The 144,179-nt window shown below is 36.4% G+C and overlaps 2 protein-coding genes across 6 annotated transcripts; one reads left to right on the forward strand and one right to left on the reverse strand.

Moving 5' to 3' along the window:
- The first annotated feature begins 42,615 nt into the window (after positions 1 to 42,615).
- On the forward strand, positions 42,616 to 47,532 carry DNAJC19 (DnaJ heat shock protein family (Hsp40) member C19). Of its 2 annotated transcripts, none has more exons than XM_082625449.1 (6): positions 42,616 to 43,181; positions 43,749 to 43,800; positions 43,876 to 43,949; positions 44,964 to 45,043; positions 45,772 to 45,842; positions 47,118 to 47,532. In XM_082625449.1, the coding sequence occupies exons 3-6, from the start codon at positions 43,896 to 43,898 to the stop codon at positions 47,186 to 47,188; spliced, it is 276 nt and encodes a 91-aa protein (XP_082481575.1). In that variant the 5' UTR covers positions 42,616 to 43,181; positions 43,749 to 43,800; positions 43,876 to 43,895; the 3' UTR covers positions 47,189 to 47,532. The 2 variants fall into 2 exon arrangements, with proteins under 2 accessions (XP_082481575.1, XP_082481574.1); XM_082625448.1 differs by having other exon boundaries at positions 42,617 to 42,976.
- An 8,053-nt stretch (positions 47,533 to 55,585) lies between these two features.
- FXR1 (FMR1 autosomal homolog 1) lies at positions 55,586 to 112,608 on the reverse strand. Of its 4 annotated transcripts, XM_082625446.1 has the most exons (18): positions 112,325 to 112,607; positions 95,426 to 95,478; positions 93,891 to 93,984; positions 83,750 to 83,821; positions 83,185 to 83,333; positions 82,862 to 82,955; positions 82,294 to 82,410; positions 80,800 to 80,970; positions 79,352 to 79,430; positions 75,032 to 75,141; positions 70,169 to 70,255; positions 68,931 to 68,988; positions 68,781 to 68,843; positions 62,873 to 63,076; positions 61,265 to 61,465; positions 60,458 to 60,538; positions 56,761 to 56,852; positions 55,586 to 56,019 (listed from the first exon to the last, which is right to left on the reverse strand). In XM_082625446.1, exons 1-18 carry the CDS (start codon positions 112,373 to 112,375, stop codon positions 55,849 to 55,851), a joined length of 1,947 nt encoding a protein of 648 aa, XP_082481572.1. In that variant the 5' UTR covers positions 112,376 to 112,607; the 3' UTR covers positions 55,586 to 55,848. The 4 variants fall into 4 exon arrangements, with proteins under 4 accessions (XP_082481572.1, XP_082481570.1, XP_082481571.1 ...); XM_082625444.1 differs by having other exon boundaries at positions 68,781 to 68,988; positions 112,325 to 112,608; XM_082625445.1 differs by lacking the exon at positions 60,458 to 60,538 and having other exon boundaries at positions 68,781 to 68,988; positions 112,325 to 112,606.
- Between the last annotated feature and the right edge of the window lie 31,571 nt (positions 112,609 to 144,179).

Raw genomic sequence — 144,179 nt, forward strand, 5'->3', positions numbered from 1 at the left:
AAGTTATGTGTTAAGTTACTTGAGGTTTGGCAACTTGTTTTGTGAGAATTCTTTCTGTATTTTTTTTTAAGAAACAGTGATTCCAAATGTTTTTTGTGAGCAAAACCTTTTTCTAATCTCTATCCAGTACTGAAATCTTATGAAAACATTGAGGAAGAACAAAAACAGAGCACTCTCTGCCTAAATCCCTATGCTGGCAATGTGTGTAGGCTGATTCTACACAGACATTGGCCAAGATCCTAGAAACTGGAATAGATTCTGTGGGTCAGGGTTAAGGCAGCATAGGATAAGGAGAACCAGAGAAGAATCCTGTATTAGGTAGAACTAAAGTTAAACACCTAAGAGACCAAGTTCAAAGGATGTAAACAGGATCAGAATTTGGGCAGCCAAGTGGAAAGTTTTGAGACATACAAAAATTGATAAGAATAATAATATTTCAAAAGAGAGAAGAAAGAGGTGGTATGATTTCTGAGAACAGTCCTCATATAACACCAGCTTGGCATCCCATGGATAATTCAGAGAAAACTTTATTCTAGGACTCATTTAGTCTCAATATTAAGGCATGAAACTCTTGAGGCCTCTACTCAATGCCATGTGTATTGAGTCCTCTCCACTCAAACTGGTGAGACCATGAACTATTCTTAGCTTTTTGCGAACCCCAGGAATTGTTTGGCCCATTGCTTTCTGATTCTTCTTTCAGTGACCTCAGTGAGTTTCCACTTGTGCGTATACTGACTATTACTCAGCCAAAGATTTGAGGGGACGTCTCTGTAGATCTCTGGAGCTCTCTCTCAGTGCAGTGGAGTCTCCCTCCTTCTCTCCAATACCCTCCCACAAATTCTAGCTGCCTAGATTTTCTTAAACTGATCTATCACTTCAATGAGGTAAGATCACTAGGCTTGGCTTTGGTTTTCCCTCCCCGTACTGTAATCTGGAAACTGACTCCAGGAAGAAAATTGATAAAATCACGAACCTTACCTCATTTGTTTACCTTCTGTGAGGGTTTACAGTCCTGGACGATCTGTTGTCTGATATCTGAAAATAGTTGTTCCACAGATTTTGTTTGATTTTCTAGCTATTTATGATGGGAAGGCAATTCCTGTAGTAGTTCATCCTTGTGGGAGAAAGTGAAATTCTTAACACATGTTAATAATAAGCCAGCTTTCACATTTTGTGGTCTGCATTCATTTGTAAAGAAATCTGGTTTTCACAGCCAAAGGTGATGATATGAAGATACTTGACCCCTTCTTCAGAGCCAAGTCTATGTGTAATGCAAGCATCCAGAAGCTCTAAACTAGTTTGGTGCACTTAGTTTTTTCCTCCCGCCTGCAAAAACAACCCCTCAACTCAGATTTTCTACCAGCTCAACTCCTTCCTGTCCAATATTCTAAACTTTCCTGACTCTATCTTAATGTCTTCAATTTCTGTCCTGTGCTACATTCCTATTCTCCACTTCTCAGATCAACTCATTCAATCTGATGTACCATTTGACCTATCTTCTAGCTTAAGTTCTTTCCTTACCCCTTGCATCAGGTGGCAAGCATTACAAGTGACATAAAATCCAACTTAAATTAGTTTTCTTAAAACAGAGTTTACTGACTCTGTTTATTGACTAGAAGTCTGGTGGTAAGTCAGGATTCTCAGCTCCTTGATTTAGTGACTAAAAGATGTCCTCACTCTTTTCCCCCTAGCTTTATTGAGGTATAATTGATAAATAAATATTGTATATATTTAAGGTGTACAGCGACGGTTTGATATACATATACATTGTGAAATGACTACCACAGTCAAGTTAATTAACACATCTATCACCTCACATAGTTACTTTTTGGTTTTGTTATTTTTTTTGGTGTGGTGAGAACACTTAAGACCTACTTTCTTTCTTTGCTTTCTCTTGCATATCAGCTTTATCCTAAGGCCAATTGCACTCATAGTAGCAATGGCTGCAGTGTTCTAGGCTTCTTATCTGAACAAAACATTTTGGAAGTTGAGAAAGATAAAGAGAGATTTTTTTCTTAGATGTTGCCAGAAAATATCTTTTCCACTTTCTTTTATCCAAATCAGCCCATATGTCACCTCTGAACCAAAATCTTGGCCAGGTGACAGGATTATGTTGCTGCATATGCAACCCCTTCCCTAGAGACAGGAGTGAAGTCAAGTTCCTACAAACACATGCACTGAGTCAAAGGAGTAGATACTCAAACGAAAATCAAGTGACCAAAAAAAAAAAAAAAAAGAAAAGAAAATCAGGTGACCAAGAGAAGGGGGAATGAGGAAGCAACCACAATGGCCACTATACCCTGAACTTTGTTTTTCAGAGCTCCCTTGGCTCCACGTTCTGAAATCCATATTCAAGCCTCTCCCATACTACTTCAGAGTCTGACCCCAGACCAGAGGGGGGCTTTAGAATAAATAATATCTTGGAAATAAATTTATTTCATGACCTTATTTCTCTATAGGGAGCTACATATATCTGTAATGTACTATATATATCATCACTGAGGTGAAATAACTTCAAATACTTAATTCAGTACTCAAATAATTTATCTTCTCTGTGTCTCATTTTCCTCATTTGTAAAATGGGAATAATAATTGTACTTATTTATGGAATTTCAGAAGAAAATAAGCTTAATGTATTAATACACATAAAACATTGAAACACGCCTGAATGTAGAAAACATTCAATAAATGTTCACTACTTATTTGTTATTTTTATATTATCATTTTTTAGTAGCAGTAATACTATTAGTATTGATATTTGAATATGTGACAATATACAGGTCCATTCATGATGTGACTCAATTAGAGACAATTATTCTTCCTATATTCATCCCTTAGGCATGTCATCCCTTTATTATCTCAAAGCATATATATACATAATACTATCCCAAAGCAAATATAGCCATGCCAACTTTGTTTCCCTTGAAATTTATAAGTTAAAATAAATTATGTTGACATGGACAATACCTAAAATGGCCTTTTTGGTTAAACAAAATTGTGAATACATTTAACAAAGGTTTGATCATACAAATGACCTATAGTAGTTACTGAAAGTTAATTTTAATGTTCTATAAAATAAATAATAAAATATATAAATGGCACATTCCAAACAAGCCATGATAATGGGAAATCCCCAACTCATTTCTAGTATTTGAAAAGGTAAGGATTCCTAAGAAGGTGGGTTTCAAAAAACCTGAGACAATGTTAAGGAGGCAGCTTGTTAATTAAAGAGACAATCAGATGAGCCAAATTTGGACAAAGATGGTAAGCCCAGGGGAAAAAAAATTTAATTTTTAAAATGAAGGGAAAAAGGTAGAAAGAGAGAGAAGGGAAAAAGGAAGAAAGGCAATAGAAAACATCTAGGGGAAAAAGATCTGGATTTGTTTCCTGAATCTGCCACCTACCAGCTATGTATTCTTGGGCAAATAACTTAACCTTTCTGATTCAATTTATGCACTCTTAAAATAAAAATAATAGTACCTACATAATATTGTGTTGTATCGGTTCTAACATTTTAACATCTCTGAAATGAGAAAATTATGTCTTATAATCTATGGAATCTTAGATTCAATGAAATGTGGTAGTACTATGATGAGCATTGACTAAGATACTGTATGTAAACACTTAGCACAGTGTCTGGGCAATCTTCTTATTTAACTTCTCTGCCTACACTTGTAATTTCTTAAATTAGAAAACCAAAGTTATTTCTCTTAAGTTAAGCAGCTTGCCCAGGGTACAAAACAAAATTTGGAAGAAAGAATATCAAAATGTCTACTAATCATTAACAAAATTAAATCAACAAGAATTAGGTAAGCAAGCCCTAAAACTGACTGCAAAGTGAAATAAGAATATAACTCCATTTGAAATAAATAATATGACCTTAAAAAAAAAAAAGAAAGAAAGAAAAGAAAAGAAGAAAGAATGCAGGGAACTGGGACTATATGTCCTCAGTCTAAAGAAAAATGTATTAAAAAAGAAAAAAAAACCTAGGTAACTTTAGAATCTAAGTACCTATGGCTCACTGACCAAGTCCAGATCACTGCCTGCTTTTTGCACATAAAGTTTTATTGGAGCACATCCAAGGTTTTTTGTTACATATTGTCTATGGCTGATTTCTGTAATGGCAGAGGTGAGTAGTAGCAGCAGAGGTAATGTGGTCCACAATGCCTAAAATAATTATCTGGCCCTTTACAGAAAAAGTTTGCTGACCCCTGCTTTAGAACATAATTGTGATAGCTAATTTTGTATGTCAAGTTGACTGACCACAACATTGTCAACTTGAGGTGCCCAGACATAATTTCTGGGTGTGTCTGAGAGTGTTTCAGAACGAGATTAGCATTTGAATCAATGGACTCAGTAAAGTAAACTACCCTCCTCTATGTGGTGGGCATCATCCAATCCCTTGAGGGCCTTAATTGAACAAAAGGCAGAGGAAGGAAGAATTAGTAGTCCCTTTTTTCTTGTTTCACTGTTTAGCTAGAGCATCTCATCTTATCTTCCCTGGCCCTTGCAGTGGAACAATTTGAGCAAAAAAAAAAAAAAAAAAGTAGTATTGAATTATAACCCAAAGAATAAAATAAATATTCATGGGTCAATACCAATATAAACAAATGACTTAATAAATAAATAAATGAGAACAAATTGAAGGGACAAATATACCTTAGAGAAGATAAAATATTTCAAATAATATATGTAGATATTCCCTCCTTCAAGAAGTGGAGCTTAATTTAAATCCACTTGAGTGTGGGCTTCTTTCCAAAGAAGAGTGTCTAGCTTCCAAAGAATAAAGAAAGGAAAGGGGAAAATAGAAGACTTCAGTAGAGAAATCTAGCAAACACTGCCTTAAGCAAGTGATCAAAGTTAATGTCATCAGAGATGAATCAGGTTAATATCATGCACCACCTACATATAAGGCAATGAAAAAAGCACCTTACCTCTGTGGTATCCTTCCCCCAAACCCATAACCCCAGTCTAACAATGAGAAAATATCGGACAAATCCAAAGTGAAGGACTATCTACAAAATACCAGACCAGTAATCTTCAAAACTGTCAAGGTCATGGAAGCAAGGAAAGACTGAGAAACCACTATAGATCAGAGGAAATTAAGGAACTATATTGTCTAAATGAATTGTGGTATCCTGTATTGGATCCTAGAAAAACTTGTGAAAGGCAAATAAATTCTCTAATTTAGTTAACAGCAATGTTCCAATGTTAGTGTATTAGTTCTGACAATTATATTAATGTAAGGTGCTAACATTAGGGGAAACTGGGTGAGGAGTATACAGGAACTCTCTCTCTACTATCTTTGCAATTTTTCTGTATATCTAAATTATTCCAAAATTAAAAGTTTATTTTAACAAAGACTGACAATAACAAAGAACTATAATACATTTAAGAAAACAGGAATGCAAGAGTACATACAGATAGTAAACATAAATGAATGAATGAGTGAATGAATAAGAAAGAAGGAAAAGCTCATTCTAACTGCAGAATATCAATTGATAAGTGTAAAAAGAATGATAGAGTTAGAAAATTCCATTTTACAACCATCACAGAAATAATTCAAGCAATAATCAGAAAAAGATGTTATAACTATTGGGTGATACTTTAATGAGAAAAGGATACTCATACAGTGTCAGAGAATCTTCCCACATATTACTAATTTCTAAGGGAAAATGGTTAATGTCACCAATAATGGGACAATTGACATCACATACCCTTTAATATGATGCACTGAGAAGGACACAACATCACTTATATAATTTTCCTATCAAAAATTCCTAGCCTGGATTTACTCATAAGGAAACAGGCAAACCCAACTGAGAGACATTATGTAAAACAACTGGCAGATATTTTCCAAAAGTATCTATGGCATGAAAGAAAAAAAAAGATCAAGGAACTACTACAAGTTAAAGGAGACTACAGAAGCATAACTACTAAGTGCAATGCATAATCGTGGATTAAATACTGGTTTGGAAAGAAAAAATATTATATTACTATTGGTTCACTCTAATAAACCATTCAATCTACATCCATTTGTAACTGAATGAGTTCTGCCACACATGATGCAGAAAACAGAGCCAGACAATCATGTTCAAGAATTCTAGGAATTAACACTGAAGAAATAATTAAAGACACTCCAAAGAGTTAACAGTGTGAGGATATTCATTGTAACTATTTATAATAGCCAAAATTTCAAAAGTAACCTAAATGCCTATATTTAAGATTCTTTAGGTTGCAAGTGACCAAGAACTCAATTTATAAGGGTTTAAACAAAAAGAAAATGTGTTGGCTCTTGTAATTAAAAGAAAAAAAAAGGCAAGAAAACAAAACCAAGAGAGGCAGGCTTTAAGGCTGTATTCAGGTTCCAACAGTGTCACCGGAATGACTCTTTTGAGTCTGCTTATTCTGAGGATCAGCTTCATCTTCTAACTGGTCCACTTAATGGTCATCATTTGAACACCACCAAATTCAGAGCACGAAAATCTTCTTTTTCCCAGAAGTTCTGTCAAATGTGTTCTTGCATCATGCTAGCTCTAACTTGGTTACATATCCACCTTGATCCTGATCATATGGGTTTGCTAAAGCAACCTCATCCAAAACATATGGCTAAAATTTGGGTAGTAGGAATTTACAAAAGAAATGTGGGATACAATTACCACTAACAGGGAGAATTGACACTATGCAAAAGACAGGGATTTACTATGATGTCTAGTGATAAGCCAATGCTTAAATATATTATAATACATCCATTAAAATTATGTTGAAGAAGAATATTTTTCCATGGAAACATTGCCATAATGTATTGACAGACAACAAGCACTAACTAAAAGAATAGAAAACATTTACAACAAAATATTAATAGTGGTTATCTCTGAGTAGTGGGAGTTCATAAATCCTCTGAACTCATAAGCAAAATTTTGTGTGTAAAAGCCATTTAGTATGGATAGGCTTCACAGGATTCATCTGGTTCTCAAAGAGTCATATAGTTCCCCAAAAAAGGATAAGAATAAATAATTAGGGCACCCTTGCAATTTTGAAGTTGAGAAAACTGGGGTTCAGAGAGATTAAATGCCCTCCTCAAGGTCACAACAGTCTGCTAAATGACGGACCAAGGTAAGAGTCCCAGTCTTCAAATCCCTGAACAGATACTCTTTCCATTTTGCCATGATGCCTTAACTTAGCTCACTGGGCATTATGTCCCAGGTTGCAACTCCTTGCAAATTAAAATTCTACTGAAAGTTGTGAACTAGATAAACTATTCTATTTTTAAATGTATTGCAAAAGTTAGGAAGTTCATAATGCAAAAGGAAGAAACTAAAGAGAGCAAGTTTTCTCAAATTTGGATCCATGGATCTCTTAGAATGTGCCATGGACTAATTCCCAAGGGTCAACAAGTTCCTTTTGGAATATTTTTATTTCTATTTTCATTTTATAATAATCTAAAATTAATATTCTAAATCATCTGATGATTCCTAGTAGAATATAAGCTCTGTAAGGGCAGAGCCTTTTTCATTTTTAATCACTGCTGTATCCACAGTGTCTAGAACAGGGCCTGGCACATAGAAGTATCTGGTATATGAATTACTAATGAACAAATAAATAACTAATTTCTGCCACATAACTTCAGTGCTCATGTCTGTGTTACATTTACACTGGCACTAAATTGTATGCTTTAATTATTAAAAGCTAAAAAGAAAAGGGAAAGATAGATTAAGTAAGTAAATGATATGGCTGCACTTAGTCGAGGCCAGATAACATCCCAGTTTACTGTGCAAATAAATAAAGGAAACTGGTTAAACAGTTGAGTCATGATATGGCACTATTAATTAAGTGTGACAAATTCAAAGAAACCCATCGCATAAGACAGGATCAAGTAATAGATGATTTGGTTTCAGTAAAACAACATCTTCCAGCTTATTAAGTTAAATTAAATTTTTAGGTCTTTTATGTTTAATTTATTGATGTCCTTCTATTTTGTAGAAGCTACAAGCATAAGACGTGTATGCTTAATTTTATGTTCTTAAATATTTACATAATTCACAATAAATAATTTGACCACATCAGGCATCTAACATATCATTTCCTCTAAAAGTTGTCTTTGTATTATTCAAGATTTTTTAAAAACATTTATTTATTTATTTATTTTGACTGCACCGGGTCTTAGTTGTGCCACACGGGATCTTCGCTGGGACATGCAGGATCTTAGCTGCAGCATGCAGACACTTAGTTGCAGCATGCATGTGGGATCTAGTTCCCCAGCCAGGGATTGAAGCCACGCCCCCAGCATTGGGAGCATGGAGTCTTACTCACTGGACCACCAGGGAAGTCCCTGTATTATTCAAGTTTTAAAACCAATAAAGTAGTGTTAGCATGAATCAAGAATTAGGAATTCAAATCAGTTTTGTAACACTTACTGTATAACCCAGAGTTTCAATACCACTGGGGTTCCATTTTTATTCGTAAAAATGGGATTAACTTGAAAAGTATTCAGCAGAGTAGTTTTATTAATCATAAAGTTAAGAATCTGAAATAACCTGGAAAAACATTGAATCCAACCCATCATTTTCCAAATGAGGAAGCTCAGAGGCATTAGGGTGACTTGCCCAAGGCCACCTAATAAGCCATGGTAAGAGTGGGCTGAGAACATAGATCTAATCATTGCATCCACTGAAAAATGCCAAGCATTGTAAAAATACCTCTTAATGATAATGATACTTTAACTCAACAGCCTATTGTTCTTAAATTGATTCCTGGGCACTGTTCTTGTTACATTCTTTAAGTACAAAGAAAAGCAGCAGTACTGTTCTGGATTTACACAATCAGATTTGAGGGCTGACATTATTGTAATTGCTTGGTCCTTGAGTCAACTGGCAATGCATCAACGATTAAAATCAAAAGCATGTAAGGAAGCAGGAAGATCTTGGCAATGCATAAATGCACTTAGGAAGAAAAGTCAAATTTGAACCTATCAACCTTGGCAGTTTTCCTTTAAGAGAACACAGAAAAGCCACAGTGGCCATGGAAATTAAAACTGTGTTCTAAATGAATGAGAGATGCTGCAAAACTGAGGAGCTGAGGAAAGAATAATAAACAGCTAAAGCCTCTATATACCAATCAGGGTTTTTAAGATACATTTGGGATTCCATGTAATAGATGAAGCATTGGAGTGAATAATAAGACCAAACTATAAGAATAGTTCTCTTCTCTTTATCTTAGACCAATCAGTGTGATAGTGCACAATTTATATTTAAATGTAAATTTCAAAACTAATTATGATTTCCAAATAGCAGATGGTAATTCAGTTAGAAACACAGTCAAAAGAAAGATTCATTCAGTTTGCTTAAAATGTTTTAGCAAACAGGTTGAAAAACAAAGTCCATACTGGTCATGGGTTTCAAAAAGTACACTGGAAGCTGTGGACTTCCCATGGATATTCTAATCAATTCAATTTAATTAAGGTCCCAATTGAACCAGAATCTTCTGGTTTCTTGCTGAAGTTACTCTGAAGACTTACAGAATACCCATGTCACCCCATTCCCATAGGAGTTCCTCTCCAGAAACAGTTCGGCCAGTAGACGATACAATGGCTTTCTTTGCCAAGCATCTTAGGCCTGTCTTTATAGGTACCGTACACTATATCATATACCCTAGATGTGCTGGAATGGTCTCAATCTCAGTTTTTCTATCTCATTATCAGAATCATGAGTCACAATATTTTGGCTAGGGAAACGTGATCTCTATGACATGGCACAAAAGTGAACCAACAAGGCCCCCTTAGGGGGCTCCCAAATATTTGAAGCAGGCCTAGAATTTGGCATTAAAGATGAGTTCCTGGTTAACATCATGTAGAAGCCAGTTGCATAGAAAGAGGACCAATGGGCAGTGAGGTAGCATGTTACTACTAATTTAGCAACCAGCAACTGGTGAGTCATGAGTACACTCCCATTCTGAAGACATTGCACTTAGCTAGCTTTACCATACGTATCTGCTACCAGTGTCTGCAATATTTGTGTTCAAAGAACATTCTCTAACTGAGGCACTATGTTCATCCAGCAACACCAACGAAAATGAAACTATGATATTTATAGAACAATTTCATTTCTCCCTGTAAAATAACTCTGGCATTCTGGATTTCTCATTGCTAACAGCACCTATATTTAGGGAGAGAGAAAATATATCTATAAACTTTAACTTTTGTTATCACTTCTTTGCTTTTAAAGGGAACTAACAATTATTTGGAAATATTCAGCTGATTGCTTCCATATGACAAATTTTGTTTTCACTAACGGAAAAGCCAAACCAAGGAGAGCTCTGGTATACAACTGTCACTCAGCCAGCTATGGATGGCCTTGACACTCATAATTCAGGTATTTTCTTTGGGAAGCTGATTTTGAATTTTTCTTTCTTTTTTATTTTTAAATTTTACATCCCTGCCTAGAAGGAATAAGCACAGCTCTCCTACATCTCAGTTATGTCATGAGACTAAAAAGACACTATTCTGGGATGAATTGTGTCCCCCCAAATTCATATGTTATAGTCCTAACCCCCAAAGTGACTGTATTTGGAGACAGGGCCTTTAAAGAGGTAAGTAAGGATAAATTAGGTCATACGGGTGGGGTCCTAATCCAATATGACTGGTGTCCTTATAAGAACAGGAAGAAACACCAGGGGTCTGCTGTGCACGAACAGAGAAAAGGCCATGTGAGGATACAGCAAGAAGGTGTCCATTTGTAATCCAAGGAGCAAGGCCTCAGGAGAAGTCAAACATGCCAACATCCTGCTCTTGGACTTCCAGACTTCAGAACTGTGAAAAATAAATTTCTGTTGTTTAAGTCACCCACTCTGTGGTATTTTGTTATGGCAGATCTAGAAGATTTATATAGATGCCAAATACTCAATACCAACTAGATATGCCTGAAACCCCTCTTTAAGTACTCCTCTTAAATATTTTTAAAAAGCAAAGAACTGAGGCACAAGTACATGACATTTGGGACATTAAAAACTAGATAGAAGCACACAGTCTTACTGGCTTAACGTGTTAAGTAAAGGCTCCAGGTTAACCACAACATCTGGAAAGAAAAGACATCCCAGAAAGAAGAGAACCAGAAATGAATGTCCAAAATTCTGTGTATAAACTCTGCCCAAATCTCTGGCCAACTCTTGAACAATGTTTGCACAGGACAAATTCCAATCAGTCTAGATAAGGCTAGAAGAACTGAACTTAAATTTCAGCTATTGCTCTCTACAGAAAAGACTAAACTTTCAGTCTGAGCTGAGCCAAACTGATAAAACAAAAGACATAAATATATTCAAAAAATAAATAACAGGAGTGATATTACCAAAAATGGCAGAGTAGAGAACTCCAAAACACCACCCCACCATTAAAGCAATGATTAAGCTTAAAAAAATGTCAGAATCAACTTTTTCAAAACTCTGGAATCAAAACCTTGCAACATCCAAGAGAACACTTATGAGGAAAAAAACTACTGAATTTTGTTAAGAGAGGGTTGTGGCATTTTTCACCTAAAATCTCCCAGCTGCTAGCTCAGGTGGCAACCATGAAGATGGTGGCCCAGACTCTTGACAGTGCCAGAGGGAACAATATGGACATTGTTCTCAAAGGATTGTGGTTGTGTTTTGACCTATCTGGTGGCTCCTAGAGAGATCAGTTCAGGGGTTTATCTACTCCTTCTCTACCCCTGTACATTTTGGAGCTTTCTCAGTGCTAAAGAGTGGTGGGAATATAAAACTGTGCATCTCCTTTGGAAAACAGTTTGGGAGTTGCTCAAAAAATTAAATAAAGAATTAACACGTAACAAAACAATTGTACTCCTAGGTATATATCCCCCAAAACTGAAAACAGTTATTCAAACAAATACTTATATATGAATGTCTCTAGCACCACTATTCATAGTACCCAAAGGTAGATACAGTCCAAACATCCACCAACTAATGAAGAGATAAACAAAATGTGGCATATCGATATAGAGGAATATTATTCAGACACAAAAAGGAATGAATACATGCTACAACATGAATTAACCTTAAAAACATAATGCTACGTGAAAGAAGGCAGACACAAAAGGCCACATATTGTATTATTCATATATTTATATAAAACATCCATGGAGAAAGAATGCAGATTAGTGATTTCCAGGGCATGAAGGCAGGGAGGAATGGGAAGTGAGTGATCAACTAGTGCTGGTTTTCTTTTGGGGCAGTGAAAATGTTCTGGAACAAGATAGTGGTGATAGGGACTTCCCTGGAGGTCCAGTGGTTGAGACTCCCTGCTTCCACTGCAGGGGGTGCGGGTTCGATCCCTGGTTGGGGGAACTAGGATCCTGCATGTCACACGGTGGGGCCAAAAAAAAAAAAATAGTGGTGATAATTACACAATATTGTGAATGTACTAACTGCCAATGAATTGTATACTTTAAAATGGTTAAAATGGTGAATTTTATGTTTTATGAATTTTACCACAATTTGTTTATTAGAACTAATAAATGAATTAAGTAATGTTGCAGGATATAAAATCAATACACAAAAATCTGTTGTGTTTCTATATACTAATAACAAACTATCAGAAAGGGAACTTTTTAAAATTCCCACTTACAATTGCATCAAAAAGAATAAATACCTAGAAATAAATTTAACCAAGGAACTGAAAGATCTATACACTGAAAACTAGTAGACATTAAGGAAAGAAATTGAGGAAGACACAAATAAAATTTAAAATATCCCATGTTCATGGATCAGAAGAATTAATATTGTTAAAATTTCCACACTACTCAAAGCAACCCACAGATTCAATACAACACTTATCAAAATTCCAATGGCATTTTTAACAGAAATAGTACAAACAATCTTAAAATTTGTATGAAATCACAAAAGATCATGAATGGCCAAAAGCAATCTTGAGAAGAACAAAGTTGGAAGCATGACATTCACTGATATGATTTCAAGCTATATTACAAAGCTATAATAATTAAAACAGTATACTATTGGCATAAAAACAGACATAGATCAATGGAACAGAATAGAGAGCCCAGAAATAAACCCACATATGTATGGTTAATTAATTTACAACAAAGGAGCCAAGAATATACAATGAGTAAAGAACAGTCTATTCAATAAGTGGTGTTAGGAAACCTGGACAGCCACTTGCAAAAGAATGAAATTGTAGCACTATCTTACACCATACACAAAAACAAATTCGAAATGTATTAAGAATTTGAACTTAAGGCCTGAAACCATAAAAATCCCTAGAAGAAAACATAGGCAGTAACCTCCTTTACACAGTTCTTGGCAATGATTTTTTTTAATCTGACACCAAAAGTAAAAGGAAAAACAACAGAAATAAACAACTGGGACCACATAACACTAAAAAGCTTCTGCACAGTAAAGGAAACCATCAACAAAATGAAAAAACAACCTACCACATGGAAAAAGATATTATATTTGCAAACGCTATATCCAATAAGGGTTTAATATCCAAAATATACAAAGAACTCATACAACTCAATAGAAAATAATAATAATCTGATTTAAAAATGGGTACTTCTACATATTTTTAAATTATTTAATAATTTCTGAACTGATTATTTTGCCAAAGCAGACAGACAGATGGCCAACAAGCTGATGAAAAGATGCTCACCATTGCTAATTATTAGAGAAATGCAAATCAAAACTACAATGAGGTATCACCTCACACCAGTCAGAATGGTCATCATCAAAGGGTCTACAAATAGGGAATTCCCTGGAGGTCCAGTGGTTAGGACTCCGTGCTTTCACTGTCAGGGTCCAGGTTCAATCCCTTGTTGGGAAACTAATATCCCACAAGCTGTGCAGTGTGGCAAAAAAAAAAAAAAAGAAGTCTACAAATAATAAATGTTGAAGAGGGTATGGAGAAAAGGGAACCCTCTTACACTGTTGGTGGGAATGTAAATTGGTACAGTCACTATGGAAAACAGTATGAAGGTTCCTCAAAAAACTAAAAGTAGAGTTGCCATATGATCCAGCAGTCCCACTCATGGGCATATATCCAGACAAAACTATAATTTGAAAAGACATATGCACCCCTATGTTCATAGCAACACTATTTACAATAGCCAAGACATGGAAACAACATAAATGTCCATCGACAGATGAATGGATGAAGATGTGATGTGTGTGTGTGTATGTGTGTGTGTGTGTGTATATATATATGTGTGTGTGTGTGTGTGTATACATGTATATATATATATATACACACACAATGAAATATTACTCAGCCATAAAAAAGAATGAAATAATGTCACCTGCAGCAACATGAATGGACCTAGAGATTACCATACTAAGCAAAGTAAGTCAGAAAGAGAAAGACAAATACCACATGATATCACATATATGTGGAATCTAAAATACGACACAAATGAACATATCTATGAAACAGAAACAGACTCACAGATATAGAGAACAGACTGTGGTTGCCAAGGGGGAGGGGGTGGGGGAGAGAAGGATTGGGAGTTTGGGATTAGCAGATGCAAACTGTTATATACAGGACTGATAAACAACAAGGTCCTACTGTATAGCACAGGGAACTATATCCAGTATCTTGTGATAAACCATAATGGAAAAGACTATGAAAAAGAATATATGTGTGTGTGTATATATATATATATATATATATATATATATATATATATATATATATATATATGAATCACTTTGCTGTACACCAGAAACTAACACAACATTATAAATCAACTATATTTCAATAAAAAAATTTTTTAATAAAATAAAACCCTGGCCCAGAACAACACACGTTCCTTACACCTACATACCACTAGAGAGATGTAACTCACAGCCAGTTTACACAAGTGAAGTCAAAAAATATAGTCCCAGGCTTCCCTGGTGATGTGCTGGTTAAGAATCCACCTGTCAATGCAGGGGACATGGGTTCAAGCCCTGGTCCAGGAAGATCCCACATGCCTCGGAGCAACTAAGCCCGTTCGCCACAACTACTGAGCCTGCACTATAGAGCCCGCAAGCCACAACTAGTGAGCCCACGTGCCACAACTACTGAAGCCCGTGCTCCTAGAGCCTGTGCTCTGCAACAAGAGAAGCCACCACAATGAGAAGCCCGCGCACCGCAAGGAAGAGTAGCTCCCACTCACCGCACCTAGAGAAAACCTGCACACAGCAACGAAGACCCAACACAGCCAAAAATAACTAAATAAAATTAAATTTAAAAAAATATATATTTAGTCACTGGTGGAACAACTGCCTCCCAACAAAAATTCTACTTTATAAAAGGAAAATACTCCTTTCTGGTAGACTCTGCCATTCCTTCATTCCCCACTTATGCCTAAACTCCCAAGGAAGAATGGAAATTATCATCCATTCCAGGAACTGTCTTATATTCTTCTCATACGTTATCTCACGTAATCTTTCCAAAAGCTCTGTGAATTATTATCCTGACTTATCAGAAAAAGAAGTTGAGACTCCAAGGTAGGAAATGAGTAGCCCAATGTGATGTAGTTGGTAAATGATAGAACATGAATTTAAATCTAGTAGTCTGATTCCAAAGCACATTCTCTGTCCACTGAACCAAGGGAGGATTCATATTACCAAGGATTTGCCTATTTCTTCAAAAGAATCTGAGTTTTAGCTGCACTGGTGCTTTATATTATTGTATTGGACTAATCTTTAAAATATATTGAACAGTCTTTGCCTCTTGATTAGTGGGTGAGAGTCTAGGGAAGATACGTGAATTACTTAATGGACAAAATAAGTTAAATGCGTTAATCTTTTGCTTTCTCCCTCCCTTTGTCCCTGTCTCTCTCTTTCTTTTCTATGTGTCAGCTTTAGTCACTTCTACTAAAGAATGGCTTCCTCATATGATTCCATTTATATAAAATGTCTAGAATGGGCTAAATCAGAGAGATAGAAAGAGTGGTATACAGGGGCTGGAGGAAATGGAAGGGACTGCTAATGAGTACAAGGTTTCATTTTGGGGTGATAGAAATATTCTAGAATTCGTGGTAATTGGTGTATAACTCTGAATATATTAAAAATCACTGAATTGTAGACTTTAAAACTGTGAAATTTATGGTATGTGAATTATATCTCAATAAAGCTGTTATTAGAAAACAAGCAAAAAAAAGAATGAAATCTTGCAATTTGTGACAACATGGATGAAGCTCAAGTGTATTATGCTAAATGAAATAGACAGAGAAAGGCAAATACTGTATGATCCCTCTTATACATGGAATCCATAAATTAATTAATTAATTCAAGCTCATAGATACCGAGAATAGATTGGTGGTTACCAGAGGCGGGAGTTTGGGGGTGAGAGAAATGAGTGAAGGAGTCAAAAGGTAAAAAATATTTTTAAAACATAATGGCGGGCTTCCCTGGTGGCGCAGTGGTTGAGAGTCCGCCTGCCAATGCAGGGGACACGGGTTCGTGTCCCAGTCCGGGAAGATCCCACATGACGTGGAGCGGCTGGGCTCGTGAGCCATGGCCACTGAGCCTGCGCGTCCAGAGCCTGTGCTCCACAACAGGAGAGGCCACAACAGTGAGAGGCCCGCGTACCGCAAAAAAAATAAAATAAAATAAAACATAATGGAATCCAGAGTCTTGACAACATATTTTTCACAATGTCCAGGATATAATCCAAAGTTAGTTAACATATGAAGAAAGAGAAATCTGTTTTCTCAAGAGAAAAGACAGTAAATGAAGTGTGACCTCAGGATGACCCAGATGTTGGAATTAGTTGACAATGATTTTAAAGGAGTTATAAAACTATACTTAAGGATATAAAGGAAAATATGTTTGTAATAAATGCAAATATATATCACAGTACAGAAATAAAAACTACACAAAAGAAACAAATGGAAAACATTGAGCTGAAAAATAAAATATCTGGATAGATATTACATGTTCACAAATAGAAAAATTCAATATGAATAAGGTGTTACTCTTCCAAATTTGATCTATAACTCCAATGCTATCACAATCAAACTACCAGAAAATTATTTTGTGGATATTGACAAACTGATTTGAAAGTTCACATGGAAACACAAAAGACCAAGAATACCCTTACACAATACTGAAATACAAAAGCAAAGTCAGAGAACTGACACTACCTGACTTCAAGACTTACTATGAAGTTACAGTAATTAAGACTGTATATATTGGTGAGAGAATAGACAAGTAGATTAAAGAAACAGATTAGAGAGCCCATAAATAGATCCACCCTTATACAGTCAACTGATCTTTAACAAAGGAGCAAAGGCTGTTTAATGGAGAAAGGATAGTCTTTTCAACAAATGGTGTTAGAATAATTATACATCCATATACAAACAAAAAATTAGACACAGAACTTACACCTTTCAAAAAACTAATTCAAAATGGATCATAGACAAAAATGTAAAACACAAAGCTATATATAAAATACAATATAGGAGAATATATTATAGGTAAAGTTTAGGTGACCATGGGTTTGACTGAGTTTTTAGATATGAAACCAAAATGACAGTTCATGAAAGAAAAAAATGATGTCATTAAAGTTTAAAACTTCTGCTCTGTGAAAGGCACTGTTAAGAGAGTGAAAAGACAAGCCCCAGACTCAGAGAAAATATTAGCAAAACACATATCTAAGACTTTTATCCAATGTATAAAAAGAACTCTTAAAACTCAACAATAAGAAAACAAACACCTGATTAAAAATGGACAAACTATCTGAACACTTTACCAAAGAAGATATACAGATGTCAAGTAAGCATATGAAAAGATGGTTTACATAATAAGTCATCAGGGAAATGCAAATTAAAATAGCAATGAGATACCACTACACACCTATTAGAATGGCCAAAATCCAGAATACTGACAAGACCAAATACTGGCTAGGATGTGGAGCAACAGGAACTCACTAATTGCTGATGGAATGTAAGAGACACTTTGGAAGACAATTTGGAAGCCAGTTTGGCAGTTTCTTACAGAACTAAACCTACTCTTATCAAATGATCCAACAAGCATGCTTCTTGGTATTTACCCAGATGAATAAAAAACTTCTGTCCACACAAAAACCTGCACACAGATGTTTATAGCAACTTTTTTATAGCTGCCAAAACTTGGAAGCAACCAAGATGTCCTTCAGTGAGTGAATGGATTAGTAAACATCCAAACAATGGAATATTATTCAGCCCTTAAAAGAAACGGACTATCAAGACATGAAAAGAGGGGCTTCCCTGGTGGCGCAGTGGTTGAGAGTCCGCCTGCCGATGCAGGGGACATGGGTTCATGCCCCAGTCCGGAAAGATCCCACATGCCACGGAGTGGTTGGGCCCGTGAGCCATGGCCGCTGAGCCTGCGCGTCCGGAGCCTGTCCTCCACAACAGGAGAGGCCACACAGTGAGAGGCCCATGTTCCGCAAAAAAAAAAAAAAAAAAAAAAAAAAAGACATGAAAAGACATTGAGGAACCTTAAATGCATATTACTAAGTGAAAGAATTCAGGGCTTCCCTGGTGGTGCAGTGGTTGAGAGTCCGCCTGCCGATGCAGGGGACACGGGTTCGTTCCCTGGTCTGGGAGATTCCCACATGCCGCAGAGTGGCTAGGCCTGTGAGCCATGGCCGCTGAGCCTGTGCGTCCAGAGCCTGTGCTCCGCAACGGGAGAGGCCACAACAGTGAGAGGCCTGCGTACCAAAAAAAAAAAAAAAAAAAAAAGAATTCAATATGAAAAGGCTACACACTGTGCCATTCCAGTATTTGACATTCTGGAGAAGGAAAACTATGGAGACAGTAAAAAGGGCAGTGGTTGCCAAAGGTTGGTGGGGTTGGCAGAGTGGGATTAATATATGGAGTGCAGAGAATTTTTTAGAGCAGTAAAAAATACTCTGTATGATACCAAGATGATGGACACATAACACTAAACATGTGACCAAACCCATACAATGTATAACACCAAGAGTGAACCATTATATAAATTATGGACTTTGGGTGATTATGATGTGTCATTTGTAGGTTCAGCAATTGTAACAAATGTACCACCCTGGTAGGGGATGTTAATAATAGGGGAGGCTATGCATGTGTGGGGACACAGGGTATATGGAAAATATCTTGGCTATTGTAAATAATGCTATAATAAACATGGGCATTCAGATACCTATTCAAGATCTTGATTTCATTTCCTTTGGATGTATAACCAGAAGTGGAATTACTGGATCACATGATAGTTAAATTTTTAATTTTTTGAGGAACTTCCACACTGTTTTTCATAATGCTTATACCAATTTACATTCCCACCAACATGGTACAGGGGTTCCCTTTTCTCCACATTCTCACCAACATTTGTTATCTCTTTTCTTTTCAATAATAGACATCCTAACAGGTGTGAAGTGATATCTCATTGTGATTTTGATTTGCATTTCCCTGATGATTAGTGATGTTAAGCACTTTTTCATATACCTGTTGGACATCTGTATGTCTTCTTCAGAAAAATGTCTTTTCAGATCCTTTGCACTTTTAAAAAAAGTTTTATTTAATTAATTATTTATTTTGGCCACACTGCATGCCATGTGGGATATTAGTTCCCCAACTAGGAATCAAACCTGCACCCCCTGCATTGGAAGCACAGAGTTTTAACCACCGGACCACCAGGGAAGTCCCCCTTTGCACACTTTAAATAGGATTATTTGTTCCCTGTTTTTGTTTTTGCTACTGAGCTGTATGAGTTCTTTATATATTGTAGATATTAATCCCTTATCAGATATACAGATTAAAATTATCTTCTCCCACAGGTTGCCTTTTCACTTCTTGACTCTTTCCTTTGCTGTGCAGAACCTTTTTATGGTTTCAGGTCTTATATTGAAGTTTTTAATCCATTTCAAGTTAATTTTGTAAGTGGTGTAAGATAGGGGTCCAATTTCATTCCAATTTTCCCAACACCATTTATTGAAGAGACTCTCCTCATTGTGTGTTCTTGGCACCTTTGTCAAAGATTAGTTTGCAGTATATATGCAGCTTTATTTCTGGGCTCTCTATTTTTTTCCAGTGATACATGTGTCTGTTTTTAATGTCAGTGCCATACTGTTTTGATTACTATAGCCTTGTAATACAGCTTGAAATCAGCTTGTTCTTCTTCCTCAAGATTGCCTTAGCTATCTGGGGTCTTTTGTGGCTCCATATGAATTTTAGGATTGTTTTTTCTGTTTCTGTGAAAAATAACATTGGAATTTTGATAAAGATTGTGCTGAATTGGTAGATTGCTTTGGATAATATGGACATTTTAACAATATTATTTCTTCTGATCCATGAACACAAGGTATCTTTTCATTTACTTGTGTCTTCTTCAATTTCTTTTATCAATATCTTACAGTTTTCAGTGTACAGAACTTTCACCTCTTTGGTTAAATTTTCTTTTCTTAATGTGTCCTTGTCTGGCTTTGGTAGGTTAACCTCATAATGAGTTTGGGAGTGTTCCCACCTCTTCAATTTTCTATAAGAGTTTCAGAAGAATTGGCATTAATTCTTCTTTAAATGTTCAGAAGAATTCATTAGTGAAGCCATCTGGTACTGGACATTTCTTTGCTGGGAGATTTGTGATTACTGATTCAATCTCCTTCCTAGTTATACATCTATTCAGATATTTTATTTCTTCATGATTCAGTCTTGGTACACTGTATGTTTCTAGGAATTATCTATTTTTTCTAGGTTATCCAATTTGTTGGCATATAATTGTTTATAGTAATCTCCTACGATCTTCTGAATTTATGTGCTATCAGTTGTAATATCTCATCTTTCATTTCTGATTTTATTTGTCTTCTCTTTTTTCATAGCCTAGCTAAAGTTTTGTCAATTTTGCTTAGTTTTTCAAAAAACAGTTCTTAATTTTATTGATTTTTCTATTGTTTTTCTAGTATCTATTTCATTTATCTCTGCTCTGATCTTTATTATTTCCTTCCTTCTACTAACTTTGGGCTTAGTTTGTTCTTCTTTTTCTAGTTCCTTGAGGTGTAAAGCAAGGGTTTTTTTACTTGAGATCATTCATTTTTCCTAATGTAAGTGTTTATTACCAAGAATTTCCCTTTTAGAACTGCCATAAGTTTTGGTATATTCCCATTTTCAGTTGTCTCAAGTTTTTTTTTTTTTTTTTTTTTTTTTTTATTGCTGCATTGGGTCTTCGTTGTTGCACGCGGGCTTTCTCTAGTTGTGTCAAGTGGGGCTACTTTTCGTTTCGGTGCATGGGCTTCTCGCTGTGGCAGCTTCTCTTACTGTGGAGCCTGGGCTCTAGGCACGGGCTTCAGCAGTTGTGGCTCACGGGCTTAGTTGCTCCACGGCATGTGGGATCTTCCCGGACCAGGGCTTGAACCCATGTCCCCTGCATTGGCAGGCGGATTCTTTTTTCTTTTTAATTTATTTATTTTTGGCTGTGTTGGGTCTTCATTTTCTGTGCGAGGGCTTTCTCTAGTTGGGGCAAATGAGGGCCACTCTTCATCGTGGTGTGCGTGCCTCTCACTATTGTGGCCTCTCTTGTTGCAGAGCACAAGCTCCAGATATGCAGGCTCACTAGTTGTGGCTCATGGGCCCAGTTGCTCTGCAGCTTGTGGGATCTTCCCAGACTGGGGCTCGAACCCGTGTCTCTTGCATTGGCAGGCAGATTCTCAACCACTGCGCCACCAGGGAAGCCCTGGCAGGCAGATTCTTAACCACTGCACCACCAGGGAAGTCCCTCTTAAGATATTTTAAATTTCCTTTTTGATTTCTTCTTTGACTCATTAATTGTTCAGGAGGGTGTTGTTTAATTTTCACATATTTGTGAATTTTCCAGCTTTCCTCCTGTTATTGATTTCTAGTTGCATATCCTTATGGTTTGGAATGATATTTGATATGATTTCAATCTTCTTAAATTTCTTGAGACTTGTGACCAAAAATATACTGATCCTGGAGAATGTTATGTGTGCATTTGAGAAAAACGTATATTCTCACATTTTTCTACTGTTGGATGGATGTTCTGTATATGTCTGTTATGTCTATTGGGTCTAAAGTATAGTTCAAGTCCAGTCTTTCCCTATTGATTTTCTATCTGGATGATCTATCCATTGTTGAAAGTGGGTTACTGAAGTCCCTTAGTATTATTGCATTGTTACCTATTTCTGCCTTCAGATCTGGTAATATTTGCTAAATATATTTAGGTGCTCTTATGTTGGGTGTATATATATTTACAATTGTTTTATCCTCTTGATTAATTGACTCTTTTATCATTATATAATGACCTTTTTGTCTCTTGTTACAGATTTTTACTAAATGTCTATTTTGTCTGTTATGCACATAGCTGCCCTTGGTCTCCTTTGGGTTCCATTTTCATGGACTATCTTTTTCCATCCCTTCACTTTCAACCTATGTATATGTCTTTAAAGCTGAAGTGAGGCTCTTGCAGGCAGCATATATACACATCTTGATTTTTGTCCATTCAGCCACTCTATGTCTTTTCAATGGCAAATTTAATCCATGTACATTTAAAGTAATTATTGATAGGTATGGACTTACTATTAGCATTTTAAAAATTGTTTTCTGGCTGTTTTGTTCCTTTAGTTCCTTTGTTCCTTTCTTCCTCTTTTGCTGTCTTCTTCTGTGATTTGATGATTTTCCATATTGATAGTCTTTGATTCCTTTCTCTTTATGTTTTGTGTATCTACTATGTGCTTTTGCTTTGTGGTTACCATGAGGCTTACAACAAAAAATACTTATAACAGCCTATTTTAAGCTGATAACAACTTAACTTTAGTCACATACAAAAACTCTACCCTTGGGCTTCCCTGGTGGCACAGTGGTCGAGAGTCCACCTGCCGATGCAGGGGACACGGGTTTGTGCCCTGTTCTGGGAGGATCCCACATGCCGTGGAGCGGCTGGGCCCGTGAGCCATGGCCACTGAGCCTGCACATCTGGAGCCTGTGCTCCGCAATGGGAGAGGCCACAGCAGTGAGAGGCCCGTGTAACGCCAAAAAAAGAAAAAAAAAAAACTACCCTTTTACTCCCCCCCTTTATGATTTTGATATCACACTTTACATTTTTAAAAATTATGTATCCATTAAAAAATTATTTTAGCTATATTTTTCATTTTTTGACCTTTGTACTAGAGTTAAGTGATTTACACACCATCAATATTAAAATATTGTGAGTTTGAGAGTATACTTACCTTTACCAATGTGTTTTATACTTTAATATATTTTCATGTTACTAATTAGTGTCCTTTCATTTCAACTTGAAGAGCTCCCTAAAGGAGTATTTTTTCTAAGTCCAAACAGTCTGCTGATTCAGGAAGTGTGAGGTGGGGTCCAGGAACCTGTATGTTTTCTCCCCAGGTTCTGACGATCAACCAGTTATAGGAAATACAATGGTGTACAATGGTGAAACTCTCAGAGCCTTCGAGCAATATAGAACTGTATTTCTTCTACATCTTAGGCTTGGACAGTTTGCACATCTCTGATTATGAGCCATAGTGAATCTACAACCATTTTCAAGAGATCCAGAGTAATTCCAAATTATTCACTAAAGAAGAACCCATAAGTCACCAGCCTGTGCATACCATCAGAAATGACTTTTGTTATTACTCAAGTTATTATGATATGATCCTCACTGGCCTACTACCTGGAAGTTAAAAGTGTTTCTCTTGGTCCTGTCACCCCCAGAATAATTTCTGGGAGTTCCCTAGTGAGTTGCCACAAGCATCCTCCTGAATAATTTCCCCTGTATCTTCTGCTCTGCCCTCTTATTTCATCACTATAGTACATGGCCTCTGCCAGGACTGCTCCTTTGGAGACTGCTGCTCTGCTGAGGATAATTTCACTAGAAAGCCTGTTGATGTCCCCGCCCTAGCCTTGGAGAGGAAAAGATGCTTCCCCTAAATTCCATAGTAGGATAACACTTTTTGTTTTTTTAGAGTAGCAGTTTTAAAAGACTTTATGGAAGACCTGAAGATAGGAAGCTCAACACAGAACGTGGCTTATAATAGCATAGCTCTTAGAGGTCTTAAGGTACCATCTGACTTTGAATCCATGCTTGGCTCCTGCAAGAACAGCTTGTGAAGCAAAAGCCATTCAACTCACATCAGTGGAATCTCCATGTAATCCTGTACCTCTGACTTTGTGTTTAATACCCCTTTACTCCTAATAAAGGAGAAAAGGAAAATAGGAAAAAAATTGTCCTTTCTCCCCTTCAAGTGGAAAAAGTCTGTTTCCTTCAGGAAAATCCCATTTACTCTACCATACCATTTCCATAGGTCACGTACTTTTTTAGCTAGTACCCAGGTCTCCTACTTCCATCCCAATACTCTTTCCACTGCTGTGTTGAATGTGTATCATTCAAACACTAGCCCAGAGAATTGTGATTTTTTTTCAAACACAATACATACAAACACACAGATTGGCCTAAGTGATCAATTAGGAAGCTACCCTAATAATCCACCCAAGAGTTGATGGGAGTCTAAACTAAGGCAGTAGCAGCAAAGTAGAAGAAAAGGGAAGAGAATTCAAACCTACAGTTAGCAAAATGTAGTGACCAATTCAATGTGAGAACTGAGGGCAAAGATAACAAGACAGAGAAGACCAGGAGCTGAGTAGCACTGAGACTCTGTTTAGACCAGAGAGACTAGGTATCAAAAAATTAACACCATATAGTCAAAATAGGGATGAGGTAAAAGTACCATGTGTTCAAATGAGAATATAAAGTTCAAAACTCATGGAAGGTAGATAGGAGGGGGCACAGTTCTCATTAAACCACCTAATCATAGATGTGTTCTTCTGGCAGAGCTGACAATAGCTCTTAGAAAAAAGAAGACGAACCTAGATAAATGAGGAGACTATGGAATAAAGCAGGGGTGGAGGCCAGGATAGCCCCTAAAGAACAGTGTCTTCCAGTGACAGATATATATCTAAATGACATACTAAGGAAAAGAACCCGACTCAAAGTAAGGGCTACATGAAACAATGCCCAATGCTAGACAATGCAACATAAGGGAACTCAGCAAGGAGGTTAAGGTCCCAGCAGAACTATCCTGACCAAACTCTGGGCAAGGACACCGTGACGTTTTAATTCTATGGGCCTGTAGCTATTAGGGGTGTTCTGAGGTGAGCAGAGATGGGGGAAAAGAAAGAAACAAGGAGATTTAAATTTCAGTGCCTCAGAAGTCCTTAACCCAAAATACTCTAATTTGAAGTACAGTAAATATAAATGATATCTTAAGATTTATTATAAATTGAATGTGCTATAAAAATATCTGATTTCTATTGATGACAAAGTTACAGGTACTACTAATATCATGATGTTTTGTTGCCTACATTCATAATTGAAGGAAATGATAAATTTCAATTAGAAGTTAGTGAAAATTAAAATGTAAGTTTTAATTCCCTTTTCTCCACATCCTCACCAACACTTGTTATTTCTTGTCCTTTAGATAATACCATTCTGACAGGTGTGAGGTGGTACCTCACTGTAGTTTTGATTTTCATTTCCATAATAATAAGTGATGTTGAACATCTTTTCATGTGCTTACTGGCCATCCATATGTCTTCTTTGGAAGAATATCTATTCAGCTCCTCTGCTCATTCTTAAATCGCATTGTTTGGTTTCTTGTGGTTGGGTTGTATGAGTTCTTTATATATTTTGGATATTAACCCCTTATCAGATGTATTATTTGCAAATTTCTTCTTCCATTTGGTAGGTTGTCTTTTCGTATTGTTTCGATGGTTTCCTTTACTGTGCAGAAGCTTTTTAATTTGATGTAGTCCCATTTGTTTATCTTTGTTTTTGTTTCCCTTGACTGAGGAGACATATCTATAAAATATTGCTAAGAACAATGTCAAAGAGCATGTTGACTATATTTTCTTCTAGGAGTTTTATGGTTTCAGGTCTTACATGCATGTCTTTAATCCATTTCAGTTGATTTTTGAGTTTGGTATCATATAGTGTTGATCCATTTCTTTTCTTTTCTTTTTTTGCTTGTGGCTCTCCAGTTTTCCCAATATCATTTATTGAAGCGACTATCCTTTCTCCACTGTATGTTCTTTACTCCTCTGTCATTTATTAACTGTCCATATATGGGTGGGTTAATTTCTGGGCTCTCAATTCTATTTCATTGATCCATGTATCTGTTTTTCTGCCAATACCATGCTGTTTTTATTACTATGGCTCTGCAGAATTCTTTGAAATCAGGAAGTGTTATACCTCCAGCTTTGGTTTTTTTTCTTAGATCTTGCTAGTTTTTTTGTTTGTTTGTTTGTTTTTGTTACAAAGAAGACAGAGACTTTGGATTTCAGTCATCATTGATTAAGTAATTCGGATCATCCTACCAACAAAGGATGGATAACATATATAAAACATTGACCTGAATGGGTTGGAGAGCTAAAAAGTTTAAAGGATAACTTGTCTAAGATACTGGAGAAGTCAGAAATCCAGAAAGGTTAGCTGAACATTGGCCTCTTCTGCCCTAATGGCATTTGTCAATTTTGGGTGAAGTGACTGAGATACTAAAGAACACTTTTTTGACAGGCTTATGTAGCAAAAATAACAAAATTGAGTCCAGACCTCCTAATGATAGGGCTCTAGTAAGCCCTCCATCTTTGCATTGGCACTCCCAAAGGGCTGTACCTTATGAGTTGGGAGATCCAGAATGATATCTCAGCTTCAAGTCATCTGAACGGTCCAGAAAATATCAGTCTCTAAGTTGGATTAATGTGATGCCAAAGGTTAGTGCTTGCAGACACTTGAAGGAAGAGAAAAAAATCCACTCCGGAAGAAGGTAATGACTTGCAAGTTCCCAAATAATTTCTACAAATAGTTTTTCAAATAAAATATCCACAGAAAATCAAGTAGAAGACATAAGAGAAGGCAAGACAATATAAAGCAGAACAAGTATAAACAGGAGAAACAGAACCATAAAAGCTCCAGATATTAAACTGATCAGATATGAACTTAAAATAGCTATGCTTCTTTTTTTCATTGAAAAGATTGAAATTTTCATCAGCTACAAACTATATACAATGACTGGAAAATTTATAAAGAGCCAAACAGAAATTCTAGCATTAAAAAAGATAAGAGCCAAAATTAAGAACTCAATCAATGTGTTTAATAACATTAAACTCAGCTTAAAAAGACAATCTGTAAACTGAAAGGAAGGAAAAAAATATTTTAAGAATAAAGTACAAAAATAGAAAAGGATGGACAAAACAGAATTCAAAATGTGGTTGTTTTAAAATATATCCAAAAATTATCTAACACTTGTCCTCTCAGAAGGTAGAACCTAATTACTCTCCCGTTGCGTGAGCTGGACTTACTAACTCACTTCGAGCAAACAGAATATGGCAGAAGTAACAGTGTATGACTAACAAGACTAGGTCACAGAAGGCAATGCAGTCTCTTCAGTGCATTCTCTCTCATTTCACTTAATCTGGGGAAAGCCAGATGTCATATCATGAGACACTCAAGCAGCCTTTTTGAGCAATCCATGTGGTGAGGAAATAAGGCCTCCTTTCAACAGCCATGTGAGTGAACCGTCTTGAAAGAGCTCACTTCAGCCCCTTCAAACCTTTAGATGACTACAGCTCTGGCCAACATCTCGACTGCAACCTCATGAGAGAGCTTAAGGCAGAATGATGGTTGCTCCTTAATTCCTGATCTAGAGAAACTGTGAGGTAACTAATGTTTGTTTTATGCCATAAATTTTAGGGTAATTTGTTACTCAGTCACAGTCAACTAATTCACAGCGTAAAATAAAGCAGATACAGTAAGAAGTTTTCACATGCATCTAATTGAGGTTTCAGAAAGAGAGAAAAGAGAAAATGGGGTAAAAATAATACTGAGAATTTGTCAAAATGAAAAAAAATCCATAGGTTTATGAAGAAAAACAGTCACCAAGAAGTGTAAATTTTTAAAAATCCACATGTAGGTACCTTATATTAAAATTACTGAAAAATAAAGATAAAGATAAAAAAACTTAAAAGCACCCAAAGAAAAATGATAAAGGTGAAAAATTAGACTGAGATCTTACTTCTCACTAGAATACAATGGGAGCCAGAGACAATGAAATGATCTATCTAATGTGGTGAAAGAAATTAGCTATTATTCTACAATTGTATATATAGTGAATATATCCTTTAATAAACAAAATAAAATAAAGATATTTCCAAGCAAACAAAAACTGCAGGTCACTAATAGACCCACAATTAAGGAAATATTAAAAATATTTCTTCAGGTGGAGGGAATATGATCACAGACAGAGGCATGGAAATGAAGAAAAGAAAAAAGAATAAATAGCAATAGAAAGGTAAATATCTGAGTAAATCTCAATGAATATTGACTGTATAAAATAAAAATAAAGTTTCTGGTATTTAAAATACATGTATAATTGAAATGCATAACAACAAAAACACAAAAGGCAGAAAAGGGAAAAGTCTTTTAGGAAATAGCAAAAACATTAATTTATATTAGATTTTAATAAGTTGAAGATTCATGCTGTACTATCAGAGTTGACACTAGAAGAATTGTAAAAGAGTGTGTAACCAACAAGTAATGGAGGAACAGAAATGGAATTTTAAAAACAAAACACTTGACTAATATAAAAGAAGACAAGAAAAGAGGACGATAATATAGAATAGGAGCGTCAAGTAGAAAACAAATAATATACCATTAATTATATTAAATATAAATAGGCTAAATAGAAAAAGACTAAAATTATCAGATTGGAATTTTTAAAATCTTCAATTATATGCTGCTTACAAGACTACATTAAAGAAATAGGGATGACAGAAATAGGCGAGGGAGATTAAGAGGTATAAACTTCCAGTTAATGAGTTACGAGTATGAAATGTACAGTGTGGGGAATTTAGTCAATAATAATGTAATATCTTTGTATGGTGACATTGTAAGTAGACCTATTGTGGTGATCATTTTGTAAGGTAAAGACATATCAAATCACTATGTTGTGCCCCAGGAACTAACATAGTGTTGGATATCAATTATACTTCAAAAACAAACAAACAAGTTCATAGAAAAAAAGATCAGATTTGAGATTCCTGAGGTGGAGTTGGGGAGATGGGAAATTGGATGAAGGCAGTTAAAAGGTACAAACTTCCAGCTATAAGATAAATAAGTATTAGGGATATGTTATACAACATGATAAATATAATGAACACTGCTGTACATTATATATGAAAGCTGTTAAGAGAGTAAATCCTAAGAGTTCTCATCACAATGAAAAACAAATTTGCAGTTCTTTTATTTTTTATCTATATGAGATGATGGATGCTCACTAAACTTACTGTGGTAATCATTTCATTATGTACGTAAATCAAATCATTACACTGTATACCTTAAACTTATACAGTGCTGTATGTCAATTATAGCTCAATAAAACTGGAAGAAAGAAAAAATAGGGTTGCAAGTGAAATTATATGAAAAGATACAGCATGCAAAGGGTAACCAAAAGAAAATTGGTAGAGCCACACTAAAATTAGAAAATAAAACTTTAAAGCAAGAAATATTACTGGAGATAAAAAATATATTTCATAAGGATAAAAGGTCAATCCAATAGGAAGATATAATAATTCTGAATTTCTATGCATGCTAACATAGCCTCCAAACACATAAAGCAAAAATCAAAAAAACTAAAAGCTGAAATGGAAAAATCCCCAACTACAGTAGAATATTTTAATCTACCTCTTTTAGAATGTGCTTGAACAAACAGACAAATAATAAATAAGATATAGAAGATTTGAACATTATTAGTTAACAAATTAATGATATATATTGAACAATGGCAGAATACATATCTCTTTCAAATACACATGAAATATTTATTAAAAGTGACCATATTCTGGGCTTCCCTGGTGGCGCAGTGGTTGAGAGTCCACCTGCCAATGCAGGGGACACGGGTTCGTGCCCTGGTCCGGGAGGATCCCACATGCCGCGGAGCAGCTAGGCCCGTGAGCCATGGCCACTGAGCCTGTGTGTCCAGAGCCTGTGCTCCGCAATGGGAGAGGCCACAACAGTGAGAGGCCTGCATACCGCAAAAAAAAAAAAAAAAAAAAAAAAAAAGTGACCATATTCTGGTCCATAAGGCAAGTCTCAGGAAATTTCAAACAAATCAACAATATAGGATATTTTCTGACCCACTGCAATTAAGCAAGAAGTCAAATTTTAAAGTAACTTTAAGACCCCATAAGTTTGAAAATGAATAAATCCACTCTATACAACCAATGTATCAAAGAAGACAAAATCTCAATAGAAATTAGGAAAATTTGGAATTGAATGATAATAAAAATACTACATATCAAGATTTGTGGAATATAGCTAAAGCACTGCTTAGAGGGGAATTTATAGTCTTAAATGCATGCATTAGAAAAGAGGAAAGGCTGAAAAATAATAATTTAAGCAAACATCACAAGAAATTAGAATATGAAGAGCAAAATAAACTCAAATAAAAGAAAGGAAATACCAAAAATATGAGTAGAAATTAATAAAATCAAAACCAAAAATATAATAATGAAGATAAAGCCAAATTTGGCTTCTCTACAAAACTATTTAAATTGATAAATGTCTAACAAGATTGATCAAGAAATAAGAAAGATGGCATAGCTATCCCAAGAAGACATCATTATGGATAATTCAGATAAGAGAATATTTTAAATAACTTTATGCCATAAAATTTGGAAATTTAGATTAAAGGGGAAAATTCCTAAAAAATACATAACTTACCAAGGAGAAACAGAAAATGTCAACATTTCTATAACTATAAAAGGAATTAAATCTATAATGAAAACCTTCCCAAAAAGAAAACCTCAATTCAGAAGTATTTACTGGTGACTTCTACCAAACATTTTAGGAAGAAATTATATCAATTTTTCACATTCTTCTATAGAATTTAAAATATAATAAATAAAGAACACTGCATATATTCGTTTCCTATGGTTGCTGTAACAAATTACCACAAACTAGCCTGAAACAACAGAAATTTATTCTCTCACAGTTCTGGAGGCCAGAATTTTAACATCAGTTTCACTGGATCAAGGTGTCAGCAGGGCCACACTCCCTCTGGAGCTTCTAGGAGAGAATTCCTTCTTTGCCTATTCCAGCTTCTGGAGGCTGTTGATATTCCTTGGCTTGTCCAATCTCTGTCTCCATCTTACACTGCCTTCTCCTCTGTGTGTAATCTCCCTCTGCCTCTCTCTTGTGGGGATAATCTCTTCACAAGATCCTTAACTTTATCATATCTGCAAAGACTCTTTTTCCAAATAAGGTATTAATAGATTCCAGGGACTAGGTCATGAATGTCATTTGGGGGGACATTTTTCTAGCCTACCACCCACCTCAATTCATTTTATGAGGCCAGCTGAACTTTGACATCAATACCTGAAATGACATTACAAGAAAGGCAAATTATAGGCCAATATCTTGAGTAAACCTATGTGGAAACCTTAAATAAAATATTAGCAAACCCAATCCAGCAATACATAAAAAGAATAAATATACCACGATCCAGCTGAGGAATGCAAAACTGTCTTAACTTTAAGAAATCAATTTAATTCTCCGCATGAACACTGACCAAAAATAAGGGAGAAAAAATAGGGAGAAACACAGCTCTTTACATCCTCAACCAGAAAGAGGAGTTGTTAAATGTCATTTTAATCTACAATTTTTTCCCTGAACAAGCTAAATGAAAGGAGCCATAATGCCTTCACCACTTCCACCAGCACCTCTCTCAAATAGGACACCATTGGGTCTGTGGATGTTTGCAGGTATCCCCCCTACCAACTACCTGTAATTACTCAGAGAGCCATAACAACTTTCCTGGAAGCCCAGAACTGATTTGATGATTGAAGAATACCTTCTTTAAGTAGGGAGCAGGAGAAAGGCAGATTATATCTAGGTAACGTCTAGCACTTTGTTTTATCATGAAGACGGGGCATGTGAAAATTTTCTCACTGTTCTCTGACTTTAATAACTTAAAATTGCCAGCTCATTGAAATCAAATAAAGTCAATGTATGATCTAGTCCAGAGATGGGTAGCAGACCCAGTTTTAGCAGTCCCTAAAATATTATAGTGCAGTAGTTCTCAACCCAAAGCATATCCCAGCCACCAGGGGACTTTGACAAACTACACAAGCCTTAGCTCCACCCTTGGAGATTTACAGGTATAGGGAGCCACTATTGTGATGGAAAAGTATCACATTCTTCAGGTGTATTGTTTGTGTATTATAGTGGGGAAAACAGAGTAGAACCATTGGAATAATGATGTAACAAACACAAAAATAGAAATGTATGAAACATAAATACACTCCTTTCCCTTTCCTCAGATATTTTTGGACTTTATCACACAAACCAAATTAATGTACATGTATTCATTTTCTATTGTTGTATAATAAATTACCACAAATGTATTGGCTTACAATAACATTTATTATCTCACTAGGTCAGAAGTCTAGGCACATTGTATCTAAATTCTCTGCTCAGGGTCTTACAAGGCTGTCAGCTAGGGCTGCCATCTCATCTGAGAGTTGAAGGTGTCTTCCAAGCTCACTGAAATTGTTGGCAGAATTCAGTTCTTGCAGTCATAGCTGTTACTGCTAAAAGCTCGTAGAGATTGATCTCAGCTCCTAGAGGCCACCTTCAGGTCCTAGCCATAAGGCCTTTTAAAACATGATAGCTTACTTCCTCAAAGCAAGCAGGAGAATCTCACTCCAGTCTGCTACAATGGTCTTACATAAAGTGAAATTACAGAAGTGAACTATCACATCACCTTTGCCACTTTGATGTAATCAATCAAGGGGGCCATGTTCCCACCATATTCACAGGTCCAGCCCACACCCAAGGGTACAGGATCATACAGGGGGTGTACACCAGTGGCTGGGAATCCTGGCGGCTATCTTAGCTTCTGACCTACTACAGTGTGCACTGCAGAAAGGGAAAGAATATAAAAGAATGGGAAAACCTTGGATGGGCAGAGAGTAACTGCAGAAGAGAATCAGATTGACTGAGGAGTGGTGGCAAGAGGAGAAAGAGCTGGGCAAACAGCCTTGGGGGAGAATTGGGAGAGTTAAGAGTTTTGTCTGGCAATGGACTTTACGTGAGACAGACAGAAAGATACAATAAGGAAGGAGGACTTTAAGGAAATTCTTCTGACTACTAAGAACTTACTCCCTTTTTTGATATTTTCTTTAGAGTCTTCCATAAAATATCTTAATTTCTTTCAGCTAATTGTATATGTAGTTGTTTTTCTTTCTTATTTTTATTTTTTGCTTCACTGTCATTCATTTCAGTGCAAATCTGTGCTCAGAGTGAAACTCAATGTGATCCAACAATATTTTGATTACATTGTAAAGATGAGGCTTAGGATTCTAACAGACCTTAAATCAAATCTCCACACCTTCATTTACTAAGTTTGTTATTTTTTTAAACCTCCACCAATTATTAAGCACAATATGCCTATTCTAAATGATGTTGCTTAATTTAGCTTGTGATCAAGATATTGCCTCCAGTTGACTGATTTATCTCCTGTTATCTGGTTAAGTGACAGCTGTGATCACCAGTTTATCCAGATAAACAACAAAATAAATAAATGCAGTGAATTACTTCATTAAATTCCTTAAGTGGTGGTACATATTAAAAAGAATATCTATAACTATCTAAGGTGTACAATAAATGTCAGCTTCTACTATTATAGTTTTAAAATTTGCTGCACCCTGGCAAACCAAGTGGCAAAATGTATTATTATTATGTAAATGACATGTAAAACCAGGAAAGTGAAATTGAGACATATCAGGAGGAGAGCTGATATTAAGCTCATGTTTCTCAGCCTAGACTGTAAAGCACCACAGCAGCTGAAGTTTCTGTCTAGCCATTGATGTTTTCTCAGAGATTTGCATGTAATAAGTGTTGAATGAATACAACATTTAATAAGTGAAAACAATATTCTGTGTCTAATTACCAGTTCCATTTATGGTGCTCATAGCTTTATTAAGGGGTCCAGGATCAGGATAGAGGTGGAAGACCTACCTATCAGAAAATTAAGGGCTTGGCAGAGTTGGGAAATAAATTATGTTCTTGCTGGAAGATATTATAAGTTATTTATGCATTCATTTAAAAATATCCTTTGAGCACTTTCTGTGTTCAGATACCATAATAGATGTTGTAGGGGTTAAATAAAGTATACAAGATTTAATTTCTACTCTCAAGGATCTTCAGTCCAATAGAGAAAATACCTGTATACCAATAATTTATATACAAGGCTAGATGTGATAAGTGGCACGTATAACACAAAACAAAATTGTATAGGACTTCAGAGAAAGAAGAGATCACCTTAGATCATGGATTGGCTAACTATGGTCCATGAGCCAAATTCATTGTGGGCTGTTTTTGAATGGACCATGAGCTAAGAATAGTCTTTACATTTTGATTAAACAAAGAAGAATATAGAGGCTGCATGTGGCAAAGCCTAAAATTTTACTGTTACTTTACATAAAAAGTTTGTGGACACCTGTTCCAGACAAATGAACAAAGAAGGCTTCATAGAAGGCACATTTGATCTAGGCCTTCAACTGATGGACAGAGCTGGGGTTGGGGAAGGGCACTTGGAATGAAGGGAATTACTTTTACTCAAGCCCAGGGGCAGTGAACTTCAGGACACATCTGAGAATAATGGTGACAAATCCCATTTGGCATGACTAGGAGTTTTAAGAAGGGAGAAGTGGAGGACTCTGGAAGGGTTGTCTGTGGTAGGTGGGCTAAGGAAATGGACTATGCAGTAACTGAGGACATCACAGTTCCCAGAAAGAATTTCATGCAGTTTTTGCAATGGCCTCTCTTCAAGGATTCTAATGATGAGAATGAAGATGATTTTTCATAGTGGAGCACTATAGTAATGTAATTTTTATGACAATTAGCCAGAGATGAATCCCATGCTTCACTCCAGCCACCAAAAAACTCATGACAGCAATGCATATTCTCTTAACTTCAGCCTAGGTCAGACTGAAACTCCCAACCAGCTGCTTAAAGACACCTTGCTTTATTATTTCCCATCTCCTCCACCAGCTAGCCCCCTGAAAATGTGATTTAAAATGGGATTTCAGACAGACTTTCTAGTGTAGCTTTGTTTCACATGACACTATGTTATTAATGCATGACACTATATTATTAATAATATTCACCAACAAGTCTCAGACCCACTATTTCACCCTCATTTAGTGGCAATCTCCAGCAATCAAATAATTGCACTTGTCTGTCTAGCCCAGGCGCAAGACACACTTACACAGACTGTTCTGTTGGTCAGCTCCATTTGCTGACAGCTCAGCAGGGAGGGATCGATTTATTCAATGCATAAAGCTGCTGCATACAAGTGGAACTCGGGCTAGGGAAGGGGGGAAATGACTGAGAAAGGCAAAGGAAAAAGACGTGCAATGTGGAATGAAATGGCGGGTTGGTTGGGAAATCTCCATTTGGGAAAAGACACATCTAGTCCACCCCAATTTCCAACTCTCCGCTGAAATCCTGAATGCCTGTTTTCCGCCCTCACAGGCTGAGAAGATAGCAGAGCCTTTATCCAGAAATACATGCCTTCTGGGTGCTGTCACTCTGGTCAGACACATTGTAATACTCTGACTAGCCCTCCACTCACATGCTCTGGACTTTTATGAGGACAACAGTTCTTGTAATTAGAAAGGAAAGTAGGAAGTCAGACTAAAACAGACGCAGCAAGGAAAAAATAAAACAAGTCGAAGAAAAAGGAAAGAAAATCACAGGAGAAATAGTTATAAGTTATTTTACAATAGCCACAAGGCAGAGTGGGATCACCTGACTTGGATGCAGATAAGGTCGACAGGAGGAAAGGGTGGCTGAACCTCAGCCTTCCCTTCTGACTTTCCAGCATCCCCTCCACTTCCCCACTGCCCTAGGCCCTCATATTCCTACCCAGGCCTGTCCTCCATCCCACTTGCTCTAAATATCTCCTTTCTTCCTTCCATTCTGCACCAGAATTAGAGCATTCCTTTTACTAGCTATAATAGCAAAAGGGTCTCTTAAAACACTTCATGAAGGAGTCTGTTGATCATAGCTCAGTATGATAATTTACTAAGAATATTCACTTCCAAACAGGGAAAAATAGGATGAATTCCCATTTGTAGATTGTCAGGTCATGGTAGGATCACTGAAGGTAAGGAGGAAAAGAAGAAGATAAAAAGGGGTGGAATGAAGAAGAAGGGAAGGGAACTAAATATGTACTGAGTGACATTTAGTTTTACATATAGCATTGTGTGAGCAGCTGCCTACAAGAGATTCTATGGGCTAAATGGCTGCTAGTCAGGAACTTAGACTCCATTGACCCAGATGTGAGCAAATTCCTTAAGGGTGGTAAGGAAATATAGAGAAAGGCAATTCTATGACCCTCTCATGACCCAAACATTATATACATCTGGAAAGTGGACAATAAGGGTGAGCAATTACTGGGCTCTGTCAGGGCTTTAGAAAAGTTAGTCAACCATTTTGAGGCTCAGTTTCCTCAGTTATAAAACAAAGCTGTTGAGGGGGAAAGGGTCTCTACATTTCCTTCTCGTTCTTAAATTATATAATTCAATGAATTTTGTCTAATTTTTCCCTCTGTAAGTTCATTCCTATAGCAGATAAACGTGCTTTTATTTCTTCTATCTTAAAAAAAAGCAAAAAAGCCTCTCCTTATACTGCTCTGATTTCTCTAATTTCTGATTTCTCTAATTCCCTTTTCAGCAAAATTCCTTGAAAGAGATGTCTTATAATCCATATATCCACTCTTTCTCTTCCCATCCTCTCCTGAATCCACTCCAATCAGACTTTTGTCCCCATTGTGTTGCAGAAAATTTTCTCATAAATATCACCAAAGATCTCTAGTAGCCAATTCTCAGTTGTTCTTTTATTTGACTATTAGCAGTATTTTATACAATTTCTCCATTGAACACTTTCTTCATTTGGCTTCCAGGACACCACATTCACCTAGTTTCTGGTCATGCTTTTTCAGTCTAATTTTCTGGGTTTTCATCATCTCCCCAAATTCCAAATATGAACGATACAAAAACACAGCCCTTATTCCTCTTCTTCTCTCTCCACTCATACAATGGATGATTTCATCTGTTCCATGGCCTTGAAGACTATCTATGGGCTGATGACTCTCAGACCTCTCTCCTGACACCAGACTTGAATATCCAAATGCCTATTTGAAACTCCATAGAAATCTAGTTGCTATTTCAAACTCAACACAACAAAAGCTCCCACCGCCAGCCTGCTCTTCCTGAAGTCTCTCCAGTCCCATTAAGTGGCAACTCCAGCCTTCCAGCTACTCAAGCCTACTGCTTGGGAGTCACTCTTGAATCCTTTCTCTCTCTCACACATACTATATCTCATCCATCAACAAATTCTCTCAGCTCTTCCTTCAAAATATAAGCAGGAGTCCAGCCACTTCTTTCCACTTCCACTGCTACCATCATCTCCTACTTGATTGCTGTAGCCTCTTATAACAGTCACCATCCACGTTGGAAACAGATGGCATCCCCCAATAGAGTAACTGAAGAAATTTTAATTAAGGACCCTTTATGAAGGTGTGGACAGGATTAAGGGAAATTAGCAAATGATGGTCAAGTGCCCAGTGTCTAGCATGGCTTTGGAGGCCAATGGAGTCATTACTATCCTTAGACATACATGAAAAAAAAAGGAGTGGGAGTAATTACCTGAAGATACACAACAGGAACTGCATTCTTCAGTGGAAAAACTCAGCCAGCCTTTGGCAACCATCAGAAAGGAAAATGGAGAAATGAAGACCATGAACTCACTGTCCTCCTGCCTTCCGATCTTCTGATCACAGACATAACTGAACCCCAAGCCAGAAGACAAGGGGGCCCATTGATACAGTCCATTAAGGTCAGCCTCCTAGCCTCCTGTGCTCCTCTGGGACACAGAGCAGAATGGAAAACAGTACAGAAAGGATCTGGAGGGGAAAACTAATGTATTTGGCAAAATATCCTCAACTGCAAAACAGAAATAAATATTACTGTCATGGAGTGAAGTGAAATAAGCAACATAAAGCATTTCACACAATGCCTGGCACATAGTTTTTAGGGGAAGAAAAAACAACTTTTATATGCCTGGCATCATACTTCCAAAGGTGAATTTTTATGGAGTGATGTTTTCCAAACTTCAGATCATGACCAGTTAGTGGACTGTGAACTTAATGGGTTTCCCAGCACTTTTTTTAAGAAATAGAAAAGACCAGCATGCATCTCATGAAGCAAGTGCAAGTATTCTCAAAAACATTAATTTCCTTTAAATTCACATTAAATTCAATGCGTGTGTGTGTGTGTGTGTGTGTGTACGTGAGCACACACATTCAACTGTGTATTTGTTTCCTAGGGTCAGAATGTAAAATATATTGGGTTGGCCAAAAAGTTCCTTCAGTTTTTAAGTAAAAATAAAAGACACATTTTTCATTTTCACCAAGAACTTTATTGAACAATGTATCCACCCTTTTGTTCCACTACCTTCTGCCATTTTTCAGGCAACTTCATAATTTCATCTTCCCAAAACTTTTTATCTTTTTGAGCAAAGGACTGTTCCAGGTGCCTTTTACAGTCTTTCAGGGAATTGAAATTTTTTTCCATTAGGAGAATTTTTTAAAGACCGAAATAAATGGAAATCCAAAGGTGCAATGTCTGGTGAATACGGTGGATGAATCAGAACTTCCCAGCCAAGCTGTAACAGTTTTTGCCTGGTCATCAAAGAAACACGCGGTTTTGAGTTATCCAGACGGAAGATTATGCGTTTTCTGTTGACTAATTCTGGATGCTTTTCATTGAGTGTTGCTTTCTGTTGGTCTAATTGGAGCAGTACTTGTTGGAATTAATCATTTGGTTTTCCAGAAGGAGCTCATAATAGAGGACTCCCTTCCAATCCCACCATATATACAACATCACTTTCTTTGGTTGAAGACCGGCCTTCGGTGTGGTTGGTGGTGGTTCATTTAGCTTGCCCCACAATCTCTTCTGTTCCACATTATTGTACAGTATCCACTTTTCATCACCCGTCACAATTTGTTTTAAAAACGGAACATTTTCTTTATGTTTAAGTAGAGAATCGCATGCGGAAATACAGTCAAGAAGGTTCCCTCCCACCCCACAACCCCAGCTTAACTTATGTGGAACCCAAACATCAAAGCAATTGACATAACCAAGCTGGTGTAAATGATTTTCAACGCTTGACTTGGATATTTTGAGTATGTTGGCTATCTCCCCCATGGTATAACATTCATTGCTCTCAATTAATGTTTCGATTTGATCGCTATCAACTTCAACTGGTCCACCCGAATGTGGAGCATTGTCCAGCAAGAAATCTCCAGCACAAAACGTCGCAAACCACTTTTGACACATTCGATCAGTCGCAGTACCTTCTCCATACACTGCACAAATCCTTTTTTGTGTTTCAGTTATTTTTACCTTTCTTGAAATAATAAAGCATAATATGCCAAAAATATTGCTTTTTTCTTCCATCTTCAATATTAAAATGGCTACACAAAAATTCACCAGGTTTGGGCTTCCCTGGTGGCGCAGTGGTTGAGAGTCTGCCTGCCGATGCAGGGGACACAGGTTCGTGCCCCAGTCCGGGAAGATCCCACATGCCGCGGAGCGGCTAGGCCCGTGAGCCATGGTCGCTGAGCCTGCGGGTCCGGAGCCTGTGCTCCGCAACGGGCGAGGCCACAACAGTGAGAGGCCCACATACCGCAAAAAAAAAAAAAAAAATTCACAAATTTTGATAAGTTTTTTTTTACAATGCATGCTGATATGACAGCTGCCACAATACAATCTAAAAAAATTGTTTCAAATGAAGCTAAAGACAACTAAGCAGGGCCTCCCTGGTGGAGCAGTGGTTAAGAATCCGTCTGCCAAAGCAGGGGACACGGGTTTGAGCCCTGGTCCAGGAAGATACCACATGCCACAGAGCAACTAAGCCTGTGCGCTACAACTACTGAGCCTGTGCTCTAGAGCCTGCGTGCCACAACTACTGAAGCCCGCGCACCTAGAGCCCATGCTCCACAAGAGAAGCCACCGCAAGGAGAAGCCCACATACCACAACGAGGAGTAGCCCACACTCGCCACAACTAGAGAAAGCCCAAGCACAGCAACAAAACCCAATGCAGCCAAAAATAAATAAATAAATAAATAAATAAATAAATTTTTTTAAAAAAGAAAGACAACTAAGCACTACTAGAGCCATCTTATGGGAAAAAAACGAATGAACCTTTTGGCCAACCCAATATTTCTTACTAAGAATTATGGTCAGAAAGTGTTTGAAAGCCACAGTTCAAGAGTACTTCTAGCTACATCCTCTCATCTCTCACTTATTCCTCCCCAAGAAGAAATTTGCCTGGTTGACAAATGTGGGAGGAGAAATTGAGCATACATGCTTGAGTCTTTTCTCATTCTCTTGTCCCTGCTAGTCCCCTCTTCTGTCTTCTCTTATTCTCTATGGTAGATGAAATAACAGCCCCCAAAGATACCAAGTCCTAAAACCTGGAACCCATGAATATTACCTTATATGACCAAGTCTTTGCAGCTATGATTAAGTTAAGGATCTTGAAATGGGGATATTATCCTGGATTATAGGGGTGGGCCCTAAATGCAATTATATGTATCCTTTAAGAGGGAGGCAGTGGAGATTCTACACACAGAGGAGAAAGGCAACGTGAAAACAGAGTAGAACAGGATTTCAAAACACTGGCCCTCCTTGAAGATTGAAGTTATGCTGTCACAAGTCAAGGTATGCTAGCAGACACCATAAGCTAGAAGAAACAAGGAGTGATTACTTATCCATTCATCAGTCAGTAGAGGTTTTTTTTAAGATTTTAATTTTTTACTTATTTTTGGCTGCATTGGGTCTTCGTTGCTGCGCGCGGGCTTTTTCTAGTTGTGGCGAGCGGGGGCTACTCTTCGTTGCGGTGCACAGGCTTTTTCTTGCAGTGGCTTCTCCTTGCAGTGGCTTCTCTCGTTGTGGAGCACAGGCTCTAGGTGTGCGGGCTTCAGTAGTTGTGACGCACGGGCTTAGTTGCTCTGTGGCATGTGGGATCTTCCCGGACCAGGGATCAAACCCATGTCCCCTGAATTGGCAGGTGGATTCTTATCCACTGTGCCACCAGGGAAGTCCAAGTCAACAGATATTTTTAAAAATTGCTTTTAAGGGTTCTTTCCATGCCCTTAGTGGGTAGGGAAGGCATTACCAGGCTTGCAACCATGAGTGAAGTGTCATGAGAATTGGGAAGGTCTTTGCACACCAATTTGCACTCTGACTTCCCTCATAATAATAACAGCTACACTGAGTGATAATTGTGTATAGAACACACAATGTACAGCTCTATCCTTACAAAAATTTAGCAAGGTAGCCATCATTACCCTTCTTTTACAAATGAGAAAACTCAGAGTCAGGAATAGTTATTCCTTTGGACAAGTTTGTCCAAAGTCACACAACTAGTAAGTGACAGAGCCAGGTTGTGCAGTTAGCTTGATCTGCTTCCAAAAACAGAGCCATCTCCACTTCAAGTGTCTCCCTGTGTTGTCCACCACTGGTTTCCTGAGGCTAGGTTTGTGTTCCTCAAGCAAGCTGCATATCATAGTTTGTATATATCAAAACTATACATAACAGGAAGTTTTGAATGTAGCAGTCTAGTTTTTTCTGGCCATTTTGGTCCCAATGTCTTATGTCCCACTTGATTATTTCTTTTGTAGTTATTGAGTTAAAAACTAGATAAAAGGGGGCAAAAGAGGAAGATGTACACTTAACACTAGGGTCTTAGTGTTGGATCGTTTGTTGACAATAAATTTCATTACACAAATCTCATGGCTATCTTGGAGATCCAAATGCAGAATCTTTTTATAGATGAGGAAAAGAAAGCCATCAAATTCACATATTTGTCTAATAACCAACCACCTCATCAAAGCAGAATTTCATTGCAATGTAAACAGACTCCTAATACTTTGTAAGTTCGAAGTGGGAATTAACTCCAAATTTATTTTGATCATCCAAACATCACACTGTAAAATTTCCATTACTGTCTCCATTATTTTTCTCTTCTCCTCTTATGTAGGGATATATGAAACTGATACTCTGTAAAGGCAAAACCAAACCCTACTTTTTACTTTGAGAAGGGGAGAAATTTTAAATAGCATTTTTCAGTTGTGGTGATTTTGAGATCCCATGATCAGAATATTAACTGTCCTTGAAGTAGTAATTCCATTCCACAAAACCAAACCCCAAACATTCACACAAGTTCCTGTCAAGTCACATATTTAAACATATTATTCTAAATAAATGAATGCTACAGAACCTCTGAAACAATGTGGTTTGCTCCTTTGATTTTCTGGAACACCTTTTTGCTATACTGTGCCGCTACATACTTATTTGGCTTCATGGTGGACTTGTTACGGCATGTTTAAGAATATTCATTACTCTTGACAGTTATAAACAAAATAAATGCCAAATGGAGATGCTAAGATGCAGGCAAAACAAACAAACAAACAAACAAACCGTTCAGAGTGTAGCTACACAGTATTTGCTCATGCCCTTCTATAACAATACCCTTCCCCGAAGGAATTTCCGAATACTCTAGGCCCAGGCGCAAAGCACAAAACAAGAAGCCCCACCTTTGAGCCCAGTACGGAGGTGATCCGCCCACCCACCAACCAATCCGAAGTCGCTTTCTCCACCTGCCCACGGCTTGAGCGACCTTTTTCCTTCCCGTCCTCTGTCCCCTTTTACGACAGTTTTCCGGCCTAGTTTACGGCCGCCATTGCCGTATTTCCTGGGGCGCCCGTGTCTGGGCGGTTTGTACGTGCTGGTTGTGGCCGCGGCGCTTCAATGTAGAGGCGTAGAGTTGGTGGGGAGGGATGTACCGCGCTCCCGGTGGAAGCAGAGGAGCCGAGCGGGAACCATGGTGAGTTCCGCCTTCCGGCCTCTTGGGCGATCTCAGGCCCAGGCCTTAACCTCTGCTCAAGGTCTGGGAGGAGAGGAGCTGCAGATGTCTCCCTAATACGACTCAGAGCTGGGGGTGTAGCGCCCCGGAGAGTCACCCTCTAAGACACAGAGCTGTTGTCTCACCCCTCTCGGGCCTTTGTGCCTGCCGTCCATGGGGCTCGGAGGTTAGTGGAAACGCATTTGATTATACCTGCTGTTCCCCTAACACATCCTCGCAGCCCTTTCTCTACATTGCTCTGTCTTTCCCCTTTTCTCTTGCTGACACATCTCTTCTCGATTCCTGAACATATTTGGCCGAAGGTGCTGTGAGAAGCTAGTCTCTTAGTTAAGCCTACGTTTAACGGTGAATCAGAATTTACAGGAATTCTCTGTAAACAGTTCTCCCTTCTCTGGCCGAAACTTTATTTCTGTTGCTCTTGATTGAATTTTAATGTGACTTCACTTGCCCGGAGGTGAAAGAGAAGTTTTCAAGGGGAGGGGAATTATCTTTTTCACTGTTGTATAAGTAAATAAGCAAATCGACTTGCCTTTTTTTTCCTTAGTGAAAAATCCCATACCTTTTAAATGCATTGGATATAAAATTTGCAGGATCATTGGGCAGAATATTTTCATCCTAAAAGTTATTTCTCCCATTGAAATAAAACTTGTAATAAGTTGGAATGGAAGAATGGGCATGATAGGGAAGGGTGAGAACGAGAGAAATGAATATATACTCTGCTTCCCTTTACCAGGCCAGTACAGTGGTAGCAGTTGGACTGACCATTGCTGCTGCAGGATTTGCAGGTTTGTTTATGGTTTGGGGGTGGAACTGAAGTAGAGGAGGTTGCGGACTTTTTATTTTATTGCTTTTGTTTTTAGGCCGTTACGCTTTGCAAGCCATGAAGCATATGGAGCCTCAAGTAAAACAAGTTTTTCAAAGTCTACCAAAATCTGTAAGACTTCTTATTCACCATTTTTGCTAATTCTTTGCTGTCTGTGTATGAAACCTAGAGCCAGACATCCATGAAGTTCTAAGTGATTGCTTTGGACCCCTTCTCTTGCTTCCCACAAAGAAGGTTTAGAAGTTCTGAGCTTTGTAATGGTGCTACCCTAAAGAGTCAAATGTTACATGTGACAGATTTGGGGAAGAGGTGTTAACAGTTTTAGTATCATGAAAGTTAATATCACTTTATTGTTCATACACCATTACCTTCAGCATCATTTGCTCTGCATCACAAACACAGAGGGATCTAGGGGTCTGAAGTGATCCATTTTTATTGTGTGGCTCTGGCACTCCCTAACAGAGATTACTTGGGTAACACTTCAGTTAATTGGGCTCTAGAGTATGACTGAATGTGATGATCATACCTTCTGTGGTCAAAATTCAGAATGAATATGATTTTGACAACCTGTAGAGTATTGGTTTTTATTGTTATGATTGAATGTGACAGAGTAGTAGGGAAATGGTAGGTTTTACCAGTATAATTTCTGACATACCAAGGTCAGTGGATCTAATAGCCTGATTTTCTCAATATATATCTTAAAGTCTTGTTTTAGTAGTTGCCTTGAACCTCAAAATGTCCTTGAACCACTTGTCTCAAAAGATTTCTGAATCCTCTAAAGCACTTGTTCTAAAACATGTAGTCATATTCTGAGATCAAATTTTTATCTAGAACATGGCTAGCTTGGAATAATCTTCCCTTCACTCCCAGAAGAACTGGCTTTAAGGCACTGTTATTTTGTCTTGTAACTTCAAGACAGTTTAGATGGTCTGGGGGGGAAATTGATGTTTAATGATCATTAAAATATTTGTTGCTATTTATAAAGTTAAAATACCATAGGAATTGCACTTAGTTTTCTGAAGTGTCTTAGTTTTTCCGTTGGTTCTATGAACATTTATAGACATTTTTTAGCAGCTTTCAGTTTATTTTGATAATCTTTTCTTACAAATGTATGTCCACTTTCAGGCCTTCAGTGGTGGCTATTACAGAGGTGGGTTTGAACCCAAAATGACAAAACGGGAAGCAGCATTAATACTAGGTGTAAGGTAAAATAATTTCTCACATTTTTAATATTTTTCTTCCAAATTTAGAGCTATAAGCAAGTGTAAGAAAGACCTTCTCTCTTTTATTAGGAGAGAGTTATTCTATTGTGTACATTTTTTTAACATTTTTATTATTTTTTTGGCTGCACTGTGTGGCATGCGGGATATTAGGTCCCTGACCAGCGATCTAATCCACGCCCCCTGCAGTAGAAGCATGGAGTTTTAACCACTGGACTGCCAGGGAAGTTCCATCTATTACATTTTTAAGATCTAAACATTCCCTACAAAAGTCCAATGAAAAGGACTAATGACGCATGAGTACTTTTTAACTCATTGAAGGTAGATTTTTCAACAGATAATCACAGTGCTCAATATTGTTCTCTATAACGGAGTAACAGATTTTTTTGTGATGAAATTCTGCCTTCATTTCCAAATACTTAAACATACTTTTCGATAAAAGGATTGTTGTAATGAATAGTTAAAAAGTTCAACTAAATTTTTAAGAATGCCTTATTTTTCTAAGGAGCTCTGTTTAGTTCTGTGATTCAGAGTATTATTCTTCCTAGTGTGTTAGAGAAGAGGTTCCCAAATAGCTTTTCATACCGTTGTGTTGACTTACTCCAGTTTCACAATTTTTTTTGTTTCATAATTTTTAATTGACCTTTATATAGTTTTTTAATGTGACCCAGATCTACTCTGAAGTATACAATACCTTTTCCTTTTTAAATTAGCCCTACTGCCAATAAGGGAAAAATAAGAGATGCTCATCGACGAATTATGCTTTTAAATCACCCAGACAAGGGTAAGTACCATTAAACTATTGTTAACACATTTTGTTGGAGTAACTGTTATTAGTGGGATAATTTTGTATCTAATTCTTGGCTATTATAAGGGAAATGCCTAGATCTGTTTGTGAGCACTGTCTCCCAGGCTGGATCCATTTGTTGTTTAGGTATCTTAAGAGAGTAAGTTCTGAGTGAAAAATTTATAGACTAATGAGCAGATCTAGTAACTACTATAATTTGGAAGTAGTGATAAGCATTAACTGTGTTTTGAGATCTGCAGTTGGGATGTGACTTACAATAGTGAGTCTCAAATACTGCTATTACTGTTTGGGGTGGGGGGTGTCTACAGTCTTACCTAAGGAAAATGTTGAATTTCAGTTAATGAAACTAATAAAACTTTTAACTTTTTTCCTATCCATTTAGACCTCTTAACTAGTGGTTACCTAGTTAGAAATCTATAGGATGTATTTATTAGTTTCTGATACACTTCTAAGCAGCCTAGGCTGAGTTGAAAGATCAAATGGAATACCAAAATGTAGACCACAAAATCCATGTTCCAGTGTTTAAGTCCTTTTACTTTACAGTAGAAGCCTCTCTTTAAGAAAGAGGGTTTTGAGCTTAAACAGGGTTGTAATTGTTTGGTATCTGACTGCATAACCTTTTACAAAACTTAGCTTATACTAACTGGAAGGCTTTTGATTCTGTAGGTCTAGGGTGGAGCCCATAAATTTGCATCCTAACTAAGCCTTTTACTGATTGCTGGTGCTTGCTGGTCTGAGGGCCACACTTTTTTGAGAATCACTCAAATCACTGCTGCAGTTTAGTAGGAAAGGAGATGTAGGTGACATCGTGAAGGGACTGTTGATAACAGGAAAGGGATATAAAGCAAAGTGGGGTCTTCCCAACTAAGCTCAGCACCTCTGAAAATTTCATGGTTTTAAAATAACACAGTACAATAAATTGGTGTTTATGACTTGTGACCGTCATGAAAAGGTAACTTACACTATTTCAAAGTCACATGAGAATTTTTTTTAATCTTATTTCTATCAGTTTAAGCTTTTTCAAAACATGCCATTTTTTGTGGAAATCTCCCTCCCATGGGTCAAATATATTAACCATGTTTTTGGTCATCCAGTTCCCGTGTCATAGTTATTTAAAAAAGTCAAAATTTCATTTCTGCTCATTTCACCTCTTAGATAAGCATAGGAATTCTTGAAGCAAGAGAATAGCTTTTCACCAAGCAGAAATTGGAGAGTCCATATTATAACTATTCCTTTTTTTTCTTCCTGTAGGAGGATCTCCTTATATAGCAGCCAAAATCAATGAAGCTAAAGATTTACTAGAAGGTCAAGCTAAAAAATGAAGTAAATGTATGATGAATTTTAAGTTCCAATTCATTTATGTATGGGTACCAGCTTTTTATAATAAAATGCCTCAAAGCTACACATTTTAAAAATTAGCATAAGCTAAATGAAAGCCTTGGTATAAATTTGAGGATTTAAAATTGGATTACAGAATATTTGTAGGTTAATACTCAGTAATTATGGATAAATGCATGCCATTTGAAGTGTTTGTTACTCATTTGTCAAATAATTTGGTACCTGTGTCAAGACAAAGTGAACAAGATAGTCTCTCCTTGAAGGAATCCCCAATCTGATGGGAGACTGATAAACTGATAATTAAAATACAATGTGAAAATAACTAAAATACAGTGTGATCAATATGATGGAATTAGCACAGGTTGTTATAGTAGGGGCTCATCTCATTAAGACAGGTACAGAGGACTCCCCCAGCCACTTAGAACCTTGAACTTAAAAGTGAATTTAGGGCTTCCCTGGTGGCGCAGTGGTTGAGAATCGCGGGTTTGTGCCCCGGTCCGGGAAGATCCCACATGCCGCGGAGCGGCTGGGCCCGTGAGCCATGGCCGCTGAGCCTGCGTGTCTGGAGCCTGTGCTCCGCAATGGGAGAGGCCACAACAGTGAGAGGCCCGTGTACTACAAAAAAAAAAAAAAAAAAAAAAAAGTGAATTTAGCCACAACCTAAGAAATTGATCTAGGTGTGTATTTATCACTTTGTCAGTGATAAATCTGAATTGTTTCAGATTTCATACATTAAAAATTGTAACAGTATGATAAAGATTTGAGAATACAAGTCTTGTTTTTAATCAAGAAAGTATGTATATTTTATTTAGCTAACCCCTTAAAGAGACTGACCATTTATAAACTACTTTAATTGGTTATTTTTTTACATAATCAAGTTTCACATTTGTTAAAACACAATTAGTGAAACTGAAAAGCCCTGTTATCAAAATATAACTAAGGACTCAATAATTCATACACTGATATATTTAAATGACATTTCAGGGTAAATGGCTATTGGTCTAACAAAAAATACCTAAGAATAACCAGAGGACCTACCTAAAACATCTGAGGTTAAGATAGCTATTTTGTGGTCAGCCAGAATACTTAATTTTCAGTTCTAAGATAATAAATACTACTACCTACAATCTAAACTTTCTTAAATCCTAAAGTTCTTAAATATTAATGGAGAACACAAAGATTTTCAAGGTCAAAATAATGGAGGTGGTCATATTTAGCACTGGAATGTGTTTAGGGACATTTCAAAATGGAGGTGTATCTGCTTTTATTTTCCATCCCATTTCCTCATTCAAAATCTGATCAAGTTCAATTGTCATGATTTAGAGTATGACGAAACACTTGGCTATTTCCAGGGACGGGGGGTATGAAGGTACATTTGATTCTTGTTATGCAAAGTAGTTGTGTTCTGTAAAGTCACTGAGAATACTAAATTAGTGAATCCTGAACCACTGTTCCTAGGGGTTTCCTGTGAGCCTCTGGTCACAATATTTTTGTCAACCAGTGAACATATAACCTTGTTTACAAGTGTTTGTTTAAGACATCTTATTTAATATATATTGTTGATTCATTAACATTAAATTCACAGCCAATAACATTATAACTCATGCCAATCCATCACAGCCTTCTTGCATTTAGGAACCCTAGACAGCAGCACTACGCTTGGGGGCCATCTTAAACAGTGAAATCACCAATAAAAAGGACAAAAATGCAAAAAACTTGGCATTAAATGGACCATGAAAAGGATCTTATTTACACTTAGGAAAACTGAAACAAGGCAGAGCATAACTTTGTAGGTACCGGGTGACTCATTTTCACACTTTGCATGTCCACAACCGACCAGGAAATCACTGATTGTTGACTTTGGAGGTATGAACTTGAAAATAAGGAATCCGCTAATGAGGATCAACTGTATTTTGGCTTACTAGCCTTTTATTTCAGTCCTTTGGACTAGTCAAAAAAAATGTTTATGAACAAGAGCTTTAATTAAGGAAAAGATATTATCAACTAAAAAGCAAATTTTTCAGACGAATGGAAAATATGCCCAAAGGCAATCAAGCATTAACTTTAAAAAGGAAAACTTCATGTCGAAGGTATACTTTTGAGTGTTTAATGCAAACACAGCATACCTGTTTCCACTTTAAAATAATACTAAGGAGCACAGGAGACCACATTTTTCTTTCATAGTAATGTTTTATTTTCTCTAGGCTTACCTTTTCAAGTAGAATCCATATTTCATTGAAAGCTATTAGGCAAACCTACCATTTTTCTTGGGTAAAAAAGTCATCTTTTTTATGAGGGCTCTAGATCATGGTAATTGATGCAAGTATGATGATCTGTGAGAGCGCCTTCTCTTTTAATGGTATTTTCTTACAAAATGCTTGTGTATTATTAACATTTATTGTTTACAATGTGCTAGCGTTGTGCTAAGCATTTCCCCCTTACCCAGTAGTAGTTACTATTAAGGTACACTTTACAAGTAATGAAATTGAAGTTCAGTGAGGTTAAGATACTTGCCCAAAGCAACATGCTGGCTGAGAAAACTGATCTTTCTCAAACCCGAAGTTCTACGCTGTTAACCTCTACACTGTGGTACCATTCACAAATCTGATAACCCAGGGATGTTTTCCTTGGTGGTACTGAGATGTGTGTCTGGTCCTTGTCATTACACTTCTACCTTGGGCCCTTTTTATCCACGGGTCCTTTCAGATACAGACTTAAAAGGGAGGAAGATAATGGTTGAATATAGGACTAGGGAATAGGAGGTACAGGTTTCAAGTGAAACTTCTGCTACAATAGCCAGGAAACTTTGAGCAAGGTATCTATGCACTTAGGGCTCTGCTTCCTCATCTGTTAAGAGGGGAAAAAAAATAACAGCCAACTTAAATTGTGAAGATTTCTCCACACTTTATGGATAGGAAATTGAAAAACTAGAGCAAATGCTTTCTGAAGTTGCACAGCTACTGAAACTATAAGCCCTGAATATCTTCTCCAATTTACTAGGTTCATTTATAATTTGGTTCTCTATATATTAGTCCTTAATACATGCTTATTCACAGCCTTAATGTTTAGAACTGGCATACCAGAACTTTAGTTTCCTTACTTAGCCTCTTCCCTTTTGCCTTCACTGGGCCTCTAGGTTGACAATAGATGAGTCCTATGCTACTTAATAAACTTTATAAACCTGCTTTGCTGGTGATGGAAGTAGGCTGTAATGGGTGGTCCTGAAGTCGAATCTTTTCCCACCCTTATCTTTAAGCAAATTCTCTTGCCTTCAGCTGTTTTACAAATGATGGGAATATCTATAGAAGCATTTAACAAGTCATACAGACCCAAACCACTCAAGAAATAATTGAGAACATGTATGAAAATAGATGGAACACAAGCCCATTTTCTGATTCTAGAAGCTTGGTTATATAGTTTATAATTTCCTGTGCTCTGAATCACAACAAACAGAAGCAAGAAGGGTAAAAGGCAGCTAGATGTAAAATGAGAAGTGGAAGAAACTGGATAACTAGTATCTTAACACAGGGTAAAAACCTAAACATGTTGGACTATGCCACACTAAAAAGCTATGTAGTATTCGGCACACTGAAAATTTATTTTCTACCTTAAAGAAACCATGTATCAGAAGTAATTTAATCCAGGCAGAATGCTTCATTTAAAAGTTAACCAAGCTTAAGTTTAAACACTTCAGGCTTAAATATTGAGTTCTACTGTTTCAATGAGAATTTATAAGGCATCTTTCTGTTGTTAACAACCTATAAGAGTTGTTTTGTATTTCAGAAGTGTGTGATGGGGTCATATTTTGTTCAGCATAAATGATCCCCCAAACGTTAATTACAATGAAAATTTAGAAATTGGCTGCGAAACTTAAAAGGCCAGAATATGGTAGAAAGAAATGTATAAATCTGAGGTAAAGTAAAAAGCACTTACTTAGAATGCTAGAATAGGTTTTTGGTTAAAGAACCCTGGACTGAGAGTAACCTTGAGTACCAGGAAACTTAAATGACTTAAGCTCTGCTTTTTGTTGCTGGCACTGTTGTTCCGTGTTGTGTATCTGCTTAGAGCCAACTGTTGCTTTAGCAACAGGATATAGAAAGAGCTTCTATCCAGTGTTAACCTGTTATTCCTGACCCAATGACTAGGTCATAGTCCAGTGTTAGGGTATAATCTGGAACAAGTTAACACTTGCTGTGACCTTAGTGCTGTTTCAGTTAATGGAATTTCAAGTGAAGTATTTACGTGACATTTTTCTTTACAACCTGAAAACAGCAAGGTGAAAAATGAAGTTCAAAGAGGTTGAGGTATGAGCTCCAGGGAACAATTAAGCATAGATTAGTTCTAGAAAAACTATGGGAAAATTTCTGTAATGAAAACAGTCTCTAACCTAGAAAATGAGTAGCTACATTTGACAATCCATCAAGTAAAAAGGGTACGAAACATTCAGAAAATATCCCTGTGGTTTCACCCTAATTTGAGAAACTGCTAACTAGTATACTTAATAGTGGGGCTTTGAAATTGAGAATGTTAGTGAAAAATAATTCTGCCCCTCTTTTATCTTTAGATTGCATACAATATAGCTGGAAATGTCTGGGACAGATATAAATAGAAAACAAACACCATTTTAATTCAGCATACTCCTTGAGAGTACATAGGACTATGGTTAAGTATCACACAGGGTCTAACATACGATTACACTCAAGTTATATTATATTGGAAAGGCCTTTATGGGATCACCTAGTCTAGGCCTCTCTAGTTGGATGAAACAGAATATAGAAAAAGTTTGTACAACTAAGATAGTAACTCCCAATTCTGTGCTTCAGTACCCTGAAATAGTAATATAGAAGATACAGATGAATCTGAATCTAAAGTGACCCACTAATAAACCATTTTAAAAAACAATATTTTCCTTATAGAGTATGCACCTCCCTCATCCAATAATTAGGGCTTTTCTGGATGATTAGACCCTTGCTTGGATTTCTGGAGTAAATGATTATACCTTAAAACGTATTATTAGGTTGAACCATAAGAAATTCTCTTCTGTGGGTCAAAACTGGTCAGCTCCCAGCAATTTCCTATGGTTCAACATAACTGACGTTTTCAACCAGCAGTCGAGTGCAGTTTCAAATTACCACCACTTGCCAAAAGTTTTACTATAGCAGATTCCAATTATTGCTTTATTGCAACAGTTCCCTGAAATAAAACCCAAATGCTGTCATAGGTTAATCATGGGTTATAAGTGAGTATTATCCATTCAAGCATCCTAGTAAAAAACTAAAATTTTAAAATAAGGGATCAGCAAATTCACCGTATCAGATATCCTTATAAAGGGTACAGGGGATCCAAATTGTAAATAGCAAAGACAGGAAGACTGAGACTTCACAATGAACATCCTACTTGTTGCCTTTTGGAATTTTGCTAAACCCATAGATCCAATTCAAATTCAAGTCCCTTGAAGCCTTAGAAAATCTAAGTATAAAAGTAATTTTCCTTTATTCATTTCCAATAACCGCCAATCATCTGCTTACGGTATAAGCTCATTGTAGGCACAGCCTATAAGAATATTAACTAGTTGGTTTCAATCTGAAAAAAGTCAATCTGTTTGCAGAGGACACACATGGTAGGTACTATTTCCCAATCTACCAGCAATATTCAGTTAACATACCAACTTTGCAGAGACCCTTCTGAGGTTAAACACTAGACTCATAGCAAACAGTAGCTACAAAAATACTTCCAAAGGTGATGGATCCCAGCCACAAAAGAACGGCTGACATGAATGGAGATCCAGTACAAACAGTAAAACACCAGCTTAGTGTTTTCCTGTTCTTTGGTTATTTTGCTTGTCTGTGTCTACCTGGACTTGCTTTTTAAAGAATATTTACTTAAGCTACTACCTCCCTCAGCCTTGTCCTAAGCAACGTCTCAGTTTTCATGAACTCACTGGTTTGATATGCTGTTACCTCCACATTAAAATAGTTACTTAAAATTAAGACTTTTATGTATCCCTATTATAATTTTAACAGTGGTGACTGACCTGTCAACAGAAACCCATACCATTTTGCGAAACAGTTTTAGGCCCGTGGAAGGCTTAAAAGAGTGATGCCAAACCCAAGAATCCTAGGCTTCCCAAGGCTTCAGGAAAAGACCATTTTTACCCCCATGTAATCTCAGCTTTTAATTCATGATTTAGTTCAGGTATCATAACACGATTTCATATATGTATGCTGAAACAATATTTAAGCTGCACAAAACCTTTCTGGGGGGGCTGGCAAGTTTTCCCATAGCAACATTCCATGTAAATAGTAGCCAAAAAAGATGCACCCCTCTCAAACTAAGTTTGGAAGGCTACCTCTATCAAGAATAGTTACCTTTGGGGAGTGGACTTTTCAGTTCTGAATCTGAGCATGTGCTATTAAAAAAAAAAAAAAGATAAAAGGCCTATCATGATTCTGCAGTACATATTTCTAAAGGACATTGGGATTAGTCATTTGTAAATAATAAAATCTTAATACTTATTTCCTAGAATCTGGTTATTAGTTCTAAAAAAACTCCCTGGGCTAAACCCACTTAAGATGATTTTGTGTTTCTTCCGTTCCCATTGAAACAGTCTTTACAGGAGGATTTTAGTGAATATTCTACCTGGAAGAAAATGAAAAATCGTATTTTCTTTATACCATATTTACCGATTTGGGGATTAATGAAAATTCTTCTCATACCTTACAGTTAATTTGTAACTCTACTATTGAAGAGAAGAATAAAAAGGCCAACAATTTTACATGTTTCTGACTTTGGTGGATTAAAAAAAAGACATTTGTGGGTAATTTTATTAGGATATGAAATTACTTGATATTATTATTCAATGTTCAAGGACTGCACTATTCACACTACACCTTAAAATTTTCAGTTATCAGGGTTTTAGGAAAAAGCATGTAATATCATCACATCTTTAACCTCAACAGTAATAAATTTCAGGGCTAGGGTTTTACATACACTGACCTGGCAAATATTTTTTCTAACTATAACCTGAATTGTCCTTCAGCCATAAATTAAAATCACTTAGCTTTTTAATGCACATAACAAATTAACATAAATTATGCACATAAAAAATACTTTTCACATGCCAAGTGAAAGAGCTGTCTTTCTTCTTGCTCAGTAGTCTTTATATAATATTGTAGAGCAACTCCCATAAACCCACAATTACTTGATATCACCTTGCAACACACTTCGTTTAAGTTTGTATCTTCCTAAAATTAAGACATCTGGCTAAAATATTTACAAAAAATCCATTCATTAGTATGAGAACCTTTAAAATTATTTCCTTGAGAACCAAAAATCAAATTAGTGACATTCCTTATTTAAAAACTGCTCATTATACTTCTTTATAAAAATAACTTTAATAAAGAATCAAAGGCAAAAGTAAAATTCTGGATTTTACCCCAGTGCCTTCCAAAAGTTGCCTATGATTAGAATTTTGTTACAAAGACTTTCCTAATATCAAATCTCTGATCAATTCCCTAAACCATTCTATTCTAACACACTAAATTTTTTTAAGTACTAAGATTTCAGATGATTCATTACAAAATGATAAATTGACCAGCTAATATTTTACTACTACTTATGAGCAAGTATAAATGCATCTTAAAAAGCAATCAGAATACTACTCTAGGCCTTTAAGTAGGTCCAACTACTTTTCAACAGTTGGTATAAAAAGTAGAAAGTTAAAAATCAGCAAATGGAAGATCAAAGTTTATTTACTACCTGCATACAAAAACATATTGCACATCAAACAACCAAAATCAAAAAAAAAAAAAATAAAAAGGAAAAAGGGAAAAAAAAAGAAAAAAGGGGGAAAAAAGAAAAGGAAAAGATACTCTACTGAAGACTAACATGTAGTTTATACAGAATAAACCTTCTGGAAATTGATCTTTTCAGTAGTTCAGGTTATGTCTGAATGGACATGACTAATTCAGCTTAGTGTTTTAACTAAAGCTATGTTTGATTTTTTAAATACTGTACACTTTAATAAATAAACCAAACAAAGCCTCAATGTAGAACAGTCACTGCCAATATCACCCAGTGTCCCTGCAGATGAGAATTTAACAAATGTATTCCAGTGGCCTGCAGATTTTCCTCTACATACAGCATTTTAAAAACACATTAAAACAGACCAGTTTCCAGACTAAACTAATGAAGAAATTACAATTCAGTGCAAAATATCTTAGACTGCATTTCACTCTAGTTTTCCTCAGGTGAAGAAGTGGTTGCATATTATTAAAAATGTAACAAAAGCAGCTAATGCTTTCATAAAGAATATTCCCTTAGGGATCCCACCCCCCACCCACCTCCCCCCATCTCTGCCATATTTTGAAAACAAAATAACATTTCCTATAGCCAGCAACTTTTTTTTAATGTTACATATACTATTCTCAAGGCACATCTGATGATATATTTTATAACACAGTAGGTGTCAAAGTTATGTTTAACATATGATTTCTTCAGGATCCCTCCCCTTTCTGAATTCCAAATGGAGGAACTGAAAGTGCGATGTAAAGACTGGCGATCCATATTCTATCTTTGGCAAGCTTGTACAAGCACTATTGTAAAATGTAATGTAAAAGAACTGTAAACTAGGAACTTCTTCAGTTTATGAAACACCATTCAGGACTGCTGCTTCTTGAGTATTTTCTTCTTTTAAGGTATTAATCTTTTCTTCTCCTGGAGTACGCTGTAGCTTAGAAATTTCATCGCCAGAAGCACTAGTTGGGCCATTTATTGCCTTTTCTGAAGGACCATGCTCTTCAATCACATCTTTTGCCTGCCAAAGGGAGACAACTTTTTCAACTTCTTTATAAATGAAATCTATAGCTGAGGAGGACAATAGCTATATAAACATTAATTAGCTAATAAATAATTTTAGTTTTCACATACCACAATGGATCAAAGAATTAAAACATTCTTAAAATTCAAAACGAATACCAATGTACTCCACCTCTCTGGGCTTTTCAACTCTTTATCTCTAGTATCTAGTGGTGCATAAACCACAGGAAGAATCTGTACCTGCTTACTGAAAACTTGCACCTAATTTCATTTTAACCACTGGAAAGCTCACCATATAAAAGATATAAACATTAATACCCTAAGTAATGCAAATAACCACCTACTTACTCACCTTTTTTTTGGAACTCACATTTACATATCAAATCCCTTAAAATATTTAAAAGAATTGAAACTTAAAGGTCTTTATCCACCACTGAGAAGAGGTATATTCAGCCTACTGCTCCCCAAATTAAGGCAACAGTCTCTATGCCCAGTATCTTTGGGCAGACTGAATTTTATGAATGCTATTTAGAGTTCTAAATGAAAAGTATTTCAGGCTCAAGCATGCATATCTTCAGTTACCTGGGGCCAAAATCAAAATCAAGAGTAGTCTTTAACTAAAATATTACTCATCTAATTGGGGAAACAAGTGATCATACAAGTAAGTTAAGAAGTGAAAATAAAACTAAACCATACCAAAAACAAAAACACCAAAACCTACAGGTTAAATTCTCCTTACCATTTCTTTCTTGTTTTTAGCCAAAGTTTCCCTTGGGAGGTTTCTTTGTCTGCTCTGAGACTCAGCTCTAGAAATATAATCTGCAACTGTGACTGTTGAAGATGAGAAAAAAATTACAGGTGTTGAAAAAGTACTTCTAAAGTTTATTTATGGATAAAGAGTAATTTTACTTTTAAAATAAATTAATGGTGGGTTACCCAATTTCAAAATTTTCTTAAGCTGGGTACCACCTCCAACCAAAAACTAACCGTGAAAAATGTGCCTGTGGTTTAGTGCTGACTACAGAAGATTTCAAGCTGGAGAGCGAGGAAGCCTAGATTAAAGTCCTCTTCAACAAGAGTCCAGCCATTTGCTTCTGATTAGTCTACAGTTGTGGGGTAAGTCTGACATAGAAATCCACAACCAAGAATAGGGAATGCAGCATTCTAAGCCCAGTGTTTGCACTTATCAGTGGGGGAAAAAATGGGGCAAACTGGGTCAAATTGTGGTGTAGCATGCTTCAATTTGAAATTTTCATCAAAGATGTAACAGATTTACTCAGAAATTAGTTGTTCTGTTTTTTTTTAACATTTTCTTTAAAAGCACAGTAAGATATCCAAGTGTATTTTATGGTTCCTTTTTCACATTTCACACTAGACACCATTCTGAGTAATCTAAAAAAACTGCAAGCAAACTAAAGATGACAGAACACCAACCTAAAAATGTGGCCATTGATCATGGTGGGAAAAGGTCCACCATTCAGTAACCACTCCCTTTCCCCATCTTGCCTATCTTTCAAGGGACTGACTGAAAAGGTGTTTGTGTTTGCAATGGCAGTAGGGATACAGGGAAAAGACTAACCCAAAGGGGAAAAGACTAACCCACACTAACACCCTACTGCCAACCCAACTGCAACAAACTACCTCTGGCCTGCTAGTACACTGGACTGGCCTCACTTTATACTGCAGAACTTTCTCTTCAAGGACCTGCAACTTAGAATTCACTTATCTGAAGAAATATCAAAATAATCACCCTCTTCCTTTCAAAGTATTTACTTTCCCTCAGAAACTGGTGAAGAAAAATCCCTGATTATGTGGAATACGGTGTACTTTAAATTATGGGAGCAAGTAAATTACAAAAGAATTAAAACTCGGGTAAATTTAAAATTTAAAGTCACTATGTATGGGAAGAACTAGTCCATCAGGTTCAAATTATATGAAAATAAATCATTTTAATATAATAAAAAGCTGGACTGTATTTACAATTCATTTTTCTTAATCATGAACTAACACGCTAACACCTTTCTTTATAAGATCCAAGAACTTTCTAGAACTATTAAAATGAATCTTTTTAAATCTCAAGGAAAAAACTTAATTCAGAACTAATACACATCTTTAGAAACACTGCTAACTAAGGATGTTTCATGTCTAAAACTGTCTCTTTTCCTCCAAATTGTAAGAAACTCCATGTGCTCATTTTGGAGCTTTATAAATGGTCATTTAAATTCACTGTAAATGAATTTATAAATACATTTAATAATAGTTTCCAAAATTGGGGAGAGGGATACTATCAAATCCACTTCATCATTATATCTACATACACAGAAGCAAAAGCATCCTAGGAAGTATTCTAGTTTGGAGAGCACCTTAATGAATTCATTCCGTTTCCATGGTTGAGCCCTCAAGTGACACCTGGAAGAACTCAGCTACATGGAAACCCTGATGCATAGACACACATACTGCTATATTTGAACACGTGACAATTCTTAAAACTCTTCATCCACTATGTACAGAGAATAGTGTACTTTGATACAGTTTATCAATTAATTAATAGGCACTTAGCTGGAAAGGTAAAAATGTATCAGTGCCCCTCCTCTACCAAAGGGAGGTAAAACTAAAAATAACTTCAGTTAATTCAAAGAAAAACCTGTTTATAGCCAGTCTTTATAATACAAGCCACTTAAAAGTTCAAAACAGATTAATAAGTATTTACAATATCTAGAAAAAAATTGAGGCAATTTGTGCAGCATAATTTGGACTCTAGAATTTAAGGGCTCCAAAGTTAATCCACTGGACTCCAGTATACTGTCATTCTTTTCTTAGTAAATACTCACTGCTTAATTTATACTACGGGCAACAAATTCTGAGCAAATAAGAACAAATTAAATAATTGTTTATTTCAGAGAATGTTGACATTAACTTTGGATAGAAGCTGCCTTCGTAGATACTCCTTCCAGGGGCAAAGGAGAAAATGATGTGCTTTTTCCACCTATCCTATCTTGTGGGGTGGTGTGTGTGTGTGTGTGTTGGTTTGGGGGATAGGGGGCACGCTGAAAAAGGCAATGAGTTCTAAAGAGGAAATCAGTACTTCCAAAGAACAGAGTAAAATAGGAATAAATGCAGTAAAGAACACAAATCATTGCTTAATTATTTAAAACTCTAAATTACTCAAGTTTCGATTAATACCATGCAGAAATCTCTTCCTCTTCTTTATCAAAGGCTTTTACGTTATTCCCTTTATGTCCTTTGCCTTAGTAATGAACCACCATCCACCTAGTTAATTATGTTGTAATTTATTCTATCTCAAGCCCATCCTACTAATAGCTTAAATTTCCTTATTTATAAAGTATAGCCAAAAAGTGTATGCACTGCTATGCCAGCTTCAAAAAAACAAAATAAATACAATCTCTTCATCTAAAAAGATATTTCTAACACTAAAGAGAGAGAAAAGAAAACAATAACATTTCCTGGAACCTATTTTGACAATATTTAATTCCTTTTAAATTTACAACTATCTTTAAAACATGAACTTTTTTTCCCCCAAGAATGGAAACTAATACCCTTAACCAGTTTTCTCAAATGTCTCTACAACCACTAAACTTAAAATTCTAAATAAAGATACTGGAATTTACATTCTTTATTTGGGGAAAACACAAGAATTTGCTTTGGAAAGAATGCAAAATTGATTAGTTTAAAAGGGGTTTATTTCTGGTGCACACAGTTTCTTCATTGTAAATATACATGTGATTCTCCATACAAAGGAAATGGAATTATGTTCAAGATAGTATAGACACAGCAAACAAGTTTCTTTGAAGTTACTAAAAATTATATCTACTTAAATTAACATTCTAAAACTAAGTAAGTACTATTAATTTGAATAGTTAGTAGGTGTAAGGGAAAAGGCATCACACTACAATAAACAAAAACATAACATGCATTCCTCTTACTAGGAAAAAGACACTTTCAAGTATTTTTTCATTTATACTTTTTTTTTAAACTGTGGGTATGAGAAACCCCACAAAAATGAGGTGCTGAACCCAGATATAGTAAGCAGGCACCATGCAAAAGCTGCCCAATTTTGCCAATCAACCTCAATCACAATCTACAACATAGTTCCTGGGATGGCAGGCCCCAACTCAAGAATGCAGAATCTGCCAAGTGGACAAAATAACGGTCTTCTCAACAGTATTTCCATGTAAAAAAATTGAGACACAACATTAGTTCAATTAGACGGGTTTACTACACATTTATGGTGTGAAGGAAGAATGCATTTTCTTAAGAGTAGTAGTCGTATTAGTTGAGTAAACAATTTATGCAATGCACATCTTGAATGTATATGCACAGGTGTACATGTAAGTATAATATATTTAGAAAGCAGACACATGACATTTTTTTTCATGCTTGTAACCTGGTGTTGGCAACAGGTCCACGCAAGTTACCTGGCTGTCTATCTTCTGCCTGACCCCTGAAACGACGCCTGCGGCTACGATTGCGTCGCTGGGGTTTTTTTTCACTATCATCTGTAATTGCAAAGTTCACCATGAACTATTCTGACAAAAACAAAGCAAAAAACAAAGCAAAAAAAATAAAAAAAACCAAAAAACTTCTTTCCTTCAAAGATTTAAAGAAGGGAAAAGAACCTTTTAATTAAACAGGAAAGATAAAACAATACACATTACTCACAGGAAAAATACTTTTGTAGTTTAAAACATTCCTACTACATTAAAAATGGAATTATCATCCAGAAATTAAGAGGGTTTCAACTCTTGATTAAACAAACTCTAAGACTTAATTTAAATTATCATCATTCAGGAATAAAGTTTTCCTTTTTTTTTTTTTTTTAACCAAAGTTAATGACATTTTAGTCCTCTGGAAATCAATGCCTACTCAGTATACACACCTTCATTAGTGTCATTTATAATAACATTTAAAGAGGCAAACTGAAAGCCCAATTTTGGTTTAGAACAGTAAGAGTATTAAGTGCCTTGCAGTTTGAGTATTTGTCTTGTTTTAATGGCATCAAAGGGCACTTTAATAAACCCTCCCAGTTTCAAATTATTTGGCTATACAAATCTGAGAACTAGACATTTAAGACAGACACAAAGCCATCTACCTCGTCTGAAGTAAACACTAGGAAAAATTCAATTTGTGAATTGCATATGTTTGGGATTTTTTTTTTAAAAAAAGCTTCATACATTAACAATATTATACAATAATATATATCTTTTCCCTAAGTGCTTACATACCTAGCCCATTTTCATTAACTGAAGCTGTATCAGATTCAGTCATCCCATCCATCAGAACAGCATCTTCATCAGTCCTTCGTCTACGAGACCGCCTACGACGGTTAGTACTGTGATGAGATTCGCTGGCATCAGTGTCTGCAGTCTGATCTGATTCTGTATTATCAAGTAAGCTGTATGGATTGCTGTCTGGATCTTTGAGCACTATATGCATGTCAGAGGCAAGAAATATTTGTTTAAGAGAGCTGCAGTTATTAGGAATATTCTGACCTATATTGAACTATATCAATTAATGATAAGAAACTTCAATTTTCCCCAGGTAAAAATATACCCTCTCTGTCTTCAGATAAAATGTTTTCTGTATCACTATTTTACCTGAAAAACAACAAATATAAAAACCTTTAAATGGCAATGAAAAATTAAAACAGAAGATGGGCAGACAACTTGGCTTTCTACCATTTCTCTTTGACTTGTTTTGAAAACGTATTAGGAACTAGTATATTATTACATGCTACTTTTTACATTCACATTCCTAGCTAATCCTGCCCAGAGGCTAGAGAAATAAAAATGAAAACAAATATTCAGCTAAAATGAATCAATTCCAAGAAACAGCTTTTTGTCTCCATAACTGAGTTCAATGTGGTTGCTGCTTCTTTATGCCAATGAACTATTTCCAAATAATGCTCAACACCTGCACTCCAAGACATAATAGAAATCTCTTACTATGAACCGAAGCAAGCAAAACAAGCCTACACAAATAAAGCATACTAAAAAATTTGAAATTCTAACTGGTTATAGGAAAATGTGGAAATGAATGTTGAGTAGTACTCCCATCTCCAGAAAGAAAGAGTGAAGGTGGAGTAAGGTAGGGTGAGGGTGGGAAAGGAAAGGTTTTAAGATATAATTTATAAGAAAAAAAAAATACCCATCTTACCTATGTGCATTTATTGCTTCCACCAATCAAATTATAGAAGAAATTCACCTAATCACGATTTTTCCTTTCTAAGTTTCCTTTGGTAACAGCTAGCAAGCTAGCATCTTTGCAAAAGACACTAAGTTTATCCATTAATCATAAACACTAGGTAAAGTACATTTACTTTGTAATTCAGCATACTATAATTTTATAAACCTCGGTAATAGTGAACAATATACTAAAATATAAAAAACGATTTCCCTGGAAGTCTGTAAACTGAACTTAGGACTTGAAGAATATCACTAGAACTAGAGAGTACTTTAAAGTCCTGTAAAAAGTGTGATTTGATCCAGCCTTTTTTTAAAATTTATTAAGAGTGGTTTTATTAAAAGTTGCCATACAATAATATACTATGGATCTAGTCCATGGATCCCTGACAATTCTCAATTCTCCCCCCAGCCCATTATACTAAGCAAGAACATTCTGAATATTCTAGCTAAACTTTCACTGAGAAACACTCTATAGTGCTTTTCCTTATGTTGCTATGTGTATGTGTGTATATATATATATTCTACTATTTTCCTCAGACAGTTAAAAGAGAAACTTCCAAAAATGACTGGCCCTGGTAAATGAATTAACATATATGAAATTATACTGTTTACCAAGAAAGGATTCTGACATAGTATATAAAAGACTACCAGAACTGATGGAAGATTTGCCACCACGTGGTCCACCACGACCTCGACCCCCTGAAACACTTCTGCCTCTTCCTCCTGGGCGTCTCCGGCTGTCACGCTGATGCCGGCTCTCTCGGTCATCTTCTCCCGCCAATGACCAATCGCTCAGCTCGTCTTTACGCTCAGATTCAGTTTCAGATGGGTTAGACAGCTCAGAGTTTGTACCTTGGGAAAGAAGAAAACATAAGCCAACTATTTCTATTAAAGAAAAGTGAAAATTTTCAACATTATTTCCTGCTAATCATTGTTTAAATAACCCTACTGATTGGCTGCTCCAAAGAAAGAGAAATAAAAATGTTAATGAATTTGAAATTTATTAACTAAGAAATAAATGAATGTTAATATTGTATACTAGTAATAAAGTATTTACCTAGTCAGATAGATTAAAAATTGAACTGTTTGGATGTGCAGAAACATAGCCAATAGAATTTTGCAGAGAACATACAAAACATTATACATATACAATATGAAAATGCACTTAATATAGGGAAATATTTTTAAAATTTTGCCCATTTTTAGGTTTTTAACAAATTGTTAGTATTGGGTTGGCCAAACAGTTCATTTGGTTTTAAGTAAAATTAAAAGACACGTTTTTCATTTTTACCAAGAATTTTATTGCACAATGTATTCACTAACCAAACAAACTGGCCAAACCAATATAATAAGAAATAACCACTATCCAATATTTAAAAGCAAATTTAATCATATTTAGAAGAATGAGTACTTTAACTGCATACTGTATTCTACCATTATTTCACTGATTCTAGGCAGCACCTTTTTTTCACATTTAACATCTCTGAAATAAGAATATTTCTTATAATCGATGGTCTCATGAACTGGGAGTGTATTTTTAGTAGCTCTACATAAAATTATGTTGTTCTCACAATAATGTCTTAAGTTAGAAGAATACAGCGTTTGAAATCACTGAACAAATTTTAGGTTACTCTGAGAAAAGACAGCTTCAACCTGACAATCAATGGAGTTGAAGCCATTATCAGTGAGACAAAACTTCAGCATGACTTTAAATGTTTACGGACTTTTTCTAACATCCCAATGGCCGAATTCAATAGTGACCTTTTAAAAATGTAAACACTGCAAAGATTCTATGAAAGCCTACAATATCATTATTATTATAACACAATTAATGTGTCAGATTTATATGACCCAATCACTATCATAATCATTCCCACTTCTATTCTTTGTAAGTTCTGGGATGGCATTTTTTCATCCTTTCCTCTTAGCATAGAGGTATCCTATGCTTTTCAAAAGTTCATTTTACACCTTTTGTTTTTTTCCAGGCTGCATTGGGTCTTTGTTGCTGTGCGCAGGCTTTCTCTGGTTGCAGCGAGTAGGGGCTACTCTTCATTGCAGTGCGTGGACTTCTCATTACAGTGGCTTCTCCTGTTGTGGAGCATGGGCTCTAGGCACGCGGGCTTCAATAGTTGTGGCATGCGAGCTCTAGAGCGCAGGCTCAGTAGTTGTGGTGCACGGGCTTCTTTGCTCCGTGGCGGCATGTGGGATCTCTCCAGACCAGGGCTCAAACCCAGGTCCCCTGCATTGGCAGGCGGATTCTTAACCACTGCGCCACCAGGGAAGCCCATTTTACACCATTTTGCTTTTACAAAAGACCTACACAAATACCTGTTTTCGCTAACCAAAAGAAATCAAAGAGGATTTCTGCTTTAGGAAAAAAAGGCACGAAGAGAAAATAGCCTTCAGCATTTGCGTTGCAGCAAGCCATTATAGAGGCAGCAAGCACCCCAAACAGTGACAGCAGCACCCCCCAGCTCCTTCCTCAGGAACTAAACTCAGCATCAAGCCAACAGAGTTTTGAACTGTGTCGGTGAGCATCTGTGCTTTATCTCACGTTATTTTGTGCATCTATTAGCAAGATGTGTCCTAAGGTAATTGCTTCTTCACTTTATGCCATTTCAGCTTACAAAAGGTTTCACAGGAAAACTCTACTTTCTGATAGTATGAGAAACCTATACATGCAAATCTATCTCCTTAAGGGCCCAGTTCAATGTCTGTAGCTTCCAACCAATTTAACTAAAAATAGACCTCTCCCCTTATTTCCTTAAAATTAATGTGTATCTATCATGAAGTATTGTCATGTGTTGTTTTCTATTTTCTCCAGTGTGGATTTACTTCCCACTTGGTCTACAATATAATAAAGGGGAGAGCTCTGTCTTATACTTCTAGATGCCCCCAGAAGCCTAGCAACATGCATATCAATTTTCTCTTGAGATGTGAATTTGCTGCATGATTTTGAAGTTCCTATGCTGAACTCCCAAATAAGAAAGATAAACTAAAAATACACTATATTAACTCCATAGTCATTTAATGATAAAAAGCAAAACACAAGAGCTCTTCAGATACACAAAATGCTAAGTACTAAGGTACAGGGATTAAAACGTAAAGTTTAAAAACAAGCCTACCAACTTCCCTTCTCCTTTAAAGATAAGTCTTCTATTCATCTTTTTTTTCTCCATATGCCATTAAATATAGATGTAGCTAGTCATTATATAAGAATGGATAAGTTAGACATACATTTTAAGAAAAATATAGCAAGCTTCTAGTACTGACATTCGAGTCTTTGTTAAGAAATGAGTCTCAGTAGAGAATGAATCAAAACACTTATTTTTCCAAATGACAAAAAAGAACTTTGTTAACTGATGTCATGGTCTGGTGGAATAAGGGTAGTTTATCATTTCATGAGTAGCTAAAAAACAAAACAAAACAATCAAAAAAAAAACCTTGGAATGTATCAGAACTTTGGGATTTATTTACAAAGCTATATACCCTGCCTGAAAACATTACCAAAATTTGAAGTTAGATGAGTACCTCGTTTTTTAACAGAAGTTCCTTTCGAATTATCTTTAGAAATACAGTGTAGTATTTAACTCAGTATCATAAGCAAAAAAATTTTCTTAAGTTTAACCTAAATCTAATACTCAAGATACTCAAAGAGGGCGTCTAAATCATAAATAGATTTCAGTAAAGACAGCTATTAAGGTCAAAAACAAAAAAAGCGAATGAACTGGCTAGTGTTCCACTTCCTTCATATTAAACATTTCTGAGATGGCATAAGGAAATCTGCACATGTAATTAAGGTTAAGGATATTGATGTGGGAGGATTATCCTAGATTATCCAGGTAAGGCCAAATTAATCACATGGATCTTTAAAAAGTAGAGAACCATTCTCAACTACAGAGAACCAGAGATGGCAGCATGACTGTAATTACTGGCTTTATAAGATGGAGGAAGCAGTCAATAAGCCAAGGAACAGAGATTGTCTCTATAAGCTGGAAGTGTCAAAGGAACAAATTTTTCCCTAGAGCCTCCAAAAGGAAATACAGACATGCCAACACTTAGATTTTAGCACAGTGACACTCATGTCAGATTTCTGACCTACAGAACTATAAGATAATAGTATTGTAAAAAGCCTCTGAAATTATGATTTGATGCATAATCAACAGAAAAATACTCTGTTAAAATCATTGCAATCATTCCAACCTCAATTTTGTAAAATATAAGTTCATGAAACCAAAAAGTCAGGGTGGGGGGAGGCTTTATAAATGATCCATGAAACCGATTCAATTTGTAATGGCTCCAACAAATAAAAAGACCTGCTTTTAACAGAATTTTAACTCAGATTTTCCCCTTAAACTTCTAAAATCACCTTATGAAGATGGTTCACATCCTTTTAAATGAACACATATGCTGAACTTAAAACAGCTAAAGCCCCACATTTTATCAAATCCAACATTAAGTCATACTTTGTGTGCCATTTAAAGAAAATGCTGCCAATTAAAGTTGTAAGACATCATCCATTGTAACACATATAATTTCAGAGATGTTAAATTCTTATACAGCTTATATATATATATATATATATATATATATATATTCACCACCTAAAAAACCTTCTGCTGTTAAGTGGACAAGAACATCTACAACCAAATTCAAATAATTTTTATTTCTCTGGAGCCCACTTTAAGTTCAACAGCTATTTCAAGAAATACAATGTTACTAGTTGGCAAAGATTCAGAGGTAAGGGTGCCATCTACTGAACAATCTGCATAGCTTTCTTCAATCCAAATGATATTCCTCTACCATTCTCATTTAAATTTATTTCTACTGTCAACAAAAGCATTTTGCCAAAGAGTGACCTCTCATCAATAAGTGGACTTCCCAGAGGCTTATAAAATTGTTCAATGAATTCATCAACCAAAAAACCAAATCTGATTATCTGTACTAGTAATTTGTACCTCTAAAATCATTCAATATGTACTTAATTTCTATTTAACTACTGATTGTCTTTTGTATTAAATGTGCTTTCAGGATTTTAATAGTTCTCAATTCTCAATCCTTCACATACTGAACACAGTAACTGGAATTCTTCTTTTCAGGCTTCAATACAGGATTAACTTTAAAATAATGAAAAAAGGGGAAGGGAACCTTGACCATCCAACTCTACAACAAATGAAAAGCAGTACAAATCTAATATAACTCTGGCATCATTAGATGATCCTTTGGTCAAACATGAAATGTGGAATTGGAATCTGCACACTGTAAAGCTTTTTTCCCTAAATGCCTTCTATTCTGGAAAAGGCTTATGAATTTTTTTCCCAAAGCAGTTAGGATGAGCATAGGGGAGTAGAGAAGAGAGAAGAGAAGAGAAAAGGAAAGAGAGAAGGGAAGAAAAAAATCAGGTCACTGCTAAGATCCAAGTCCAAACGCAGAAAAATGGAACAACTCCAAAGCTGAAGACGAACTGAGAAATTTAGGATTAGAGAATTGTTGACAATCACCATCCACTGGTCCCTTCCTACATAGGTTAAGCCCCATCCTCTCAGTGAAACACATTTTAGAAAAATGTTCATTTATAAAATGTTAACTAGGTTCTAACTTTTAAAGCTCCCATATTATTGAAATGCTGTATTTCACAAAATAATTCCAGATGTGAGATATTACTATTCGAAACTGCCAAATGAACCAATACAGTATATTTTAAAAACCAGTACAGATTTGCTATATGTAATCGTGGCACAGTGATTAGTGTATTTTTTCATTTTTACTTTTCCTAGAGGGCAGGCAAAAGATAAATCCTAGCAGTATCACCACCATCACTAGGTTTTTATTGGAAAATGTATATAATTGTACAGGGAAAATATCTGAGAAAACAAGTTGCATATATATTTATTCTAAATATTTAGAACAAACATGATCATGAGCTATAAACTTAACAAAAACATGTTTCATTTCATTACACACAAACCTTTTACTTGAACACTACAAACCTTTTACTGTCATTAATATAAAGCATGCTGTCACTATTAAAACATGTACCTCAGAACTATCTCCTGCCCTCAAAGCCAAGATAAAGTGATGAACTAAACAATAATAAGCAGGACTTCCCTGGTGGCACAGTGGTTAAGAATCCGCCTGCCAATGCAGGGGTACGGGTACAAGCCTGGTCTGGGAAGACACCACATGCCACGGAGCAACTAACCCCACACACCAAAACTACTGAGCCTGCGCTCTAGAGCCCGCAAGCCACAAGTACTGAGCCCGTGCGTCACAACTACTGAAGCCCACACGCCTAGAGGCCATGCTCCACAACAAGAGAAGCCACCACAATGAGAAGCCTGCGCACTGCAACAAAGAGCAGCCCCCCGCTCACTGCAACTAGAAAACAGCCCACGCACAGCAATGAAGACCCAACGCAGCCATAAATAAATAAGTAGATAAATAAATAAAATAAAATGAAATAAAAAATAAATCCTAAAAAAACCCAAAAACAATAATAAGCAAAATGTATTGGAGCACCGAAACCACTACCAAAAAAAAAATATTTTTTTTTTACCATAACCGGAGGTGTAATTAGGGCCCCGACGACCTCTGCCTCTTCCACTATAAGACCTAGAACCTTGTACAGAAGAGACGGTACTTTCATCAGTGGCATATCCTTTCTCTTTTTCAGGCCCTCTGGTGGAAGAAGGTCTGAAACCCATACCAATCTGTCGTAGCTGTTCATCAATCTGCAGGCGTTCCATTCTTAGCTGTTCTACTTCCTATAACCAAAACAAAAAAGGATAAATCTTACATGTATTTTTTTGTCTTCTTAAAGCCCAGAGCTTTAGCTATACTCCAGTACTACGAATGAAAGAAGCTGTGATCTTGGGCAGTTACTCAGCAAAGCATAACTGTATTCCTAGTGAACACAATTTACAAGGTCATTTGTTTATTCAATTCACCAAGCATTTACAAATGCCTTAGCATCATGTGCCAACCATGCTAAGTGCTACAGGTATGCAAAATAAAAAGACAATGACTCTTCTCCTTCAAGGGAATGTTTACACACAAGCATTAAAATAACCTAGGGGATGTTCAACAGACAAGTGCTGAAATAACCTATTTAAACAGCTAATAATTACACAAAATTACCAGATCTAGCCTTCAAGGAGTAAAAACTCTGCTAAATGAGGTAAGGTACCATTTTATGGCAGGTACTATTAATAACCTACTTTCCTATCAAAATAATGACACTTGAGTTGTGACCTAGATGAACTGGCAGACTTGGTCATTCAGAGAATGAGGTCATTACAGGATGTGAAGGTAAGGTGTCTAGAGAAAGCTCTTGGCTAAAAGAGTATTGGAAAGATGAGTTTTAAAAAAAAGGAATGACATTATCAGGGGTGCTTTCAAAATATTAACACAGCAGCCAATGATATGAGTGACTAAAAGGAAAACATAACTAGAGACAGAGCAGTTGAGATACTATAAACAAGAGAAAAACAGCAGGAATAAGAAGAGTAGAAAATGACAATTCCAACTTACAGGGAATTTCTTTTCTAAAACCTTTTCTCTTTATTCATCAACCCAAACAGACTATATTAAAAACAATGGTTAAGAATTATCAACTGATATCTATGGGGGTAGTACATGTGATTCAGAGAATATCAGTTACCAAGAAAGCCCACCTTCATTCCTGGTTGTGTCCTATCTGCATCAAACACAAGAGTGACCATGTCTTAAACAGTATGGAAAGAAATGTAAAAGTACAGAGGGAAAGAGAAAAAATGTACATGAGGCCAATCATTTTACTACAGCAAAGGACTTAATATTCTCACGCAGAAAGAAAGGGCAAATATGAAGCTGAATTAACAGAAATATTTAAAGACTTAAAATTTACTACAAATATAAAATTAAAGTTTAACGTGTGGAGCAACATGATATGAACACTATACAAACCTTTAGATAAGCAATATGATACTCTAAAAGAACTTGCACATTTCCAATGCTTTCTTTAGTGCCAACAAATACAAATGGAACCATCCCCTGTAAGAAAACACAACATCCTCAGTATTTAATATTTATGTTTTCTAATTTCTAATTCAATCTAATCTTTTAAGTATATAAACCAACTTTTAAAGAAATTTTCCATCAAACTGGCATGAATTTTCAGACCAGATATATCACTTTAGTACTGCTTTCCTTAAAAATATAATAAAACCCATTAGTCAGGTTATCCCTATATTACATGCTCAGATAGCAAAACTTTCAACATGTGTGTAATGGAAGGAGTATTTCGTACCCATTAATAGAAGTATCATCTACAGACTCTCAATATTTACGCAATGTAAAGAAATTACTGATATGAGCAAGTAGTCACCAGTTATTAAAACAAATGAAAGGATTAACCCAGACCCGGTTTACTTAGCTGAATTTCAAAAGAGGAGGAGGAGAATAAGATGATGATTTTTTTTTCCTTTAAAGAAGTAAACTTCCAGCTTCCTACTGGCTAAAAGCAATGAACAGATCCTAAGTAAACTCACCCAATCACAGTGTCCTTCCTCACTTTCTTGATTCTACAGAATAGTTCCTAACAGTTATCCAAACAAACTGGCTTAACTTTGGATTCTAAATATGGAATTAAGTGTGGCGTAACTTTTTATTCTATGTAAGAAACTACTATGTGACTTATTTTCAAAATAATTTTTAAAAAATCTAATTGAATTTTAGTATGGGAGATCAAAAAGAAAAAATGCACCAGGGCAGGTGCTAAGGCTACAGTACAGAGCACAGCTATCATGGAGCTTAAAGCGAGTGACTATAAGGAAGTAATTACAACTAGGAAGGCATGAAACAAGGGACTCTAACTTAAGCTTATTAGGAAGTGAGAAAGTCTTGACAGTGTCCTCAAAAATTCACATGCAGAAAACAGAGGATACAAAGTGAATAAAAGACAGGGGAGGGGAAAAAAAGAGATCTAAAAAGTTTTAATCACATACTGTATTTCTGGGACTATATTATTTACATTCATTATTTAATGTTCATTAAAAATTCACTTTAAGAAATATCCCAATTCTACAGCTGAGAAAACCATTTGCTCACCAGCCAATTTCATATCCAGTTACTTAATTCCAAACAACATCCACGTGTTAACTGCCAGAATCTACGCCAAGGAATAGGATAAATAAAGTCCTTGTTCTAAAGATAATCACAATCTCAGAAAAGATAATAAACCTTCCTGTAATAATCTCATTGTACAGCATTAGTGATATGAATTTTAAAAGCACAGGAATATTAGGTAGAATGTGAATTATGCCATCCCAGATGTAGAAATTTAGGGGAATTCATAAGAATATTATTGTCATTTAAAGTCAATATTAAAAATAAATAGAATTTTACAAAGTAGATAAAAACAGTAAAGTCTTTCCAAACAGCTGATCTGCAAGGATTAAGAGAAATAGAATGCCTTGACCCCCAACTGGAGATAGTAACCAATAGTTACCTCCAAAGAAAAGGAGCAGTAAAAAGGCATCCTTAACTGCATGTATTTTACAGACTTTTTTTTTTTTTTTTTTGCGGTACGCGGACCTCTCACTGTTGTGGCCTCTCCCGTTGCGGAGCACAGGCTCCGGACGCGCTGGCTCAGCGGCCATGGCTCACGGGCCCAGCCACTCCACGGCATGTGGGATCCTCCCAGACCGGGGCACGAACCCGTGTCGCCTGCATCGGCAGGCGGACTCTCAACCACTGTGCCACCAGGGAAGCCCTACAGACTATTTTAATAGGTATTATAAACCATTAGAAAAAAAAAAACTGGAGTAAAGAGTAAATGATTATTACTGAATATGAGTTTACATCTAAGTTATTTCAGTGAAATTTCTAGATTTAAAAATATTTTTTAAACTGATTATTTATAGTTAACAGGTGACACTGAGACAAACTAGCACTCAGAAAACAATAATGCTGATCCTGCTCCTGATAACATTACACCAAAAAAAACAAACAAAAAAAAAACCAAAAAAACCTAGAGGGAAAAAACTAGAAATGCACTTCTGAACAATCTATGACCTGCTAAACATGATACAAAATTTCAGAAGTCAGAAGGCAAAAATATTTGCCACATACATAAAAAAACTAACTTACTCAAAATGCAAAAGCTTACACACTTCAGTAATAAAAAATGACAAAAAATATGCAAAAAACAATCTGTTTATAGAAAATGTCTTTCAAGCAAATGGAAAGATAATATGTACATCTTCTGGAATGGCACTAATTAAATTGTGATATAAGTCAGTATTGGCAAATATGTGGAATACAGACATTTTCTATACTGGTGGAGGAATGTGTGGGAAAACTAACAAGATCTAAAAATTTAAATGCCATATAGCCTTTGATCTAACAAATGCACTTCCAGGCATTTACTCTTCAGTCACAAGGGATCTTTGCTGCAACATTATTTTTAAGAGCAGAAGACACAAAAAGGCAACCTGAGAAGTCTAAAATCTATTAGACATGATGGAAAGAGAAAAACATGGACAGGACATAAATATAATTTATTTTTTACACCATACCTTTCTGTGCTATTCTAACCTTTACATAAACCGTGTTTCTTTTACAATTAAAAACTCAAATCTAATCTTAAAAAACCTTAATTAACTGACTTTAAATATTTACCAGGTGCCTACTCTATATAGTTCATTATGCTAGGGAAGAAGGGAAAATATGAGAATTCAGATTTGATTTCTTGACTTCAAGGAGCTCCATAACCTGGCTTGGAGACATAAGATAAACCAGAAAACAAAATATAAGACTTAAAGAAAATCATTAAATACACAATTATATAGACAATAAAAGCTACGGTATACAGGTGGAAAGGTCATATCGGGCTAGAGGTGAGTCACCAAAGACTTCAGAGTAAACAAGTTATAAACTGAGTCTCCAGGGGATTTAGACAGCTTTTTTTTTTTCTTTCTTTCTTTTTGGCCACGACACACAGCTTGCGAGATCTTAGTTCCCCAACCAGAGATCGAACCCAGGCCCACAGCAGTGAAAGTGCAGAGTCCCAAACACTGGACCACCAGGGAATGCCCCTAGACAACTTAAGTTGTGAAATGGTGGCCCCAAATAAGCCAATATCAACCTTCAGATTTGTTTTCACATGCAATGTTTTGAAAATTGAAAAATTTTGTGTACTGTTTAGGTTTCCAGCTTTTCTTTAAAATATTGGAAGAAACAGCAACACATAATACATGCATTCCTACACAGCAACCAGATTAAACATGAGCAGCATGTTTCTTTTATAGAAAGGCACAGTGTGCCCTCCCTTTCCTATCTTGTACATCCCAACTTGCTTTGTAATTTACATAATGTGCTTGGTATCTTTTAGCATTTAAATTTCTTAACTCTGGCACAGAAATGGAGGTAACAATGACCAAAACTACAAACAAAGGAAAGTACAATAACTTCTTAATTTATGAAGGAGGGCCTAGAAGAATTAGCTTACAACAAGATGGTAAATACTGGAAAGCAACTGGGAATAAGTCAAGCTAAGGGAAGACTAGATATTAGTATCAAGCTAAGAAATTATAATTGAGTCATTAATGACCCTGCCCAGTAAACACCTTGATCTTCAGATCAATTTTAGGCAGTGGTTGTATGCCAAATGGATCACCATTATTTTATATATTAAGTATAAATGGGGACAGTGCCAATTATAACAGTATGACACCCTTGATTTTAATCCTCATCTTAAATTCAAGAAAAAACGGGGTTCCCCCCCATTTGAGGCATGGTGTTTGCTTAAGAATAAGTTAAAATTACTTGAGGTTCACAGCAGTTTTTGAAGCAGTGTAGGATGAAATCAATCCACAAGTACTCATTTGTATAATAGTAAGACATTTCTTTTCTCTCATTTGTTTTTAAGTATGTATTTTACCTCTACATTCTAACTAATTAAAAGGAATAAAGGAAATGGTATCTTTCATAGGCATCTTTACAACATCAAATACCAGCTGTGAGGCTATTTATCTGAGCCAAATTCTACAATTTTCTGTGTGTCTCTCTTTTTTTTTTTAAAACTTACTCTGTCTGATAGGCAAACAAACTCTCTAGTTATCATGTAAAACTGAGGAAGGTGTGAATGTACTGCTTTCTGGGAGATCATTTGGGGGGAAATCCTTGCCTTATGTTCAGACATGCAACTTATACAGACTTGACCACTGGAGCCACAAAAGTGAGAGATGCTTACAGTGGTGGATGAGAAGGAAAAATACCGCACTGTGGACAAGACATCAACATGTAAGAAAAAGACTGACAAAGAAATTTCAGAAAGTTGGCATCAGAATTACTAGCAACATAGAGCTTAAAGATTTCAATTAAGAAATGGTTAGGGCTTACAAATTCTAAAAAAACAAGGTCAAAGAAGTGTTACTTATCAAGAATTCCTTCACAGCCTACTGTTTTGTTTAGAATATCAAATTCTTTACACTCTAAGTACAAAAAAAAGAACTGTTAGGATTATCAGTCTTCCCCCCCACCAAAAAAAACTGGCTTTTTTACTGACATACTGAGAAACCAACCAAGAGCCCAAGGCCAACAACTGAAAGATGACTTGTTTTCTAAGTGTGTTAAGCAACATTGTAAGGAACAGAATTTTTTAAAAAAGAAAAATCTGCAGCAGAGCATAAGCAGTTCACCGGATATAACTTTCCTAAAACAATTTTCAAAATATAAAAAATAGTACTGTAAGTCAACCAGAAAAAGAGTGGGGGGCGGAGGGGAGGGAGACACAGGACACAGGCAAATTATGTTTTAAATACTTACATCTTCTCTAGGTAGTTTATTTTCATTGTCTCCTTCAATTCTCACCCGAACCACACCAGATTTGTCTACTATTTCTTGAATAACTTTGCCATTCTTCCCAATTACTTTTCCTTTAATAAGAGAAACATATATAATGGTAAGTTAAAAACCAACACTGCTTATCATTTCAACACCAGCCCAAATAATCTGACTTACTATCAAATTATAAAAACCAAGCAAAACTTCATCTTCTTACTCTCAATTAACTCACCCTAAAGACCACTGAGGAACTTTATCCTTGGTATGAAACCTTCACTTCCGTACGCCTAAGGCAACTACTATTAACTGAGATTGACAGTGCCACTCACAATGTAAGCCATTTTCAATGTCTAAATATTTTTTATTATGTTCTATATCATTTTTCTATTTTTAAAATATCAAGTCGAACCATTTCAAAAACTTGGATATAAAAATGAAGGCAAAAAGAAAACTTTTATTTTGGCATTAAACACATCAATTTGTTTACATTTATGACATATTACATATATTATTATTCAAACAACTAACAAAGTCATCAATCTGGCTTTTAAGTTCCTATTTGTTCAAAAGACACCTGTGACTTCAAGATTCTTTTAAAATGAATATTCTCTTCACCAAAATAAAATGTTGACATTTAACAAGTATTACATTTTACACCTGTAAGTTTTTAAAGTACTGCAGAAGTGTACAACTACATACAACATGTATATGGTTTGCTGTCTTCCTAGATTATAAAATACTGTAAAATGACATAAAATTCAAATTATTTACCTTCTCCACACTTAACTTGTAAGTCTGTCACATAGCAGTTATTGAGTATCCAATAATTAGAGGAGAAACTAAAAGGAGGACACAAAGATGCTCTTCCCCTTAGGAACTCACTCGTTATAAAGCTAACATACACCCATAAAGTAACAAAGCAATACTGGGTAGTGTTACCTGGTAACAGAAGTAAATGTTCAAGTAACTATCAGTATATGGAATAGATGTATCCTAAGTTAACAGCAACATCTTATTTGTTAAATCCAAATCCTCGATTAATTAATATTTTATACTATATCAGCAATCTATTTCCACAATAAATTAATTTTGGTTGAAAGAGGTTAAAATGTACGTTTCTCCTATTGCATACTTGAGAGAACAGTTCCCAATAAAGAATAAATAAGGGGGGAAGGAGATAAATAAGGAACCATGGCAACAATAAGCTGGTCAATACAGCAGACACTATTATAGGATTTTCAAACCTCCTTGCCCAATAACCCTAAATTTAAAAGCACCAGCAATTGAACAGGTAAAAAGAAAAAACAAAGCAGTAGGACAGGGAAGTCACATGATGTATGTCTTCTCTGAGCAGCCCTAGCAGCAGCATATAAAAGCAACCTTCATGTTAACACAGTGAAGCTCAAGCAGCAACTCCATCCTTGACCCTGCTAAAAATAAGCAAATATCTTTTCGAAAAAACAAAAATCAGATTGATATATCATACCCCCTCCCCAAAATCTTTACCCCTTCCTTCTTGTGGTCTATACCAGTGGTGAGTGAATATCCATCACCCTTCTGGGGTCTGTGGCAAGGACCTACCTGCAAGTTTTATTTAGTCCCACCAGAGACCTTCAGTATTTTAACTGATCATTTCCACAGTTTAAATTCCAAAGCATATTGACAAACTGAAGCAGACCTGTAGTATAATTTGAGCACTGAGCATAAATGCTGAAGGGACAGAGTAGAGAAGTGATTAAGGAAGGCTTCCAGGAGGTGAAAAGTTTCAATTAATTTTCAAATCAATGTTCATGTAATACTTTTGATTTGGGAAGGGTGGGAATGGTCAACAAGTCTAGAACCCTTGGAACCCGAATATGTGCGGGAATCCTCTCTGAAACTTACCTACCAAGTAGTCCTCATTCCCATTTATGTCTCAGTCCTCTTTTTTTTCTCTTTCACTTGGACTAAGAATGTACTATTTTTCAAAACACTGCTTCAACCAGAAAACATTTTGGAGGAAGATGTAGTACTACTATTATACACACCAACCAACTGAAGTCCTTACTTCTGAGTATTTCACCAATGCATAATAGTTGCTAACATTTATTTTCTAAATAGTAAACAAATAACCCAAATCACCAAAGCCAACCAAGCCAGGGTGGAAGAAAAAAAGAGACATGACAGGTACTCACATCACTACACAGATAAACGAATAAAGAGAAAAATCTGAGAGCTACAAATACATCCAATTTCCTTATTTCTGAAATATCAGGAATTTTTACTTAAAATTAACACTACCACAAATTCTACAAGACCAAGGCTATCTTCTATAGAATTGTTGGGCTGGAAAGAACCCTGACTCCCTTGGAGACACTCACCTCCAAATCATTTTTACAAGTGAAGAAACCTTAAGTTAAATTATGTTCTGTAAAAGCAGCAACCAAAATGTTAGTACTGATAGCTGTCAATAACAGAGTATTATATAAACAACAAAGGGGATCATTTTCAAAAGCAGCTTTCTTGTCAAAGGCAATTTCATTAGGCAACAATAAACATTTGGTAACTTTTTGTATCTTAACATTTATTAAACTTATGTACAATACCTGAGACTTACATTTAATTTTAACCTCTCAACTCATAATCTCCAGCAATTCAGTGTACAGTGAACAGTGGTTTCTAGGAACAGATTAGGTGGAGCTTTCTTTTTTTTTTGAATAGTCAATTTCTTTCTTGTTTTTCCTTTTTTTAAAGAAGATGTTGGGGTAGGAGTTTATTTATTTTTTGCTGTGTTGGGTCTCTGTTTCTGTGCGAGGGCTTTCTCTAGCTGTGGCAAGCGGGGGCCACTCTTCATCGTGGTGCGCAGGCCTCTCACTATCGCGGCCTCTCTTGTTGCGGAGCACAGGCTCCAGATGTGCAGGCTCAGTAGTTGTGGCTCACGGGCCTAGTTGCTCCGCGGCATGTGGGATCCTCCCAGACCACGGCTTGAACCCACATCCCCTGCATTAGCAGGCAGATTCTCAACCACTGCGCCACCAGGGAAGCCCAAGTGGAGCTTTCTTAACTGGTAGTGTATCATACCTATCCAAACGTTTGGGCAGAAGTGCAAAGATTTTTATATAGTTGAACACCATGAAACTGTCCAAACTCTTGTGTATTATCCCAAGCACACTACTTGTTACTGGCCAAAACAAACATCTTTTTTAATAGTGGAAGTGTTTTTTTGTTTGTTTGTTTTAATTTTCACCTACTAATGTTTTACAGAATTTGACAAGTAAAGCATGTAAAGAATCTTCCTATAGGCGTAACTATATATAAATGGAGCCCAAGGGGCTCTAACTATTTCATTAAGGTCAAAAAACTAATGAGATTCAATAGATGACAAAAAAAAATCATAAAAAACCATTCCCCTGGGCTTCCCTGGTGGCACAGTGGTTGAGAGTCCGCCTGCCGATACAGGGGACACAGGTTCATGCCCCACTCCGGGAAGATCCCACATGCCGCGGAGCGGCTGGGCCCGTGAGCCATGGCCGCTGAGCCTGCGCGTCCAGAGCCTGTGCTCCATGACGGGAAAGGCCACAACAGTGAGAGGCCCGCGTACCACAAAAAAACCCCAACCATTCCTCTAGTAAATTTTGCTACGTCATGTTGATGCTTTATTTTTGTCAAACTTTTAGGATAATCACTATGTATTTAACATGTGACCAAAGCTTCTCACATATGTCTCAAATAGCATTTTAAAGGACAGACAGCACAGATGTAGAGGATAATAAGAAAGCTGTTAAACAACTAATCCCAAGCTATAATGCTCATTTAACTGCACCTTCAAATTCAAAAATTGTCACTTAATAACCCATGGGCGCAGCAGTTTTCACTGAGTGTCAAAACTTAATAGTGAAACCTCCCCTCATATCATCATCACCATCCTTCTCTCCTGCCTATGACTTCTTAAACTTTATTCTATGCCTTTGCAACAACTATTACTTACTCGAAGCCTACTGTGTAGAAGTTTATTACCCTATTGTTAGTCCACTCTTACTTTTTCTTCTACATTAAAGAAAAGAAAAAATTACCACAAATACCTTCTCAAAAAGTCCTACGACAATTTTGATGGATATATGAATGATAAAGACATCAAGAAAATGAAAATATTAAGAAAGAGGACAAAGGATGAAAAGGCTTAAGAAAAACTATAATGACAAACTGTTATAAAAAAAATACTCTACATAACTTTAAGATATCAGAAAACTCTGATTTTCAATTAAGTTACTGTATGTAATTAAGTAACATTTAATTTGTTTAACATTTAGTAGAAGTACTTACCAACAAGATTCCTAGGAACCTGAATAAAATCCTCCACAAATTCCAAAAAACCTCTAGCCTTTTTTACAGCATCAGCACTCTGGTGGAGAAAGAGGGGAAACAAACATGAAATTCAACCTTGAAGAAACCCACAATCCACAACAAAAATAAAGTAAGAAAAACTGAATTATTACGCTCTAGTACAAGATTCTGCTCAGACCACCAGAGTGACATTTCAAGTCAAGTAATTCATGAAGTACTTCTCCAAAAAAAGTCACAGTAATCATTAAACAGCTAGGAAAGAGTCTTTTACAACCAAAATATGTTAGACATCTCTAAGGTCCCTTTTAAGCCCCTGAGAAAATTAACAAGAGTTTAACTTACTTACATTAGCCAAATTTTAACCCAATCCTAAATACATCTGGCCCACACTCCTATGCTGAATTCTCCAGGTGAGTGTTAAAAAAAAAATTGTTCATGTTGTCTGTACTATCTGCATTGTTTTTTCATTCTCAACATAAATGATTTAAAAGGCTGTTCCTGCAGATGCATTTAAAAAAAAATTACCTACTGATAACATCATTAAAATTCCTAATTGCTAATGGTTATGATTTTAAAAGACAGGAAGATGGGGGGGAGGGGTCTTCTCCAAAAGGAATTTATAGTTCTAGTAACAGTTAACTTCCACTTCTACTGTTTGTCCTTTAATAACCATAGGTCAAGTATATTGTGTGCTCACTGTATTACACACAGCAAAAATTTTTAAACCGTATTTAATCCCCATAAACTGTAAGGTAAGCACTATTATAATTCTCATTTTACAATTCGGAAAATTATGCAGGGAAGCTGAGTAACTTTCTCCAAGCCCTCTCAAAGTGGTAGAGACAAAATTCCAATTCAGGAGTATGGCTCCAAAGTCTTTCATCTCAATTACTTTGTTATACTGCCCACTTCTAACGGTTTCGGAAGTAAAAATCAGGGCTCTAGTAAGACGTACTGTATGACTCAAATGAAAAGTCAAGACTTGAAATTATCACCCCCAAAAAACTCATTTACTCTAATGTGAATGATGGTCTGAATGAAGAAAAGTCTGATTTATTTTTCAGATTATTTTCCTGTCCACACAGATGTCACAATTAACCAGTGACAAAATATTACTCAAATTCAAGTTCTACAAAAGCTATTCTATTATATGCTATTTATAACTGCCAGTGCCCGACAGTAAGCACTCAAGAAATATTTGAATAAATTATCTGTAATGCACATAAAACAGAGTAAAATTCAGAAGCAGTTGATTAAGGAACTTTTCAGAAGAGTACACATTAAACACAACCTTTAATCCACCTACATACATGCAACGATTGCCAGGCTGATTAATTTAAAGCGTTTCACCCTTTGGAAACTGGAATTCCAGACAACAGTTAATATGTTATAGGAAAGCTACCCAAGGTGGGGGGCAAACAGCTTACCTCACCGTAGATTCTAAATGTTCCAGTATCTTCATCTAGCTCAATAGCTGTAACTCCAGGAACCTTTCTAGCTTGCTGTATGTTACTACCATGTGTTCCTATTGCCAGGCCCATCAAATCTTCTCTCACAACAAATTCCTCATGAAAAGCTGCTGCAAGTTGTTTTGTGCACTAGTAAAAGAGGCAAATTATAATTTATAATAAAATATCAAAAAAAATTTTTGTACACCCATGTTCATAGTATTATTCACAACAGTCAAGAGGAGAAAGCAACCCATATGTCCACTGAATGATGAATGGATAAACAAAATGTGATATGTTGAGTAAAACCAGAATTATTCAGCCTTAAAGAGGAAATTCTGATACATGCTATGACATGGACAAACATTGAGGACATTATGCTTAGTGAAATAAGCCAGTCACAAAAAGACAAATACTACATGATTCCCACTTACAAAAGGTATCTAGAGTACTCAAATTTATAGAAACAAAGTAGAATGGTGGTGACCTGGGCCTGGGAGGAAGGGGAAATGGGAAGTTGTTTAATGGACACAGAGTTTCACTTTTGCAAGATGAAAAGTTTCTGAAGATTGGTTGATCAACAGTGTGAATACACTTCTCAACACTATCAAATGGACACTTAAAAATGGTTAGGATGGTAAATCTTATGTTTATTTCACTATAATTTTTTTTAAAAAAAGAAAAAGAACTAAGAAAAAAAGGAATAAAGGAAATTCATTTGGGGTCATATAATGGAAGGGGAAAAAAGGTCGACCCGTCTATTTAATCATGGTCACAGAAAACAGTAATTCTAAAACAATTTTCCAGAATTACTGACACAGGAAGCTCTCCAGTTCAGACGATTCATGTTTCAAAACTCATTCACATATCCCTTGTTTGGAACTTTTAAATTAATGAGGGCATTGTTGTACTTATCCTAAAGATAAATGTACCCTAATTTCTCTAAGACAGTGTGTGTGTGCACAAGTGCGTGTGGGAGGGGGTGGGGGGAACACATCTCCTAATAGTGTGGCAGTGAAGAAGAGGAGAAAACAGGAATACCTTAGGATGGAGAGAAGCAATGGTAGGCTCTTTTTGAAAACTACAAGCCATATATCCTCCTCTCTTCTTACCCAGGAGTTGTTATAGTGAACCAGTTACTAAGGAAATGCATTGTGACTGATACAGGACAGTAAAAACCAGCAATAAAGTTCTACTGGAAATCCCTAGTGAGTTTCTAAGCTCTTTGGCACCTGTCATCCAAGTCCTAACAAATAACTCAACAGGCATTTAGCAGACAAAAGGCTACGTTTGATAAAAGTAATAGAAAAAAGTAATTCTTCTAAGGACACAATGACTTCAGTTATTAGCCATAAAACAGGTCCCAAGTTGCCTTACCTAACAGTCAAGTAGTTTCAGCCATGGAACTTGAATAATATACTCATGAAACTAAATAGGACACGCAAAAAACCTTTTACAAGTAAACCCACTTACTTCTAAATGCTTAGTGGCCTCTTCATTTCTGGACATAAGCATCAACTTCGTACGAATACTTCGCAAATGCATGTCACTCAAAATATTTACTCTCTTAACAGTTGCTTCACTGGCAGACTATAAACACACAAGTTAATCACTCAAAAACTTAAATCCTTTTTCAAGGTAATACAAACACAACCTTCCATATAAGGCCTTCCTTGATTTTCATCTACTATACTTCTTCCTCACCTAACATACACCACCCCGCGCCACAAGTTACTCTTACTTTGCTTTCTTAATTTCCACATTACTTAGATCTGCTCTTCAAATTATGATTGGGGGGCGTGGGTAGAATCCAGGATCCTATATATTAAGGATTTTATGATGTAAAGAATATTATATTGATTTTTCCTCCTTACTCCAGGAGAAATGTACAAATTAACAATTTTATAACTGCAAAAAAATTTCTCCCACACTGTATTTTAAATAGTCACTATAAAACAAGTTAGCTTTTATCTTTTGAAATATTTAATTATAAAATCTGTACAATATTCATTATCTACCTTAAAATATGGAGTTACCTTACCAGTATCATTAGCTGTGTGGTTTCTGGATGGTAAAAAATTCTGCATGCTCCTACTGCTTTCTTAAAATCTTTATGTGCATTTTCATTAGCACACCTAGGGAGAAAGTAATTCATGGGTAAGACCTAAATAATAGGTTAAATTTAGAGGGCAATTATAATGAAAACTCAGTATTTCATTTTGACACCACCCATTAAAACTTTTGTTTGTTAAAAAGATTTTCTATCAAAGTTTTTGACTGGGCGTCTGGGGAAAAAAGTTTTTTGTAGAACTGAAAAATCCTCTTGATTCACAAATCAATTCAACAGTAAACAAAATTACTCACGCCTCTCTCAAATCCTCAGGAACATCCACTGTGCATTTAAAGAAGGTATTTTTTTTGACAGTTTTATTTTGATTGACAGGCCGAAGTCGTTCAAATGTGACTATTTCATTGTAAGTGGCATCACAAGCAGCATATTCAATGACATAAAACTAAAAGACATCAAAATATTTTAAAAATCCCATCTGAATAAAAATAATGAGCTTTAAATGAAGTTCTAATTACCTTGCTTAGCTTAACCAGCAGACCCTCCCCCTTGTGGCACAAATACTAAGCACAGCTTAGTTACATCAATCTGATTTGCCTAAACTACATTATACATTCTTACAAGCATGAACTATGGTGGTCCTCACACGCCTGCGTTATTTATACCTCTGGAGAGCAGCTTTGGTGTTTGCAAATCCAGAACACAAATATAAATTACTGGTCTCATGACTTTTTGAAAGGCATGATTAACTATTTCTGAAGTAGGCTTTTAACAACTAAGAGTTAGAGTAACATTTACAGAACCAAGAGTGGAGGCATTTCCTTGGAAATGAGTCACAAAGCAAGTTTCAACATCACTTACTTCTCCTTTCATCATTCGAACTTTAGCCAACCACCATCCACATGGTTCTTGATCATTTGCTCTTGAATACACCTGACAAGAAAAAAAATGCCCTTATTCCTTCATCCAAAAAGATTTCAACCCTATAGACAATGACTTATTATAAGAGCAAACTTCCATTAAATTCAAGAATCAAAAATTTTATTGTGAAGAGTAATACAAAGAATAGCCCATGCCCACTGCAACTAGAGAAAGCCCGCGCACAGCAACAGACCCAACACAGCCAAAAATAAATTAAAAAAAATATTGTGAACAAAATGAAATTGGCATACTAAACATGATTTAATAAAAGTTATATACACTTAAATTTTACTACTGAAAAATAAAACTGAACCCTCTTTGGGCAATTTGGCTCCTTGGAAATCGAATTCCAAATTCAAGAGGGTTTACTAAACATAAATTTTTTTTTAAGAGATTTATATTTATTTATTTATTTATATTTTTTTGGCTGCATTGGGTCTTCGCTGCACAGGTTTTCTGTAGTTGCAGCGAGCAGGAGCTACTCTTCATTGCGGTATGCAGGCTTCTCATTGCAATGGCTTCTCTTGCTGCAGAGCATGGGCTCTAGGCGTGCAGGCTTGGTAGTTGTGGCTCGCGGGCTCTAGAGCACAGGCTCAGTAGTTGTGGCACACGGGCTTAGTTGCTCCGTAGCATGTGGGATCTTCCTGGACCAGGGATGGAACCCGTGTCCCCTGCATTGGCAGGCGGATTCTTAACCACTGTGCCACCAGGGAAGTCACAATAAGTATTATTTTAAAGAAATGCTTCTTACAAGACAGTTTTACATAGTGTAAAACATAGGTCTTTCAGTTTCTGTCAACACTGTTCATCTTCGAGCATGGCATTCTGATGATTCAAGTATCAGAAGTAAGGATAAGCTAGAACCTTAATAAGATGTATTTTAAATCTGTTATCAGTATTTATAAAATGTTGAAATTAAGAACTGTTTTTAGAAAGTTTTTTAAATTTCTTCCTATTTTAAAATTCCTTCAAGGTATGACATTTAAATCCCTTGCTGAGGAACTTAAATGTACTAAAAGTCTAACAAAAAAAATTATACACACATTTAGGCCATCTAGCAGAGTACATACCTTACAAAACCTCCTATGCAAAAAAAAAAAAATCCTGTATCTTACGTATTCTATAATTATCAAGTATTTTGAAATATAATATATTAGAAAAGTTTCCATTGAGAATTAGAGTTATTTCTTATGACACAGCAGTTTGATATATTTTCAATACATGAGAAGGGGGGGCTGGGAAGAGATGACTAAGAAACACAAAAATCTTGATTAAACTAAGGTTGTCCCTACACAGGTGGACAGAGAAATCTACCAATCAATACATGTTAACAGCCATTTGTGAAATAATGTAAACAACTACTGACAGGCTAACAGTTTTGGAAAGCCTGAATCTTCTATCAAGATGATAATGAGAGTAATCTTCGAAGGGGTGGAATACTGGAACTAAAAATAAATAAGCCAAAACTTCATGATCAGCTTTACTGCATACCATGATTAGAGAAAAGCTGAGGGAAAAAAAGCCTATATACCAATGAAGCTCCAGTGAACTCAATTTTAGCTTCTGCATTTCTTATATGAGTAAAAACTATTTCTTGACTCTATCCTTTCTTACAGATCTTCCAAAAAATAAGAAAATTTTTACCTTTTTTTTAGAATAGAATAAAACTCATTCTGTCTTGCAACTGTTATTAAGCATCCAATGAACCCTTACATAAATCTAGGGCAGAATCCAGGAACCTTATTTTTCCTACATCCTAAAATACTCTGCCATCTTCTTTGACTAGAAAGAAACAGATGACGAAGAAATGCACATTAGTCAATCCAACTGGTTAAATATGAGAGTGGTGTAATTGTAGGGCAAAGATGCTAATATTCTATTCGATAAAATTAGAAGCCATCAGAAGTTCCAAAATACAATTGACCCTTGAACAACAAAGGGGTTAGGGGCGTCAACCCTCCATGCAGTTGAAAGCTGAGTGTAACACAGACGGCCTTCTGTATATGCAGTTCCACATCTGCAAACTCAACCAACCACTGATCATGCAGTACTACAGCATTTTCTACTGAAAATAACCTGAGTGGGAATTCCCTGGCAGTCCAGTGGTCAAGACTCTACACTTTCACTGCCGAGGGCCCAGGTTCAATCTCTGGTCAGGGAACTAAGACTTCCACAAGCCGCACGGCGGGGGGATCCGAGTATACATGGACCCATGCAGTTCAAACCCATGTTGTTCAAGGGTCAACTGTATTCTTAAACCATTGCATTCTGATAATTCAAGTGTGTAAGATGAAACAGAAGAAATGATAAACTAGAACTTATCAGAGATGGACTTTAAATCTGATATCAGCATTTACAAGATGGGTATGTTCTGGGTTTATGCATGATAGCTGATGAGCAATAAGTTAATATTCAGAAAACTTTGCTCATTTTAGGTAAATGTATTGTCAAAAACCAAGAAAACATGAAATAAAAACTTGGATTTCTTTGTTTAAATGCTTATTAAAATATCTAATAATGTTTATCTTCACCATCCTTTTATTCTTACTTCTGTAAATTTATATGTAAAATGACTTAAAAATATAAAAAACAATAAAAATGGCCCATTAGACTCAAATGGTAAGTGCTGACTATTTTCCCTAGTATACTGAGAATTAAAAAAACAAAAAGAAAACCCTGAGAACAAGAAGGAAAGTGCCCTTTCCAAGCACTATCTTAGAAAGGCAGTTCAGCTAAACAGACTGTTGATCTACAGTGGATGGGTGCCTCAAGCTTGAATGCTGAAAAATGGGTCTTAAAATAAACTACCTGTTCTATTTCACCAAAGAATAACCATCTAGGAATCTGGTTTTCTATGTAAGTTTACCTACAAAAAAGAATAAAACATTGTGGACTGTCTTGCAGCTTTAGTTCTCACTGAACATTAAAATGCTGGATTTCATTTTACACTTACATCCATCTCTGTAAACTTCATTAATAACTGATCCCTGAAAGACAAAGCCTCTCTCATAAAGCCAAATTAATCTAAGTTCCTGGCTCAAATCAAAATGCTATGAATTTGCCTCCACTTTTGTGTTGTGGGTCAAATAACATCCTTTACAAAATGAACAGTGTACTCAACACAATAAAAAGTCATTTTAATAACCCAGTGTTAAAACCACGCCCTAGCATACTATGTCCGAGATGTAGATTATTCAATTTATTTATGACTACGTCATTGGAGTAAAAGCATCTCACAGAAATTCCCTTACTTCAGATTTCAATTCACTTAAATCCCCAAACTATTCCAAGAAAGCAATTCACAATCTAAGGCAATGGCCCTCATTTCTCTAACATTCTAAGTTTCTTCAAATCCAAGAAAGAGCTTAAAAAAAGACTAAGGAGTGCCCATGAGAGACCTAAAAACACAACTGTACCCAGATTGAAGAAGGCTACAGTTTCATGGAAGAATTAAATTCCAAAAGCCTATTTCAGTATTCTTTCTACCAAATGAATCCAAGTCAAACCTTACTAGCCTCCAAATTCCAGCACACAACCAAATTATGACTTAAATGGAATTCCAGTCTGGATCCTAACGTTATCAGCTTTTCATTCAAGTTAATAATGTTCAACGATGCCTTTCAAAGTTATAACCAAATAGAAATAATGTGAACACCAGCAGTAGACAATTTCTACCAGTTTTTACCTAATTCTAAATGTTAAGCATGAAACTGAATGCTTAATCATAATGACCTGTTTTACAACTACATGAAAGACATTTATTGAGTACTATTCATATCTATTTCATCTCATTACAATCTATGAAGAAATAGAAAATGTACATTAGGAAAGCAAGCTTAACATCTAGAAAACACTAATGCGATTTATCTACTTACACAACAGTATTATCTCATTAGTATTTGTGGCTGATACTTTAACAAATGGGTTTCATAAGTCTTGGAAACTGCCCATTCCCCAAAAGAAAAAGATACAAGTAATAAAGAATATGTTCACCTATTCTTTAACATATGAGCATTCCCCAGCACTAAAACTAACAACGCTGACTTCGTATTATGAGAAAGACTAACTATAGACAGCTAAAATCTTCGGACTGGTTGCAAGAATCAAACTGAAACATTTTTAAAGGTAAGATGTGAGTTATACATGTATATTGTATTTGTCTTATAAGTAAAATACTAAATTAAAAAAATTGTACGGTAAGGGGGCTTCCCTGGCAGTCCAGTGGCTTAAGACCCTGCACTTTCACTGCAGGGGGACTCGGGTTTGATCCCTGGTCAGCGAACTAAGATCCCGCATGTCATGCGGCATGGCCAAATTAAAAAAAAAAATTGTAAGGTAAGGGAATGTTCTACATCAAATTATTCTTAATCCCTTTATCAAATTTCTCTCAAGGGACCTATCCCAAGATTATAACTAAATTATAAAGATGTAGAACCATAATGTCTGACTATCTGTCATAAAAGATGGAAGAAAAGGTGTATGTCACAAGAACAAAAACTTGCCTATCCGTATTTCAACCAGAAGACTTCACAATTCAAAAAAAAAAGTTTTTATATATCAAATATGTTAAACCCAAGAGGAAAAACTTAAAAAGTCTTATAAAATTATCTATTAGCTTGAGATGTCAGGCTTCCTATGTAACACGTTTGTGTGTGTTACTAACTTGCTGAATAAGGTAGGCATCTTATAATAAAAAATAAGGCACCTCACATGTGAAATCACTGGGGAAAAACTTTCTACTGCCCTTCCAATATCCCAGAACATTATACTATATAACCAGCTTAAGAGAATCTAAAGAACTCTTCATTTTCCCATCATTTCCAACTTTACAAGTTGAGCATTATTTTCTTAGCAATCTTTTTTTTTTTTTTTGGCCATGCCACGCGTCTTGTGGGATCTTATTTCCCTGACCAGAGATCGAACCCAGGCCCTCAGCAGTGAAAGCACAGAGTCTTAACCATTGGACCACCAGGGAATTATCAATTTTCTTAGCAATCTTTAGCTAACAAAATCAACTATTAAGCAGACACTTGTCAAAAAAATTAATTATATTAAATACTTTAAAGATTTGAAAATATATGCCACTTTTTATCAACACAAAGCCACCAATTAGGTTTAAAAATAAACCTTTGAATCTTACACTTTTCAAAACCAACTTTCTATTATAAGCCGTATAGTGCCTTCTTGAGGCCACTACCAGACACTAATTTATGTTTTATAATTTCATCTAAGTCTCATAAATTGGCTGGAAAGGGCAAGCCTGAAGTAGCCAAACATGTTTGTAAAGTAATAAAATTTTAGAGTAAGCCATGTGAAATCGCCAATATTTAACCATACCTGACCTACAAGAATGGAAAGTTCATATGGCTGAATTTTTTATTATTATTTTTTAATAGAAGCATAGTTGATTTACAATATTGTGTTAGTTTCAGGTGTACAGCAAAGTGATTCAGTTTTGTATATATATATATATGTGTATATCTGTGTGTGTGTATATATGTATGTATATATATACACGTGTATATATGTTCTTTTTCAGATTCTTTTCCATTATAGGCTATTACAAAATATTGAATATAGTTCTCTGTGCTATACAGTAAGTCCTTGTTGTTTATTTTATATATAGTAGTGTGTATCTGTTAATCCCAAATTCCTAATTTATCCCCTGCCCCTTCCCCTTTGGTAACCCAACTTCGTTTTGTATGTCTGTGAGTCTGTTTAGTAAATAAGTTCACTTGTCATATTTTAGATTCCACATGATCATATGGGGACTTCCTGGCGGTCCAGTGGTTAAGACTCCACACTTCCAATTCAGAGGGCATGGGTTCAATCCCTGGTCAGGGAACTAAGATCCCACATGCCGCGTGGCGCAGCCAAAATATTAAAAAAATAAAAATTAAAAAAAAATAAGTCATATCATAAAATATGTCTTTGGCTTACTTCACTCAGTATGATTATCTCTAGCTCCATCCATGTTGCTGCAAATAGCATTCTTTCACTTTTTTATGGCTGAGTAATATCCCATTGTGTGTGTATATACACGTGTGTGTGTGTACACCATATCTTCTTTATCCACTCATCTGCCAATGGACATTTAGGTTGCTTCCACATCTTGGCTATTGTAAATAGTGCTGCTGTGAACGTTGGGGTGCCTTTATCTTTTCAAATCAGTTTTCTCCAGATATATGCCCAGGAGTGGGATTGTTGGATCATATGGTAATTCTATTTTTAGTTTTTAAAGGAGCCTCTATACTGTTTTCCATAATGGCTGCACCAATTTACATTCCTACCAACAGTGTAGGAAGATTCCTTTTCTCCACACCCTCTCTAGCATTTATTATTTGTAGACTTTTTGATAATGACCATTCTGACTGGTGTGAGGTGATATCTCATTGTAGTTTTGATTTGCATTTCTCTAATAATTAGCCATGTTGAACATCTGTATGTTGGCCATCTGTATGTCTTCTGGAAAAATGTCTATTTAGGTCTTCTGTTGTATGGCTGAACTTTAGATAAATGCCTGGACAGCTTAGTGAAAAGCTCCCTTCTGGATCATTTCTGTTCTAAATCAATTACTAATGGCCAAATCATAGTCACCTTTCCATTCTTCAAAGAGGAAGGGTTCCTAGAGCTGCAAAAGAACAAGAGTTGGGAATGTGGCACAAAATTGACAACCCTGTAATACAGCATGACATATTAGAAAGAATAACATTCAGGACAAAAACTTACACTGGTTATTCAACTTCCTAACCTTCAGGCTACATGAACCTTGGAAAGGTTAATTAAAGTATTCACAGAGTTTAGAAGAGGCCCTCAAGAGACTATTATGTCAAACTGATAGAATGTGTTTAAAAAGCCAGTTAGTTATATATATATTATATGGGTTAGTGTCAGCTGTTACCACTGCTATTATAGTATTTACAACTAGCACAAAAAGAACAGTAGCCAATGACTTAATTTAAAAAAAATCAATATACTATGCAATAAATTACCCTAAAAAGAATCAAGTTTTTTTTTTTTTTTTTTTTTTTTTTTTTTTTTGCGGTACGCGGGCCTCTCACCGCCGTGGCCCCTCCCGTTGCGGAGCACAGGCTCCGGACACGCAGGCTCAGTGGCCACTGCTCACGGGCCCAGCCGCTCCGCGGCATGCGGGATCCTCCCGGACTGGGGCACGAACCCGTGTCCCCTGCATCAGCAGGCGGACTCTCAACCACTGCGCCACCAGGGAAGCCCTCAAGTTATATTAAAAACCTAAATACTCTTTAAAAAAGGGGGGGGCATCTCTGTAGAAGTACTAAAATGGGTTATCTTGGAGGCCATGCTGGGAAAACTGGCAGATCTGAATCTGGGAAAATTGGCAGATCTGAATAAGTAAAAATATAAATTCTTAATGGCAAAAGCCACTAAAGCACAGCTTTTTAAAGAATGCCTGGGAGAAAAAATATATAACAGAAACTTACCCATAAAATGTACACATTTCCAACATCGAAAACTACATGGGCAAAAAATAAAATAGATAATAAACAGAACAAGGGGCTAACCTAACAGCCAATAAACTAATTTAAAAGACACTCCATATCACTAGTAATCAAGGTTCATAAGACAGAGAAGACAACAGCTTCCTTCTATCATGTTTATGAAAACTTACAGATGAGATTAATAATAATCCAGTCAGTCAATCTATGAGGAAACAAACACCTTAATGTATTAGCAAAATTATGAAGTGGTCATTCAAAAAGCATTTTTGGAGGACAAAATGGTATATTTTGGTATTATCAAACTTTTCAATATACATGCCTTTGATTCAGCAATTGAACCACCAAGATTTATACTAACAGAAAATGATTTACATAAGGACATTAACTCTTGCTTTTTTTGGGGGGGGTAAAAGCAAAAAACAACTGTCAATAATTTCAACGACTTCTAATTATGATACACCTATACTAAGGAGTATCATGGGGTGGTGAGAAAAAATGAGGTTAAATCTGTATGTGCAGACTTGAAAATGTCTACGGTATCTTAATTAACTGACTACAAAAATCACAAATAAAATGTATTCCCAATTTTTGTAACTTAAAAAAGCACACATATTCTTTATAAATTCAAAGAAAAAAATCTAAAGAGACATCTCTTAAATGAGATTTAAGCTGGGGTGGGCAGATAAGCACACCTACATACCTACACTAAGAGGAAAGGTTCACGTTTTACTTTATGTAACTCTGTATCATTTCACTTTTTATATTAAGCTTTGTTACTTTGAATTTAGGGGGGGAGCTTACATAAAGTTATTTGGCTCAAAATATAAAGCACTAACAACCATAATTCCTAAGCATTCATTCCATGGCATAAGAATAAATTCCTAACGCTGGCAAAAAAGCAAAACAAAAAAAGAACAATAAATCCACAGGTGGCAAGATTAATTTTAAACTTCTTCCCTATGTGAATTTTCAAAAATTTCAAAAGCACAAAAAAATTACAAAGTAACAGTATCTTAATTCCAGACCATGATTCTCATTAATTTTAAGGGAACAAATTTCACCAAGACTGAACCATAAAACAGAAAGTGAAATAAAACACTCTGTAATCATCAATTTCCAAATCATTCAATAACGTTTTGTATACAATTGGGGAGGCAAGCCATAAAGATGGTCCAGGAACTGGACAGGATCTTCCCAGATTGAGACTGAGGAAAGCACACTGTAACAACACCCTCAGCATTCCACAAAGTTTTTCCTTTAAACTGAGCCTTTACATTAACAATAACTGTCTGAACAACAATTTTAAAAATATGAAAAGCACTACTCACAGAAATGACCGCCACACATGTGGCACCCTGACACAATTAAGTTATAACATGCTTTGATTTAGCAAAAGCAGGATGCTTGCTCTAATTACCTAGAGCAAGAATTAAAATCTAGGCAAAATCTTAGAATGTGAGTTCAAGTTGTTAGGGGTTAAAGTCCTACAATTTGACTTTCTAGCCTAACATCTACAATTAACTCAAAAGAAAATTTACCATTAAAAAAATTATTAAGAATAAAAGTGGTAAGTAACTAAATGAGTTCACGTGCAAAGCACTCAGAACAGTGTATGGCACAAAGTACGTACTGTTAAGTGTTTTCAGATAGCTGTTTCAACATTAAAGATTGACCCGTGTTCCCAGTTCTCCTACCCCAGCCTACATAAATTAGGTACAAATGAGATTTGAAAATCTCTTTCAACATTATCAAGACAACTCCTTGTGAGAAATACATTTTAGCATATTTGAGCTCCTCGGAGGTACCAATTTCTTAAAAATCGAAAATGAAATTTTCTATCTCCAACAAACTCATTATGCTTCTATTTGACAATTATTTCCAAGTTTCTTTTTACATAACAGCAGGCATGTTAATAAAAAATAAATATAAAAGACAGACATTCAAGATCTACTAAGTGTGAAAAAAGCAAGATACAAAGAAGCAGTACAATTTTTATTTTTTTAAAAGAGAAAAAAGGAAGAGCCTGGGAATATGTAAACCATGAAATGTGGTTTTTATCTCTAGGCAGTGATTTTGGTTTTTTCCTTTTAAATTTTTCTGAATATTTCTAGAATATTCAAAAAGGCAGTATATGCTAATTATAATATTTCATAGTTACATAGGAACTATACTAATGATCACTACAATAAAGGATAGCTACTAATACTGCACAAAGATACTGAGGAAAAAGCACAAGGCAAAATAGCAAAAAAAAAAAAAAAAAAGGAAAATAATGACCAACGTCATATAGTTGTCTCCGCCAAATTCTGTGCAAAACAACTCAAATGCACTATCGTCTTTAGTTCTCAAATTATTTTCACTTTAGTCATTAAAAACAAAAAAACTTGACCAAGGCTACAAACCTAAAAATGGTAGCATTGAGACATTAATCCCAGTTCTGGCTCCAAAATTCAAGCATTGCTACATTACACAGCCATTACCAATAGAAAGAATGGAGAAAAGGAATTAGATTTATTCTCTAACAGCTAAACAGATTTTCCAACAAGAATATTTATTTGAAACAAAAAAAATGCACACAAGAAAATAAACTTATAAATACATACCTCTACTTCATCTCCTTCACTAATTTCTTTTTTTATATCAGGTGGTGGTGGTAATCTAACTTCATTAAATGGAACCTGGCGTTCCGGTTGCCAACTGAAGGATTAGAAAAGGAATTAACAACTTTAAAATGTATTATTCTAATAGCCCCTAATACAGAAGCTATGTAGTCTATGCTTAGTGCTGTATATTTTTCAAATCAATCATTTAGCTTTCCCCAAAGAAAAACAACTTCTGTATTAAATCTTTTTCCAAGTAGTCTGTTGAGGTAGAACAGATTTTGCATGGCTTTTGATGAAGTTTATAAATAGTTAACATCATTGACAATTATATATTGCCTCCAAATTACTCATCCTAAGGTAACAATACATACATTATTCTGCAAATGAAATAGGGTAAGTTCAGAGTAACGAACTGCAATAGTGGGATCAACTTATTACAAACACTTTTACCACTCAATGACTTATTAAGGAACACAATTTCAGAGATTATAAAATATAAGCTGCATAATTTCTTAATGTACATGTTCACAGAAATATAGAAAACTACTCAATTATTCTGAATAGCTAAATTATGAAAGGATTTAATTTTCTTACACAGATACAATTTCTTTTCTACAATGAACACATACATTGTAACTAAAACCTAGAAAAAACTTACTTTTAATCTTTGTAGCAAATACGAATGTGTTAAAACTACTACTTAAGCTGTTGCTTAATTTTTTGTGGGTTGTATTTTATAACTAAGTTGATAAAGCTAAATGCTTTCCTACTTTAAGTTCTAATAGGTCATTCACATGCCTGGGAGGTACAGCAGCATGTAAAATACTCCTATGGCTCCCCTGTGCCAACGCTGGGCAAAAAAAGAGATAAGTAAGACATTTGAGTGCTTTCTTTCATCTTTACTGTCCTAAATGGCAGCTGCTGAAAGACAGAAATCATCTCAACACTTGTTTCTACAAGAAACAGCTGTTGGGCCAGTATCTATTGAGGCAGTTACAGAAGCAGCTTAAAAGTGAAAGTTGACCAGTTTCTTTTCTGACCTTCAATTATACAGTGCTCCTTTATAACCCTTCCTAACCAAGCCCAGAACACGGTCTTTAACGTTTTTAGCACAACTTACCTAACCTTCACAATATCTATACAACTTTTTATTATTCCTTATGAATAATCAAGTAATTAAAGACAGCCTAATACTTATCTACATCATTTCAAAATTCTGTGTTTTTAAGAAGTAAGCATATTATAATCCCATTCGTGCCGTCTATTTTTGCAAAAACTACTGATTCACGTCCACATGTGATTTGACAAAGAAAGGGGTCATGGAAAAAGTGCCAAGTGAATTGTGAGCAGAAAACCAGGTGAAGTCATCAAAAACTAAAATTATTTGAACTCAAAAAGATAATCAAACCAAAGACCCCCCCACCCACCCAAAAGCACACTCATTTTCCACTGGCAATAGAAACAGCCAAAAGCAAACAGTTTGGCACTACCAAGTCTTCAAAATTAGGATCTCTATCAATAAAAAAATAACTTACTTGTTCTCAAAAACAACTGTGAGGGAGTCTTCATGAACATCTTTGATAAATCCCTATAAAGAAATTAAAAGGAAATAAATATTCAATTAAATGTTACATTAACTCTAAACCACTATATTAGAGCTACAAAAACAACATGGAGTACTAATAATAACCCAAAGCTTGGAATAGGCTAATTTGGGTTTGATTTCCATCTCCATCATTCATGAGCTGTTTGACCTTGGCAGTTACTTAACCTCTCTCTTTCATGATTACAAATGACATTAAATGACACTGTACTACTGTCAATCAGAAGAGCAATGTTCTCAAGCCAAATGCTTACACACTGAACCACTTGGTACTCAGCAAAAACTTTTCTGAAACGTCTTTATCATACTACACTCCATAATGTACACTATAAACTAATTAAATACACACAATTGCAGTACTTGGTTAAAACATGGCAAAAATGAATACATCTGTTTACCTAACCTACCTCCCAAAATATTTAAACACTATGTGTCAGATATTATTTTAAGCAAATTAGCAAACCAAAGACTAAGGAACAAACTGACGGTGGAAAAACCAAAAAGCAAACAGATCAGCACTACCACCCCAGAAAATCTTTGGAACTGAATACAGAAAGCCTTATAGAGAAGAAAGTAACCAATGAGGCTGAAAATAAAATCATTTTATTTTCAATCACCAATCACAGAATGTATGTAAGTCATGTATCTAGTCTCTCAGTACCCTCCTCCCACATTTGCTACTAAATTTTATGATTCTGTAATTTGGCCTTGATCTCTCTCCAGCTAGAAATGCCTGTGATCGACTTGTGTGTTATGGGAAATTTCAATGCATATATCTCCATGTGAGGTCTAAAACTCAAGACACTTTCAAGAGTGCTGTAGCTGGGGCTTCCCTGGTGGCGCAGCGGTTAAGAATACACCTGCCAATGCAGGAGACGTGGGTTCGATCCCTGGTCTGGCAAGATCCCACATGCCAGAACAGCTAAGCCTGTGCACCACAACTACTGAGCCCGTGTGCCTAGAGTCTGTGCTCCACAAGAGAAGCCACCGCAATGAGAAGCCCGTGCACCACAAGGGAAGAGCAGCCCCCGCTCGCCGCAACTAGAGGGAAGCCCATGTGCAGCAACGAAGACCCAAAGCAGCCGAAAATAAACTTATAAAAGATATACAGTGGCTGCCAGAAAATTTAAAAAACAGTACTATAGTAGCTCTTGCCTTGCAATTCGGAGGACATTTTTTGTTCTTCTTTCTCCTCCCAAAGCTAAAAACTAAGAGCTGCCATCTAGTTCAAGCTGTGATTATCTGATCACGCTACAACGACGACTTCCTGGCCAGTTTCTCTATTTCTACTAGTTCATCCGCACATCTACTTTCAGCAACCATTTTGGTCAGCACTTTCATAGTTATGTTACCAGCAAATCCATCTCTATTATACCCTTGCCATTTTTAAGGACTATTTTCATAAACTGAGAATTACCAAATTCATGAGTATCAGAGTAAAACATCTTTCCATCAGAGATTAGTCATATTTATACTTTCACTAACATTTTCTAGTCCTTCACAATTTTCAGAGTTTGAAATGTTTCATTAATCTTTATCATTTCTGTATAATTTATACAGCGTAAGTGCAAATGAGAGCTCCAAATCACTGGGAAATTCTACTCCTCGTTATAATAAAAAGGTTTTTTCCTATCTAAAAATCAGTGCTTATACTGCTCCCCACCCCCACTTTACATCCACCACAAACATCAGCATCAGCTTTGTCTGGGTGCACACACTGTTCACATACTTTAAGAAAAAATACAGCTCTGGAACCTACTCTTATTGCTAATATCTTTCAGGCATCAGATTAAATAAGCTAAAAACTTGATACCCAAATAGTGTATTTGGACTGTAGTGAACAATCAGAAAATATGTTCTAATCCCCAAACCCTAGATTCTAGGGATAAAGGGTTTCTAATGGCCAGATCTCTATAAAATTGATGCATTTGATACAGGACACAGTCAACACTTTTCAATTCACCAGAATAATGGCAGGTCCCTATATATTCAAGAGATGGAAAATGGCAGGGTTAGGCCTTTGCCAAAATGTTTGAGAGTCAGGAGACACCAAATAACAATGGCAACATTTTCCTGCACATGGTGTGGGTGGAGGGCGGGAGGGGGGGGGCGGCTTTATGACTAAGTCTCCATAACTTCTGTCTTTCTTGTTAGTCCAACCTTTGGGGATTTGGTCTCTTTTCCTATTCATACTCATCTGGTCCAGAACCCGTATTTCTTAGAATACTCTGACATTTCTTTTTCTTCTCCTCATACACCTACAAACATGGAAGCCCAAGCCATCATAAAATGGTCCCTTAATTTGTTCATTCACAAAGCCTGGTATATATTTACACTCGAAACTCTTAACTATAATTTAAAATAATCATCGATAAGTAACAAGGCACTTTAATAACATATTTAAAGTGTAATCAAAATATCTTAGAATGCTATCCCTGACAAAATAACAAACAGAGCATCATACAATAAAAACCCAGGAATGCCAAAAATTATGTGTAAATTAGGAGTAAGGGAGGAACAGAGGGAATAGCAGGAATCTCTGATCCCTGGAAGCACTAAATGAAGATTTTTTTTTTCAAAACCAATCTAGCCTAAAATAAAAATTTAAAAAGAAAACTCAAAGATTCAGTAAGGTGGCAAGTTAACCAAATTAGCTTTTCTAGCTAAAAATAAGCACTGGAAAATAAAAGACAAAATAATATTCTGCTAACAGCATGGTCCTAGAAATGCCCTCAACAACAAAAAAATGTACACGACCTATGTGCAGACATCTGTGAAACTTGACAAATGAATAGAAATAGACTATTTAGGGAAACATAAAGCACTCTTGACATTTTAAAATTTTCAACATGCCCCTAAATGGGATCCAACTAAAACACAAAGGAATGTGTAATTTTGTTGAGGGAATCGGAGTTAACCTTAATAAAATTACATCAAAGCCTATATTAAAAACAAACAAGAAGGCATTCAGTAAGGCAACTTTCAAATGGGGTAGAGAATAATGAGAAAACACTATCCGTACCAAATACTGAAAGTTATTTTAAAGCTACAATGATCAAGACAAAAAAGACAAGGTGCTTGGCAATTTTGAGGTGGGAGCTTCAATGGCCTGTGGAAAGAACAAGGTGCATTCCAGACATGTGCTTAACTTAAACACACATTTTTGAAGTTACAGAACACTACAGCTAAAAAAACGTTTTTCAACTCGATGAGGGTAGTCATAGGGAGAAAAAATCCTATTGATAAGCAATAATACACATGGTATGAATGAATTTCAAGAATTGAAAGAATGAGATTATGAATACAGTCAAAAGTCAGAACAGATGGCTGTGGGAAAACCACTCCGAAGAGAAACACTATTTCTTCTACAGACCTTCCAGATCCCTTATTTTAGAGAAAGAGAAGCTGAAACTATATACATCTATATAGCCCCGAAGTTTTACTCCCTAGGAGGCTGTAAATGCTGAATTTAAAACCTCATCTTCTGGGAGTTTCCTGGTAGTCCAGTGGTTAAGAATCGGTCTTGCAATGCAGGGGACGATGGTTCAATCCCTGGTCTGGGAACTAAAATCCCACATGCCTCGGGGCCACTAAGCCCGCACTAGGCAACTACTGAGCACCACAGCTAGAGAGAAGCCCAGGGACCACAACGAAGACCCAACACAGCCAAAAAATAAATGAATGTATGTTTTAAAAAAATAAATAAAATAAATAAAACCTTAACTTCTGTCTGGAACTCTTTTCAATTAAATCATTATCAATTAAATGACAAAATGCTTTTGCTAATTCACAGTTTTAAACTGTAAAAGGTTACGTCTGGCAGCAACACTATTATGAAGAAATAAGGCACCATTCCTAAAAAGCCTATTTAAGGCAAAGTCCCAGAACAAAATATCAAAATCTAATTTACAACTGGAAAGGCAGCTACCTTGTTTAATATACTAATCAATTTATCAGAGGCTTTGCTTAAGTGATGGCTTAGCAATCTACAGAGATCCATGAATCCCTTTGAGAACATTCCTACTAAACTCATTAGGAACGTATCATCCTAGTCTAAAAAAATTCCTTTGAAAAGTATCATTTCAAATTTATCTGCTACTTCAGATTTTTCAAAAATCCACTAATGGCCTCCCATTATTACAATTCATTACAACACTAAATTCACCTATCTTACAAAGCGGGGGAAGTAGAAACTTAAAAAAACTTAATACTGGGACTTCCCTGGTGGCGCAGTGGTTAAGAATCCGCCTGCCAATGCAGGGGACACGGGTTCAAGCCCTGGTCCGGGAAGATCCCACATGCCGCGGAGCAACTAAGCCTGTGAGCCGCAACTATTGAGCCCGCACGCCACAACTACTGAAGTCCACGTGCCTAGAGCCTGTGCTGCGCAACAAGAGAAGCCACCGCAATGAGAGGCCTACACACCTCAACAAAGAGTAGCCCCTGCTCGCCGCGACTAGAGAAAGCCCGTGCGCAGCAATGAAGACCGAACGCAGCAAAAAATAAACAAATAAATTTATATACTAAAAAAACCCTTAATACTCAGCAAACTACTACCTGAAGTCAGACAGCCTGAATCCTCAAAATGAGGTTTAAAGCGGAAGCCCATACCCAAAAACCCAACACTTACACCCTAAAGCTGTAACTCTTAAACCTCAAAATTCTTGTTAGAAGAGTTTACTGATTGCCAATAGACTGAGCAAAAAAGACCAGCAAGACACAGAACAAGCTTCCTAAATGGAGGCTATGTTTTCAATGACTCTTATCTCAAGTGGTAAAAGCAAGGATTCATCAGAAATCAAACCTCTAGTTCACATTTATTCTCCTAAGCAAGCAAAAAGTTCTCACAGTCACATTACTGCCTCCTTCAAACCTGATCAAGTATTCTTATATAATTTAAGATCTACTCCAGTTTTTCTCTTTAAAGTCTTTCTCAGGATCACTGGTATGACATTTAAAAATTTTATATTTATTTGGCACAACAGTCAAATAACTGTATTTTAGTTGCCTTTTCCCATGTATTAAGACATTACAGTTGATGGCTCAATTCTTGAAGCAAATTTGTGATAAAATGCTGTATTTCTAAAAATAAACTGATTGACACAGAGAACAGACTTGTGGTTGCCAAGGGGGAGGGGGGTGGGGGAGGGATGGATTGGGAGTTTGACATTAGCAAACTATTTTATACAGAATGGATAAACAACAAGGTCCTACTGTATAGCACAGGGAACTATATCCAATATCCTGTGATAAACCATAATGGAAAAGAATATGAAAAATATATATACGCATAACCAAATCCGTTTGCTGTACAGCAGAAATGCAGTGTAAATCAACTCTACTTCAATAAAATAAAATTTTAAAAAAATAAAAATAAACTGTTTAAAATAAATTCTCAGAACATTAAGAGGCACTGGAATCAGTTTGTTAGATCGTGTAGGGCCTTTCCTCTGACTGGGTAAACTTTCCATTCTCCCAAACTCCACAGTTAAAATTTGCTGCTGTGGATAAATGTAATCACAAAACTATAACCCATGAGAAAAGAAAAGTTAACAGCATAATTTATGCAAAATTCGCCTCAGGTTTTTGTTCTTCAAGAACTGACAAAATGGACAATGACTTGTTATTCTTTGATCAATTATCAGTTTGTTTAGTGATTCATTCTCTGGCCCCAGTCTACTTTCCCAGCCCATCAATTCTAACAATTTTGCATCCCTGCAATCAGGATGCTTCCTATAATTGATGGCATCTTAGAATAGCCAATAGCTGAATGGCTGCCAGGATATAAATGTCACTGTTAAGCATGCTCAAACTTGGTTTGCTTGCAATTTTCTCTGGCACTTGATTGCAACCCCTCAATAGTTCATTCAGCAAACCAATGAAGTACCATTTTAGGAAGGATTTAGGTTTCTTACCAGAAGGTTGTTCTGTTGACACCTTCTGATAAAATCAAGAAAGCACCAGCATCAAAACTTGAAGAGTGGGTGAAAATTCTTGGAAGAAAATCCTGGAGATAATAGAGGAGAGCCCTTTTAAAGTATGCTTGCAACATCAATGCTCTCCATGGCACTGAAGAAGATATTGTGAGAAGAAACACAATCATCTGAACCTGAAAATATTTTAGCCAATTTATTTTGCTTCTATTTTCCTTATGTATGCAAATGTTTAAAGATAATCTTTCAGGTGATATAGAAAAGAATTTTAAAAGATAAAACTACCACTCATAGATCAATTGGCAACATTTCTTCTTTTTTAGTGCCTCTTACAACTGATGCCATTTTAAATACAATGAAATTGTACGGCTCTTCCACTGATTTCCCAAGTCTACATATGGAAAAATAACCTGTTCCCTGGACTCTAAAACCCAACTTCCAATTATATATACATCTCCACCCATGGCTTACTTTGATACCTAAAATCAATCAACATGTCAACAGTCAGAATCATCTGCTGTCCTGCTTTTGCACTCTACACATGTATGATCCATTTTACAGGATTAAAAAAAAAGAGAAAAGTGAATACAGCAAACTGTTTCTTAATCAGGGTTCTACGAGAATACAGCCCAATCACTAAGTCATTCATTGTGTGTAATGTACTTCTCTCCCATGCATCTAAAATAGTACTAGCCATGCACAATCCTTGGAAGAATTGAGAAAATGGTGTTCCTCTGCTTTATAATTCAGATGAGAAACTGTAAGGTTGAGAAAACTGACTTAGGGACTCCCAGACCTAAGCAATTTTACACGAGTCTCAGTCTGCAAACTGAAGGAGTTGAAGCTTCTTAAACTAAGGTAATTCCTAGGCACTCAAAGGTGTGCCAAGAGTACTTAAAGCTATTCCTTCTCCCCCCAAAAATACTACGGTTCATCTTCCTGGAACTTTTATGTCAAGTAATTTAAAGAATTTAATAAACACTTTATGTTTCTGGACTGTATATACAGTTAACAGATACAGAAAGAACTCCTTATTAGGGAAAGGGAAAAAAACACTTACTGAGCAATACAATATACTGGTTTTACGGTTAAGACTGGTCTCAGATCCACTACTTACTATGCAGCAGGTAAAAGAAGAGAGGGCCCAGAGCAGTAAGGTAAGGAAAATAAGACTCTTTTAACTGTCTTTACTTGCCCAAAAGCAAGTCATAATATCCTCTTTTAGGAACTCTTTATGGTCTTCCCAGGGCACCCCAGAGACTTTTTGGAGCAATTCTCAGAAGGTTCTATCAATCCTGAATGGGACCCAGATCTCCTAGATGGTAGACTTCCTCCCATCCCAATCCTAGAAGTGAGGAAAATCTGGCTGATGAGTACAGTACCTAATTTCCCCATGTGCAAACAAAAACGAAACAAAAAAAACCCTTTAAAACAGAGAATTGGGCTTCCCTGGTGGCGCAGTGGTTGGGGGTCTGCCTGCCGATGCAGGGGACGCGGGTTCGTGCCCCGGTCTGGGAGGATCCCGCATGCCGCGGAGCGGCTGGGCCCGTGAGCCATGGCCGCGCCATGGCCGCTGAGCCTACGCATCCGGAGCCTGTGCTCCGCAACGGGAGAGGCCACAGCAGTGAGAGGCCCGCGTACCGCATTAAAACAAAAAACAAACAAAAAAACCCCAGAGAATTATTATTTAATACATGGTGCTAGCAAAACTGCCTATGATATTCAAAATGAGACCTGATGTAGTTAATATGAAATAAACAAATAAAACACTTTAAGAAAACCTAAGGAACTGTATGTATAATCTGGACACAGGCTGTCTTAACCAGGCTGGAAACCCTGAACCCTTAACAGGGAAAAAATACTTCAGTGTGTAAAAAACAGAACTCCTCTACGGCCAGGGATACCAGAGTTAACAATTTATAGATGGGGAGGGGGTATTCATATAATGAGTCCTAAGAAATCTCAAAAAGCAAAAAAGGACATCCCAGAAGGAAAATGGGGAAAAACAAGTGATTTATGGAAAAGCAAATCCTAATGGCCAACAAACACTAAAATTCACACGTGGGGATTTGCAAATCAAAGTTGTAATCTTTACATCCAAGAGATTCACAAAAATCAAAGATTATAATGCCTATTTCTGGCAAGGATGTAAGAAAAAAAAAGCTGACATTCATCAATTGAGAAAATACAAAACGTTAAGCCTTTCGGAATGTAACCTGTTAACATTTATTAGAGTTAACAGGTAAAAGTTCCCTTCCACCAGGCTATCTCGCTCTTTGAAACCTATCCAATGGAAACACATGGAGCAGGAAAAAACTGAAAACAAAGTGTCTATTAACTGGGGAATGGCTGGATTTCACAGTAATTCTTATGGTGAAATATGCAACCATTAAAAAATAAATTACACTCCAACAGAAAATGGCCAAGATGTAGATTATCTTATTTTTACAGAGCAGTATTGAAAAACACCTACGTTTGTATCTGAATGTGTATCTATGTACATTCTATGAGTATGAAGAAAAATCTGGCACGATGTATACTCGGCTATAAACAGGCTACCTAAATGGATTGTGAATGAGAGATCATGTGGAGAAGGGAAACCAAGGGAAAAAGAAAAAAATTTACAATAAAGCAAGTCTGTATATGCTTATACATATGTATAAAATTATACACTTGCATATGCATGTATAAATATTTTTAAAGAGTTGAGATTATCTTTAATACTCTGTCAATCAGCACTATTTCCATACAGCACATATATATACACATTACCACTCCCCACATATTTTTAATTTTTCCATCTCTAGTGATCTCAAATCCACATTCTAAGTAATAAACTCGTTTGTTTGATGTTTACATACAACACCTAAAAGATCTGGGTTGTTATTTGATTCCAGTAACGAGCACATTCAAGACTGCTGCAATCAAAAATTTTCTTAACTTCAAACAATACACACTTTTTTTAAAAGGACCTACATCTATGTCTGGAAATTATTTCAAATCAATAGACACATGTTCTACAAATAAAATCCACAAATTTACTAATTACATTATGTATTACAGAAATTATTGCATCATTATGGAATATGTTCTTTTAAGGAAAAAAGTTACTCAAGACAAGCCTTCAGCATCCCTTAGTACTGAACATTTAACTGTTCTGAATAAAAAATGACAATGAAAATGTGAGGATTTCATAAGAATACATAAATATCTACTAATGTTTACATACTAGTAATGTTCTTGGCTTATTAATTTCACAAGTTTATAATATCCAACAGTTCCTGAAATAGAAAGACTCAGAGGTTTCAAATGGCCACACAAAACTATAATGACTTTCCTGTTGCCAAGAGTTGAGTTGAAGTTCTCTGTAATTCCATATATGCATAAAGTTCTGGTACATATTTGAGCTTGACCAGGATCAATGTATAACCCCTCAAAAAAAAAATTTAAGTTCAGTTTGAATCAAAATCAGAAATAATTTAGTTTTGGATATATGCATTTATACAAATATTAACAAGTCAAAAGAGTGTCCAGAAACCAAGAATGACTGATCCATTTGTTCATTCAACAAATATGTACTGAAGGTCTACTAATGAACTAACTACACATATCAAGTCACTGGAAAACGTAAGACTTGAAAATAACCTGGAAAACTATTAAAGCAAAAAGCTATGAAACAAGAAAAGTTCTACTTTTTTTTTTTTTTTGGCCACGCTGTGCAGCATCAGGATCTTAGTTCCCCGACCACAGACTGAACTCCTGCCCCCTGCACTGGGAGCGCAGAGTCTTAACCACTGGACCACCAAGGAAGTCCCAAGAAGTTTTACTATTATTAATTAGCCAGAATAAGAAAGGCACGGAGATAGGAACCCGAAAAATGAGATTCCTGATTCTGAAGAAATACTGGGAAATGCCATGTTGCTTTGCCAACAACAACTATAAATTTCATAGTCATTACTGGGGAGACCTCTACTCATGTTCTCAAAAAAGCTAAGCAAAAAATGCTGAGGCCAGAGTACGGAAGACAAGTTATAACAACTAACATTTAACTTAGATTTAACTTTGGTTCAATTTTGCCATGGCTACCAGCCTCTTTAATGTAAGGAAAAATAAATTGAAGAGATTGTTTTACGTGTAAATAGATATTACACGTACAGATTAACAAAAGTAATGCTTTGCATTGCTTAATTTTGTTTTGCTCAAGCTATTCTTTATTTGGTCCTAGAAAATTTAGATTTGGTCCTAGAAAATTTTACACCAGCATCACAATAGAATTTACTATTATTAGCTAAACATCTGCCAAAGAATTTTCTCAAGCCTTTTGATAACTACTGTGCCACACCTTAAAATTTGAACAGGACGTTTCATACATATACATATATAAAAAAGCATTTCAAACATTTCCCAAAATACCTTACACATAACAAACACTATAAAGCTAACAATTAAGGATGGTATAAATCACAACTATCCAGCACAAATTATAATTTGAGTCATATATCTAGTTTTAAAATTTCTAAGTATATTAAAATAAGTAAAAAGAAACAGGTGAAGTTAATTTTAATAATTTTAACCCTATATATCCAAAATATTATTTCAACATGTAATCAAAATTTTAAGACTGCAGTCTTATTATATTCCTTTTTTCATACTAAGTCTTTGAAATCTAGTATAACTTTTACAATTAAAGCACATCTCAATTCAGGCTAATATATTTCAGTCCCATTACGAGTGGCTACCATCGGAAATGGCAGATTTCTGTAATGTGAAGCAAAGCTCAAATCATTTCTCCAGGAATCCTCCCAATTCAGTCCTCTTGACTCCCACTGTATTCATCAGAATAATTTATAATTAATAATTTGATAAGCCATATATTCATACTTGGAAAAAAAGTCACATAATGGTTAGAGATCAGGCTCTCTGGAAGTCCAAAACATCATTATGAATCTTGAATCAGCCTATTAATTTTATGGATAGATTCGCTTAGCCTCAGTTTCCTCAACTGGGGTAACATTATCTCTTTCACTGTGACTGAGAGGACTAAGTAAGATAAATTCATGTAAAGTACCTACACAGTCTGATAGTCTGAGTGCTCAATAGATAATAGCTATTATTGTTGTTAGAGCTAGACAGGACCTTAGTGAACTAACAACCTAGCAGATTCCACCGCTTGATAAATTGTCAAAAGAAATCCAAGTGCCTCATACTGCGGATGAAAAACCTAAGCCCTCACAAACTAGCTAGTATGAGAATTAGGGGTCAATCATAGAATGCAATACTGCTCTTCAACTACAAAAAAGCAAGTTTGCTACATCCTTAACACTGTGGTAGAGAATTCAGTTCTTGAGTTGTTATTATCCAGTCAAGTGTCTGCCTTGTCTTCCTAGCTAAAACATAAGCTTACTGCCGTGAGACTTCCTTTGGCAAACCTCTCATGCTATGCTGAACTAGACAACTGGAAGTGAGAAGCCCTGGCGTTAAATCTCATTTCAGCTACAGTGTAATTGGGACGTTATTTAATCATTATTGTCAGTTTCCTAATATGTAAAATGAGGATAAAAACACATACCTCATGCAGTCCGAGAGAACAAAATCAGGAAATACATGTACAAGCCTCAAAGAATACACAGTAAACAACAGATAATAGTAACAGTAAACAGATAATAGTAAACCATTATTTTACTCACAGAATACACACAAATATCTGATGATATAAAAAATACAAAGGTGCATAGAAAGAAAAATATGGAAAAGAGTATGTTTTCTGTAAGAAAAGCCAAGCCTTGACAACAAATTCTCTAGATAGGTAAGATTACGGGTTTTTTTTTTTAAATAAATTTATTTATTTTTGGTTGTGTTGGGTCTTTGTTGCTGCACGCGGGCTTTCTCTAGTTGCGGCGCGCAGGCTTCTCATTGCAGTGGCTTCTCCTGTTGCGGAGCACAGGCGTGGGCTTCAGTAGTTGTGGCACATGGGCCCAGTAGTTACGGCTCACGGGCTCTAGAGCGCAGGCTCAGTAGTTGTGGCACGGCATGTGGGATCTTCCTGGACCAGGGCTCAAACTCGTGTCCCCTGCATTGGCAGGTGGATTCTTAACCACTGCGCCACCAGGGGAGTCCCGAGATTACAGTTTTCTTTCTTTGCTTTTGTGTTTTCAGATTTTTCATTAATTACACATTGTTCTTGTAATACAAAAACAAAACTTCACAGGAAAGATATTTAACTTTTATTTTTAAAAATTAAGTGGCCTTTTCACTTAGTTAAATCCTAGTTCTTTTACATATTTAAAAAACTGCATTTTAAAACATGTACAACTAACAATAGCTTCATAACATCTGGAACTGTATGTTCTTAACTTAATAGTGTCCCCAGTAAGAGAGCAACCATCTTTTCCTCAATTACTAATCTCCACAAAGAAATCAACAATATTCTACACTAACCTGAAGTCAGTACATTTTCAAAACACAACTCCTTTACTGTAACTCTACAGACCATCATCATTAGCCGTAATAAACCTACTGCATGATTTAATTACTCTCAAATTTCATTTAAATATTAAACTAAAGCAAAAAGGAAATTTTTGCAAATATTACAGCACTTTAAAATGTTCTGTGGTTGATCAATTACACGGTCAAAACCAGAAATCACGGAGATCTAAAAGTAATTCTATCTTCTACAGAGAAGGCCTGAAAATTCATTCAGCCATCTTAGAGATCACACATTTCCTTGGAACACCATGGAAACTTTCCTCTCCAAGAGCCAGAAACTGAGTGACTTACTTTCAACTTCTATTTAAAATTATATTCTGCTCACGGCTATGCAAGCTGCAATGCTATTACAAAGCTTGAAATCATATACATCAGTTAAAAAGCACTTTAATGACCCCAAATGGGCACAAGGCTTTTTTGGGGTTAACGAAAATGTTCTAAAATAAGATTGTGGTAATGGTTACACAACTCTGTAAATACACTATCAGAGAATGTAAATTCCATCTGAAAGCTTTAAAAAGGAAACAAAAAGGAAAAAGGCATCTTAAATGACCAGTAGTATAAACCCTATGATGCCGCACTCCAGATAAAAAAGGTTATAAAAGCGAATTTTTATATAAAATTACATCCCCCATCAAGTGCTTAATTACCATATTTCCCATTCTTCCCAACCCCTATAGAGTTATCTGGCTTCAAACAAGAGTATATCAAGTTTTTATGTCTTTAACTACCATAGATCCCCTGTTAAGTAAAAAGCGCAGGATGCAGAACAAAGTATTTAGTATGCAATCATTTGAGTAAATATTTGGGGGGAAAAAAGAAACTATCCTATTTGGGGGTTGAATCTTCTTCACTGGTTCCAATTATTTTGTGCAATTAAGTTTCAGTTCCACTAAAAATCTTTAATCAATGTCTACAGCGTACTGCCTCAAGCATGATGATACCGGCTACTAATCCCATGACTTTGAAATTCTTCAATGGCAATTCGCATTTACAGCCAAGTGTGTTGGGGGAAGCAGGGCAGAGAAAAGGGGAGAAAATGAGGAGGAAAATCACAATCACCTGTATACTGAAAACCGCCACTGAAAGAAAAAAATACACCAAAATGTTACCTGCTGTTATCTCAAGGCAACTTCTGTTTTTTTCTGATAGTTTCTAAAATCCCTCACTGACCATGTATTATTTTTTAAGTTAAAAAAAAATTACTTAAAATAAAATTACTTCCACGCTAAACAAAAGCCAAACTGAAAACTCTACACAGTATTCTGTATGATTCTATGTTTAGGACATTCTGGAAAAGGCAAAACTATGGGGACAGAAACCACCCCAGGTTCTGGGGGTGTGGAAAGAGGATGACTGCAAAGGGTCAGGATAGAAATTAAGGGGATGGTGGAACTATTCTATCCCTCCATGCTAGCGGTAGTGGCTACACAACTGTTAGCATTTATCAAAGCTCACATAACTGTATGTCAAAAAAGATGCACTTTACCATATGCAAATTAATCTCAAAAACTTCATGTAATTAAATTAATAAAACTGCTTCTGCGGTAAGCCAATATTTTTTTCAAACGGACAGTTTCATGGGATAAAAAATACCATAGGGTTTCCCTGGTGGCGCAGTGGTTGAGAGTCCACTGCCGATGCAGGGGATGCGGGTTCGTGCCCCAGTACGGGAAGATCTCACATGCCGAGGAGTGGCTGGGCCCGTGAGCCATGGCCGCTGAGCCTGCGCGTCCGGAGCCTGTGCTCCGCAACGGGAGAGGCCACAACAGTGAGAGGCCCGCGTACAGCAAAAAAAAAAAAAAAAAAAAAATACTGTAGACTACTGAACTACTTCAAAAGCCTCATTTTATACAAAAGACTATAGCCCAGGGATATTTGGTCAAGGGTGCATTGCTAGACAATGTTCGGTAAGCTGAAGTATGTACAGACCTAGAATTCCCATGTGTTTAACTTCAAATGCAGGGCTCCTTCCACTTCATCATGCTCAACTCTTCCAGAGTTCGAAGACCGTAGTTTCCACAAATTGCATGTACAAATGGATTATGGCAGGACATAAAATTCCAAACGTTCAAGTGCTATCTCAGTAGAGACAACGTGACTAGGGTCCTTCCCAACCTCTGCCAAAAAACCACCTTACTTTACTTTGTTAGGCAAAAATGGGTAATGGAATCAAAGTCTAAGAATCAAGCAGATTTTGTAGAGTATGGACAGGTATCAACAACAAATACTTTGGAGTTCCAAAATGGGGACATTTGATTCGTGAACTGACAAAAGCAATATAAAACAACAAAAAAACTTTGGGAAACCAAAGTAAGACGGTAAACAATCTTTACTAAAACATTCAAACTGACGATCTTATTATTCAACCTTATAAATTTTAAAAAAAGTAAATGTATAGCAGGTGAACAACATAAATAAAATATACTTGGATAAAAAGAAATGGTGCTGTATCTACCATCAACATGCTGAAAATAATTTGTTAAGGCAAAATAATCTTTTCTGTATTTTGATATGCCAGGAAAAAAATGCATACCTCCATTACACAAGAACTGAATAGCCAAATAATAAAAATGATACAAACATGATGAACCTTATCTACCCTTGACAGGAAAAGAATAAGCCCATTCTTTGTGCACTGTGCCACAACTGTATCTGCAGTAGTTCAGAGAAGGCAGCCATTAGGTTTAAGAACAGAAGGGGACTTCCGTGGAAGTGCAGTGGTTAAGACTTCGCCTTCCATGCAGGGGGTGTGGGCTGGATCCCTGGTAGGGGAACTAAGATCCCACATGCCTCTTAGCCAAAAAAACCAAAATATAAAACAGAAGCAAGAGTTGTAACAAATTCAATAAAGACTTTTAAAAAATGGTCCACATCAAAGAAAATCTTAAACAAATAAAGAACAGAAGTTAACTAAGTATCTGCTCAAATTTTACTCAAGTCTTTCCTCTGACACCTAGTTTGTAAACCTAGACTGATAATGTAACCAGTCACACATTAAAGGATTAAAGGACTCCTTTCCACCAAGCAGTCCCTGTTTTTACTTCATGCTAACCATCTACGATTTAAACTTGTAAATACTTACGGAGAACCTTCAGAGCCAACTGTGATTCCCCACCATGCTATTACCACGTGATAGCTAAACCAATTCCACATAGCTAATTAGTAAACTAGGAAAGGAATTAGGAATTCCTGAAAATAGGAATTACGACCACCTAGTAAAAAAAAATTCTGTGCGGGATAAAAGGCACGCTGAAACGAAACCCAGTGAGAATACATTCTGCGTACTCACAATACTACTCCTGTATTAGGAGAAGGCCCTTCATAAAAATAGCCAGGACTCTCAAACATTTGAGATGCTGGCTTAGTGAGATTGACTGACAGACAACAGCTGGGGAGATTTTGTATTGATCTTGTAACCTCGTGGCATACTTTGGGAGAAAGGGAGAATCGGGAGAAAGGACCGTTATAATGACAAAACGAAACTGTAAGGATTTCATTTTCATCTATGTCACGCCTACAATGGAAGCCCCTACTAAATTCCTCTACTCTCAAATTCCTCTTCCGTTTTCCAGACCCGATCCCACAGTAATGCACCTCCTTCCACCCGATGGAAACAAAAAACCTCAGGGGGAGGGTTCAACACCTTCCCAAAACACTGGGTAACTTATAAAGAAACTAGTCACCTCCCCACCTGTGTCTCCTTAATCCATTTCACATTTTAAATCTTAAAGCCTAGAACTCTCGCCTTTTCTTCCGTAATAAAGGGGCTAAGGCGCCGCCCAATTTCCCAGGCCGCAAAAAATATTTCTACCCGCCACATTTCAAGATTTTCTAGTTTTCTCTTCGATCCTAACCCTCAATCCGGCACCCGCTCCCCCTTCAGACACTTAAGTTTATTAGCCCGAAACCCTAGTACAAAGGTGAATTCCTAAGATTCCGCGAGGCGCCCCCCCCAAGGGGGTGGGGAGGGGTCGGAGCAGCGGGCCGAGGAGCTCCCGCTCGGCCCAGTCCGAGGGGCGGGGGAGCGGCTGTGACCACACAATCCCACCACCTCCTTTCACGACTGCCCCCAACCTCCCGGAGCTCGGGCCTGCTCCCAGGGAGCTCCGTGCCGCCATTCGGCTTCTCCTCACCGGCCCGCCAAGGGCCACACGAGCATCCAAGAATTAAATTCATAAATAGGAATACGCAAAAGACATCCGACGTGTTGTTTCAAAACATAACGGAGCCCGGGCCCCCGAGACCGTTAAACCGCGGGTGGAGGGGGGAGAAGCGATGAACCTAGCGGCCTCGGGCTTTGGCCTAGCCGCCCTTTTCGACCCCAAACCTCACTCCCCAGGACCACCAACCCTCCCTCAAACCTGCCCCAGCCCCCAGAAGACCCGACAAGGCGGCAAAAGGGTCTGTACCTTGTAGAAAGCCCCGTTGGAGCCGCGAACCTCCACCGTCAGCTCCGCCATGTTGGAACCGCAAAGGCCGCTGGGAAGAGATTCTAGAAACTTTCCAACCAGAGAGGAGGAGGGGGAGGGGCGTGAAGGAGGCAGGGGGAGGGGCGGGGAAAACGGGGCGGGGACTGGGATCCCCCGCCCCACACCCCTGGGGTCTCACCGCGCAGTCCTGATTCTCCCAGTGGGATCACCCCGCTCCTTACATCACTAGCCCCCGGCTCCGCCCGCCGCCGCAACGTCCTGTTCGCCTCCCGACACAATCGCCCGACCTTGTTGACCCGCCCCTATGTCCCCGCCCCCCAGTGCCCGCAGCTTATCCGCCCCAGCCTGTGCGGGCCTCCAGCCAGCCGGGACTAAACTGGCTCGGCGGGCGCCGCCTGTCCCACGCTTCTGCGTTCTGCCGGTTTCGGGCATCCTGCCCTGAAACTTCCTTGAGGTGCTGGTAACCCTGAAGTAGCTTCCCCACCCAGAGAAGCCCCCACTCTGGGGGCTTCAGACGCCCACTGGCACAAACTTTGGGGGAAAGAGGGAGCCTAAAAATGGATATACAATGGGCTCTAAATTCTCTCGCCTCGGTCTTAAAAAAAATCGGTGGCCTCCTCCTGACTCCACACAGTTCGGCCCAGTTCTCTCCTCACCTGTTACCACTTTAGCTGTTTAAAAAGTCAAACTAAGTACGTCCAGTTCAACTTAGCTGTGTTCACAAGCCGCAGCAAAATGTTGGGGGTAATATCATTGTTAGAAGGTAATCAGGGAAACGAGAGAGAGGGAGAGCAAGTTTTCCCCTGCTGCAGTGCACGCGAACTTCCAGAAACAGGATCAGAGCAGAACCAATTTGGCTTTTCTACCAGAACCTACAGCAATACCGTAAGCGTTATGATGGAGATACTTTGAATATTTGTTTTAACAATAAAAGTTTTTCCCAAAGCAAAACCTTTGGAAATAATAGTGGAAGTATTCTTTTCTGTGTGTTGTCTTACCGTTTTGACAGAAAAACTCTGGAAAAGGATGCTTTGTTGGCACTCTATCGCCTCAAGGAAATGCCCACTGGCCTAGCCCTAGCCTTTCTGGGGAAAGGGGGCGGCGGGGTCCTTTAAAAATGTACATAACATTCCATCAGCACTTCTACATCTCCAAAGGTTAGGAAAGGAAATAGAGGCTTCAAAAGTGCACCATATTGCTACGTACAGAATGTTCTTTATAAAATGTTCATCATTGTGAGGAAAACGCAAACACACTAACCCATCAATGAGTAATAGCCACCATCTACTAAGGGCTTCACGTGTCCAACACTTTATATACCATCTTATTATGATCCTTCAGAACTATAATGCCCAGTTTGCTTTTTTTCCAACAGCTTTATTGAGATATAATTCACTTACCATACAATTCACCCATTTAAGGTGTACAGTTCAATGGTTTTTAGTATATTCACAGTTGTGCAATCATCTCCACAATCAATTTGAGAACATTTTCACCACTCCCCCAAAAAACCCTTTTACCTATTGATAGTCACTCCCTCATTTCACCCCAACTCCCAAAGCCCTAGGCAACCGCTAGTCTGCTTTTTGTCTCTATAGATTTGCCTAGTCTAGACATTTCATACAAATGGAATCATATAATATGTGGTCTTTTATGGCTGGCTTCTTTCAGTTAACATAGTGTTTTCAAGAGTCAGCCATGTTGTAGCATATACCACTATTCATTCCTTTTTATTATCAAAAATACTGTTGTATGATATACCACATCATTTTACCTATTCATTCATCTGTTGATGGACAGTTGGTTCGTTTCCACTTTTTTAGCTGTTAGAAATAATGCCGATATGAAGATTCCAGCACAAGTTATTGTATAGACAGATCTTTTAACTGCTCTTGGGTATACACTTGGAATTGGAATTGCTGACTCATGGCAACTCCATGTTTAAGCTTTTGAGGAATTGCCAGACTCTTTTCCAAAGCAGCCACACCATTTGCATTCCCACCAGCAATGTATGAGTGTCCTACTTTGCTTTACAGATCTTCCTTCCTTCCTCCCTCTCCTTCCTTCCTTTCTTCTTCCTTCCTTGGCCTTCGCATTTGTTTCTCAATGTGAGTGACTTTGGGTAGGGCTGTGAAAGTGCCGTTTGGACCAAGGCCAAATTATCTGAACTTTGAAGAATAAAGATTGGTCCTCTTCAGGCCTTGCATGCTAAAAACATTTTGAGTTTGGACAACCCCCTCTCCCCCCACCAAACCCCTTCCCACCAACACTTTACTACTCCTGCTAGGCAGACCTTATGATTTCCCTTAAGCAATTGCGATTTGCAGCAACTGTTACCGACCAGGGTTCTTGGCCTCCTTAATCAACAGAAATTGATAAGAGGCCAGAAAAGAAACCCAAGCAAGTCTTTATTGGGGCCCCTGATGCAGCAAGGGGGATGGAGAACGTTCCCTTGTTTGCTCGTTCCCTGAGGAGAGGCGGAGGCAAGCTTGCTCTTTATATGGGGTGAAGGTAGCGGTGTGTCCAGGGCTCAGGCCAGAGGGGTGCCTTAGGTGGTTTGCCCACCCCTTAGGTGGTGCAGGGGGCATGCTCAGCACCCTGCTTTTGCTCCAAGCTCTTCAAAAGCGTTAGTTGGGATTTTGGTCTCTGTATCTTTTGTCCAGGATTTGCCCTAACTGTGCATGCATGCAGTTATTTTTAGTCCCATAGACTTTCTTTGTATTTTGTTGCTGGAGGAGCAGTGTGTCCAGGTGCAAGCACTGCAACAAAGGGGCCCAGGTCCCAGCAAAGGGGCCCAGGTCCCACCCTGTCTCACAACCAGTCATTTACCTAAGACCTCATAAGTTTTAAGGTAGCAGAACTAGATTTAAGTCCCCCACATTTCCATTTTCAAAGCTTACCTCCCGACCCTGTTTGCTGCCCCCATGTTATATTTGTAATAGAATATTACACAAATTTTAAAATTTTGTTATAGAACTATATTCATCATCTTGAAAAGACATTCATTATTAAAAGGAAAATAATGTCAATTATATCTCAATAAAACTGGGAAATAAGTAAAATTTTAAAAATTTTTAAAGAAAGGAAAAGTCACAAAACAGCAAACATAATCACCTTTAAAATAATGTGTGTGCAGGACTTCCCTGGCGGTCCAGTGGTTAGGACTCTGCGCTTCCACTGCGGGAGGGCACGGGTTCAATACATATATATATGGCTTGGAAATTCATATTAATAGTTGTATATTTCTAGAAGGTGGACTTATGGTTGACATAAATTTTATAATTTTTATATTTTTTTGCACTGTCTAAATTTTTTGGAATAAGCATATCACTTGATTCTCAGGAAAAAAAAGTATTTTCATTTTTTAAAAACTATACCATGGATATTCCACAGCTGTTAGAGATAAAGTTTTAGACAAATATTATTTATATGAGTAAATGTCTATAATGTAACTATAAAAGGAAGACTGTCAAATACTGTATATGGAATCAGTTTTGTACAGAAAATATATACATATATTGCATGAAAATATAAAGATGTTTACCAAAATGTTAACAGTGGTTATCTTCAGGCAGTTGTATTATGAATGATTATTTTTCTTCATGTTTTCTATGTTTTACAAATTTTCTACATTGAAAAATATTTCTAATTTTTTTTTTTTTTTTTTTTTTTTTTTTTTTTTTTGCTGTACGCGGGCCTCTCACTGCTGTGGCCTCTCCCGTTGCGGAGCACAGGCTCCGGACACACAGGCTCCGCGGCCATGGCTCGCGGGCCCAGCCGCTCCGCGGCATGTGGGATCCTCCGGGATCGGGGCACGAACCCGTGTCCCCTGCATCGGCAGGCGGACTCTCAACCACTGCGCCACCAGGGAAGCCCTCTAATTTTTTAAAATTAGAAATTAAATAGGAAAATGTTCCTTAAAAATATAATTAAATACACATATAATGAAACTTTGTACACACAACTACTGGAACAGTAAGAACTTAAGATTTTGATCAAATTTGTGGCACTATATTTAGTTTGAGTTGTCTTCATGAAATGTGATATGGAAACATGCTATCATCATTTTACATCTTCTCGAAGTTGTTCACTTGAAAATAATTTTAACTTGACTAAATAGAGACTATAGGAGTTTTTCTTCCTCAAGAAACAAAGATTTAGAAAGTCTAAAATAACTTTTAATATTTTAACCAACAGTTTCCAAAACAAATTGTGCCCTGTTTTATAAATAGCTGATAAAAGACTCTGGAGTCATAATTTAAAATATTTCAACTTTTGTTCTATAGGTATCTTTGATTTTTTAATCACAATATATTATCAGACTTTGAGTATAAGAATTAATATAAAAGAAAACTACATTAAACCAAACTGTTGAGTTTAGTTGTCTTGATATTGTAGAGTCCCTATGAGATAGGCAACCCAGGATGAAGGAAGAAAGAAACCATACCAGGGACTTCTCTGGTGACACAGTGGTGAAGACTCCGTGCTCCCAATGCAGGGGGCCCAGGTTAAATCCCTGGTCAGGGAACTAGATCCCACATGCATGCTGCAACTAAAAGTTCCCATGCCATAACTAAAGAGCCAGTGAGCCACAACTAAGGAGCCCACCTGCCACAACAAAGACCCGCACAACCAAATAAATAAATAAATAAATATTTTAAAAAAGAAAGAAAAGAAAGAAAGAGAGAAAATGAAAGAAAGAAAGGAAGGGACCATTCTGGTTTTATTTTGCTCAGAAACTGAACCTCGTTCTACCCTAGTCCCTAATCTAATGTGAAGTTGAACTTAAAGCAAAAAAGACTAGATTACATACCCACTTGAAGAATAATTAATAAGAGATAAGAGCATGGATTGCCCATTTGCAGTTCAAATGAAGTCTGTCTTTTCTGGCTTGGACTCTGTGTGAGCAAGAAAGAAATTTTTATTAATGTTATGCCACAAAGATTTTAGGGTTATTTAATACAGCAGTTAGCATTAATTAATCTGACAAATGCATTTCCCTACTTTACTACTTAAATCAAAATAAATTCCAGTTGAAACAAAGATTTAAGTGCAAAATAGTCATGAAAATAGTACAAGTAAATATAGATAAATTTTAAACTATTGTTTAATTGTTTCTGCCATTACAAAATGCCCAGAAGGCAATGGGGAAAAACTGTAAATTTGAGTACATAAACACTTAAAACTTCTCAAAGGAAAAAAAGTTACCGAAAACAGTCAAAGTTAGCCAGGAGTAAAAATGACTAAGTTCTTTATTAAAGATTTTTTTTTCTTTTTTGGCCACGCCGCTTGCAGGATCTTAGTTCCCCCACCAGGGATTGAACCCAGGCCCTCAGTGGTGAAAGTGTGGAGTCCTGACCACTGGACTGCCAGCGAATTCCCAAGATCTCTTATAAGTCATAAGGAAACATAAATAATCCCACAGAAAAATGGACAAAGAACATGAGCAGTTGACATAAAACTAAATATAAATAAAAACATAGTAAAAATGCTCACAACTAAAACTCCCAACAGAGAAATACATATTGAAACATCATTTGGGAATTCCCTGGCGGTTCAGTGGTTAGGACTCTGTGCTTTCACTCCTGAGGGCCCAGGTTCAATCCCTGGTTGGGGAACTAAGATCCCACAAGCCTGCAGCGTGGCCAAAGGAAAAAAAAGTCATTTAGATACCACTTTTTCCCTCTTTGAATGATAAAGGTTTAAAAGTTTCATGAAACAAGTGTTAGAAAAAATTTGGAAAATGCCATGTTGATACACAAATATGTAAATTGGTTAAACCTCTTCAGAGACATATTTTTAATGGTATTAATTTTTTTTTTTTTTTTTTGCAGTAAGCGGGCCTCTCACTGTTGTGGCCTCTCCCGTTGCGGAAAACAGGCTCTGGACGCGTAGGCTCAGCGGCCATGGCTCACGGGCCCAGCCGCTCTGCGGCACGTAGGATCCTCGCGGACCGGGGCACGAACCTGTGTCCCCTGCATTGGCAGGCGGACTCTCAACCACTGCTCCACCAGGGAAGACCCAATGGTATTAATATTTAAATTAATCATAACATTTAAGCCAGCAATTCAGTTTGTAGGAATTTATTCTACAGATATACACAATAAGGTTGCAGGATTGTTCATAAAGGAATTTTCATAGATGGAAGGAACTCACAAAAACAATTAAGAAAAAAATAAATGAAAGAGGAAAAGAAATAAAAGCCAGCAAAACCTTAGTTAACCCTTAATAGAGCAGTAATTAAAACAACTTAATCCATAAAATTGATTAACATGCACCCATTAAAAGGAATGGGATAGAGCCAGAGTTCCCAAATTGAGCAACAAAAAGCACCAGGACATGGCAGTGAATTCACAGGAGTGCCTAAAGATATTTTACATTTTTTTAGGTAAACACCGTGATGATTGACACCTGTTGGACATTGTGCACACTGCTATTTCAAGGTAGTTCAGTTTCAATATTAAGTCATGCTACATTCCATTTGGTGATTTCACATCTTTGCAAGCATGGGCTTTGAGCAATTAATGTAACAATAAAGCAAAAATCAATATGGAACAGGAAATGAGGGTGGTAATGTTCTCTGTGATTCCAAGAGAGGTGTGTATTGACCAATGGATAGGCACATCCCATTAGCTAGAAATTGGATTATTTAAGAATGAAATTAAAGTATTCTTTCTACTAGTTTATACTTATTTATTGTTCACATATATGTTGAATTATTATGACATAAATGCTTCTTGAGTTTTTAGATCTAACTACTTAATAAACAGAATCATTAGGTATTTATTTGGGCAGTGTAGTGACTACTGAGATACTGAGAATGCTATGAACCAAGAATGTTTGGGAACCTTTGAAGTAAGTAGTACATCTATATGTGCAAAGATGGAAAGCTCTTCCACATATATCATTAAGAGAAATAAGCTGCAGAACTGTTTATTTGTGAGAGAGGGGAGAATTGTTTTCTTTTATATATATATTTTTGCAAGTGCCTGTATTACCTTTTATAATTTTTTAAAAACTGTAATTTTTGAAATGAAATGGCATGCCCCTCCAAAAAACAACCAATAATCAAAATATCAATCACCAGATCCTTACTTGGGCATGGTAAGTTATTTAAAATTTGTATTATTTTTCTCTGGCTTCATAAAACAAATTACCACAGATTTAGAGGCTTAAAACAGCATAATTTCTCCTTTCAGAATATGTATTATACCACACCCTCCCTCCTGTGGGTGGATCTCCTCCAATCAGTTGAGGCCTTAAAAGACTGAGGTTTCCCCAAAAGGAAGGAATTCTGTCTCCCGACAGCCCTCAGACTCAAGACTGCCACATCAACTACTGCCAGGACTTCCAGCCTGAGTGGTTTGAGTGTCTTTGGTTATTCATTAAGGAGATGTAACACCAGAGTATATGCTAATGAGTTGACTTAGGGTGGGGCTCCTAGATAGCCTCAGGATGGGGCTGGCTGCCAGAAAGACCAAGGGATCTGAACAGAGGGCTGGAATTTTCAGCCCCACCACTGATCTCTGGGAAGGAGAAAGGAGGAACAGGGAGGCTGGAAATTAAAACTGTAAAAATTCTTGAACAGAGACATTTGATGGTTATCCTGGTTGGTGAACACATCCACCTGCTGGTGAGGCAGGAGATGGATGGGCTCCAGGTTAGGCATTTACACCTGGCCTCCTGTTTACATTTCATAAGGCAGGAAAAAGGGGGCTTCAGGCCAGACACTTAAAAACTAGTCTCCTGGGCTTCCCTGGTGGCGCAGTGGTTGAGAGTCCGCCTGCCGATGCAGGGGACATGGGTTCGTGCCCCGGTCCGGGAAGATCCCACATGCCGCGGAGCGGCTGGGCCCATGAGCCATGGCCGCTGAGCATGCGCGTCCGGAGCCTGTGCTCCGCAACGGAAGAGGCCACAACAGTGAGAGGCCTGCGTACCGCAAAAAAACAAACAAACAAACCAAAAAAAAAAACAAAAAAAAACTAGTCTCCTGTTTACATTTCCTGAGACAGGAGTTAGATGGGCTCCAGGTTAAGATATTTAAAATCAGCCTCCTGTTTACTCTGCGAAATGGAAGCTACCACAGGGACAGGGTAAATAGCCAAACTTCATCTATTGTGGATGCCTTAAGGTAACAGTCATGGCAAGAACAAAGAGGGGAAAAACCTTGTTTGAGTAAAGGATCAAGGGATCTCTGCTTCTCCCCTCCTTGGGGCAAGGGAAACACTACACATGCACAGAAAGGCTCCTTGGGGCTCAAAAGTCAGGGGACAACACAAAGCCATGAGTCTTGACTCCCCCAGACTCCTTTGCATCGAGATCCATCTTGGCTGAGAGGTGTGTGTGCACCTAAGGGGAGGGTCCTGAGACAAATTAGCCAGGGGGGACAAAGCAAGATGATTGGCCAGAAGGAAGACAAAGACCTGGAAAACTACCCCCTTATAAAGGATTGAAATTTTCCAAAGGCGAGACTCTCTCTCTGCGTTTGCCTCTACCTCTTTCTGCATATACTCTGGTTTTCCAATAAACTTTTTACTTTTCTCTTTAGCTTCTGCCTCCTCGCCTGAATTCTTTCCCGACAAGGCAGGTAAGAACTGGGGGTTTAGGCCCTAGCCGCTGACCTCTGTGGTCTAGCAGTTAGGACTCCCAGACTGGGAACTAAGATCTTGCTTCCAGCTACTGCTCACGGCTGCTTGCTGCAAGCTGCCACTTACTGTTGCGTGTGTCCAAAATCACTGGGAGTGTGGAGCATCCTAGTTCCCTAAGGACAGAAGCTCCTGCAATTGGGACCTTTCCAGACCTTATGCTTTGTACCTCTTCACGTGACTATTCATCTATACCCTTTTTAATATCCTTTATAATAAACTAGTAAACGTAAGTAAATGTTTCTGTGAGCTGCTCTAGTGAATTAATCAAACTTGAGGAGGGGGTTGTGGGACTCTCCAATTTATAGGTTGGTCAGAAGCATAGGTGACAACCTGGACTTCGAGATTGGCATCTGAAGTGAGGGCAGACTTGTGGGACTGAGCCTTTAACCTAGGGGATCCGATGCTATCTCCAGGTAGTGTCAGAACTGAGTTAAATTCGTAGGACACCCAGTCACTGTCCACTGAGAATTGGAGAATTGTTCGTGTTGGAAAAAACACATCTGAGAGAGTAATCTGCTTTACTCAAAATCTACTAACATTTAAATGTTAATCACATCTTTAAAGTACATTCACAGCCACATCTAGACTGGTGTTTGACTGGGCACCATAGCTTAGCCAAGTTGACACATAAAATTAACCCTCATAGTCTCAGACTCTCTTTTAAAGGGCTCACCTGATTAGGTTAGGCCCACCCAGGATAATATCTCTTGATTAATTTGAAGTCAATTTATTCAAAACCTTAATTGCATCTGCAAAACTATACCTTTGCCATATTCTATTGGTTAACAGAAAGTTACAGGTTCAAGCTACACAAAAACATGGATAACCAGGGAGCAAGAATCATGAAGGCCATCTTGGAATTCTGTCTACTACAATGCAAAGAGAGCAGAACCTAGCGGTGACTCTGAGAATCTGTGAAGCACGGCTTTAACCAGTCAGCCTCTCTCCAGACTATTTCTCTCATTTATTCATTCAGTCATCTATCCATTTATCCATGTTAAAAGAAAACCAGGCACATAGTAAACAGTATTGACTGCTGTCATTTTTTTTATGGTGTAAACAATTATTGGTAGTATATACCCAGTGCTAGATGTAATAAAAAGGAATACAAAGAAAAATAAGACTGATCTCTGTTTAGAGCTGGGGTTGAGGTGGGGGACAGCCCCATAAATAAGCAATGAGAATTCAACAGACTATCTAGTATTACTCTGTACCGTGTAAGATGGACGAAGGAGGAATAACAATTCTGTCCTGAGAATCCAGTATGCTCCCATAGGGCAGGGACAATTTAGTGGCATATTTTTGGGGGGGGGCACACCTCATGGCATGCGGAACTTCCCCCACCAGGGATTGAACCTGTGCCCCCTGCATTGGAAGCACGGAGTCCCATCCACTGGACCACCAGGGAAGTCCAATTTAGTGGCATCTTGAAGAAACTATAGTTTGTCATATAGTCAAGGAAGGACTCATTCCAAACCCAAGGACTCATTCCAAACCCCAAAACCAAGAATAATGACCAAAGTATGAAGAAGGAAAATTCAGCCCAGTTGAAGCTTTTCACTCTGTTCACATAGAATTAAGAATATTTCTATTTCATTGAGTTATACTACTTAAATGCAAAATTTTCACTTTAATATTTTTCTCATGTTATTTTCCACCAACCCATAAGCTCTTTGAAGGAAGTTTTTTTTAAATTTCCAATTACATTTGGTACTTAATAAATATTAATGAATGGATGGATGGGTTTTGGATCCAACTGGGAAGAATAATGTAAGCCACATTAAGAGGTTTGGAATTATTGTATTTCTGAAAGGCAGTTGTAATGTAATATTAAGAGCAATGACTCCAGATTCAAACTGCTGGCTTTGCCACTTACTAGCTATAAACTTGGGAAAATTATTTAAATTCTCTGTGCCATGGTTTCTCATTCATAAAACTGGGATGAAAATAGTGACCACTCCAAAAAGGCTGATGTGAGGATTAAATGAAATAATATATATAAAGTACTTAGAAGAAGGCCTAGGATATACCAGGTACTCAACAAATGATGGTGATGGTGTCAGATAATGAACAAACCATTGCAAGTTTAGAAGTAGGGAGATCACTTGACCATATTTGGGGTTTAGAAAGAGAATTTTTATCAGTAAAGAGGAAGAAAGGTTTAAGAACCACAGCAGAGAAAGCAGAAACCATTTAAAAGTCTATTGCAAGCATAGACGAGAGATAAGTAGAACATGAACTAAAGTGATGAGAGTGGAGAAAAAGAGATAAAGTTGAGATGTTTAAAATGTTGAAGAAATGGGAACTAGTAGCTAGTTATATGATGAGAAATGAGGAGAGTCTCAAGGATAAATTTAAGTTTTTACTTGGACAATTGGGTACATAATGATGCCATTAGTTTAGAACATAATGGAAGATTTGTGGAGGGAGATAAGGAGTTCTGTTGGAGAAGTAATTGCATTTGAGGTGTCTTCAAAACATTCAGTGAAGATTTTAGTAGAAGTATAGAGTAGAGATTAAGTTTGGGGAGACTCCGGTGAATATTTAGCATTTAAGATCAGGAAAGCAGATGAGATTTCCTACGGAAAGTTTATGAGGAGAAATTAGAGTAACAGTCAGTGCAATTTATCAGTGGGACTATTTGGGAAAAGAGGCTACTTAGCCTAATTCACAGAGCACAGGATAATATATTATGTTATTAATATAGACTAATAATAATAATATTAATAAGAGATAGAAAGCAAAATGTCTGACAAATGTAAACTAGACATAAACTCCTCTAGAGCATTGATTTACTTCTGCTTCTGCACATTAGCATGCCTAGTACTCAAAATATTGTGGGCTCTAATGATGAATGAATGCAGGAGATAAGAATAATAAAAATAAATACCTAATCTATGAAACATGATGGAAAATGCTTAAAATATGTGAATAAAGACTAAAGCAGAATATAAAAGTTGATCTGCGCAATTATGACAACTATGTAAAATGTACATGCACAAATAGATAAGAATAAGACGAGCTTAAACAAATGAAAAAAGTTTAATTTGTTAGGGTTATTGGAATGTTGTTTTTTTTTCCTGCATTTATTTGGAGTTAAATTCATAATGTAATTTAATACGAAAGAAAACTGTGAAAGCATATTGGACCAGAAGGCAAGAGAACTCTCTATGGCAGGCCCAATTCTATTGTGGTTACCCTATATAGTCAATTCACCTCTCTGAGGGAGCACCACTGTGCTGAAACCTGAAAAAGTTTTTTCCAGATTTAACTAGGTAGGAGGGGGACAGTAGTAAAGGGGACAGTATACTAGTCAGAGAAAAAAAGATTGTGTGAAGGCTTCTAAAGGGGAGCATGACTGGAGCACAGAGTACAGGGGAGATGTGGCAAAAGATGAACTTGGCTAGAGATCCCTGGCAAACAACCAAGGGATTTAAATTTTATACTAAGGACAATGGGAACCCATTAAAGGTAGAATAAACAAAGATGTGGCTCTCGTAAGACCAGAAGCTCAGGCTGGAGAGCACATAGTTTTATCAAAATATATTACTATAAGATGTTTCACGCTTATTTTATATTTTCTGTATCCCAGCCTAAGAATAATATTTTTCCAATATTTTTTTGATTCATAATTTGTCCTAGATTTAGCCAATGGGAACCTCTTCAAACTGGCTTGTGAGTTCTTTTAATGTGGTTCATCAATATTTGAGCAATCTGTATTTTCTTGCACAAATTTTTCTAGGTTCATCTTATACTTTCCATTCCCCCAGATGGTTGTGGAAAACCAGCTATTTCTCCAAGGAAACCTGGTTCCTTTCACTAGGGAATTGTATTTAAAAACCAAGGTCTGGGTGATAAAAATATATCTGATTCTTTCATTTATTATTTTTTTAATTTTTAGCCAAACTGCAGGGCTTGTGGGATCTTAGTTCCCTGACCAGGGATCAAACCCAGGTCCCAGTCAGTGGAAGCGCGGAGTCCTAACCACTGGACCGACAGGGAATTCCCTGATTCTTTTAAAATATAAAAATTTTGTCAAAGACATTTTTATAAACTAAACTTGTTTTTAATACTTCATAATTTTATTCCTAGGTATAAAAGATGAGCTAGGATGCAATGGACTCCAAAAAGTTCCCTTTTGGACTTTGGTAGTCCTGAAAAGTAGGAGTTAACCTATTGTAAACATGGACTTGACCCTAGACTTTCATTATAATTTATTATTTTAGCAAAGAATTTGAAAAACATATACAATTATTTATATCAGCTTTAATCTATTTTTCCATAACTGTTCTTTCACTTAAAAGGAGAGAAACACTACGAAACTTCAAATAGCATGCTTCCCTCCCATCAACATTTAGGCCAATGTTTCTCAAACATTTAAATAAATCCTTCGTAGTACAAAGTACCTTGGTCTATTCCTTATTACTCTGTTTTATAGTTTTTAAAATGTTAATAATGATCCACTGAATTGATTCCATGATCCAACAATGAATCATGATGAGTAGTTTAAAAAAGCACAAATGCCCATAATGATTTCAAATAATTCTCTCATACTTAAATTAAAATATTGATTCTAACAGTAATACTCTTCTAGAGTTTATTGATAATAACTGAGCACTCATTACATGTCAGTGTACTCAGCATCTTTACATATATTGCTTCATTTAATCCTCTCATTAGCCCTTAGAGGTGGCCATTATTATTCTTCATTTCACAAAAGAGAAAACTAGAGCTCAGAGATGTTAATTAACTCACCAAAGACCATATAACAAATAAAGGATCAAGTTAGAATTTAAAGTCAGTCTTTCTGATTCTAAAGTTTATGCCCTTAACTGCTATATTACATCTTAATACCATTAGCAACCTAATTAAGGTGGAATGGGCATAAGAGTTGCCTAAAGAAGATAGTGAAGGAAGTCAGCTTAAGAGCGAAAAAATGATTTGATAACTTGAGGTTAAAATAGGAATCTAAACTTGAGAACAATACATTGTATATTGACCTTCTGAACATCCTTCCACTTCTCTCAGTCACCACTGGTGCTACCAGACCTCAGACCTTCAGTCCTGGATTCTCTGTAGAGCACACAGGATACACTTTCTTTCTTTTTAAAAATTATATATCTCCTCTTGAGCTTTTCTTTTTGCCAAAATTATACTTAATTTAAAGAATCAATTAGTTCTCAAGGAATTTTAGAAACTGTTGTGCCCCCCTCCCATCTATAATTATTTCCCCTTTCCCAGAGACAACCACTTTTAATTTTTTAGCTTATTATTTTGCTATCTTTTATATTTCTAAATCATATGTGGGCATTATCTATTGACTTCTTGCTATGGAAGAGGAGACCTTAGGTCTATTCTTTCTCCTGCCTCCCCTACAACGTGTACACTTTCTATTGTTTTCCTCCAATTTAGTCTTACAGAAATTTAGGTTATATCAATTATATATATATATATATATATATATATATATATATATATTCATATATTCAGAGCTGAGCCATAAGATAAATGAGGATTACTTTTCAGGGATGACTTTATATTTTCCTAGAGTTTAAATTTTTTTTTAACTTGATGTTCTAACTACTTATCAACAATTCAATTCCAAAGTCTCTCCCAGAGATGCTTTTACCTTCTCTAAATTGGACTTGTTATACTCTTGACCAGATACACAGATATCATCTTGAGATCTCGCTTCACCAACATCCTGGGGATTCATTTCACCTCACTTCTGTGTTAGTGGCTCTTGTTTACTTCAGTTGCTTCCTCAGAAAGAATGTGGGGAAGAAAATTTTTGCATTTTTCTGTGTCTTAAAGTATTTTTATTCTACTTCATAGCCGATGATAGTTTGGCTGGCTATGAAATTCTAAATTGGAAATCATATTCCTTCAGACATTTGAAGTGCATTGCTCAAGTGTCTTTTTGTTTCCAATGTTGCTACTGAAAAGTCTGAAGAAACCCTAATCCCCTATCTTTTTGTATGATCATTCTTCGATTTATGGAAGTTAATAATATCTTATTTTTGTCTCAAGTATTCTGGAATTTCATGATAATGTGCCTTGCCGTGAATGTATTTATATATATGTGTGTGTGTTGGACACAAGATACCTCATGTCTTTCTTTTTGGGTCATGTTCCTGAATTATTTCATTTACACTTTCTCTTTCTCCGTTTTCTCTGTTTTTGCTTTTTAGAATGCCTACTATTTGGATGCAGTATCTCCTAAACTGATATTCTAATTTTTTAATCTTTTCTGTCCTAGGGTTCATTTCTTAATGTCTTTGCTCTTTTTCCAGAAAATTTCCCTAACTCGTCTATCGAGTTTTTCATTTTTGCTGTCATATTTTTAAATTCCAGAGGCTCTAATTTTCTAAAACAAATAAATATATATTTGTCTTAGTCCATTTGAGCTGCTATAACAAAATACCACATGCTGTGGGGTTTATAAGCAACAGAAATTTATTTCTCACTGTTCTGGAGGTGAGGATGTCCAAAATCATGGTGCTGGTGAATTTGGTGTCTGGTGAGAGCCCACCTCCTGATAGATAACTGTTTTTCACTATAACCTCACATGGTGGGAGGGGCATGGAATCTCTCTGTGGCCTCTGTTATAGGGGCACTAGTCACATTCATAAGGGCTTAATCCTCAGGACCTAATCACTTCCCATTGCATGTATGCAATGATGCAATATAGTGTATATATATTTTTATATACTTCAGAGAAATATACATATATATATATTTAAACATATAAATATTCCTGTTATGTTTTGGCTATATTGATGATATTATTAAGTAATGATCTTCTGTAAGTTTGTCTGCCTTGCATTGTCTGTATCTTCCAAGTTGACCTACATTACTGTCCTGACAGATGTTTTGCCTATTCACTTATGGCCTTGGTCACTGACTTCTTAAAAAAGGGCTAATTTACACTCTCAGGGAAGCTGAAGCAAGATTATAACATACAAACGCAGTTCATTTTCTATTCTCCTTGGAAGGCATATGTAACAGTGGCAATACAGCCCTTTTTGTATACATCTAGGTTCAGGCTTGTTACTCAGGTTTTCAAAACTAAACAAGAAGCATGAAATTGCTCAGGGATGGGTGATACAAACTATAAAGAAAAGTTAGAGAATATTTAGCCGAGAGGTCAGGATAGCAGTTACCTCTTCAGATGGGTGAAAGAAAGATTTTCAATCTGGGAGGGACATGAAGAGACCTTCTAAAGTGCTAGCAATGTTTTATATTTTAGGCTAATGGCTTTATCAACATTCATTCTATTGTTATTTTTATTCTCTGGACTGATTTTACATGCTTTTATGATGTATGATATATCTAAAATTTTTAAAGATGATTTGCAAACTTCAAACATGATAGGTTTCAGTTTTGCTATAAAATTCCTTGTATTTTGAACTTAACCACTTTTGCTAATTTTGACTATAACTTTTCTAATGAGGCATTTTGAAAGATAACTGCAGATGATATATATGCTTTGCATTACTTTAAAAAGATTTTGGATAAGTAAAACTACTTTCAAACTCATGTGAAATTTAATAATATTTTCTCCAATTTCCAATATGAAGGAAATTTCAAAGCCCAAAAGATGGAAATATATATCTTTTAAAAATTTTACTGTTCAGTCTCTCAAGAGTTAATAAGACAGGAGAGGGAATTGGTTTTATAAAACATATTTTTGAATAGGCCATATTATTTCATAATGATATGAAATATGCATCAGAGAAAATTATTCTAAAATTCTATAAAGCATGGCAGTACCACAGTTCTGGTCAATTATGATAAGAGGAATTGGCTGGAGCCCATATAATCTGCACGTGAATTTGATTAAAATTGTTTTGCTTTAAATCTATCCTTGGTGATGTTAAGAGGAAGATACTCCTAAATAAACATTAAATCAGGTAGATGCAGGCAAAAATGGGAAAGAAGATATCTGCTTTAGTTGAGGATAGGTAGAAAAATTTTTGGTTTTCTTAGGTTTGATGAATCTTTTAACCTGGTTTAACTGTTTCGGTTTTTTTTTCTTCTGTGAGGTTTTCATTGTGCTCCCTGTGAATAAGTTAATGATTTTTAAAAAGGAGTTTCAGTAATACTAATGACACACTGCAATTAAGAAGTCTTAAGAACAGGGGATGGGGCTTCCCTGGTGGCGCAGTGGTTAAGAATCCACCTGCCAATGCAGGGGACACAGGTTCGAGCTCTGGTCCAGGAAGATCCCACATGCTGCGGAGCAACTAGGCCCGTGTGCCACAACTGCTGAGCGTGCGTTCTAGAGCCCGCGAGCCACAACTACTGAAGCCCGCGTGCCTAGAGCCCATGCTCTGCAACAGGAGAGGCCACCACAATGAGAAAGCCGTGCACCACGAGGAAGAGTGGCCCCTGCTCGTCACAACTAGAGAAAGCCCACGCGCAGCAACAAAGACCCAAAACAGCCAAAAATAAAAGAAATAAATTTAAAATTAAAAAAAAGAACAGTGGATGTAGAGAGTGTATTGGATTCAGTCCACTGAATAAGGCTAGTTTTTATCCATAAATAAGGTTTTTTTCCCCTCTGCCAGGCATTATTAGATATATTGGTTAACATAATCAATGTAACAAAATATACATTTGTATGGAGTCTAAGATAGGATTTTTGAAAATTCTAGTGTAATATTAAGAATAACTGATTCTTATAAAAACAATTTTTCATTCATTTATCAATTAAACATTTCTGGAATATATACAACATGACAAGCATTTACTAAGTTCTAAGTATGTAAAGAGCAAGAAAAGACATGGTCAGTTTCTTTGAATCTCATATTCTTTTGATGGGTATATGTTGAGTAAAATTTTAAAAATTATGTGGATTCCCCATCCCCTCTCCAAGGAGTAAAGAGTGGGAGAAAAGTGAAGAAAAAGGATATAATTCTTGGATCTTCAATTTCCTTCGAATTCTCCAATTTACTAATCACATTGTGTATAAGCTTTAATATGAAGATAGTAACTATAATACTCATTCATAGGTCATATTGTTGCTAAGAGTGGCTCAACATCTATTTTGAGAAAGACCAAATAATATATAACTTCACTTAGGAAATGGCTTGAGAACTTAACAAAATTATTAATGCACCCAGTCTTGATATTTTATTACAATTTGGTTTTCTGAAAGTCACTTATAGATTTATTATATTTCTTTTTCTGATCTTGCTTTGCAAATTCTTTTTCTACCATGGCATGAAAATAGAAACATTTTTTTCTTCTCTACTAAGAATTATCTTCTTGGGGAAAAAGATGTCCTTGGTAAGATGACATTTTGGAGAATAATATGTAATTAATTCACAGCAATTCAAGTTTGATAACTCTGAATTTCATCTTCTTGATGATCCCTCATTCAGAGACATCAGTTTTCCAGGCTAATATACTGTGAAGGCATTTTAATGATACTGTTTTGTTATTATTAATATTATTATGATTGCATTTTCCATTCAAGAATTTATTAGTGGGTTAGAGGAAGAGTAAAGTGACCAGAACCTTAGGAGATTGCATTACTAATGAAATTATTTTTAAAGTAATAATTTTCAATACTGAAAATAAAATTTTATGAAATGGAGAAAAAGCTCCAACTTTGACTTTTTATTCACTCTACAAGTATTTACTAGAGTTTTGCTATGTTATATACACACATGTGATATCATTGTGCAAAGGATGGATAGTGTCCTTGTTCCCCAAGAGCTTTCAGTTTATCAGGCAAGAAAGGTGACTGAACAAGCAATTACAATAAAATGAGACAAGTTCCATATGGCAAAAGTGTTCTGTTAGAGCCCAGAGTAGAGTATCATAACATAATCATGGGGGGAGGCAATGCACTATTTCCTGGAAGAAGTGAGGTTTAAGCTGAGATTTTCAGAAATTACACTTACGCATCTATAGTAGGAACATAAGAAATTATAAGGATAATACCTAAAGACACATTCATAAACCTTCATAAGCTTGAAATTTAACAAGTAATTTTTTTATTTTTTTATTTTTATTTTTTGCAGTACACAGGCCTCTCACTGTTGTGGCCTCTCCCGTTGCGGAGCACAGGCTCTGGACACGCAGGCTCAGCAGCCATGGCTCACGGGCCCAACCGCTCCGTGGCATGTGGGGTCTTCCCAGACCGGGGCGTGAACCTGTGTCCCGTGCATCAGCAGGCGGACTCTCAACCACTGCGCCACCAGGGAAGCCCTAACAAGTAATTTTATAAAATAGTTTACAAACAGATGCTCATTAGGTGGGCAACTTTATCTCCATCTTAAAGAAGAGGAAACATGTTCAAGATGTTAAGGTATAATTGGGATTCTAATCCCTTGAATCAATGTATATGAAGCTTAGGCATATTTCATAAAATGTGTAAGCATATAAAAGTTGACATGAAAAGTTTAAGTTTTCCCTGCATGTCAATTAAAATGAAGAAAACCAAGAATGTAAAATGTTCAGTTACTCAGGAAATCTCAAAGCATACTGAATAAAACAGTGAAAAAGTATAGATGCATTTCACCATCACTAATCAAATATATTATTATTCTGAGACAAAAGTCAAGGGATTTTTGGCATTGTCAAGGAATCATATATTTCAAAATATTTTGATTTCAACATTATTTTAAGAATATTTATAAACCCACTTGTAAATCAATTTAAAAAATAATAGGTTGGAACTACACAATCTTGGCCAAGTTGTCTAAAATCTCTGCTGGAACCTACCACACAGGATGATTGTGAGAAAATGGAATGTAACAATATGCCTTGTAAACTCCTTCAGGCTGTCTAAGTTTACTTTCATCCAACTTTCTCTTGCTCCCTGAGGGCTGGGACCAGTGCCCAGTAAATAATGAATTAATCAAGGAATAGCTGTTATATGACTTGTTTCTAATCATACACCAATCGGACACTGTTGGCTAGGGAAGGGGGTTGCTCTGCATCACCACTCTTCTCTCCATAATCAGCTCTTTTATCTTGTCTGCATTTTAGATTTCACTGTAAGCCTGCCACAGGGGAAACTGTTAGTTTTATAAAATTATGGAAAACTATTGCAGTAAACCATAATTACTTGATGCTAATGTACTCAGCCATTTTGTCCCAAATTTACATATTTAAAGTCAATGAGGGGTCTTCCCTGGTGGCACAGTGGTTAAGGCTCTGTGTTCCTAATGCAGGGGACCTGGGTTTGATCCCTGTTCGGGGAACTAGATCCCACATTCATGCCACAACTAAGGAGTCCACCTGTCGCAACAAAGACCCAGTGCAATCAAATAAATAAATAAATAATTTTTAAAAATAAAAATAAAGTCAATGAGGGCTGAGGGTGCTGGTGAGGCATACAAGCAGTGTTTCTTGGGGCTATTCCAATTTTTTTTTAAGAAGATGTTGGGGGTGGGAGTTTATTAATTTATTTTATTTATTTTTGCTGTGTTGGGTCTTCGTTTCTGTGCGAGGGCTTTCTCTAGTTGTGGCGAGCAGGGGCCACTCTTCATCGCGGTGCGTGGGCCTCTCACTCTCGCGGCCTCTCTTGTTGCGGAACACACACCCCAGACACACAGGCTCAGTAGTTGTGGCTCACTGGGCCTAGCTCTCCGTGGCATGTGGGATCCTCCCAGACCAGGGACCTGAACCCGTGTCCCCTGCATTAGCAGGCAGATTCTCAACCACTGTGCCACCAGGGAAGCCCGGGCTATTCCAATTTTGTGTTATGATATAAGAGCCATGATTTATTTGAAAGACTTTTTGTAACCATACCTAACTTGAACTGATGTTCTATTTGATGTCCATAGTGGTTTTCATAAACTCCATTCCTCTGGCAATCGATTTTGTCCAACCTTACAGGCTTCCTTGAATTCAGTGGTTAATTTCTGTCCTAAATTTGTATATGTTGATCTTCCTTCTAGAACATGGACATCTAGTAGGCGCTCAAAAGATAATTATTGATTAGTTGGTAAATGTGAATGTTACAGTCCTATGTCTCCATGTTCTGGGATTTGGCAAAGTAAGCCACATAAAAATCTTAGGTCTAATATAATAGATATAGAAGAAAGATCATGAGCTTTGAATTCAGGGGGATTAAAATCCCAGTGAAACCTTACATCTCTAAACATGTTTCCTCTTCTTTAAAGTAGGAATAATGATGCCCACTTCAGTAAAATGTCATGAGACAAAAACACTTAATACTTATAATTCAATCTTGTCTCATCAAAACACATATCCTTTGTACATCATGAACTTTTTGGGAGCAGACACTGTATATAAATCGCATGTCTACTTTAAACACCTAGCAAAATGCCTGGTCTGGCATATAGTATATAGCCAATTCTTTCATTTAATTGAATGGTGCTAACAAATGGTAATGGATCTCACAAATAGCAAGACAAATTGGAGACCTATTGTAATTGAATATTTCATTTACACACTTATTTTCAGCTATCACTGCCTTCATTTTTCTTTAGTTGCATAGATGTCAAGATGGTTAATATATATTGGATACCTAGTGAATAGTATGTTTTGAGGTTTTCAATAATGTTGGTTCAATTGAATTGTGGAGCTGTTATACAAAAGGTAAAGAAGAATGAGTACCTTCCTTCAAGAAATTTCAATTTAATTGAAAATGTATAAATGTCTTTATAAAAAGGACTAAGAGCATTTTAAAAACAACAAACAAGTAAATGCAATATATCAGAAGGCTTCCAAACTTTTTATATCCTGATCCAGAATAAGAAATACATTTTACATGGTGACCAAGCATATATACATATAAATAACTAAAACAAATCTTCATAATACAATGAATACTTATACAGTTGCATTCTGATTTTTTTTATTTTACATATTTCATTGTACTTTGTTTAATTTAAAAAATTCTGGAATCTGCTGACTAAACTTAAACTTAGTTTATGACCCATAATAGGTCATGGCTTACAATTTGGAAAACATTGAGCTTGTTAGAATACTACTAAATAATTTTTCATTTATCTATGATACATGCCTTCTATGCTTTCAGTTTTTTGATCCACAAAATTTATGGATAATATATAAAATGACTACAACAAAGGCAATCAATTTGTATGAGGCAGAAACTGTTTGACAGGAATAAAGTTGATAAAGCTACAGGTTTCTAGAGAGAATAATCCAGGGCCCTAAATGCAAACTAGGCAAAGTTAATTAGAGGACTGTGGGAATAAAAATGGTGAAAGAAACATTGGAACAGGGAAAATAAAATGGTATTTAATGAAATAAGAGCAGAGCTGGAGACAGATAGAGAGAAAGTGACTGATTCAAGACATTTGAGACATGGGATCAGCTAAGAGAAGCCAGAGGGAATACAACTTGACCTAAGCTTGTGGTCACTTGGAATGACCCAAAAATACTTGGTAAAATATTTTACAATGAGGGAAATATAATAGTCAACCTAAACATTAAGCATATTAGGTGTGAGACCCCACACTACAAAGTTGGTTTCTGGGATTATGTTGTTTGACTGCAAATTAGTCATTTAGAATAATTTTCTGCCCTGATGGTTCTTTATGTGGTCTCAAAGTCATTTTGAGTTTCTTTTTTTTTTTTAAATATTTATTTATTTATTTATTTTTGGGTGCATTGGGTCTTAGCTGTGGCACGCGGGATCTTTTTGTTGCGATGCAGGGGCTCTTTGTTGCGGCGCGCGGGCTCAGTCATTGCAGCACATGGACTTAATTGCTCCGCGGCATGTGGGATCTTAGCTCCCTGACCAGGAATTGAACACACGTCCCCTGCATTGGAAGGCAGATTCTTAACCACTGGACGACCAGGGAAGTCCCTGAGTTGCTTTCTTAATTGTAATTTATATTAAACCATCTTTACTTTTACTGTCTTCCTGTAATCAGCCAATTTGTGTCACAACAAAAATATTATTTTTTGAGATTATAAAAGTTAACATTTGTTCAGTGCTTACTATATGTCAGACATTGCTGTAATCACTTTGCACATGTTCATTCTTCTAAACCTTGGAACGATCTTTTGAGATAGATGGTATCATTACTCCCTATTTTACAAATAGGTAACATAAGCAGAAATAATTTGCCCAATCTCATACAGCTAGCCAGTAGCAGAGTCTGGCTTCAGTGCCCTTATTCTTAAGCTTTGTGTGATACAGGCTGCCTGAGGCTAGTATGGTCTGGGGGCCATAACTACTCTCAACATTGTGTTTTGTAGTACCAGGGCCTAGCCATCTGACCTAAGAGGCCCCAGCTTGCCCATTTCTGATTCAGTAGTAGCATACATAACATATACACACTGCAAAAACTTAGAAATAATGATACACATGAAAGAAATGATAAATTAATCAGGAACACATTAAAATATTTAATGTCATTGCAATTTGTACAAAGAAATTACATGAATACTGATGGGATTAATCAGGGAAAAGATATTTCTGATATTAGCAAAAATGAAAGCTTTTGGAAAACAAGGAAATACCCCTTAGCTCGAGTAGCTGCACTGCTTCTTCTCATCACAATTTGGACCTTGTGCTGGATGCCTTCTGTTTGCCTCTCTAGGCTCTCTCTCCACTCTTCTTCAGCCAGCTCTATGCCTTAGGAGGCGGACCTGCACTGACTGCATCACAGGCTTTTTTCCCTTTCAGTTTTGGGTGGAGGCTGCCTAGAGAGCCCTAGGAGGAAATGGTAAGAAGGCAGAGAGCTATGGGAACTGGTTCCACCATCTTGCATCTATTTGCATCCATTGACTGAAGATCAGAGTACCTGTCAGACGGCCCTCTTCACAGAGTTTTCTGAGTCCCTAGGTTCGGGAAGCCACAAACCTAGCCTCACTCCCACAGCCTTCCACCCCTTGCAGGCCTAGCACTGGCAAGGGAACCCAACTCTTACTGCACTATCTCATGTAGTTTCCCTATATCCTGATGATACTTTTAAAATAGTCTCTTTTGAAAAAAATCTCCTCAAATTATCCAATTTGAGTATGCCATCTATTTCCTGCAAGTACCTAAATGATTAAAACCTTTTAGGATTGCTGTTTTAGGATTCCTCCCTTACCGTAAGGAATTTGAAAATAAATAAGGCAAAATATCTAGGATATCCTTGATGTATTTTTCCAAATGCAGTGAAGGAATATTTGTTGTTTACTGGCCTTTCTCCGTTCGTATTGGAAAAGGAAAGAAAGAAGGGAAATGGGGGAAAAGAAAAAGAAGCATGAAAATAGGAAATTAACAGTAATCAAGGAGACAAAAGGAAATTAAGATCAATCAGATGGGCAGCAGAGTACAGTCATTAAGAACTGAGTTCTGGGCTTCCCTGGTGGCACAGTGGTTGAGAGTCCGCCTGCTGATGCAGGGGACACGGGTTCATGCCCCGGTCCGGGAAGATCCCACATGCCGTGGAGCGGCTAGGCCCGTGAGCCATGGCCGTTGAGCCTGTGCGTCCGGAGCCTGTGCTCCACAACAGGAGAGGCCACAACAGTGAGAGGCCCACATACTGCAAAAAAAAAAAAAAAAGAACTGAGTTCTGAAGTCACCAATCCTGGCTGAACCACACAGCCACTTACTAATTGTGTGACATTGAGAAAGTTACTTTCCCTCATCTCTAACTGGTTAAATAACATTTCCTTTGTCATAATACTGCTGTAAGAATTAAGGAAAAACATTTGCATCAATTCTTGGAAAATTTAGGTCTTCCGTAATTGTTACTTATTTCTCTTTTCCTTTCCCATAGCCTTTATTGAAGGCTACTAAACAACAGGCAACTATTTTGTGTGCCTTTTCACTGACATGGAATTAGCATTAATACTAACTAATAAGTTAGTATTGAAAGAGAATCAACACTTACTCTTTCTGATTCCTAACACCTCAGCAAAATTAATCATTCCAACTTGTCCAATTAATTTGAGTTTCATAAATTCAGAGTTTTAGGAATGAGTGCAGGATTTTCAATATCAATTTAGTTCATATTCCATAAAATAGAGCTTCTGCTTTGAGGAGGTAAAAACAAAAATATAACTTAACAATAAAAGATCATAGAGAATTTTTTTTTAAAGTCTACCGATTCTTGGATGACTATTTGATTTCACCAAGAAACTTTTAGAAGAATCATGTGTAAAAGAATCAAGAGTATTTTGGTTCATTTTATAATACAAAATTCACCTCATTCCCAGGAAAATGTGATTTGAAAAATGTGGAAAGCTTAACTGGTAAGTATTAACATTTGAAAAATAACAATATTAAATACACTAAGCATATTATTAAGAAATCATTCTCCACTGGTGTTATTTTGGTTGTTTCTTATTCACTAGTTAAATAAATGAAGAAAAAGCACATGCATACAATATATAAAGAACATATGTGATATCTAGTATATGTAATATATTACATATGAATATAATATATACATGTATATATTTCAGAATCTAAGATTAACAGAATGAAAGTTGAATGACTATATGACACAGAATTTACCTTCATAAGTACAGTAGCTCTTTATAGCATAATTTATTGTATTCAATAGGAATGTAGCTATAATTGTTTTGGGTGAGTACTTGGAAACTAGTATTCTCTTCAGTATGACTGAACAAGTACAATGTATACATAGCATTTTGAAAACTTTGTTGCAGCATCCAAAATCAAATTCAGAAAAAATGTATCATGTAGCAAAGAAAATCTTCAAGTATAAACTTACAAACATCTAAAAATTAAACCTGATTGAAACCACACCATGAATAGTGTAGTGTTCATGTACATGCCTGGAAACATTTGAAACATTTACATGTATTCATTAATAAAAAAGTCAGAAATATGAGGCAGCCTTGTAAGAAGCAAATCAATTTTTAATTAAAGGGAGATTTTGAAGCAATCACTTGGCCACCTGGTTTATTTAGTTGCAGTGCAGTAAATGCCCCTGCTCTGGAATATTTACAATACTTTGTTCAACATTAGCTGAACCGTTTGGCCTAAGATTCAAAGCCTCGATTCAGATTGTATTTTGTTATACTCTCATTTCCTTCATAGGTTTCTTCCTCGTTCTGTCATTTGACACTCAAGTTATAAAAATAAAAAGTCTCTCAAATATGCTACAGAAACCATGTTCTAGTACAAATAAAAACACGAACTCGGGCTTCCCTGGTGGCACAATGGTTGAGAGTCCGCCTGCAGATGCAGGGGACGCGGGTTCATGCCGGCCCGGGAGGATCCCACATGCTGCGGAGCAGCTGGGCCCGTGGGCCATGGCCACTGAGCCTGCGTGTCCGGAGCTCCGCAATGGGAGAGGCCACAACAGTGAGAGGCCCGCGTACCACAAAACAACAACAACAACAACAATAACAAAAAACCCCACTAACCCCTATTCTTGCTTTACTTCAAGTTTTGTGATTCATGCTTTAGATATTTTCTTGAAATCATGAAACATGGCTGATATGGGAGATAAATATAGTTTACATATTGCAATATTATCTATCTCCAAAGTCTGTTTTAATTTTTTTGTTTTGTTCCTTTTTCCACTTTCACATGGGTATTTTGTTCTCATAGTCATTGAAAACAAACAAATCCAGCTCAATGTAACTTATGCTGCTTGAGAAAGCAGTTCCCTCTATTTTTTTCTGCTGCAGTTATTTGAATTAAATTTAAATGAAAGATGCCTCAGCTGTTTTTTGAACTACAGTGTAACAGAAGCTGAATATAAGCCTCATGGAGACAGGAATTTTTATTTTGTTCACTGATATATTCCAAATACAGTGCTATAGAAGTTCAATAAATATTTGTTGACTATCATATATTTTGGTTGTAACAAATATAAACAATACAAAAATGTTTAAATTAAAAAATAAAAGTCTTTCCTTCCACAATCCTGATTCCCAAAGGTAACTATTATTAAGTGGTGTGTGTTCTGGCAGACTTTTTTCCATGTATATCTAACTTGTTTTTAGTTCTTAGTAATGGTACCTATTTTTATATGTTAATTGGCTATTTATATTTCTTATTCTGTTTATATACATTGCTCTTTTTTTTTCCCTCTCAGGAAAAAATGATAAAAATAACAAGCTTCTACACTACTGCTCTATGGCATCAGCTACAATGCATTCCTATTTTCAGTCACTACATTGGTATTTTAAGATCATTTGGTAGGTTAAGTCACATCTTGAAATTTCCAGAAAGCTAATTCTGATTTGTTACTAAAATGCTATGTGAGCTTGGGAAAGTTATTCAACATCTCTATGCCTTTTGCTTTTTGTCTATAAAATGGCAGTGGCCAAGGGGTTCGTGGTGAAATTTGGCAAACCTTGGTCATGGAAAATGAGTAATGAATGGAACTTTCACTTCTCACAGCCCAATCCCATGCCACCACTGACCAGGAATCAAATAAATTGGATATGCTGCAAAATTAAGAGCCAATGGTAGTCACTTATTCTTTTCCTATGTGATTAATAAAACCATGTTAAATTCACACTTCAAAAATTTGAATAATATTGGAACACTGTCATCATACAATCAAAATTTGAGAAAGCATTTATGATTTATAAATCACAAATGATATGAAATACTTGTGACAATTACCTAAGATTATTGAGAGTAGAATCAGAATTAGAAAGAAAATCTCTTCTGGTTTTTTTAAAATCAACTTTGCAGATACAAATGCAAACTTGATTCTAACTCATTACATTTCAAAACAGTCTTTGGTCAGAGTTCGAAGAGACTGCTCTGGATGTTAGCACAAAAATGCTGAGAGAGTATAATTAAGATTTTTAAAAAGACTCAACTGAGAGACTTAAGCCAGATTTATAACCTTCTAAGAAAGCTATTTACAAAGTCTCTGAACGTTTTCTTTCTCTAGTATGGTTAAATTTAATTCAACCTGACTGGAAGTTTTGTTTAACAAAAGTTCCTTACATGTACAAGGAATGTTACCTACATCTGCACTAGACTGATATCTAACCTGGCCTTTGTGCTAATTGGAATAACTTGTTCATTCCATTATGGGCTCTTGTACTGTCAAATCACAGAAGCCTTTTAAAACCTGCTGCCTGGGAAGACCTAGGACACAACAGTAAACAAGTTGAAGAACTGCTGAAAACAATATTGGTATTAAAATGAAAATGTATCCTTTGTTACTGTTTAGGACCCCAAGGAATTTTTCATTATGCATTTTGCCTTAAGGGCTTTATGAAGTTGGGAAAACTAGTTATTGAATTTTAATACATGAAATCCACACCTAAAAAGAGCAGATCATGACCCCACAGAAGTCTAAAAATACCCTCTGATGCCTTCAGACCTTGATTCTGTTACAATATTCTTCTTAGGTTTCCAAACTAAGAATTACTGCTAATGCAGACTGTAATATGTGAGGTGTCATCGTTCGGTTTGTTGACCCATGAACCACAGGAATATCTGATACCTTATGTAGAACTTATCAAATTTCTGCTTCCTTTCTGCTGAATGAGAAAATCTATTTATAGACTACATGATAACATGAAAAGCATGGCCGAGGTTTGTTTCAGGCAATAAAAATATAATGCAAGTCTTCCCTTATAATGAAAAACAAACAGCTTTACAAGTGTTAATTCTGTAACTGCTTAAAAGAGGACCACTTTTCAAAAGCTGATCTTTTAGTCTTCTAACTGATTGTGAAAATTAGAAACACCTCTTAGTAGCTGTCCATATGTCATAATTATTACACAAATGAACCTCAGTGGGTAATGGAAGTACCAAGACTTGAAAGGTGTATTCGAACATATTTAATAAATTGTTGGTGATATCTACAAGTGTGAGAAGAAGGAAGGGAGGGAAGAAAAGAAGGAGAAAAAGGAAATTTGGTTTAATAGGCCATGCCTAAAGTCAGCTTGCATTCCCAATTAGATTAGTCAGCTCATGAACTTGTCTGTGCAGTTCCATTTTGAGACATGAGACATTTTTTAGGTATACTATTTTAGGTAATGTCCATGCAGGTAGTAATCTATTTGTTCCAATGATATATCATTATAACCTGTTTTAGATAATTCTTTACATATAGTTGAAGCAAGAACTTTAAGCAAGCATCTGGGAGTGATTTAAAGGATATTTTATTGTTCCAGGTATATATTGTCTCAATTTTTTTAAATGCTACAGAAATATATGAATAAAGAAATGTCTGTGGTTCATTGCAACATTGTAATAACTGAAAATTGGAAGGAACCTAAATATCAGTTACTAGATATGGTTAAATAAATTATATGCACTCCATTATTGAATATTATGTTGTTGTTAAAATGAGCTCTGTATACTGACTTGGAAAATTTTTCAAAATAAATTATTAAGTAAAAATGCAAACCACAGAACAGTATATTTATGATGACTACATTTATGTAAAATATTTAAAGTTATATGTGTGTATGTATGCAAATACTTATAAAAAGGAAAGGAACTTGGAGATTGAATCTTTCATAATAGAATATATTCATGTGTTACTTATGAAATTAAACAAACATCTGAAAATAGCAGTTATATTTGTGTTCAAATTGGTTCATTGTGTGTTTAGCATGCAGCTGGGTACAAAATTAGTGCTCTTTGTTCTAGTTCTTTTGGTTTCTTGTCAGTTTTTAAGGCAAATATACTACAGTTACTGCTTAAAACACATGGGCATTGCATCTAATTTTCAAAATACAGTGAAAAGAAAATCTGTCATTCTCAGAAAAAACTCACTTAGGGAGGTTTAAGAAGAAAAATCTGGGAACCCTGCCCTTAGTTTATTTGGGGATAAGATTCTAAAGACTTTTAAAAATAATTCGTTATTATAAGTTTTTATTCATAATCATAATCAATTTATTAGTTTTCTCAATGTTCTCTGAGGCCTTGAAGGCCGTAAGTTTTGAGCTTCCAAAACAGGACCACTGAAGTTTCCTAAAGAGAAATCAAACACACAATCAGCAACTCCCTTCCCATAAAATAAACAATACCAGGAAGAGAAAAATAAAAGTTAATGTAACACTATTATCAGTAAAAGTGACTTTGGTTGCAGATAACCTAAAACTATGACTCAATTAGCTTAAACAATAAGGAAAATTTATAATTTCACAAAGCAAGAAATTTATCCAAGAAGATTGCCTGGGAAGGTGATTGGTCTTCAACAGAGAATCTGATAAATGGGCTGTTGTTTCTAGTAGCACCTAAGGGTGGATCAGTGGCTGTAAGTACAGAAAGACCCATGTCATGGGCGTTGCAGTTGGAAGGGTCTATCAGGTTAGTCTCCAAAGGATCCATAAAGCCATCTTGAAGAATAACTCAGCTCTAGGGAGTTCCCTGGTGGCCTAGTGGTTGGGATTCAGTGCTGTCACTGCAGTGGTCTGGGTTCGATCCCTGGTCGGAGAACTGAGATCCTGCAAGCCTCACATTAAAAAAAGAGAGAGAGAGAGAGGACTAGGCTTTAAATATCTGCCAAACCAGAGAAGGCAGTTTTTTTCTTTTTTTGACCGGGGATCTTAGTTCCCTGACCAGGGATTGAACCCACACACTCCGTAGTGAAAGCGGGGAGTCAGAACCACTGGACCACCAAGGAAGTCCCGACATCTTAAAATAGTACCAATCCTGGAAGAAATTTTCTGCCTCCCTTTCCTCTCCTTCCCCCTAGTACTCCCACTTAGAGGGGTCAGCAATAGCAGCCGAGAATGTGGGAGGAGGTAAACAAACAAGAGAAAGAAGCCTACCACGTTCCCTTTTGCCAAGGCCACCTGCAGCCTGCCTGCAATTTTGCCCTTTCTGGGTAAAAGGGTGAGTGGAGAGAATCCTATCATTAATGAAGATTGAAGTGCTGATTAATATAATCCTGGGTACTGGAATTTCAGGTTCCAATGACTCTACAGACTGTACAATGTGATTTAAAGTGGTGATTCAAGGTTGTATTACTTTAGCAAGAAGAAGAAAGTTAATTTCCCCAGATCAAAATATGTTTGAAATGTTCATATACATATGTATGTAAAGGTGGTAAAGGCATGCACAATATTTGTATAAAGAATCTCTCTGTAATACCTGTAAAATATAGAATCAATCTATGAGAAAAAAAAAAGTTAAGGAAGAGCCTGGGTCATCTTCCAAGGATTAAGGAAGAAATTTCTTTATTGAATATATTTTCTAAGGGAGAGTTGGGAATAATAACTCTTTAGATTCATTGATTAGCTTCCATTTCTTTTGTATCTTTAAATGCTTACTATTTGTTACTATGCACAAGCACTTAAATGTACTTGTCACTTCTGTTCTAATAAACTTCCTCATCTCCACATTCCACTTTAGCTATACTGACCTCTCTACTTCCTTTCAAGTTCAAACTGTCAGAAAAAAAAAATTTTGTGTTTGATATAGTTGACATCTGTAATTTGTATCTGCCTAGCATTGGGGGGTGTGTGTATGGGAATTGCTCTTCATCCACTCTATGTCAGAGGTGTCAGTCCCTGGGCCCCTGAATTCCTGACCTCAACAGTGGGCACTTGATTCTGACCCCCAAAATCATAGTGGTCCATCTCTATGAAAACAGTGATTTATCTAAGAATAGACTATTGTTTCATTCATTGAATGATCTTGGCAACCTAGTAAAAATCAACTAACTGTACATGTAATGGTTTATTTCTGTACTCTCAATTATATTCCATTAATCTATATGTCTATCCTTGTTCCAGTACCACACTATTTTTATTACTGTAGCTTTGTAGTAAATTTCAAAATCAGAAAGAGTGAGTCCTTCAGCTTTGTTCTTTTTTTCCAAGGTTGTTTTGGTTATACTGGGTCACTTCAATTTCCACATTAATCTTAAGATCTGCTTGTCAATTTCTATAAAAACTCCAGTTGGTATTTTGATATGGATCGGGTTGAATCTATAGATCAAGTTGGGGAATATTACCATCTTAATTATATTAAGTTTTCTAATCCATGAACACGGGATGTGTCTCTATTTATTTATATCTTCTTTAATCTCTTTCAATAATGTTTTGCAATTTTCAGCATACAAATCTTTGACTTTTGGGGGGATTAAATTTATTATTCATATTTATTATTATTTTAATTTTTAATTTTTTTTTTTTTTGCTGCACCATGGCGTGCAGGATCTTAGTTTCCCAACCAGGGATTGAACCCATGCCCCCTGCAGTGCAAGCATAGAGTCCTAACCACTGGACTGCCAGGGAATTCCCAGTATTTTATTATTTTTGATGCTACTATAAAT

The sequence above is a fragment of the Mesoplodon mirus genome (genome assembly GCF_964341445.2).
Source record: "Mesoplodon mirus genome assembly, chromosome: 6".
NCBI lineage: Eukaryota > Metazoa > Chordata > Mammalia > Artiodactyla > Ziphiidae > Mesoplodon > Mesoplodon mirus.

Coding starts and splice junctions, on each gene's coding strand:
- DNAJC19 (XM_082625448.1), top strand. Junction 43,950..44,963: donor TTCAAAGTCTACCAAAATCT/GTAAGACTTCTT, acceptor GTCCACTTTCAG/GCCTTCAGTGGTGGCTATTA. Junction 45,044..45,771: donor GCATTAATACTAGGTGTAAG/GTAAAATAATTT, acceptor TTTTTAAATTAG/CCCTACTGCCAATAAGGGAA.
- FXR1 (XM_082625444.1), bottom strand. CDS start 112,375: ATGGCGGAGCTGACGGTGGAGGTTCGCGGCTCCAACGGGGCTTTCTAC. Junction 68,989..70,168: donor ATCATATTGCTTATCTAAAG/GTTTGTATAGTG, acceptor TTTTGGTTATAG/GAAGTAGAACAGCTAAGAAT. Junction 56,853..60,457: donor GGCAGAAGATAGACAGCCAG/GTAACTTGCGTG, acceptor CATCTTCAACAG/TCACAGTTGCAGATTATATT.